This window comes from Notamacropus eugenii, chromosome 6, assembly GCF_028372415.1.
Source record: "Notamacropus eugenii isolate mMacEug1 chromosome 6, mMacEug1.pri_v2, whole genome shotgun sequence".
Lineage (NCBI taxonomy): Eukaryota > Metazoa > Chordata > Mammalia > Diprotodontia > Macropodidae > Notamacropus > Notamacropus eugenii.
In genome coordinates, this window is record NC_092877.1 from 343,583,685 (window position 1) to 343,727,863 (window position 144,179).

Genomic DNA, 144,179 nt, shown 5'->3' on the forward strand with positions numbered 1-144,179 from the left:
AAATGTGCTTATGGATGGAGTGGGAAAGACAGTCATCTGAAGACGGTGATAGATTCACCCTTTTGTTAGAGATATGGGCTGGTTGTGGACTCAACAGAGGCACTGACCTTCAGGCTCCAGCTCCACACCTAGCAAGGGGCCATATCCCAGGGGAATGTCCCGAGACCTCTGCAAAGAGGGAAGAGAACTTCCAGTGCCAAGAGTTTGGAGTCTCCCCTTTATCCCATGTGACACATCCTCCCTACCTTTGCACTTTAAATCTGAGCCTGCTCTCCCAAGATATATTGTGTTAGGAGCAGAGGAAGATATTTTGTACCAATTGTTCTTGCTGTAATTTCTCAATATTGACTAATTATTTGTGGGAAGTACATTGATGGAGGCTCACTACAAACCCTTAGCCCCTGTGGAACCTGAGGAGCATCCTAGCCAATTGGACCTTCTGGGAAACCCAACACACGAGTTGAGATGACAGTTGGGGAAGTGACCCAGAGACCAGAGGATGCTGTAGTATGAATTGTTTTTCTGATTCCACATGTTTAATTGGCATCATTTTGCTTGCCTTCTCAATGGGTTGGGGGAGGAGTTGAGGATAGGGAGAGAATTTGGAACTCAAAATAAAAATATCAAAAATAAAGATAATAAAAAATAAGTTTTCTTCTGGTTCTGCTCATTTCACTCTGCATTAGTTCATAGAAGTCCAAATTTTTTCCCCTTAATTTGTCCCTTTTCTAATTTCTTACAGTGTAATAGCACTCGACTAAACTTACATATCATAATTTGTTTAGTCATTCCAAAATTGGGACACAGTTTGTTTTGGTTTTGTTGCTACAAAAAGGTGCCACTGTAGACATTTTTGTACATATTCATCCTTTCCTTCGTCTCTCTAGGGCATAAAACTAATATTATGATATCCCTAGATCAAAGGGATCATCTCACTTTCAGAAATATATCTCTCTTCTCCTTCCCTACCAGTGTTAACTTGTAACAAATAATAAAAAATAAAGAGGAAAAAATGTGTTTCAACAAAACCAACCAACACATCCACCAAGCCTTGGTCAATATATTCAATGTTCCATAACCACAGTCACCCACCACTAGAAAGAAGTGGAGGAGATGTATTTTCTCATCTTTTCTTGGGGGCCAAGCTGGGTAATCTACATAACTATAATCACACAGCCTTTGGTTTAAAATTTTTATTATTATAGTCATGATATCACTTCCCTGTTTACTTCACCTGGCATCAACTCATATGTTTTCCCAAGTTCGTCTGTATTTTTCATATTCATTAGTTCTTGTTGTTCAGTTGTGTTCAAATCTTTGTGACCCTATTTGGAGTTTTCTTGGTGAAGATACTGGAGTGGCTCACAATTTTCTTCTCCAACTCATTTTACAGATGAGGAAAGCAAGACAAACAGGCTTAAGTAACTTGCCCAGGGTCACACAACCAGTAAATATCTGAGGCCAGATTTGAACTCATGAAGATAAGTCCTCCTGACTCTAAGCCCAGCACTCTACACACTATGGCCACCTAGCTGTCTTAATTGTTTCTTACAGCACAATAACATTCCAATCCATTCATGCATCACAACTATTACTACCCGTCACTGTTGGGCCCATCTAATTTCAGTGCCCCTCACAAGTAGTTATTTTGTGTATTTCTGCACAGATTATCCTGATTTCCTTTACCAAACCAACCCCATGCTAAAACATTGAAAATGACAGCTTTATTCAGGTCCAGTGCATGGGATTTAAAAATCCAAAAGGTGATTGGCAGGATCGGGATGATGGGGGAGTAGCCTGTTTAGACAGACCTCAAAAATGCTTGGGGATTGAAATACTTCTATTTTTATAGTTGACTTCTGACTTTCATTTCTCCTCCTTTCTTCCATGGCAACTTTTGAGGGTTGACTAATTTTAATCAAACTTGACACATTATGAAAAGATAACCCTTAAGTTCAGTACTTGATTGGAACAAGAACAAAACAAGGGAACTAAAGACCAAGTGTGGCACAGTATATTACAGTGCACAAAATATTGCTTTGGGAGTCAGGGGATCTAGGTAAGTTTGTATGTTAGTTTATGTTAGTTAAAATTCCACCTCTGATGACAACTTGTGCAAATAAGTCACTTAATGTCTCTGAGTCTCAATTTCCTTGTCTTTAAAATAAGGGTGTTGGACTAAGTGATCTTCCAGTTCCATTTTTCAGATGGGCAAGCAGTCATTTTTTTTTAAATGTCAAGAGATTCTGGCACATGGTTACAGATCTACATGTTGGCACTTGGTAAGAACTGGAGGTCTTTGAAACATTTGTTTGAAAGCAATGTGTTCTAAGTTATGGTATATGATTATGATTGAATACTATTGTACTCTAAGAAATGATGAGCAGGACGGTTTCAGAAAAACCTGGGAAGACTTACATGAACTGATGCAAAGTGAAATGAGCAGAACCAGAAGAATACAGTATACAGTAACAGCAATATTATGCAATGATCAACTGTGAATGACTTAGCTATCTCAGTAATACAGTGACCTAAGACAGTTCTGAAGGACTCACAATGAGAAATGCTATCCACCTCCAGAGAAAGACTTGATGGAGTCTAAATGCAGATCGAAGTTTATCTTTTTCACTTTCTTTCTTTTTCCTATTTTGTTTGTTTGTTTTTGGTCTGTGTTTCTTTAGCAACAAGGGTAATATGGAAACGTTTGAAATGACTGCACATGTATAATTGATATCAAATTCTTGCCTTCTCAAGGACTGGGGAGGAGAGGAAGGGAGGGAGAAGATTTGGAACTCAAAGTTAAAAAAAATGTTAAAAAACGTTACTTGTAATTGGAAAAAAGATTTAAGAAAATCTGTGATTTCATAGGAACGGGTACACAATGGGCATTTAATTAATAATTATTGAGTATTTCTTGTCAAAAATTCTTTCTAGTTCATCAACTAAGGCAGGGCTCAGGCTCAGAGGGATCTCAGAAGTAGTAGTTTGTATCTGGAAGGATACCAAGAAAAAATCAAAGAGAAGCTAATAAACTTATATCTGTCTTCAGTTCTGCTTAGTTTCTTCTGTTCTTATCAAGGTTGGATCCTACCTTCATTGAACTGAGTTCAGGAATCCTGCTTTGATGTCAGTTGCCTAAACTACAGATAATAATAGGTAAATTTTTTATTCTAGTTAGGTTTATGTGTAGTATAATGGGTTGAGGGTGAATAGGTCAAGCTGTACTGAAGACTGGACAATTACGCCTTTTCCTCAGGGAACCAAAATGGCAGGACTATAAACTGTATTATCCTTCCAAGGGTTCTGTGATCCTTGGATCTTGTGCTCCATAAGATCATCTCTACATCCTTTGACCAACCCTGGGCCACTGTCCCTCAGGTCTCATCATCTTGTGGCTCATCTTCCTGTGATTTTCTCCTCCCCTCCTTTCTTGGGAATTGAGTGTATCAAACAATGTCAGTATGACAAGTGGCGTGGGTCATTCTCAGGGATAACTCTGGGGCAGAAGGCTCTCTCTACTTCTCCACCCTACCTCCCATTCAACTGGGCACTAAATTTCTTGGTTTAGGGCCAGGTTGGGGTGTGGGGGGGTGGTTAGAAGAAGGAAATTCTTTTTTTTTCATATAGGGCTAGATTACTTTCACAATGCAGACTGAGCAAATTCTCAAGAGCCCACTTCATAAGCAGGATCAGGTCTTTTGCTCTCTGAACAACAGGAAAATCGCAGAGTACAAGTACTCCTCTGTACATACTCAGCTTTCTGTACTCTTTACCAGGATGACAAGTATTACAAATATCCAAATAACTTCCCCTAGGGTATCCTGTCTTATGTCTTTGGGCCTTTGAACCAACTACTCAGCACTGTGGCATAATACAATTCAAACCATACTCCTACTACAACTATGATTGATAAATTTAATACTTTAAAAATATCTTGTTTGAGCTTTACAATAAGTGTGTTTAAGATAGATATTATTATTCCCATTTTATAGACAAATAAACTGGAACTCAGATATGTGGAGTGATTTGCTCAGAGTCCCACAGCTAATAAGATCTGAGATAGAAAACCAAGTTGGTCTTATTACAAAGCTAGCACTCCATCCCCTATATCAGATGTATCAAACATGCTGTGACACTCTTAATATGTTAAAACCAGAGTAAAATATAATTGGGAAATATATTTTTTAAAAAAATAAAAATGCAATTGAACATAGATAATGTTAATATGTGATTTTTTAAGTTAATATATGGCCTGCAAGTATTCTTATGTACTTTAGTGGTCTCCATTTCTATTTGAGTTGGACATCACTCCCCTACCCGAAGGTGCTTCTCCTATTAGCATAATGCGAGATTTGTGTTTTGGTCTAGACCTGTGATTTCATTCATGTGGGGAGCTCCCAAAGAAGAAATTCTTTTGACTGATGCAGATCAACTGTAGTATGACAAAGTCTTACAGTTGCCTGTTGGACTGTGTTAAAGGTTACACCTCCAGTATGTGTCAAAGGTGGGACTTCAACACAGTTCACCCTGACTGTGAGATAGGCTCTCTATTTACACAACCCTCCCATTATACTAACCACTCTTCCCTCAGTCTATTTCTTCTAGCATATCTCTTCCAGTTCTTGTATACACCCTATGAACTTAGCAAAGGACATCTTGTAATATTAAGTGCCAGATTGCTTTAATTAAAAGTCAACCAGGATTTGCATTAAATCCTTGACTCTTCAGGGTCTAATTAAGAATAGTGAAAATTAATGTGATCAGGAAGAGTCATTTTCCTCACTGGCTGCGTATTAATGGTTTCTACCAGCACATTCATTCCACGTTTAAAATGATTTAAAATGTATTTGGAGAAACGTGTTTTCCTTTGAGATCAAGGCAAGAACAGAAAATGATGTTCACACTTTTGTAACAGATTCAAGAGAGATGTTTAGGTCCATTTTGTTAATTTGATATACATGAACTGCTTTTAAGTGAGACTCATTTTTTATTTGCAATTCTCAGCAGATATGAAATCAACTATAAAAAGTGGTAAATCGTGATTTGGGGGTGAGATGAAGGCACCAGACAGCCTTTGCTGATGTTTGCTTCTAAATCATGAAATGCAAGTCAGACCAAATTTTAGCTGGCTTTAACCTTTGCCTCTGAGAGATAATGTTGAAAATACTTCAAAATAGCTGAACTTTAAAACTGTTCAAGCAACTACTTGGATTTTCAAGTGCTTTCTTTCAGGTAGCACATATGCTTTCAAAATCAGGAGGAAATGTATGCTAAAGAGGTAGGTAGCCTTGACAGAATATTCATTTTATAATGTTTGTGAGGAACCCTAGAAACAAGTGGCAGGCACTTCTTATCCATTACAATTGTTTTTCTGAATGAGAATGTGCAAGAACTAATAATAATATTAATGCCGGGGATGTCTATCATACTTTCTTCCCAACAACTCAGTGTTCTAGGGTATAAACCATCTTATTTCAGCCTCCCATTACTGTAAAGGATAAATGGCACACTTCAAATGTTAGAATGAATTAGAATTGGAAACAGGTGCAACAAGAGTCTCTCTTCCTCCCCCACCCCCCCCACCCCCACATACACACATGCACAAATAGGAACTAACTAGCTACCTCGGCAGAGCTCTGAGAAATACAAAATGTAAAACCAACAGAGACAGACAGAGAGAGACAGAGACAATGAGAGACACAGAGAAAAAGAGAGACAGAGTCAGAGACTAAAGAAAGAAACAGAGAGATGAAGAGACAGAGACTGAAAGGAGATACAACAAAGAAGGTAGAGGAAAAGAGGAGAGAGAGAAAAAGGGAAGGAAAGAAAGAAGACAGAGGGAAAGAGAGGAGAAGAGAAAAAGAAGAGAGAGGACAGACAAGGAGAGGCAGAAATAGAGAGATCAGAATGACAAACAAAAAGAGAGAGAATGAAGGAAACAAAGAGAACACAAGAGGGAAAGAGGAAAGGAAGGAAAAAGAAGAAAGGAGAGGAGGAAGAGGGAAAGAGAGACAAAAGCAGAGAGACAGAGCAGAAAGAACTAGAGAGAGAGAGAGAGAGAGAGAGAGAGAGAGAGAGAGAGAGAGAGAGAGAGAGAGAGAGAGAGAGAGAGAGAGAGAGAGAGAGAGAGAGAGAGAGAGAGAGAGAGAGAGAGAGAGAGAGAGAGAGAGAGAGAGGAAAGAGTCAGAGAAAGGTAGAGAGGGGATGAGAGAGAGGAGGGAGAAGAGGGAAAATAAAGAGGAGGATAGAATACAATAGAAATATAGAATAGAAAAGAGGAAAAGACAGCAAGATACACAGAGACAGAGAGACAGAGGAGGACAGAATTCTCTAAAAGAAATATTCTTCAAATTCCCCAATGAAGAACATCTTACTTAGAGCATTGAAAATGTTGCAAATCAGAAAGGAAAGGAGCCTTTTGGACAAAACTGCTAGAAACGCTATCAAATGAGACTTGAAATTCCAGCAAAACAAAAGTGTGTTTTCATGCTGATACCAGCGCCTAAGCTCCCTCTGCTCTACTTCTTCCATGTTCTGAGACAAGAAGGATCAAGTTCTTGTGCCTTCTGTCTGATTTTGTAAAAAAAAAAACAAAAAAAACAAAAACTCCAAACCAAACAAACCCCGAAGTAAAGTCTCTGCAGAAGAAAAATCAAGCTAAAGCACTAGCAGGAGGCCAAGGGGAGTCCAAAGGGATGAGAGTATTGTTTCCCCATAAGGAAGGGTGCCCATGATTAGGCTGTGAATGACTGTGTCCCTGGGAAGTTGAGTCTTATCAACGATATCCCCATTTCTGACTTCTCCCAATTCTGTATGAAGACTGTGATTATTTCAGGAGGAGCCGAAATGTTCCAGATATGGGGACTTGAATACAGAAACAGATGTTTCTGGTCCAAAGCCCAGAAACAGATGTTGCTTTGCCCCACAGCAGGCAGAGTCAGCGTGGCCACCCTGAAATTGGCAGTTTCAGGACAGGCTTTGTCAGTTTGAGGCTGGCCCCTGTCCATTTATCTTTTCCTCTTGGCTCCTTGTATTGGCTTGAGTATATACCGACTTGGGACTCGCAGACTCAGGGGCTGAAGTTTTTCCAATTTGTTTCAGGCCCTGCTTCAGGAGCCTAGGGAGGCTTTGCATGAATTCCCAAGGTAGTCTATCATGACTGCCCTTGGCAGAGCTCAGATGCCTCTGGTAACTGTTTAGCACTTCTCAAATCACAGGGGAAAGCTAAGAATGATTGCAATAGGGACCAAAAGAGAGTCTAAATGGGAAATTTACAAATCAAACTGGTATGGCCAGAGCACAGTAAAAAACAAACAAACAAACAAAAAATGCCAACACTTTGCCCTGTTTGCATGAGTGCAAATGACTTGCAGCTTCATGCGGGAGAAAAAGGCAGCATCCCTTATGATGACTCTGAAAATCCTGCTGCTGTGTTTGTTTGATAATGGATTTTAGTTCATTGTCAAATATTCCCCTCTTGATCAGCAGGAGCATGTCAGTACAGAGAAACAGGCTTTTACCAGAAATGGAACAAAAGCTAGAATCTCAGATCTCAGCACATGGAATGATCCTTGCATGTGTGCAAATATTGTTTTTTAACCCAATTCATGTGAATTTTCCTGAACTAAAATCAACCAGATGTGTCTGCAGCTTCTGCAGATGCGAGATTCTCCCCTCCTCCCTTATTTTCAGTTTAACTCAGAGGTCCTCTTCTTACAGAATCTTTATAGATGGAGACCAATTCGTTTTATTTTAGTTACTTCTCAAAAGAAAAAACAACCATGATGGTAGGCGTTTCTGGGGACCTTTGGACTGAGGTTCAGATTCATGTGCTTTCTTTCTTTTCATTTTTCTTCATTTTCATCAATGAGGATCAAGTAGCTTGAAGGTGTCTAAATGGCCACCTAAAGATCTGGAGGATAGTGTGAAATAAGAAGGTTGTGTGAAATAAATGTAAGAAAATATCTCCTGCGTGAATGACATTCACTTAGTCATGAATCCTAAATTTTGCATTAGAGTTCAACTAATAGAATTTTCTAAAATGACTCTCGTGCAAAGTAGTCCATCAAGCAACTTGATACTAGTATCCTGGAATCATAGAATATTAGAGCTGGAAAGGACTTTAAGAACATTGAATCCACTGCTGAATTTTATGGGTTATAAACCATAGATGGAGAGCAGCAGGTTGAGACCTGAGAGGTCAAGTTTAATCCCTTCATTTATAGAAAAGGGAATTGAGCATCAGAGAGATTAAGTGACTTGACTGAGGTCACAGAGATGGTAAGTGAAGGAGTTAAGGACTCAGACCCAGAACCTTTGACTCCATATCCAGCACTCTTTGATAATAACTTTAAGGAAACTGAAAAACAAATACGTTAAGTGACTACAAGAGTCCAGGCCTTCTGATTCTCACTCTAGTGTTTTTTGTTTTTGAATAATGTCAATATTTTATTTTTTAATTAGTTATTTTCGTCAGCAAAAATCTGCCTTCTCTTCCTCTTCTTGAACTCAGTTAAGAAAGAAAGAAAAACAAAGCCCTTGTTAAGAACATTAACAGTCCAGCAAAACAAATTTCCACATTGGTCATGTCCAACGAAATCTTCATCTTCTGCACTCTACCTCTCTATCAGGAAGTGGCTAACATTTTTCATCCTTAGTCCTCTGGAATACTGATCAGAGTTTCTCAATCTTTCAAAGTTTGTCTTTACAATGATATGATGTGGATTGTTCCCCTGGTTCTGTTCACTTCATTTGGAATCAGTTTGTGCAAGTCTTTCTAGGTTTCTCTGAAACTATCCCGTTTATCATTTCTTCCAGTAGAATAGTATTTCATCACTTTTATATACCATAACTTGTTCAGCCGCTTCCCAATTCATTGGCATCCCCTTGGTTTCCAGTTCTTAGTCACCACAAAAAGAGCTGCTAGAAATTCTTTTTACATCATTTAGAGTTTTTTTTTGCTTAGGACTAATTTCTTCTTTAATCTCTCTCTCTCTCTCTCTCTCTCTCTCTCTCTCTCTCTCTCTCTCTCTCTCTCTCTCTCCTCTCTCTCTCTCTCTCTCTCTCTCTCTCTCTCTCTCTCTCTCTCTCTCTCTCCCTCCCTTCACACACACCTTTTTCTCATTTCCCTTCTGTTTCCCTGTTGAGTAAAATGTATTTCTGTACCAAACTCTCTTTTTGTGTGTCTGCTTCTTGGCCTAGACATGAGTGAGGTCCAAGTATCAGCTGCTTCCCCAACCCTTTCCTCCTTGTTTGTGTAGACTGCTACTTTATTTTTTTTGGTCATTTGACTTTATTTTAATATATCTTGTTGTCTCATGGAGCCATTGTCTTATTTTGGTTCATTTTATTTTCAGGGAGTTTATTGCTTGGCTTAAGTTTGCACTTCTTATGCCAACCTGTTAATTCTCTTTTCAATTCTTTCTTCCAAACCTCCCATTTCTATTCCCTTTTTTCTTCTTCTGGCACTCTAATTTATTAAAACAATTTTAAATTGTATTCAGTTATTTAACTTAAATTTAATATTTTAAATTTAAAAAAAATCTTGTTTCATTTCTCCTAGGAATTCTAGGGAATTTGTGTCCATGCTAGGCTTTTCTTTGAGGCAATGTTTAGGAATGGTTTGTAGTCATTCCCTTCTTCTGAGTTTGGGTCTGGAGCACTCCTGTCACCATAACAGCTTTTTATGGTGGAATTTATTTGTTTGCTCATTCCTCCAGCTTGTTTTCTGACTTGAAACTTTCTATTAGAGTGAGTCTCTACATCCTTCTGCCCTGTCTGGGCTGGTTTGCTGTGGTTTCTGGTAATACTAATAGTTATGTTAGCTCAAGGGTATCAAATTCAAATTGAAATGGACCACTTAGTTTACAAGGATCCCTGCCTCTACATATTAACTCAGAAAACTACTTATGATGTTCTATTACATTTTTATTTGTTTTGTTCAATATTTCCCCATTACATTTTAATTTGGTATGGGCTGCACTCAGGTGTCTGATACCTCTGGGTTAGATAATGCACTTCATCTTAGGGCCTTTCTGAGTTCTAATCCTGTGTTTCCAGTTATATCTTAGATAGTTCCACTTCTGGGTCCTGCCCATCCCTTAAACTATAAAATGTCCAAAACTATACTCATTGCCTGTTCTTAATCTTCCTCTCCTTTTAGCTTGCCTGTTTGTGACACATAAGCCTCCCTATTGTTCAGTCATTCATTTATGTCCAACTTGACCCCATTTGGGATTTTCTTGGCAAAGACACTGGAGTGGTTCACCATTTCCTTCTCCAGCTCATTTTACAAATGAGAAACTGAGGCAAATAGGGCTAAGTGAATTTCCCAGAGTCACATAGCTACTAAGTGTCTGAGGCCAGATTCGAAGATAAGAGTCTTCCTGCCTCCAGCCCCAGCACTCTATGTACTACGACGCTGCCTAGCTACCCTTAGCCTCCCCATCACCCAGGTTTAAAGCTTTGGAATAGTGTTTGGCTTTGCTTTTCCTCATTGCTCCAACCACCCACATTCAATCAGTTGCTAAGTCTAGTTTATTCTGTCACCCTAATAGCTCTCATATCTGTTCCCTACCTTTCACTCCCACCTTGATTCAGTTCCTTATTATGTCTTCCTAGAAAGTAAAAAAAAAATTGATATCTTTTGTTTTATATCACCTTCATTTCAAAACATATACCTCCTTTTTCCCCTACATGGAGATACAATCTCAGTAATAAAGAATAAAAGAAAAGCATCTGAGGAAAAGGAACCAACACATCAGTCAGTACAGTACACAGTGTTCCACACCCATTGTACCCTACTTCTGCAATGAAGGGATGGAAATGCATTTTCTCATCTCTTTTTTAATTTGTTTTTCCCCCTATGAATATTATTGGCATAATTGTGTATATTGCTTTCCTTGTTCTTGTTACTTCACTTTGCATCAGTTTGTATAAGTCTTCTCAAGTTTCTCTGTATTCATTATTGCTTTCAGCATAGTAATATTCCATTACATTTATGTACCACAATTTGCTTAGCCATTTCTATTCTCAATTGGCATCTCCTTTGATTCTAGTTCTTTGCTACCACAAAGAGTGATTTTAAAATAGCTTCAAAACTAGACAGACAGCAATCTCAAAGTGGAATGAGCTGCTTTGGGAGGTTGTGGGTTTCCTCTCTTTGGAAATCTTTAAAAGAAGTGGGATACCCACTTAATGGGTATATATAATAATGGGTTTTCTTTTGCCCTATTATTTGCGCCAGATAACTGCAGAAGGCCTTCCAGCTCTATAATTTTGTGATAGCAATTCCTTTTGGGGGAGTAGTCTTAGTGGAATGCAAGTTCAACAAGAATCAACAGTGTAGATATGTTGGCCAAAAAAGAAGCACTATTGTGAACATGGACCTTATTAAGAGTGACACAATGTCTAGGACAAGGAAAATTAGGGTCCTGCTATGCTCTGCCTTGGTTAGAACACATCTGGAGTGTGGTTATTCTACCTGGGTGTAGAGGCAGTAGTTGGCAGTCAGAGCCAACAGGGTGTGTGATAGTCAGAGCCAACAGGGTGTGTGATCTCTCCTCTAGTCTGGGCTAGAATTATATCTATCTACCACCTCTTAAATATCTCTGGTGTAGAGGTACGAGTCTGGATTCATAAAGAGAATCATTTATGAATCCATAGTTTCATTTCAATCCATAATCATTTTCAAAGGGGAAGGTAGCCTTTGGTTTATACTTGTCAATTTAGTTCCTTCACATCAAATGCTTATTACAAAGTGTTACGAAGTTCATTACAAATAGCAAAAAGCAAGTACATCCATTTATCCAAGCAAAACAGTAAACAGAAACATGACAAGTTGTATTTATTAGAATATGCTTGTTATAATGCAAGAGAAAATGAGTTCTTCATCTGGGAGTAAGATAAGATCTCAGATCAGAAAGCGAGACAGGAGAGAGAGACAGAGAGCGAGAGAGAGAACGAGAGAGAATGATTCTATCTATGGAAATCCATTGAGCAGCCTTTAGAATTATAAGCCCTGGAGGTCAAGGAACATGGTTTCCCATCCATGTCCGCTGCTCCAAGGGATCCCATTCACCATTTATATTTTTTCATCTCTCTCAGTTTCCTCCCTTGAGATCCTCTCTCAAAGTGTTTCTGCAACCAACTGAAGTCCCTTACATGGGTACCAAGAATCATATTCAGCATTCTTTTCAGCAATCAAGAGTTATGTTTACCTCTGACTACACAGGGCATAGCACACAGTCTCTTCCAAGGAATTATCTAAGGAGACATAGTACATAAATCTCATTCTCTTTATTTTACTTCTTTGTCTCTTAAGAAAAGAATAGTGTTCAGAACAATGTAGATGATATTTCCTCTGTACTTGGCCTTGATTAGACAATATGTGGAATAATATGTTCAATTATGAATACCACATTTCATTGATAAGCTGGAGAGTGTCCAGAGGAAGGCAACCAGAATTATAAATTTGGGCATCTTCCATCTGCAACACTTTTCTGTACTCACATTAACTTATCACCTTACATGGACTTTTGTAATTACCCCCTAACTCATTTCCCTCTTAATAGTCTCTCCTCCTTTTTCCTCCATCCTCCACACAGATGCAAAATACCCTTTCTATATCATAGGTCTGATTCATGATTTTCCCTTGCTGAGTGACCCTTCACTGGGTCATTACCACATATTTTTAGAATGAGTACATACCCTGGCACCTTGGTCCATCTAGCTCTGCAGCCTTCTTTTCTACTATTTTTCTCCCGTACTCCTTGTTCTAGCCAAAGTGTATTCTTGAACTTGACTTCCCCTTTTCTCCCTCCATGCATTCTCATAAACTCTGTCCTCTACAGCCCTTATTCCTCATATCTGCTTCCCAGAATCATTTTATTTTCCTTTAAGGCACTGTTCAGGTGCCATTTTCTCCAGAAAGCCTTCTCTTGTCCTCTCAGTTGTTAAAACTTTCCTTGCTCAAATTACTTCGAATTACTTTTTAAAAATAAATCTGTGTAGATGTTACAGCCTGCCCCTAAGAAGGTCACAAAGGTAGCAGATGACAAACCAGGAACCAAACCCAAATTTGGTGTTCTCACACCAAGTCTATAGGTTTTCCATTAATCTTCCCCTCAAGGCACTTAACATGGTGTTGGACCAAATGATCCCTGAGGACATTTCCAATTCTAAAACCATGATCTTATTAATGGTCATATTTTGGGAGTGGGGAAAGGAGAGGAAGGAAAGTAGATTCTTTTCCAGTGGTAAATGGAAATGGGAGGAGGACTTAGTCTTCAGAATTTTTGTTTATTCAATTCAACAAATATTCATTTATTAGTCAATGAGCATTTATTAAGCACTTATTACAAGTGGTGCTCAGTACTGGTGATGCAAAGGCAAGACAGTCTTTGAAACATGTAAATAACTAAGCACATGTATAGAACAGAAGGAAGGCAATGTGAGAGGGGAAGGCAGTAGCAGCTGGAGGACATGGAGCAAGGTCTCATATACCAGGAACTATACAAGACACTGGGGATATGAAGACAAAAAATGAGTTCCTCTCCTCAAAGAGCTTACATTCTCATTTGAAAATCTTGGATCTAGTCACTGCCCTTACCTCCAGGTAGGACTACATCTGTCTTGCCAAATATAGCTTTGTCCAGGTCATTATACAGGCCTTACAGGGCCAGTTGATGACTTCTCATTAGTAGCAAGGTTATTGCTAAGCAATATCTAAGAAGTTCTGCAGAAAAAGGTTGATTCATTTCTAACCTGAGTCCCTCAAAGTGGGATCAGTTTACCCCAGGGATTGGGGTTCATTTTAGGATGCATGTCACTGGCCCTTCAATGCCCAATTAGCTTCAGATTTGGCACAGGGATCACTCAGGGGTATGTTCTTTCTGAGCTTTCTTGAATCCCATCATAGAACAAAATTAGCTTCTGAAGAAGGTGGGAGGCAGCCTTGGAATGAATGCAGAATATTGCAAAAGTGAGAGTCCCTTGGAAACAAGCCAAGAGCCTTCCCATGACAGAGGCTGTGCCCCATTCAGTCCCTAGATAAGAAGGAATAATGACCTTTATTTTTCACTTGGCCAGTTCATAATGTGCCCCTCGAAAAGAAGCAAGTCTGTCAAGTTAGTGTCAGCTTTATCTGATGCTTGCCCCGCCTGCCCCTGCCGTCCTCTTATTGTGTTGGGAGTGCATTAGTTGTGGAAGCAGTGAGGCCCGAACAGTGTTGGAGGAGGCTCCAAAGGATTACAGAGAGGAGCACTCAGGCTCAACTAATGTGGGCAGAGGGAAGTGGGGGGAAGTGGGCCAACAACAGACCCTCCTCTCCTCTTCCATCCTTAACTCTATCTGGTAACTTCTGATTAATGTAAAAGTATTCTATTGGATCAGGACAGAGAGAGGTTTTGGGAAGTTCTTTCTGAGGAGCCCAACGGAAGATGCCCAAAGGAATGCATATAATAAATGGCGAATTACAATTTGAAATCATGTCCTTTGACTCCAAATTAAATCTTTTTTTACCATTTCCATTTCAACAAGCATTTATTATTTGCTGAATGGGTCCTTATTCATAATTTGGTCCAACTCTTATCAAGGTAAGGAAATTGAGGCTCAGGATGTTCAGCGGAAATGTGTTTCTTTATTTGTTCTCTGGGACTAAGATTGGTTTTAGTAGTTAATTGGGGTTCAGCTGGTTTCAGTATTGTTTCTGTTTACATTGTTGTGGTCAGTTTGTATATTGTTCTCTCTGCTTTGCTTAATTAACTTTGCATCAGCTCATACAAATCTTTTCATGTTTTTTTGAATTCCATATATTCATTGTTCAATAATATTATATTACATTCAGTAATTTCCAAAGTGATGGGTGTCCACTTTATTTCTAATTCTTTGCTACCAGAAGCAGTGCTATTACAGATATTTTGGCAATATATGCTTGTCTTTTGTTTTATTTTTTTAAATTGAATTTTATTATCTTTCAATTGGCAAAACCCACCTTTTCTTCCTGTCTTTAAGAAAGGAGAAAAACAAAACCTCTATCACAAACATGTAGAGTCAAACAAAATAAATTTCTGTATTGGCTATGTCCAAAAAAAAGTCTCATTTTTGCACACTGTGAGGAAGGTAGGTAGGTAGGAGGTAGGTAGCATGTTTCTCTAAGAACTCTCTGAAATGGTAGTTGATCATTTTGGGGATCAGAGTTCCTAAGTGTTTCAGTTATTTGTCTTTATAGAATTGCTGTCAGTGTATACATGGTTTCTCTGGTTCTGCTCAGTTCACATTGTATCAGTTTGTACAAGTCTTCTTAGTTTTCACTGAAACCGTTTCCTGAAATGGTTTCATTCACTGAAACCAATTGATGGATAGGTGACTGTCAGTTTCCAGTTCTTTGACACTGAAAAAAGGGCTGTTGTTTATGTTTCTCTTGACTGGTGTGTTTGCACTTCAAAGTCTCTATGCAGTCCTGGTTTTTTCATCAGGAATTCTTGGAAGTTTACTATTTCATTAAACTTTCATTTTTTCCTCTGAAGGATTAGTTTTGTTGGGTAAGTTATTCTTGGTTGTAAACCTATATCCTTTGATTTCTTACATGCCATTTTCTAAACTTTCTGCTCTTTTATAGTGGTGACTGATAAATTATATGTGATCCTTGCGATGGCTATTGAGAACTTGAATTTTTTATTTCTGGATGCTTGTAGTGTTTTGTTTTGTTTTGTTTAACCTGTAAGCTTTAGATTTTGGCTATAGTGTTCCTGAGAGTTTTCATTTTGGCATTTCTTTTAGGAAGTGAATGGTGCTTTCTTTCTATTTTTACTTTTTCCTCTGGTTCTAAGAGATTGGTCATATTTTTTTCTATGATTTTCTTGAAGTACAATGTCTAGCTTTCTTTTTTTTTCTTTTGGTTGTGGCTTTCATGTAGTCTAGTGAGTCTTAAATTCTCTCAATTCAATCTGGTTTTCAGGTAAGTTGTTTTTGCTATGAGATACCTTACATTTTATTCTATTTTTCAGCCTATTGGCTTTATTTTAAATATTTCTTATTGTCCGTTGGAATCATTTGGTTCTACTTGGCCCATTATAATTTTCAGGGAGTAGGTTGTTTGGGCAAAGTTTTTTTTTTACCACTTGTGCCCAGATGTTAATTATTTTTCCAATTCTTTCTTCCAAAGTTCCCATTTCTGTTCCACTTTTTCCCTTCTATCACTTTAATTTCATTTATAAAAATGTCATTTTTTCTTAAAGAACCTTTCTTCATTTCTTCTGGGAATTCTAATAAATTTGTGCCCCTGCTGTGTTTTCATTTGAGGTTTTATTCACATATGTTTTGGAATCATTCTCTTCTTCTGGGTTTGTGCTTTGAGTGTCCCTGTTGGCATAATTACATTTATGGTGGATTCTTCTTTTGTTTGTTTGTTTGCTCATTATTTCAGCTTATTTTCTGAATTTGGACTTAATATTCGGGCCAGTCTCTGCACACTTGTAAAGGGAATGTCTGGGTTCGTTCTGCTGCCACTTTGTTGGGGGTATTTAGTGTTATGTTATTCCAGGATCTCAAGAACAGCTCAGTTTGGGGATCTGAAAGCTTTCAATGCTCCCAAAGTGGTCTAATCCAGGGCAAAATCTTAACACTACCCTCACCTCCTCTTTTGAGTTCTGCACATCCCTGACTTGAGTTTGGATCTGAGTGACAGTCCTATAGGCTTGCCCTATTTGACATTTCAGTTGACAACCATTGGAGTCAGCCTTTCTCAGCTAATTTAAAATACTCTGCTATTTCAGAGTGAATGGTAGACTGCTGTCATTCTAAGATTCCTGTTCTGGTTATTCCTCTGCAGGCTTCAGATTGGGCTGGAAGCTGGAAGTAAGAAGCAGCTCTGACTGTGGAGTCAGTGCCCCACAGCTGCTGCTTGCTTCTGAACTTATTCTTCTCTTGGTCCACAATCAAGGGCCCATGACCATGCCTTTTCCTGGAATGCCAACTCTAGGATCAGTCTCCTCCAGATCTGTTACCTGAACTAGGAGGTGAGCATCAGTTAGCACCCATTCCTGAAGGGCACCTATATTCCCTTTTTTGCTGGATCCAGGACCTCTGTTTGCCATGATGCTTACCTTTGACCTATACTGGGAGTACTATGTACCATGAGCTCCTGGTCAGATCTCTTCCCTAGACTCTACAGCCCTCTCTATGTTTCCCTATGATAACCTGGGCTGGAGAAATGATTCACAGTATTTTTTTTTTGCCTTTCCAAACAGGGAAAAGTCTGTTACAGTAATGTAACAGAGTAAATGTAATAGTCGGTTACATTTTCTCAATCTTTTTGGAGGAGTTGTGTGTGTGGATAGGATAGGGGTAGGAGGTTGGTGGGGGATCTTCTTATACTTCTTCCTGCTATACTTTGCCCTTTATTTTAAAGAACAGAACCACACCTACACAGAAATTGCCTTTGAAACTTTTCTTGTTCCTAGTCAGAAATTTTTATATTTTAAGTGGATTAAAATTATTTCATTTCTATGGAAGCTAATCCAACAGGTAGTAGAAAGAATGATGTCTTGGGAGCTATGGTAATACTGCCACTGAATTCTATTATCCTACAATATTTTATTCTATCCATAAGGTACAAAGTGCAATAAACAAAACTTTAATAGTGGCCTTCTGTATTTGTATCAGTGTGCTAGGTGCTAGGGGAGACACAAAGTTTAGATTAAAAGCTAAAAGCACATTCATTACCTTCAGGGAGTTTACTAGCAGGGAGGTAAGATACCAATGTAAAAAGTAATCCTATTTAAGGAAAAAAGACAGTAAACATCTCTAAATGTCAAATAGTTTCAGATATATCAGCGTCTTCTGGGTACATGTACAGATGCACACTGTAGATTCAGAATGTGTCTCTTTGCGGAAGAAATCTACTGACATGGCCGAATAATCTCTAGAGATTATATTTGTGACTTCAAATGATCAGTTTAAGTCCTATCTGTTCCCATAAACCATAGAGACTATGCCCAAATTTATTTCATGGTCAAATGGGTCTAGACTCTAGAGTACTGAACTTAGATCAGGGAGATATTTGTGTTCAAATAGTGTTTTTAGAACTTGCTAGCTGTGTGATCATGAGCATATCACTTAATGTGGCTGAACCACAGTTTTCTCATCTCTAAGATGGGGATAATAATGTGTGTAATATCTACCTTGGAGGTTTGTCACAATGTTCAAGTGAGATAATATAAATAGAATATTTTTCAGACTTTAAGTGCTGTTGAAATGTCCATAGAAATACCATTATTATTTTATATAGTTATGCTTATACACCAACAAAATGTCAAAGTCTTAATTCTGATCATTTTGCTTTGCAGTCACACAATAGCTTTTAGCAAAGACTCTCAAAGGTTCTTTCTCATCAACAGGATAATGGATAATATCACATTCACTTTTTTCATTGGAGCTTCGAGGTACAGAAGGTTAATTCCTCACTCTTCCCAGCTTAGGTGCTAGGACTTGCCAAATCATACCATTTCTATGTCTGCAGCATCTCTCTCACCCATCCCCTTCTCTTTTAACACATACTCCACCCTAGTTCAATTCCTCATTGCCTTTCACCTGAAGTATTAAAATAGTTTTCTAGAGTGGGCCTCTCTGCCCCACTTCTGTCCATCCTTCATTTAACTCCCAAGGTGATTTTCCTAAGTCACAACTTCGACTCTGCCACCCTCTTACTGGGCAGGTTCCAGGGACTCCCTATTACTGCTAGAATCAAAGATAGACTCCTCTGGGGAATATTAAAGCAGTTTGTGCCCTAGCCCCAAGTTACATTTCCAGGATGCTTATCTTTTACTCCCTTCCAAGCCCTCTGATCCAGTCATACTGTCCTTCTTGCTCCTCCACTACATGTTTTTCCAATTCTCTTCCTGTGTCTTTTCACTGGCTGTACTCCATCCTTAGAACATTCTCCTTCACTTCTAGTTTTTAGAGTGCCTAACTTACTTCAAGATTCAGCTTAGGTTGTTGTTCAGTTGTGGTTGACTCTTCCTGATCCTGTATGGTGTTTTCTTGGCAAAGATACTGGAGTGGTTTGCCATTTCCTTCTCCAGTGGATTAGGCAGAGATTAAGTGACTTGCTCAGGGTCACACATCTAGTGAGTTTCTGAGGCTGGATTTGAACTGAGGTCTTCCTGATTCCAGGACCAGAGCTCTATCCAATGAGCCACTTAACTGTCCTCAAGTACTATCTTCTAAATGAAGGCTTTGCTCACCACTTCCACTCCCAATGGACAGTGTTTTCCCCTTCAAAATTACCTTACCTTTTTTTATCTTTGTATGTATCATTTTTCACTCAGTAGAATTAAAGCCTCCTGTGGGCAGGTACCTTCTAATTTTTGGTTTTGTATCATTAACATTTTGCACAGTACTTGGCACATAGTAGATGCTTAATAGATACTTATTGACTTGTTAATAGAAAGGGCCCTTTGATAAGTAATTCACCATGTTGTCAATGGCACAGGTCTGCTCATTCATCCATGACCAGACAGGTCCACTCAAAGTCAAAGAGAATTAAGATGCATAATCCATCTCTTATTTAATTCTCAATAGATAGTAGCTCAGAGAACATTTTTTTCTACTGAAGCTTCTATTCCATCCAAAGATAAAGAGAAGGAGAAGAGGAAAGAGGATGAGAATTGGTGGAGAGGAGAAGGGGAGGGAATATGGTGAGAAGGAGGGGAAAAGAGCAGGAATAGAAAGAGAGGAGGAGGAGAAGGGAGAGAAGAGGAAAGAGGAGAAGGAAGAGAGGAGGGATAGGAGGAAGGGAGGAGTGGAAGGAAAGGAAAAGGGAGGGAGGAAAGGAGGAGGAGAGGAGAGGAAGGGGGAGGCATGGGGAGGGAAGAAGGAAGAGGAGGAGGGGACTCCTTCCAAAAGGAGGAGAATAGACTAGATGGACTCCCAAGGCCCCTTTCTGTAATTCTGTGACTTTTTAATAAAAGATTTGCTTCTATAGTGAAGACTCCTGTATCCTTTTCTATTGCTTCTATCCAAGGAAAAGTTGTTGCCTTGACAACAAGAGATGGAGGTTCTTAGGTTTCTTATATGCCGGGAGGAAGAATGCCAATTTCCTTTTTTATCAAGGAAAGTTACTGGAATGTGTGTGTGTGTGTGTGTGTGTGTGTGTGTGTTCACAACTGTGTGTTTGTGTTTCTCTGTCTCTCTCTCATCAGAACTAGCAAGTCTTCAAGGAGGCCTAGTAAGAGGTGAAATGAAACAAGAGAGGAAGAGGATCAGATATATTGTTCAAGTCTTCAGAAGCTACAATGGAGACTTCAACAACTCAAATGCCAAAAAAAAGGAATACTTGAGAAGGCAGTGATGGGGAAGTAACAAGAGATGAGCATGAAATTGGCAGGAAAGTGAAGTAACCACAAGCATGTGCTTCTCTTAGTCCAGGGTAAAATGGTAGAGGACACTGTATAAACTTAAAGAGGAACCAATCAATCACTCAATTAATCAACAAGCATTTATTAGGTGCCTACTGTGTGCCAGGTGCTATGCTAATCTCTGGTGATACAGAGACAATAGTGAGCTCCCACAGGCTTACATTCTACCAGCCAAGATAACATGCACCTACCTAAATTTATATAAAACATAAAGAGAAGTTTGTCCTAGTAGGAGACAGAGACTTTAACTTGAAATGTCAGGAAAACCTGAGTTCAAATTGTACTTCAGACACTTATTAGTTGTGTGACCCTGGGACCAGCTGTTTAATTTCTCAGTTTCCTCATTTGTATAAAATAAAGATAATAATAGCACTGACTTCCCAAGATTCTTTTTAAAAGATTGAATGGTATGCTAAATGTAAAGCATCTTTGCAAACCTTTAATCTCTATTTAAATGTGAGCTGCTTTTAATTTAAAGTAATTGAGGAAGCACAGGAAGGAAGGGTTTAAACATAATAATAATATTAGTGATAATAATAATTAGTAGAAATTAGCAATAATAATGATGATGATGGCTGGTGTTTATGAAGTAATTAATAGTTTAAAAAGCACTTTATCTTATTTCATCTTCCTAACTCTTTGTAAACCTTTGGAATTATAAGATTGCTAGCTATTATTATAATAGTATATGGAACTCCCAGTTTGGACAATCCCTCTATCAATATACCTCTGAGGGTCCTCTCTGACTTACAGTTCTAGAGAAATGCTCAGGGCTCACAGATGTCTGATGAGTTGCCCAGTGTGACTCAGCCGGTGTACCTCAGAGGTGAGCCTTGAACCCAAGTTTTCTTGATTCCAAAGGTAGCACTGTCAGAGCTTTGGAAATACCAATTTTCAATCACCCAAATATACCAGTATCATCATCAGTCCTTTCCAATGAGGCCAGCAGTTTGAATCTGTAGTGACCTGTTTTGCATTTGACTTCGACAGCTGAATGAAATAACTCTGTTGAACAAATCCAAAGTAGCAATTATTTCCATGCACAGTTCACTAAAGGAATAGGTAACAATTAGTTTCCCCAGGGCTGAGGTTAGGGGGAGTAATCTGGGCCTCCTGCTCTGCCACCTGAAATGCAGCCAAATGCAAACTGGGAAACAAATTGGCAGATGTTAAAGAGGAGCTGGAGTAAACTTATCCCTATATTACTCACAGAGATGCAGGTCACAAGGGAAGGCAGGTGACTCCTCCTCAGATTTCTAATGTGCTAGCTGGAAGAGGGGTCAAACTTCTCTGAGCAGAGCAATCTTGCCTCATCTGTGTTTTCTACACCTGCCCATTGACTATCAGACTCTGCACTCGTGAAGTGTACCACATCACAACCAGGTCCTCATTTCTGATTCTGTGCTGTATTTTTTCCTTCTTTGTTGATCTAATTATATAAATAAATGAATGACCAAGTATTAAGTGCCTACTGGAAATATAAAGACAAAAGGGAAACAGTCCCTGACCTCAAGGAGTTTCCTTGCATTTATTAAGGGCCTACTACATGTTAGGTACTGCATTAAACACTGAACAATGAATAATGGGGAGTATTTGTAAAAGTAACCCATGGTATGCAACCCATTATAGGCACCAAACAAACTGGCTAAATGTGACACATTTTGAAAATCACAGAATTTGAGAGTTGGAAGGTATTTTGATGGCTCTCTAGTCCAACTGATACCCAAAGAACACCCACTACTATCTGACAAGCTGTCAAACATTCACTTTAACTCTTTGCTTCAAGACCTCCAGTGAGGGGCCGATCATTGGCTCTTAAGGCAGCCCTTTCTGACATGAATGGGGCTGTTTGTTAGGGAGTCCTGCCTGACAATGAGCCTAAATCTGTCTCTTTATCATGTCCACCTGTTTTCTTGGTCCATCCTCCTGGGGATAAGAAGACTAAATCCCTCTTCCATGTAACAGTCTTTCTGATTCTCCTCCTGAAACTTTTCTTCTTCAGACTAAGTGTACTCAGTCCTCTCAATCCGTTCTCACATGATATGACCTTAAGGAGCATCCTCATCCCCGTTGTCTTGTTCTGAGCAGTCATGAGAACAGCTAGATTTAGACAACCAAGGACAAACCTTTCTGTGCAGTAGCATAGGTTATTTCACTGACAGTTTTGAAAGAAAAAAATCCATGCATATTAATGGACTTCATTTTTATAAGCAAGTCAATGAGAGCATACAGAACTGAAATTGCCCAATGAATCTTTACCATGTGTCGGAGTTCTTCCCAGTGTTTCCCCACCACTATTTTTCTTTTTGGATTAGTTTTCCATTTTGTAGCAGGAAGTTGGCAAAAGAATCTGTTCACCTCCTAATCTCTACCTCCAAGCCAAATAAATCTTCAAATTGTTTCCAGGGTTGACTTTGGAGTTTGCATGGACCAGGATTAAAGGTATGATTGGAAGCCTGGATCATGGATACAAGGAATAGGGAATATGTCCTAGGTTCCCTTCCTTTCCCTTCCGTTTCCTTCCCTTCCCTTCCCTTCCCTTCCCTTCCCTTCCCTTCCCTTCCCTTCCCTTCCCTTCCCTTCCCTTCCCCTCTTCTCCCCTCCCCTCCCATCCCCTCCCTTCCCTTCCCCTCCCCTCCCTTCCCTTCCCTTCCCATCCTTGTCCACCCTCCTCTTCCCAACTCACTATTTCTGCAGAGAGCATCACCATCCTAGTCACCCAAATTTATAACTTCAAGTTCATCCAAAGCTTTTACTTTTTCTTCTTGTCTCCTGGCTAATCAGCTCCCAAGTGTTGATTGTACTTCCATAATACATCTCACATATATTATACATATATATTAAATATTACGTTATATAGGCATATAATAAGTGTATCTAACATTTGTACTTGTTAAAGTGTTTTCACTAATGCCCCTGATATTCCTCTTACATGGTCTCTGATAGAAAACTCAGTCTTTGAGAAGGGCATCCTCGTAATGGACTGAGATTTCAAACTCAAGGCTCTCTGCACCCTTTTTCATTTTTCTCAAACAGTATAAAGTAGCTGAATCTAATTTATACATTTATTTTCTGTTGGCTTAAAATCCAACAAATTATTACGTCTTATAAAAATATTGACTTCAACTGTGTGAGCAGGGCCTGTGGCTTTAACCCAAACCAACCCGCTGCTATCTTAATAGTAAGTGAATTTCCCACAGTCATCTTTATAAATGATTAGAATAGTTTCCCCCTATCCCTTACCCCAGGTTATCATGAAATCACAAAATTGTTGTTATTCAGTCATGTCTGACTCTTTGTGACTCAATTTGGGGCTTTGTTGGCAAAGGTACTAAAGTGGTTTGCCATGTCTTTCTACAGCTCATTTTATGGATGAGGAAACTGAGACAAACAGGGTTAAAGTGACTTGCCCAGTGTCACCCAGTTAGTAAGTGTCTGAGGCTGGATTTGAACTCAGGTCTTCCTGACACCAGGCCTGATGCTCTATCCACTGTGCCACATAGCTATCCCAGTCACGAAACCACAGGATCTCAAACACAGAAGGGAATACCATTGAATTTACCGTGAAAGATTTAGGTTTAAATTCTGCCTCTGCTCTCTTACTCTGCTCTTATCCTAAGCAGGTCCCTTACCTATTCCAACCCTCAGTTTCTTCATCTGCAAAATTAAGGGTTTGGACTAGATCACTTGGTAATTTGAAAGAGGAATTCATTTGAACCTTTGGGGGAAGATGCATAGTACACTGACTTTAATGCTGAATGTTGGACAAAAGACCCATCCTGCTGCCCCTTGACTGATTGAAAAAACTGCTTTTCCTTAGCTTTTCAGAAGCTAGAGTCCTTCAAAGCCCAACTGAGGCACCATTTCCTACATAAAACCTTCCTGGTCGGTGTGGGTTCTCTCTCTCTCTCTCTCTCTCTCTCTCTCTCTCTCTCTCTCTCTCTCTCTCTCTCTCCCTCTCTCTCTCTCCTCACCTTATCTTGTATTTGCTCATCTTTTCATGTCTCCTCCAAAAGCATGGAATCTCGTTGAGAGCAGGAATTGTTCTTGAGCCCCACATGCTTGTACCTTCCCTCCCAATCTCCCTTTCATTTAACTACGTTGTATGTGCATTTGTTCACACATTAATGTCACCTGTATATTTGTCCGTATTTCTTGTTTCCTCCATTTTAATGTAAACTCCTTATGAAGAGGGATTGTTTCATTCTTGTGCTTTAGTTTCCCAGTGCCTAGCACAGATATTGACACGTAGTAGGTGATTGATTTGTTCCTCTGTCCCCGAAGCCTAACTTAGCTCCTGGCATGCAGGTACTTAATCAGGGCTTGTTGGGTTGGATTGAATTAGAGAACCAGAATGAGCTAATGGTGGCTGGGGCAGTGCCCAAGGTGTCCATACAGTGAGATGCTCTTCTCTTCTCACTCACTGACCCTATTCCTCCTAATGACCAGCTTGCTACTTTGCTTGGCCTCTAGTCTGCCATTCTCACTCCCCATCCCAGCCCCTGCCTGCCTGCAAGGTCCTATGACCATATCCATGCAAGGGTAGGCTAAAGCCCATTCCCATGGTCTGCGTAGGACTGATTGTTCAATTTTTAGTGTGAGCATTTACACCTTGGAAATCAAAGAACTCTCTAAATCAGGCCTGAATTTACTGTTTTGTTGATTGGCTTTTTGTGGCTGTGATTCAGTTGTTTTGATGTCCAACCCTTGATGATTCCATTTAGGGTTTTCTTGGCAAAGATACTGGAGTGGTTTGTCGTTTCCTTCTCCAGCTCATTTTACAGATGAGGAAATGGAGGCAAACAGTGTTGCAGTGATTTTCCCAGGGTTGCACAAATAGTAAACATCCGAGGACAGATTTCAATTCAGGAAGATGAGTCTTTATGCATTGGGCCACCTAGCTACCCATTAATTGCTTAGACTTAATAAATTGAAAGAGAAAATATATTTAAAGATTAAACCTAACAGTTTCCAGCATGTGCTGTTTCTTCCCAGAGAGCCGGCTGTTTAACATTTACCAGCATTTTGATTTGTTTCTTGAAACCAGGGAAGGCTGTACCTCTCCCACCCCAATTTCCATTCTGATGAATTATGTGGCCTAGGGAACTGAACCATGGGAATCTCTAGCTTCTGAGATCAGTGTGGGACCAAGGGTAGGGGAATTAGCAGGAAAGGAAGCTCAGTGCGACTCCAGTGATCACTGCTGCTCCTTTCCCTTCCCTGAAGTAGTGAATTAGGCTTTAGTCCTCCTCAAGGCACTATCCACCTCCACTTTTCCTTTTCACTGGGCTATGTTTGGAATTGTTCTTGATTTTGGTAAAGTGGAAAGATTGCCGGATATAGATTCTAGAGGACTCGAGTTAAAATTTTAAACATGTTATTTATTACCTCTGTGATCTTTGGCAAATCATATCTCCTCTCTGGATCTCAGTTTTTTCATCTCAGACTAGATGACTTCTAAGACCCAACTTAGCTCTGAAGTTATATGATCATCTACCTCTTCTTCTCATGGTCCTTCTGTTTTCTGGTGCTGGGTAGTATTCTTATGCAAAGCTGGTAAGTATTCCTATACTTCAGGAGGTCAGCAGGAGGAATGGGGAGATATGGGCAGATCTGAGACAGATCTTTATACTTCTGACTAACATATGGTCAGGGAAGGTCACAGTCGCCTAGATTCATTCTTGGAAGGGACCATAGAGGTCATCTAGAATCACTTTCTAACTTCACAGGCAACTAGGTGGCACAGTGGATAGTGTACTGAGCTTGGAATCAGGAAGACTCATCTTCCTAAGTTCAAATCTGGCCTCAGACCCTAGCTATATGACCCTGGGCAAGTCACTTAATCCTGTTTGCCTCAGTTTCCTCACCTGTAAAATGGGCTAGAGAAGAAAATGACAAATCACTCCAGTATTTTTACCAAGAAAGCCCCGGATGGGCTCATGAAGAGTCAGAAATGACTCAACAACTTGTTTTACAAACAAGGGAACTGATTTATCCATCATAGTACAGATAGTGGATAGTAGAGTTAAGATTTGAACCCACTGTCCTTTAAGCCCAGGGTCAGTACTTTGTCCACATGGGCTGTCAGTCAGAGATAAACAGAAAGTCCTTTAAAATGCTAACAAATGCACTTTTAATAAACTTTATAAGCCAATCAGGTGGAGATGTGCTTGGAAAATCAGGATAAAGAGCTGGTCCTAAAAAGGGATGCCAATCACCAATCAATCAATTCATTAATTCAACAAGTACTTATCGATGAGTGCCTGTGATGTACATAACATTATACTAGGATGATTAGAGCTGCTTCCTTTGAGAGAATGAAATAGCAGGAGAATTTTCAAAGACTATGAAAAGGCATTAAAGAGATTGCTGCATCCCATTTAGCTCAATCCAGATTTCATATAGCAAATGAATACTGTAAATAACATGCCCTGATTTGTAGGTTACCGTTTGAAGTCAATAGCAATCCCAATTAGTGCCCCCTTTCCATTTTCCAAGGCCTTTGTGCCAGCAACTAACAGAATGCTTTCTGATTTTGCTAGTCTAGAGAAGGCAAGAGGGATTATTTTCAGTTCAGTGTTGTGGACTTTTCTAGATAGCATTCCAGTTTAAACTATTAATACACAAGGATTATCTTCCCTCTCCCTCTCCTTCCTCCTCTCCCTCTACTTCTAGTCCAGTAAGTCTTTGTTAAGTAGTAGTCAGTTAATGAAAGATTGTCGACTGAATAAATGACTATGTCAGGATCACTAAATCCTTGAAGATTGCTAAGAACATATTGGTAGATATGGATAAAAATTGCACAGAAGTGACTTGGTGCCTCTAGGATCAGATAAAAATTCTTTGTTTAGCCTTTAAAACTTTACCTTATGGCCCCAACCTGTCTTTGCAGCCTTCCTGGACATTATTCCTCCTCCCATACTCTGGAGATCCAGGCAAACTGGCTTCTGATGGCAGTGGTGTTTCTCACTCACAATACTCCATCTCTTGCCCCTGGACCTCTGCATTGGCTGTCCACTCTACCTAGAAGCCATTTCCACCTCGCCTCTGACTCATAGGCTCTCTTTTTCATTTTTAAGAAGCAGTTCAGACCGCTATCTTCTGCCTTGTATGAATTACTACACATACACACATATGTGCATGTGCATAGGTACATTCCTATGTGTTTACATATGTGTATATAGACACACATATATTTATTATATTGATGTTCTCTGTTTATGTGTCCTTGTTTCCCCCATGGGAGTGGAAGTTCCTTCCCAGGAGAGATGGGTTCCTTCTCTGTTCTTGTATCCCTAGCACAGCACTTAATAAATACTTGTCAAATGATTCAGTGAAATATATGGTAGATTGCCAAAGGACCTGGATTCAAATTCTGCCTGTTACATTTTTACCACAGTGATCTTGGACAAGTCACTTAATCCCTTTGGGCCTCAGTTTCCTTTGCTGTAAGGCAAGGGATTGGACTAAACAGCCTCCATGCCAGGGGTTCTTAATCCTTTTTTTGATTCATGGATCTCTTGGATCAACTGCTGAAACCTACGGACCCCTTCTCAGAATAATGTTTCAAAATAAAATACATATATAGGATAACACAGGAAACCAATTATGTTTAAAGACAGGTATCAAAATAAAGGTTGTCCCAAAAATTTTAGTACAGCTTTAAGCTTTACTAAGCAGCCATTTAATGGGTGAGAGAAGGGATGAAGGGAAAGAGAGAATTTGGAACTGAAAATTCAAAAAGAAAACGGTTATTCAAGATTAAATCTGCATAAGACTTTTGGGACACACATCCTCTATTTAAAAAACAAGTTCATAGACCCAGGCACAAGATCTTAGCTCCAAGTAATTTCCAATTCCAAATCTATAATCCAGATTCCATGAAAATACAAACATGGATTGACTGATCTTCATTATTGGAGGGAAAACTCATCAATGAAACCATGGATTTTTTGTAATGTTTGAATACTCAGATGGAATAGAAATATCTAGGCAACAAAGGATGTTATGGTGCTAGCCTCAAGCCAGGAAGCCTTGGGTTCTAATCTTGTCTCTGGTTCCTACTGGCCATGTGACCCTGTGCAAGTCTTAACCTCTCTTTGGTCCAAGTAACTGTTTAAGACTTTGTGTTGTCCAACAAACCCCCATGTTCATTGGTAGAGGTCAGTCAGTCAGTCAATGAGTATTTCTTAGTTTCTTACTGTATACCAGGCACAGTGCTAAAGGCTGCACATACAAAAAAAGCAAAAGATACCCCCTTGCCCAAGGACCTCACAGTCTAATGGGGGAAACCATGTGGGAACAGCTTTGTACAAACCAGCTATAGGTAGAACAAATTGGAGATAATCAACAGAGGGAAGACACTGGCATTTAGAGGAAGCAGGATGTTTCTTTTTCAGGAATTTCCTGTACCAAGGAAATAGAAGGTCCCTTCCATTCACTGGTTTCCACTGCCAACCCAAACAAACCAAACCTAGATCTAGTACCTAATCTCCTAACTTTTCCTTCTTAGGTAATATAATTTAGGAAGGTCCATGTTAATTAGCATGGCCAGTTTCATTTAATTCAATACACATAAACTCTCTGGGCCTGAGTTTCCTTATCAATCCAATGAAGGGGCTGAACTAGATGCCCTTGAAGCCCTGGGCTTCAATCTTCTAGTTCCTATTAGGGACCTTCTATTTAAGACCAGTGTCAGAGCTAGGCGGTACAAAGGCAAAGTCAAAACAGGCTGAGCTGGAAGCATCAAAGACATTAGAGTTGGAAGAGACCTCAGAGGCCATGTAGCGCAAGACCCTCATTCTGTAGACAGGGAGATAGAGGTCCAGAGAATTGAAATAAACTGGTGGTGCAGTGGTTAGAGCTCCAGACCTGGAGTCAGAAAGACCTGTGTTCAAAACCTGCCTTAAAAGCTGTGTGATATGGGCAATTCTCTAACCTCAGTTGTCCCCAGTCTGTAAAATGGAGATAATAGCACCTATTTTCCAGGGTTGTTGTGAGAATAAAGGAGATATATTTATACTAATATATTTGCATATATTAATATATTTGCATATATTAATATAGTTATATTACTATGTTGCATTAAATATATTTATATTGATTATTAAAATATTAATATGTATAAAAGTGCTTTACAAACCTTACTTACAGCACTGTATAAATGGTAGTTATTAATCATTATTATTATATGCTAGTTATTAATTTGTTATTGCACAGAGTCACACAAATACCGTAGTAAGTGGCAGAACAGTAATTAAAACCCAGGTCTTCTGATGACAGACCCAGTCCTCTTTCCATCTTTCTACTCCTCGGTTATAGCCTTTGCCCTGGGGGAAGCTTGGAATCAGAAAGAGCCATCTTCCTGCACTCAAATCTGGCCTTAGACACTTACTAGCTGTGTCGCCCTAGGAAAGTCATTTAGCCCTGTTTGCCTCAGGTTCCTCATCTGTAAAATAGTCTGGAGAAAGAAATGACAAACCACTCCAGTATCTTTGCAAAGAAACCCCCCCCAAAATCAGAAATGACTCAACAGCAAACTCATTTTACAAACAATCTTCCATTCCAGGAAGACTCACCGAATCCCAAGTAAGTAAATACATATAAATAAAACAATCTCTGACCCAAATCACTTGCTTTAAAAAAACAAAAAACTTTATGTTCAAAAATGTATATTCACCCAAGTGTTTTCATTTTTAAGAAAAAATGCATCTAGGGATTCTCAAGTGCATGCATCACTTAAATGTTGATCAAACTCAGGAGAATTCTACTTTCCCGCTCTTATTGTTAATTATTGTCATTATTTCGCTGCTCCACAACAATAGAAACTAACAGGCTTTAGAAAAACAAACGCAACTGTAATTTTGCATCTGTGAATTGGTAATAGATCTAACTCAGAGGTCTGTGCAACCGGAGACTCAGTCGTTGGAGAGCTAGAGTGAGCCGGGAAACATTACCGTCAATAGGTTGTTATGTTCTTATTTACTCCACAATTATTTCTGGGTGTTTTCTCCTCAAGTATGTCTCTAATGCCTCATCCTGAGATTTGGCTTGGAAGATGGGAATAATGATCTTCATTATAATAGGAGACCTTGATGAGGATTCTGGTGGTAAGTTTCCATTTGTGATGCTTGGTCTACATAGACACACAGCGCCATCTGCCGGATGATCAGACATGGAGAAACCCTCCATCTTCATGGGCAAGAGTGGGGAGCCAGTGGACTGTGCTTTTCTAAGTGGTCTAGTTCATTCTATAGGATTTGAAGGATATTTTACAGCTGGGCAAGCATGCTCCTTGGCTGATATGCAGAGGTCTAGGATTTTCTCCCAGAAGATTCTCAGCTTTCTTTTAAACCTGATTATCTCCAAAGCTGAGCATTCTTTTTAAAAATTAGAGCTTACTCATCCACCAGCTTTTCCTATTAGGCAGCATCAGCATCAATCTAATGGATTATTTTTGTGTTGTAGAGAAGGAGATATCAAGGTACCATGTCTTAGGCAGTAAGTTAAGTGACTTGCCTAGTTTTACATAGCCAATAGGTGTCAGAAGATCTGAACCTAAGTCTTCTTGACTTGAGAGTAGCACCATGACATACTGTCTTTCCTAGATATAAAGACAAGGAGGTCTTGTATGTGGATTTTGGGTGTTGCTTCCATAGAAGGACATCTTTTCTTGATGCTGGCATGATCCATTACCCATGTTCCTTCCTTCCTATTTGGTCCCATAGATAGAAGTAAGACACTCTTTGTCAGAGCCTGTGTTATTGAAACAAAAGAGATGAGCTTCCTGCCCAGACCTGCTGACTCCAAGTAGAGTGTTTTTTCCACTGTATTACAGTTTCATCATCTTGACAAAGGAGCAGCTGTCACTTGGGGAAGGCATTTAGAGAGGCTAATTGTCCGTTTCTATATTTCACTATCATAGTATGTATACCATGTTGGTCAGAGGTTTGCAGGGATTTGAGTCAGGATCTATAATCTATGGAGAGCTTGTAAGTCTCAGAAGGCTACGGACTCGCAGAAGGAGAAAGAAATCCATGTGAAAAATCTTTTGTAAGTCCAGGTGAGAACAAATATCCGCAGGTCCTGGCTGTAATTCCCAGAACCTCAATTCCATAACCAACACGATGCCTGATGTTGGTGAAACATGGGAACATTTGACAGTTAGATAGCCTCTAAGCATCTTCCCCAAGTGGCAGCTACACCATTGGTAGGATCAGGATACCATTATATAGATTTGGAGTCATCAAACCTGGGCTTGAATTTTATTTCCTTTGCCTTTGTAAGATCAATCTGCCTTCCACCCATGAGTTAGAGTTCTGTCCTTTGGAGTGATGCTGGAGGAATCTTTGTCCATGTGATAGCCCTAAACAGATGAACACAGCTGTCACAGATCTGTTTCCCTCCCACCCTTTCTATCCCCACACCTCTGGTCTCCTTTTCTCCATGCCTATCACCAACTCTTCTTCACATTCCTCTTAACAGCATTTTGAAGCTTGTTGCATAATATCCTTCCTGGATAATCTTCCATTTGTTACCTTTACAGTGCGGATGCCCCAAACCAAACCCAACACTCCAGATACAGTATGAACTGGGATGAAGCAGGACTGGATCTTCCTTTGGCACACACACTTCTCTTAATGCAGCCAAGGTGAGATTTGTTGGGTTTTTTTTTAGTCAACTATGTCACACTGTTAATTCATTGAGCTTGCACTCAACTAACACCTTTGAGTGTTCAGGTAAACAGTGAGCTCGGTACAAACTTTCCTATCCTAAATTTGTCAGTTGGTTTTTTGATTCTGCCTCCACACCATTGCTTATATTGGCCCACTTTTCATCTACCCCAGTTTGGGCCCTTATCACCATTCACCTTGAGTATTACAATAGTCTCCCAGCAGAATGGAAACTTTGACGACAGAGATTGTCTTGGTTTTGTCTATATCTTGTGTAGTCCCTGGAGTACTGGGACTTAAAAATGCTTGTTGGATGGAGTGGAATTGAGTTTACTCAAGGCCATTAAAAGCACTGCAGTCTTTCCCCAAAGCAATCTACTCCAAACTCCTTTTCTTGGTCAGTTAGACTCATTATCCACTTGCAGGGTCTATCCAACCTGTATGTACTCAGAGTGCATAGACTCAGGGAGAAATGGGTTTCCCCCACTGGAGACATGAAGCCATCAGCATCTGTGTTTATTATAGCTCCCTTCCAGGCCTAATGATCAATGACTCTATGACTCTAATCATGCATTGCTTTATTTAGAGTTCAGTGAGTAATTTCCGAGACACTTTTCTGTGCCACAGTTTCAGCCTTAGTGACAGCTGGACCGGCTAAAGTTAAGTCTACTTCCTAACAGCCCATTGGCTTGGGAGGAAGAGAGTGAATGGGTAGTGTCTGCCATAGTTATTTGTGACTCGGTGCCTGATGATCACAGGAAAAGTTCTGACACTATTTCTAGAAATTAGACCTGAAGGAATCCAGCTGCATCTAAGATCACACAGCTGGGGCACAATTCTAATAAATCTTAGATAGGGGTTTGAAGGTTTTTTCTTCCTCTTTAAGGCCTCAGATATGACATCCATATCTTTGCAAGCTGGTTATCTATCTATGTCGGGAATACCTCCTTCCTCACTTCTACCTTCTCAAATCTCTAACTTTCTCCTCCTCCTCCCTTTGTATGGGGGGGGGGAGAGTGGAGGGGTGTCATTAATTTATTATTTATTCTGAACTTAAACATCAAAAAAAGGAACATTTCTAAGTATATCTATCCATCCATCCATCTATCCATCTATCTACCTATCTATCTTTCTATTTATAGTAGAATACAAAAAAGATTGTATTGTATGAAACTGAATTTCTCTGTCTTTTAATTTACTTTCCTAAAAGTTTCCCATAATTCCACATGTTACTTTCAAAACCATCTTACCTGGAAAGCTGGAAAACAATTTTTGTAGCCAGTGTCTCTGATAAAGGCCTCATTTCTAAAATATACAGAGAATTGAGTCAAATTTATAACAATATAGGTCATTCCTCAATTGATAAATGGTCAAAGAGAGTTTTTAGATGAAGAAATTAAAGCTATCTATAGTCATATGAAAAAATATTTGTAAATCAGTATTGATTAGAGAAATACAAATTAAAACAACTCTGAGGTACCATATCACACCTATCAGATTAGCTAATAGGACAAAACAGGAACATGATGAAAGTTGGAGAAGTCCTGGGAAAATTGGAACACTGATGCATTGTTGGTGGAGTTGTGAATTGATCTAACCATTCTGGAGAGCAATTTGGAACTATGCCCAGAGGGCTATAAAACTACGAATACCTTTCGATTCAGCCACATTACTCCTAGGTCTGTGTCCCAAAGAGAACATAAAAAAGGGAAAAGGATCTACATGTGAAAAAATATTTATAGCAGCTCTTTTTGTGGTGGCAAAGAATTGGAAATTGAGGCAATTCCCACCTGTTGGGAAATGGTTGAACCAGTTGTGATATATGAATGTAATGGAATACTATTGTTTCATAAGAAAAGATGAGCAGGCAAATTTCAGAAAAACCTGGAAAGACTTGCATGAACTGATGCTGAGTGAAGCGAGCAGAACAAGGAAACATTGTAAACAGTAACAGCAACATTGTGTGATGACCAACTTGGATAGACTTAACTCTTCAATTGCAAAAGACTAATGAAGGAAAATGCTATCTGAAAGTCTGAAAGCAGATTGAAGCGCACTATTTGCTCTTTTTTTCTTTCTTGCATTTTTTCCCCTTTTGTTCTGATTCGTCTTTCACAACCTAAGTTGGAAATATGTTTAACGTGATAATGTAATCAGATTGTGTGCCATCTTGGGGAGGGGGGAAAATTTAGGACTCAAAGTCTTATAAAAGTGAATGCTGAAAAGTAAAAATAAACAAATAAATGAATGAATGAATGAATGAATGAATAATAAAACTATCCTGCTTGTCTGTGCTTCCTCCAGTTTCCCTTCAACCTTCTAATAAATAAACATAGTTAAACAAAATTAATCCACACTGTATCCATGTCCCAAAATGTGTCTCTTTTCCCACATGGAGCGCTTCACGTCTCTGTCAGGAGGTAGAGAACACGTCTCATCCTAGTCTTTTGCATTGGTTAGAATTCTTAACTCTTTCAAAGTTGTTTTTCTTTACAATGTGTAATCCTTGTTTTGGTTCTGTTTTAACTTCTTACAGCACGAATATTCTATTACATTCCTATATGACAGCGTGATCAGTCATTCCCCAAATCTCCAAGAGGCAATATTCGGCACCTCCTTAAAGTCTAGTTTTCCCCTTCTTTCCCACCTCTCCCTTCAGCTTTTTGAAACAAAGGTTGTTTGTTTTGTTGCGCTCTTCCCTCTTCTGTATTATCTTCCCCCTTTACCCCATCCTGCCTATCACTAGGTGGTTTCCTTATTGAATTTGAGGCATTTCTATACGAAACTCTGTGTGTGTGTGTGTGTGTGTGTGTGTGTGTGTTTAACTCTCCTTTGCCCATTTCAGAAAGATGAATTTCCTCTGATGTCCATTCCATTCATTTCTTTCTCCATTTTGTATATTCTTCTTCCTATTGTACCTAATTATGAGAAATAGCAAGGTCTACCCCCTTCTTCCTCCTTTCTACACCCATGTATTCCTTTTACCTTCCTTTGTCTTTAACCCTCTTTAGGACCTAGGAAAAGAAGACCCAATCTGCCCTGCCTAGAACTTCTATTTTTCTTCTTTTACTCCAGCAATACCTTTTGAACATGTTAAGATTCTGAAGGGACACTGGTTTCTCTCCCCTCTATTAGAGTGTTAGCATTATATCATCATAAGCCCCTTCCTGTTGTTCAAATAAATTTGCTTTTCTGGGTTCTTCTCAATTATTGTGTTTTCATTTCCAAGTGTCTATTTAGCTCTGGTCTTTTCATCAGAAATAGTTGAAAGCGTTCTGTTCCATTAAAGGTCCATTATTTCCCCTTATACACTCAAGCTTTGCAAGGTAAATTATTCTGGGTTGCAAGCCTATCTTTTTTTTTCCTTTTGGAGTATTGTATCTGTACCCTCCTTTCTATCATCATCCTAAAACAGGTGCTCATTACCATTCTCCTGGATTATTACAATACCTTCCCTATAGGTCTCACTTTTCTCTCCTCCTTCCAACCTGACCTTGTGCATAAGCTTGGACCCATCACTATTCTGCTCAAAACTCTTTGTATAATTCAACAAACAGTTATTAATCACTGTCTGGTGGCTAGGGATACAAACACAGCAGTGAAACAGATTCAGCTCTCAAGGTGATTCATGGATCTCAGACACTTATTAGCTGTCTGACCTAGGACAGGTCACTAAAATGTCTCTCAGTTTAATGGGTCTCAATTTTATCTGTAAAATGATTGGGGTTTGATTCTATGATCTCTACAATTCATTTTCACTCTAAGTCTATAATCCTATGAGATTACATGGTGGGGAGTAGAGCGGAACTCTGATGCCTCCTAATTAAATTTTAAATTCTTTAACACTCCTCTACACAACCTGATGCCACTTTATTTTGTCATTTATATCTCATTTTTATCTTCATCTCAAGAATTACAGTCAAGAGAGATCACTCATAGAATTACAGATTTAGAGCTGAAAGAATTCTTAGAGGCAGTAGAGTCCAACCTTCTCCTTTTACAGATGAGGAAACTGAGGCTGAGACTTGCCCCAAAGCCACAAGCTAATAAATAATAATAAAGGTCTTCTCCTCTCCATACCTGGCATTCTTTCCACTGTGCCACCTAGCTGTTCCCCGTATTCCACACTTTTGCTTCCTCCATACATTTTGTCAATGTAGTTTCCTATTCCCGACATACACTCTTCTCTCATTTATAATCTTTTTGTTTTACTGACACCTTTTTTTTTTACGTCATCTTCATTTCCCAATCTATCTCCTCCCCCTCCTCTGTACCTGGAGATATCTCCTGTAACAAAGATTTAAAGAGGAAGAGAAAAAAGTTCAGCAAAACCAACTAATGCATGGATCCCATTTGTCCGTCAGTGTATGTAATAGTCCACACCCATAGATCCTCGCTTTTTCAAAGAAGAAAAGGAGGTGCATTTTCTTAATTTTCCTAAAGGGGCAAGTTTGGTCATTGTAACTCCACAGCATTCAAGGTTTTGGTTCTGTTGTTCTTTTTTATTTATATTTTTGTAGTCATCCTTGTAATTAGTTTTCCTGCTTCTCACTTCACTTGGCATTGGTTCAGCTTGCCCACTCTGAATTCTTCTTATTTATCCTTTCTTCTTGTGTTATAAAATTCCCTAAGTCAGGCACCATAATTGGTTGGTCTCTTCCCCAGTGGCTGAGCATCTACTTTTTTCCAGTTCTTTATTACCACAAAAAATGCTGCTCTCGGCATTTTGGTGGACATTTCTTTCTGTCTTTGCCTTCCTTGAGGTAAATCTTTGCTATGGCAGAAGGCATGGTCATTTTAGTTTAAAAAAAATCTAAATTACTTTCCATAAAGGTTAGACAAATTTACAATTCCACCAGCCAATTAGTGTGCTCAAGCTTTTGGCATTGCCTTCCAGTACTGATTATTTTCATCTTTTTTTCATCTTTGCCAATTTTCTGCATGTGAGACAAAAATCTCAGGGTGTTTTGATTTACATTTGGAGAAATTTAAATTAAGCGTTTACAATTCTTTTTTCTTTCTTTTTTCATTTTGGAGAACTGTTAGTTCTCCAAATATAGAGGGCAGCTACATGGCACAGTGGATGGGACCTAATGTTAGGCAGACTCATCTTCCTGAGTTCAAATATGGCCTCAGACACTTATTAACCGTGTGACCCTGGGCAAGTCACTTCACCCTGTTTGCCTCAGTTTCCTCATCTGCAAAATGAGCTGGAGAAGGAAATGGCAAACCGCTGCAGTATCTTTGCTAAGAAAACCCCAAATAGAGTCACAAAGAGTCAAACATGACTCAAAAATTAAAGTTCATATACACTAAACGAGGGGTGGGGAACCTGTGGCCTCCAGGCCACATGTGGCCCTCTAGGTACTCGTGTGGCCTTTGACTGATCCAAATTTCACAGAACAAATCCCATTTAGTCAAAGGGCTGTACTGGAGGACCTAGAGGGTCACACGTGGCCTCCAGGCTGAAGGTTCCCCATGCCTGCACTAAACACTTATTCTTTGGAGGAACAGCATGTGGTCTTACATATTTGTGTTAATTCTCTATATACCTTAAACAAGACCATCATCAGATATAGTATTTGATGCAAATATACATTTTCCCCAAATATCACTTTCCCTTCTTATTCTAGTTGAGTGGGATAGACTTAGTGAAGACTCCTCAGATTGTAATTTTTCTCCCAGGGGTGAGGTAAGGCCTAAAGGCTCAAGGTTACAATATTTTTAGAATAGAATAGTTCCATATAAGGATATAAAACTGTGTAGTGTATTAGGGTCTCAATGATTGGACAAAACGTACGTAATTCCTCGATGTCTTCATTTCAAAAGGGATTGGTTAGATTTCGTGTCTAGAATGTAAGATCATATTCTCAGCTAATGAGGATAATGGTCAGTGGGGGGAGGAGGGACTTGCCTTAGGGTCTATATAAATCACTGCCCTTTTCTTTGTCTTCGGCTTTCCTACTCCTACAGGTGAGCCCTGCTTCTCGATAATCCAATAAATCTCTTTTCTGTCATCACTTTGAGAGGCCTCTGAGTAACTGATTTACGTAGGGACCTGAGCCATCCCACACATAGTTGTCTTGGTTTTGTTAATACAGAAGTTTTCAATTCGAACTTCTTAAGATGATCTATTTTACTTTCGCGATTGCCTTTATCTCAGGTCTGGTTGCATAGGCTCCTATAGATGTACAAGCACAGGCAGGTGAGCGCCAACACAAGAACACAAAACCTGTGCCCACGTGCTCACAAGACACCCAAGTCAGACACAAGTCACACACTTGGGTTCACCCCCACACAGCACGTGCCTCCAGTATCTACACTGTCTATGAGGGCAGGGGCTTCGCACTTACCCACTGGTGCACCCCTGGGCACACATAGGCTTGTGCCTGCGTATTCACACATGCTCACGTACGTACAAATCAGTCAATAAGATTAATAATCTTAATTAATAATTATTAATTATTATTTGCTCAGTGCCAGGCAGTCCTGATACAAATACAAAAGGCTCCTGCCCTCCAGAAGTTTACCCTTTAATGGTTGGGGCAACATGTAAGCCAGCAGGCACGTGGCCCGAAGCAGGAGGAGAGGGACTGAGGCGGGGGACCAGGGGACCCCCGGTAACTGCTGCGGGAGAGGACTGGCCAGGCCAACGGCCAAACACCTCTAGTGCGTCTGAGCTCCCACGTGCGGACACCGAGAGGCTGCTCCAGCACCGGGGAAATAGACACCTGAGGTTTCTAAAAATAGCCTCGGGCCGCCTAATAAGGTCAGCCATTGGTGGACGTGCTTCCGTGATGCACCAATCAGGGCTCCTGGCTCCGCCCCTCCCTTCCCTGCCCGGCGTGTTTTGGGTCCTTGGGGACTCTAAGGGGCAGGACGCCTCCGCGTCGGGAGGCCGATCAGGAAGCGGATCAGCCAATCAGGCTCCGGGCTCCCGAGCCTCCGCCCGAGGGCCCGGCCGCACGGTGGCGGAAGTCCCGCCTCCCGCCCGAGGCAGGCCTGTTTGGTAACCAAGGGCGCCGAACGGTTGCTAGGGCTGCCGGCGGCTGGCTGTAAACCGACTTCGGGGAGTTGAATGCGCCGGGGCGGGCTCCCGGCGCCGCCGCCACCGCCAGCATGAGCAGCGACTTCCTGGCCGAGCTGCACTGGGAGGATGGCTTCGCCATCCCCGTGGCCGACGAACACAACAAGCAGTTGGAGGCTACGGTGAGCGGGGTCTGGGCGGCCGACGGAGGCCAGGCCGGGGGGCGTGGTCGAGGGTCGAGGGTCGGTGGGCGGCCGGAAACCGGTCCCGGTCCAGGTGTCCGGGGTCGAGCTCGGTGTCGGGATGTGGGGACTGTGGCTGGACCGGGGCGGGGGCCGGGGGGCAGAGGTTCTAGGACCAGGGTTCGGGTTCGGAGGTGAGGCTGGGCTTGGGAGCCCTGGGGCCAGGGGTCACGTGGCAGGGGTCTTGGGTTGGGAGGATGAAAGTGCCGAGGTTGGGGGGTCAGGGGGTCCAGCGTCCAAGGTCTTGAGGTGGCCGGCACCCTGGGGGTCAGGAGGTCAGGGTCAGGGGTTTGGGGAATCGAGGCGGGAAGATCTTGGAACTGGGGGGTCAAAGTGCCGAGGTTGGAGTTCTGAAGTCGGGGGGTCCCGAGGTCAAGGTCTGAGGTCTGTAACCGGGGTCAGAGGGTCGGGGGATCAGAGGGTGGGGGTCGAGGTTCAGGGGATTCTGGGGCTGGGGGTTTGGGGTGGGGGTACGGGTTCTTGGGCCAGAGCCCCAAGGAAGGGGTCGGGGTCAGGGCAGCCCCCCTGGAGCCGGGGGTGGCAGCTGGGTCTCCTGTCCTCCTTCCTCCTCTGCCTGCATTATTATAACTCTTTAAACTTTAAACGAATCATTTAAAACTAGGAATGAGTCCGTTCAGCGGAGCAGAGAGTGGTGATGGAGGCGGGTTTAGGAAGCTTTGGGTTCAAATCCTGCCCCAGACATTCCTGGCAGTATGACCCTGGGAAAGTCACTTGCCCTCCCTTTGCCTCAGTTTCCTCATCTGTAAAGTGGGGATAATAGTCACGCTTACGCCGTAGTGAGGATCAAGTCAAATGACTTAATCTTTGTGACGTGCTTTGCAAACCTTAAAGTGCCATAGAAGTGTTAGCACTTCGTATGGTTGATGCAAGATCTGCTCTGGATGAGTTTGCATTCTCCCTGGTGGGAGGTGTGTGTACGTACCTGGGAGGTGGACCTGGGATCTTAGTGATAGAGAACACTCTGTGATGAGGAAAGTCCCTTTACCAGGACACCTTGGTACCTTCTCCCCCACCTGGAGTCTTGCTTGTTTCCTGGGGGCATTGAGAGATGAAGTAGCTTTTCCAGTGCCAGAGTCGCAGGCTTCACTTCAACCCACCACATCCTGCGCTGTCTCTTTGTAGTTCACTAGTGTCTTACTCAATGACATCTTGGCCCTGAACCAGATTAAAATGTGATGGAAAAGTATTTACCCAAATAAATACAAATAATTAACAATTAAAATGATTAAATGCTGACAGATAACATTATTTGTGGTTTTCTAAGTCAATATACACACACAAAGATCTATTTCTATTTCAGTTTGATACTACTGTGTGTAGTTCCTATGAAAATATAGACAAAGACAAATAGAGAAAAGGTAATTGTGTGGGAGAAGGTCCTGGCTATTGCTGGGAGAGCAGAGTTCTAGGAACAGTAACAGCAGAGGGTAGAATCAGGAGCCAGGCTAACTTGGGTTTGATGTTAGGAGGAAAGCCTACTAATGATTAGATGTATTACAAAGCAATAAAATTAACTTCATGTGAATAACTAGAAAGTTCTATTTTTGAGTTAAAAATATTGGTTCCAGAAAATTTAAGATGCATGGGGAAAATGATTATTTAGTTTTGCTTCAATGTGTTTGTTTAATGTGAGCAGACCCTGCTGAAGTACCCAAAGATATTGTCCATCCTAGACTATATAAATGTAAGGATGCTTCTGGGCTGTGGGCATGTTCACTGAGTATAAGGTGTGTAACGTACTGGCTTTCCTTCCAAAGTGAGGATTGATTCCTGTAGAAAGATGTCCCTCGATCTTTGTCATATTCCATGTGTGGTCTGTAGAATCCCTGGCTTCCTGCAATGCTCAGCTCAAGCTTCTACACCTTCTACCCGGCCTGACCTGTTCCCACTCATCCTACATTTAGGGACTTCTTTGGCTCCTGTTTTCTACATACTTACATATACCAGTCTTCAGGAACGATTTCATTTCTGTCTTTGCATCCCCAGAGGGGATACATAATGGGAGCAGATGATAAGTGCTTGCTGATTGATGATGCATTCAATTCTGGCTTCCACATCCTGAGAAGGATATTAATTAACTAAGTCTGGACACTTAGAGACAGTCTAGGGGACCAGAATGAAGAAGGATCTAGAAACTGGAGGAAGAGGAAAAGTTGAAAGAATTCCAGGGAGGCACAATTTTTAAATTGATATCTTAGGTTTTTACACAACTTTCATTCCCAAATATGTCCTTTTACTCTGCCTTCTCCATTCACTCATCCCTTGTAACAGAGATTTTAAAGGAGAGAGAGAGAGAGAGAAAGAGAGAGAGAGAGAGAGAGAGAGAGAGAGAGAGAGAGAGAGGGAGAGAGAGAGAGGGAGGGGTTGGGGAGGGAAGAAGAAGAAGAAGAAGAGCATGAGCTCATGGGTGAGAGAGAGCAGTTTATTGAAATTTAGCAACACATCAGTTGAGTTTCACAGTTTGTTCCAGACCCACAGGTGGCCATCTTGATAAGAAATTGAGGCAGGCACATTTTCTCATCTCTGCTGGGGCCAGGCTTGGTCATTATAGTCACATGGGGAAGAATAGTTTTTTTTAGTATCCCCCCAGAATTGAGTGGGAACTTAGGGAAGTGTTTCTGTCTTCTGAGAACAATTTTTTTTGCTAAAAAAAAAAAAATAAAGTGATGCAAACTCTGTTCCTTCTCAAATACTTTCTTGTGCACTTGTTTCCAGTGACTTATAAAAATACATAGAGTAGGTTCAAAAGCAGGTTGTCAGCATGCTGTAGATGCCTGGTTGTCATCTCCTGCTTTATTGTGATAGCAGCCCAGGTGTAACCTTTCCTTTGAACTGGAGGGGAGGACAGGAAACTCCAGTGAACAGCCTGTTGTTATGGGAGTTTGCTGGATTTGCTCTGTGATTGGAGGTGACTTTAGACCTATTTTACTTGGTAAAACTCCTCATGGGGTTTCATTTGGGAATAACTTTGCCTTTTAGGTCTGGAGAATGTAATTTTTCAATGAGGAAAGTACAATTTTAGTAAAGGACGCTCTGATTTCTCTGCATATGTATCCAATTTCCAGCCTACCTCCTGCTATGTTGATTTCCACCCCTACCCCGGTTGTCATAAAATCACACAAAAAATCTGCTTCATAATTAAAAAGTGGATTTTAGACATCCAAATGCACATGTAGACAGGGGCTTTAGTCCTTGGGGCACTAAAGCAGGTAGGATTCCTGCTAATGTCATTTTTGCTTACAGCTGCTAAAGATGCAGAGTGAGAGGACTGCCCTGCAAGAGCAGCTTTCTGACTATGAGGAGAGAATCAACGCCATGAAGTGTCATTTAAAAAATGTCAACCAGGAGTTTATGTTCACCCAGGTGAGGAGGGGGCTATTGGAGCAGCAAGCCCTGCACTGAGCCCTGCCTGCTGTCCATCCGCCCACAAGACACAGGCAACACAAGGCTCTCCTAACCTTGGTGGGCCCCAGGGGCTTTCTGAGTTTCCTCCTGGCCCTTCAGCCCCATTTTAAACAAAATTTCACGGGGTCAATCCCATGATCCTTTTTATTGGAGGCCCTGGGACCACTGGGGAGGAGCTGGATGGGATCTTCAGGGTTGTCTGGTCCAAATTTCTCCTTTCCTAGATGAAGAAGTAAAGTCCAGATTGGGTCAGTGATTTGCCCGAGCTTCTGCAGTTAGTGAGTAGCACAGGCAAGATTTGAACCCAGGCACCTGGGCTCCAAGTCCAGGGTGCTTTCCTGTGTTCTGTGCCACCAAAGAGAGGCAGTGCACTCTGGGGCCTCCACTTCCTTTCGTTCTCTGTGTCTTCCCTCTTTCCCTGTGCTTCCTATGACAATATTCTCAATATTAGATCAGCCAACCAGGAAGGAAGGAGGGAGTGTGAGAATAATCAGCAGTGATAGGTTCAGGTTTAAAAAGTCCTGGGTTCGGATCCTGCCTAAGGTACTTCTTGGCTCTGGTGACCCTAGGCAAGTCACTTAATCTATTTATCATTTGTTTTTTACATGATCTTCATTTCTAAATGTAGGATGTCCCCTCCTAGTCTGGTAGAAACAGAACCCAGGTGTCTGGAATTAATCCAGGGTTTGTGGGGTAAGTGTAGTGGTGGGGAATGTGTCTAGGAAAGAGTGTTCCTTAGCCCAGTCCCCAGATGCACCAGAGTAATGACAAAAGGTAAGAAAACAGGTTTTAGGCAGGAATCACCAAGAAACCTGAGAGCCTTTACCAAACCAATGTCATAAAAATTGGGCCTAGTGTCCAGGGCCCTTGGGGACAGCACTGAGAGCCCAGAGAAGTCTGAGCTGTTGCTACAGATTGACTGGCATTTGAAGGGGTAGGCTTGGAGAGAGTATAAGGAATCTGTTAGTCAGGTCCTTGGTTATGAGCCCATGAATCATGACCCAGAATTCACGAAGATGCCATCTTTGGCCTTTCCCTCGTGTTCATCTGGTCAGAACCCTTTTAAACTTGGTTTTATGGAAGAATCTTCCAGGATTGGATTAGAGGAAGTACTGAGCAGGGAAATTTTATTTTAAATCAATCAGATATGACTTGTGAGTTTCAAAGTCTGATTTTTAAAGTTAGTGTTTTAGGCTTGTTCTGGACCAGTGTTTTTGGTCTAGACCTGTGATTTCATTAATATGGGGAACTTGTGTTGAGGAATCTCCTTAGTTCAATGCCAATTGTCACTTGGTCTATACCTTAGATGCTGAAGGACTTTCATAGGAAACTGATTCAGTGGTAAAACATTCCAAGACCACGTGACTGAGTAGAGCTCAAATGATCCCATGATGATGAAGTCTGACCCAGCACAGAGTTGAGAGGCATGTGAAATTGGTTAGCAATACTTAGGCATTTCTTTGGAGTTCTGTCAGTTATCTTTGTGGGAGAGTATGCCACAAATCATTTTATTTAGTATTAAAATTAAATGTTTTTTCTCTCCTGTAAATATATTCCACAGTCTCTTTACAGAGCCAGAAAAAATGAGATTAACACGGAAAGACACTTGAAGGCTATTGCTCTGAGAGAAATAGGACGAGTGGGCAATGAGATTCGTCGAATGGATAAAGAAATGGCTACACTCAGAGAAAGGAAAGCTGAAAGGGAAGTATGTGGTCTTATTTAACAATTTATGCTATTGATAATTTCCTGTTAAGATCTTTTCCCCAATCTTTGCAAACAAAATGCATCATACTCATTTTCCCAGTGGAAGGAGAAGAAATGTTAGTTTTTTTGTATTTGTGGGGGTTTTGTGGGTGACAAAGACATGACAAAACTGTTCCCCAAAACTTACACACCTAAGTATAGATTATACATTGCAGGGAGGCAGGAACCTTGTTCTCTTTTTCTCTGTCTCTGTCTTTGTGTCTCTCTTTCCTTCCTCTCTCTTCTCCCTCCCTCTCTCCCTTCTCTCCCTACCTCCTTCTCCCCCGATTCTCCTTCTTCCTATGGAACTTTAAAAAAATAAGTTTCTGCTGATATTTTCTATTTCTTCCTTCCCCTCTCAGAAGCCATCTCCTATAACAAATAGTATTTTAGAGAGGAAAAAAAATCAGCACATCTGCTCAGTACATTGAAAAAATCCTAAAATATGTGCACTGTAACACAGGAATCTCCTACCTTTACAGAAGGGTAGGTTGTGGGTGTCTTCTCATAGTTCTCATTCAAGTCCCACTTGATCTTTACAATTTTGTTACACATACTTTTGATTGGTTGGTGTGTGGTTCTTTCTGTTTACATTGGTACAGTCATTGGATATGTTCTTTTCCTGGCTCTGCTGATTTCTGCATGCATCAGTTCAAATAGATCTTTCAAGACTTCTCTGCATTCATCACATGTATCGGTTCTTACAGAACAGAAGTATTTTATTACATTCAGGAGCCAAAATTTGTTTAGCTCTTCCCCAATTGAGGGATATATGTCTTGTTTTCAATTCTTAGCTATCACAGAAAAGTGATATTATAAATACTTTGGAGTATTTGGGGACTTTTTGCTTCTTGATAGCTTCTTTGGGGTACAAGCCTTGTAGTGGAGTCTCAAAGGGTATTGTTAGAGACACACTTTGCACTAATAAGGTATGAAGGAAAATTTATTACAGCAGACTTCAGAGGAATTGAACTCTTTGGCCAAAGTGGTCCTCCACTCTCTTTTCAGGAGGAGGGAGCACTGAATTCAGAAGCAAGATCCTTCCACCAGGAGATGGATTGGTCCATTCTCCATTAGGTCACTATCTTCTCTACATGTCCATTACATAAACACCCTTGTTGTGATCCCCCTCCCAAACATGCTTTGACCTAGGAGCCATGATCAGAAAATGGAGGAATAATTTTACATGGGGTGTGTCTGCTTATATGCATGAGGTTCATTAAGCAAACTCAGTGAAGAAAAGCCTTCTCCAGGTAACTCTAGGCCATTTTTCTTGGCTAGTTCCAGGTAGCTATAGATTTGGTTCCTTTATCAAAAACTTGGTAATTTTCTGAAGGTCACTGTCTGCCTTTTGATTGGTTGTCTGCTGACCTTATTATCTAACTTATTCTCACTGACTTCATCAATTAACAATAACTTACTGTGGAAACTTACCTTTTGCTATCTCTCACAGTATAGACATTTTAGTCATTTGGTTTTCATAATTCCAGATTGTTTGGGGTTTCACACATTTTCATCAACAAAGTTAGTATCCCTGTCCTCCACAACCCCTCCAAATTTGAATGTTGCTTTTTCTGCCCATTTAGAGGGTATTAAATGAAACCTCAAGGCTGTTCTGATGTGCATTTCTCTTATTACTAGTGATTTGGACCTTTTTACATATGGTTGTGAATTCTTTGTGCTTCTCTTTTTTTAGAACTGTTTTTTCATATCCTTTGATAATTTGGAATGATTATTAGTCATGTATATTTATTAATAATTTGCATATCTCGGATACCAAATCTTTATCAGAGAAATTTGATAGAAAAATGTTTTTCCATTAATTTTTGTTTGTATATGAGCTTTTCAATCTCATGTAATCAAATTATCTTTTTTGTTTGTAATTGTTTCTTTGTCTTGTTTGGTTAAGAATATATCTCCTGTGATTAGCTTTGGAAGGTATATGATCTGTCTCTTCTAATTTTTTATATTATCATTTTTAATATTAAGGTCATGTATCCATTTAGATAAGCCAGCTTAGGTAACATAGTAGATAGAGTGTAAGAGACCTGGAGTCAGAAGGCTCATCTTCCTGAGTTCAAATCTGGCCTCAGACACTTACTGGCTGTGTGACCCTGGGCAATTCACTTAACCCTGATTGCCTCAGTTTTCCTCATCTATAAAATGAGCTGGAGAAAGAAATGGCAGGCTACTCCAGTGTCTTTGCCAAAAAAATCCCAAGTCGGGTCACGGAGAGTCCGACATGACTGAAATGACTTAACGACAACAAACAACACCATTTAGATATGTTGTGGAATGTGACATAAGTTATTGGTCTGAGCCTGATTTCTGCCAGATTGCTTTCCAGTTTTCTCAGAAGTTTTTTTTTTAATCAGATTCTGAGTTTTTCCCTGGGTAATTTATGTTTTCCACTTTCTCAAACGCTGGGGTTTTTAGTTCTGTTGCTTCTGAAGCTCACCAGTCCAGTCTGTTTCATTGATCCAGCTCTGTATGCCTTTTCCTTTTCTTTTTTAAAAAATTTATTTGTTTTCAGTTTTCTACAATCACTTCTGTAAGACTTAGATTTTCTCCCTTTCCTCTTACTCTTTCCCTGAGATGACATGCAACCTTATATGGGTTCTACACATACATTCTTATAAAACACATTTTCACATTAGTCATGTTTCATAGAAGAATTAAAATGAATGGGAGAAACCATGAGAAAAACCCAAACAAAACATAAGACAAGAAAATATTCTGTTTCTGCATTCCAGTTCCATAGTTCTTTCTCTGGATACAAATGGCATTTTGTCTCGAGTCCTTTGGGAATGTTTTAGTTCTTTGCAATGCTGTGAAGGGCTAAGCCTACCAGAAAAATTTATCTCACACTGTGGTTGTTACTGTGTATGATATTCTCCTGGTTCTGCTCCTTTCACTCAGCATCATAGCTCTGTACTCCTTAACTAGTAGCAGATGGGGTTGATGACTGCTGCTGTATAATGGAGTTTGAAGTCTGGTCTTCGCTTTAATATTATTCTCCACATCAGGGGGCCTGGTATTGTGCATGTAAATACTCAGTTCCTTGCATACTACTCTGTCTGACACAGGATTGCAGCTGATTTATGCTCTACCTGTCTGGGAACCACCGATGACTTCATTCTCCCCAGGTTGTTGTCCTGTACCAATGGTCCCTTGTGGCTCAGGAATGCTGCTGGGTAGTGTCAGCAAGAGGACAAGGCCTGGCACACTCTGTCTAGTAGCAGAGACCAGGAATGGGGCCTGGGGACAGGTTGCAGGTCTCACAAGCAGCCTTGAAGAGCCTGAGAAACTTAGCCAAGAGCTAGCCACCAGGCAAAGTATATGAAGACCCTCTTCTGTGGCCTGGAGGCAACACCCATAACAAGGTCGTCACATTTTGGCGCATCGAAATAATAAGTGATATCTGTAGGTTTTATCTGTGTGTACATGAATATAGACACGTGTGCATGTAGTCTCTATGTGATATATGTGTATTGTATATATAACACATGATACATCATAAATTATATAGATATCTAACAAAATATATAAATTGTATAGGTATCTATATAAATATCTAATAATAGAGATTTAAATACATGCGTGTGTGTGTATATGTATATATATACACATACACATTTCATTTTTCCTTTTTGGAAATTAGAATGTCATATTCAAAACCTCCCAAAAACTGGAATGTCTGAGGTGTCAGATGAACTGGGATCAGCAGGCTCTGGAGGCTTGGTTGGAGGAATCAGCTCATAAAGACTGCGACGCGTTTGCCCTCCAGAAGTACACCCAGCAAGATAACAGCAAAATTAGGGTAAGCGTAAAAAGTCACTTTTAGACCATTTTAATGTCTTCTCTCTAGTAGTAGTTAGAAAATGAGACTGTGATCAGTATTTAGGTAAATCCAATAGGAAATATTCAGGAAAACAGGAAAATTTGTATTTGGGACATTTACAGATAGATGTTAACAGTGTTTGTTTATAGTTAGTTTAAATACAACATCCCTGTTTTGAAATCACAACTCCACCAGTTTTTTCAGATTTTATCAATTTTATTATTTTAAAATTTTAAGTGAAGTAGTACTGTCCAAGTTAGCCTAATTGTATAGCTAGGCTCGTTGGAAATATAATAAAATTGCTCAAAGAAGCTGATAGGATAATCGTTTTTTTTTTTAAATCTCCAAAATGGAAATTAATACCATTGGAAATCAAGGGCACGGTAGTGGGACTAACCAAAAAAACTGTGTGTGGATAATTCCTTTTACTTAACTATCATTACTAGGTTTGTTTTCCAAGGTCCAGCCTGAATACATAAGTACAGAGAGACTCATTTCCAGTACGTTAGCTGTTTGGAGCTGAATTCTTTGGCTATAAAAACCCTTGAAATAAGAAAAAATTGAAAATGGCCTCAAACCTTGACTTTGACCACTGCCTTTGGTGGTGATGGAGGTGGGGAAGGGGGTCCGAGAACACCAAGTGTGTATAGCATGGTTTTTAGCTTTTTGATGAGCATTAATTTAAGTGTTGGTCCCATAAGTATGAGAATCTTGTCCAGTGAACATAATACTGGAAGAAGTGAGTGGGATCAGTCTTGAAGTTTTTGCTAGCAGTGAAGACAAAAAGTCAAAGAAAAGAAAAACTGCAGATGATCGAGAGGAAGGCACTGAAACTGTCCTCAGAGAAGCAAATGAAGAGGTCAGTGAGGTTGGTTTTATGATGCAAAGAAAGGCAACAAGAAACATAATTTTATGAAATAATTGGTCATCTTGTACTGCAGTGATTATGGAAAATAATCCCAGTATGACCATCATGAAAGTAATGCAGCTTCTGTGGTGACATAAGCACCCTGGGCCATTTAACACTTTGATCAATGACTTGGACAAGGGCACTGGTGGCATCCTTTACCAGACTTGCAGATAGCATAGCACTAGGAAGGATAGGTTACACACTGAGGGACAGAGTAAGGTTCCAAAAAATCTGGAAAGTTGAAATTTGGGGTGAAAGCTAAGATGAATGAATGTCCTATGCTTGGCTTTCAGATATTGGGTTCACAAGTATAAGATAGGAGAGGTGTGGTTAGACAGTAGTTAGTCTGAAAAAAGTGAGGACTTTAGTAGATTTCAAGTTTGGTAGGAGTCATTAGGGTGGTATAGCAGCCCCAAAGACTAATGCAGTCTTGAGCTACATTAAGAGAGGAAAGGCATCATTTCTAAGATTAAGGAGGTGATAGACCTGCTGTTACATGCCATGGTCGGATAACATCGGAAGTGTTGTGTTCGTTATTTGGCACCTGTACAATTAAGGAAATTTATGGTTCGGATTCACACCTACAGTAAGACACACTTGAGAAGAAGAAGCTGGATATTTTATTGATTTACAGAAAAGGCAAATGCACAGACCGTTTAGAGCAACAGCAGCAATAACTAATAAATCCTAATACTAATATAATTATAGCAATACTAATATAGTTATAAGAAGAAATAGAAAAACATCACCAATCCAGGGAGGCACCAGCTCCTGAATTTTCTCAGCTGGGGAATCCCGGGATACAGCTTTCAGGGTCTGGATTGGGAGCAAGGGGTCCCAGGCAGAGTGTCCTCTCCATGGGTAAGATTCCAGAGTTCTCCTCGGAACAGAGACCTAATAAACCCTTCCAAACAAATAAGGCTGACTGTGAACAAAGAGGCTAACTGCTAGCTATCTCATACGTTGTCCATCTAGAGGGTAGCCAAACCTCCCAGTGGAGCACGCACATGATGTTTGTCCTTGGAGAACTGGCTAGGTTCTCAAGGCAGCAGATGTTCCATGTTTGTGTGGGATTTATCATGTCTTCAAGATCCGAGTTCACCTGAGGGACACAGCAGCCTACGTGCAGGGCCTGCACTGAAATACAGAAGAACTTCTAAGTCCATTTACCATTCAGCACCACATTGCGGACTGGACATTGATAAGCCAGAGAGGGTCCAAGGAGGTAACTGTGATGGAGAAGGCCTTGAATTCATGACATGAATTGAAGGAGCTGGGGTTGTTTAGCATGGAGAAGATAAGACTTGGGAGAGGGAGGAATGATAGCTTTCTTCAGATACTTGAAACTCTGTCATGTGGAAGAGGGACTCGACTTTTCTGCTTGGCCCCAGAAGGCAGAACTATAAGCAATGTATAGAAATTGCCAAGAGATGATTTTAGTCTTAATGTCTAGACAAACCTCCTAACAATTAGAATTATCTGAGAATGGAATGGGCTGCCTTGAGAGGTAGTTGATTCCCCTTCTTTGGAGGTCTTAGAGCAAAGGCCGCATAACCATTTATTGGATATCTCAGAATTTGTTGCTTATTCCTCAGTTATTTCAGTCATGTCCAACTCTTTGTTACCCTATTTGGGGTTTTCTTGGTGGAGATAACTGGAGTGCTTTGCCATTTCCTTCTCCAGCTCATTTTATAGGTGGGAAAACCGAGGCAAAGAGGGTTAAGTGACTTGTCTAAGGTCACACAGCTAGTATGTGTCTATGGCCAGGTTTGAGCTCAGGAAGATAACTTCCTAACTCTGGGCCTGGCATTCTATCCACTGTGCCGCCTAGCCACCCTCAAAATGGGAATCTTTTCTTTTTCAGTGTAGATGAACTAGGTGGTTGCTGAGGTCGTTTCTACCCAGAAATTCTGTGATTCTGGGAATGACCATTGCAGAATATTAGAAGGCAGAGAAATTCTATGATGAATCTGATAAGTCCATCCAAATTAAGACAGTGTATACTCTGATTATTGGGGACTTGCATGCAACGGTGGACATAGGGGAAGATGGTAGAAAATATGGAAGAAAATCTGATTCATGAATAAGAAATTTGGGAGACCAGAGAAAACTCCATCCTCTAGATCATTAATGCTTTTTCTTGAGAAAAGGATGAGAAGATTCAGTTTATGGTAAGCACGAAATAACATAACCAAAAATGAAATGGATTATCACTAACGCGGAAATCATTTTCCTGAGTCACTTTCTTTGTACAGTCAGACTGATCATTAGTTTATTTAGAGAAAATATATTTAGGGTGAAAATATCCATCCATCTTTTAGTTTTCTGTATTATAAATAAATGTCTTAGATGATACTTCATGGGACCCAGGATCTGACTGCTTTTAGACAGTGAATGATTAACCTTTGCTCTTTATGTATGCAGGCTCTAGTCCTACAAGTCGAGAGGCTAACTGTAGAGTGCAATGAGAAACGAAGGATGCTGGACAACGAGCTCACTGAGACCATGTCTGCTCAGGTTGGTACGGCTGCTTGCGGCTCCCCAGTTGGAGTGTGTGCTCCCACGGCGTCTGGGAGCAGAACGTGAGAGAATGTTGGTCAAGGACTTGAGAGGCAATGGAAACTTGACAGTGCTCGATACATCCAGTTGCTGCTCCTCTTCCTTCTTCTCTTCCTCTTCCTCCTTTTCTTGCTCCTCTTCTTGAGGGCACAGCCCATCTTTGCCTTTCTTTGTAGCTCTACTGCTTAGCCCAGTTCCAGGCACACAGTTATCCCTTAATAAATGTGTGTTGACTTGACTTGTTATTGACTTGAGTGTACTGTTTGTAATGAGAATTAAAACTTAGAAACGTGCTTTTGTACTAATATTTTGCAGATTGAACTGGATAAAGCAGCACAAGATTTTCGAAGGGTTCACAGTGAAAGGCAAGAACTCATCAAACAGTGGGAAGGTACAATAGAGCAGATGCAAAAAAGAGATAAAGACATCGATATTTGTGCTTTGGTAAATCACTTGCTTAGTCCTTAGTTTTTATTAGTCTCTTTTGTATTTGATTTATTTTCTTCAAACTGTAGAAGATTATTTTAAAAATTATTTTTTATGTGGATTTAATTATTTTGTTCACTTTAGCTTAATTCAGTGAATTTATAAAGTCTGGCCTTTGGGCCAAATACTGGGCTAGATTCTGTCATATAAAGGCAAAAAACCAAAATAGTCTTTACCCTTAAGAGGCTTACATTTACTTGAAAGATTAGAAGTGAAAGCAGAAGAAACCTTTAAGAAGATGGGGAGTGATGACACTGGAGATGGAGATCCCCCCAAGTAGTTTATTATGGCAGCTCTACAGGGGAGCCATTACAAAGAACAAGAGACACTTTGACTGCTCCCCGGTTAGCTAGGTGGCAACTTTGTGGTGAAAAGTCCTGCCACACCAAAGGCACAAATATGGTGGCCACAGAAGAGATCAAATGTTGCTGGAATAGAATGCATCAACTCTAGGGTCCAGTTAGTAATGAAAAGTGGAAAATATAAATTGGATTGCAGAGAGACCTTGAAAGTGATCAGGATGATTAAAAGAAAGACACAGTTGGCCTCCTAGCCAACAACTATCTGGCTTTAAGGAAATTTGGAATGGAATCTTATGCTATGTTGGACAAAACTGGCCTACAGTGGCAGTAACATTGAATTGGATACTGCATATGAAAAGTACCATAGAATATGTCCATAAGATGTGTGTCATTGATCCAGGTGAAACGACTATCCTTAGAGACGTGCACACACTAGGTAAAAGAAAACTTTACAGAAGTGAAAAAAGCTTGGTTTTTAATTTATTTTATTTTCTTTAAAAGAACGATTAAGTATGGAAAACCAGGGAAATTTTGCAGGATGAAAGTGTTTATATTTGTTCATGGCCAATTGATTGTTCTCTCTTCTCCAAGTCTATACTGGTCTCCCTCCGAGATGAGGAAGACAAGTTGAAGAAACACCTTCCCCCTCTCCAGGTTAACTGGGAAACCCAGATGTTCCTTTAAAAAGTGAAAGGGCTTCCATGTGATCTAAAGAGGTTAAGGAGAATCCTGCTGTGTTGTCAGGAAACTGCCAGGCAGGAAAAGGTCCCACAGGGGATAATGGGCAAAAGAACATTTGGAGATGAGAGATAGGGAGGGGAGAAGGGCAGGGAGCTGCCCCCTGTGAGGAGAAACTATCAGCTTCTGCTCCAGCAAAGGTGAGATGGATCTTTAGGGGCTGCTTCAGGGGCAGGGTGGTGGAGGCAGGGATCACCCACTATAGGTCAGTGGGAGAAGATATGAGCAGTGTTGGTTGGTGACTCTTTGGGGAATGGTACCAAGGTGGCCATTCATCATACAGAGAACCATGGAGAGGTCTTCTGTCTTCTTGTGGAATTCATCCAGTATTTGGACAGTGAACCTTTGAAGGCTTGTCAGACTAGAAGACTAATACTTACTGCTGGTGATTCACATGGGCACAGATGGTGTTGCCAGAAAACATCGACAGAGCATATTAAATGCTTGCAATTATGAAGTCTTGGGCAAAAAGCTGAAAGCTTTAGGGACATAGGTAGTGTTTTCATCATTACAGCCAATTGAAGGCAAGTGCTTCAGAAGAGGAAGATTTGTGAATAACTGGTTTAAAAGATGGTGTTCAATACTGGGATACAGGAATGAGACTCCTAGCAAGGAATAAAGTACACTAACAATGAGTTTGCCCAATAAACCTTACAAATTTAAAGGGAGCTGTAGCTGGGAGGTACCTTAGGTACCTTGGCTAGTGAAGGTAGAAGAATAATAGTAGGGATGCCTAGACACTGACAGGAGATAAAATCCAAGACGAGCCAGCTGCAAAACCTCGCCTTCAGATGCCAGTGCACAAATGCACAAAGCAGGGTTAAGTAACGAGCACTGTGTTCACTGCTAGAGATACAAGTAGAAAAATCTACATGGTTCCTGTGTTCAAGTGCATGTGCTGGTTGGGGAAGACAGCACATTTCAGAGAGTTGAGCTTCAGTGTCATTGGAGAGGCCTAGAAATCCCAAGGACTTAATGGTGAGGTCCAGGGATCCTTAGAGCACTGGTTCTGGGGGTCTGTAGGGTGTAGGGACAGGGCTCCTCCATCTTCCCAGAGTGGCGGAAGCAGATGACTCCTCAGCTCCTCAAAGTGGTATGAGCAGTCTATGTGGTTCTTCCCGTGTGGCATCCCCAAATGGTTGCCCAGGGATCAGGCTGAGGGAAAGGAAAAGGGAGAAGGTGCCCTTTCTGATGGTTAATGCAAGAAGACACATTTTTTTGGGTGTTGTGCCCAGTGCTGGGGATGCAAGACAAAAGTAGAACCCTGCCTGTCTTCCAGGAACTGACTTTGTAATGGAGGAGAGAACATAGATAAGTATACAGAGAATATATACAAAATAAATGCAGTGTAGGAGAGAGAGCAGTTGCAGCTGAGGTGTGAAGAGGAGGCAGATCAGCAAAGGCTTTACTGACAGTGTGACAGTTGAACTGAGTTTGAAGGAAGTCATGAATTCCAAGAGATGACACTAAAGAGGGAGGGCATTTTAGGCATGAAGGATATCTAGTACAAAGGCATGGAGGTGAGACAGAAAGCATCAGTGGATGAGGAATAGCAGATGGGCCGCATGCCTGGAGGGTAGAATCCATGGATGGATTAATGGGTGATTATGAGGCCTGGAACCAAATTGTGAAGGACTTTAAATGACCCACAGAGGAGTGATAAGAGGGAGATCCTGAAATGTACTGGAGGGTAGAGAGGGCGAGACTCGAGGAAGGGAGACCAAGCAAAAGCCTGCTGCAGTTGTCTAGGTGAGGGTGATGAGGACCTAAACTTGGGTGGTGTCTGTGTCCATGGAGAAAAGGGGTCTGGGTGAGAAGAGTTGTGGAGAGAGAAGGAGATGTGGCTGATTGGACACGTCAGGCGATCCAGAGTAAAGAAGGGAGGACGTGGAGATTTCAGGGCGGGGGAAGGGCGGCACCCTCAGCAGCAATAGGGAATTTCGGAAGAGGGTTGGGTTTTTGGGAAAAGATAACAAATTTCTTTTGACCTTTGGCGTTCAAGATGCCTGTGATACACCCACTTAGAACTCTGAAAGCTGGTGAGATGAGACTCGTGCCTGTAATATGGATCTAAAGGGATATTCTGTTTTTTCTCTAAATTATTATTATTTTTAATTAATTTATTTATTTTTAGTTTTCAACATTCATTTCCAAAAGATTTTGAGTTCCAGATTTTCTCCCCATCTCTCCCCTCCCCCACTCCAAAACACCATGCATTCTGATTACCCCTTCCCCCAATCTGCCCTCTCTTCTATCACACCCCTCCCTTCCGTTATCCCCACCTTCTCTCTTTTCTTGTAGGGCAAGATTGATTTCTATACCCCATTACCTGTATTTCTTATTTCCCAGTTGTGTGCAAAAACAATTCTCAACATTCATTCCTAAAACTTTGAGCTCCAACTTCTCTCCCTTCTTTCCTCCTCACCCATCCTCACCGAGAAGGTAAGCCATTCAATATAGGCTGTATATTTGTAGTTATGCAAGACTTCCATCATAGTCATGTTGTGAAAGACTAACTATATTTCCCTCCATCCTATCCTGCCCCTCATTTCTTCTGTTCTCTCTTTTGACCTTGTCCCTCCCCAAAAGTGTTTACTTCTGATTACTCCTTTCTCCCATTTGCCCTCCCTTCTATCATCCCCCCCACCCCACTTGTCCCCTTCTCCCCTACTTTCCTGTAGTGTAAGACAGATTTTCAAACCAAATTGAGTGTGCGTGTTATTCTCTTTTTAAGCCAAATGTGATGAGAGTAAGCTTCACTTTTTCCCTCTCACCTCCCCCCTTTTCCCCTCTAGATATGAATTTAGGTCTCCCTGACCCCAGACCCAGTGCTCCATCAACAGAGCCACCCAGCTACCTCAAGTGCTTGCTATATTAAGTACTTACTATATGCCAAACACTATGAAGGGTGGCGATATACATGCTCTTTTGAATTCAAGAAGTCTAGAAAATGCACTAAGTTCTAAGGACTAAAATTCTAGAAAGGAAATTTCCCTGGAGGGCCGTGAAGCTTGTAAGGTTGGAGTTCTGAAAGCCCAAAGACCAACAATTTCTGTAAAGAGAAATTGATCAATAAGCAAGAATATGTTAAGTGTCTGTTGGAGAAGCACTGATTCAAATCCTGCCTCAGATACTTCCTAGCTGTATGACCCTGAGCAAGTCACTTTAACCTCTGTCTGCCTCCGTTTTCTCATCTGTAAAATGGGAATAATAAAGGATCAGATGAGGTTAAATGTTCCGTGCAGGGCCCAGCTCTTAATCGGGCTGTGTAAGTGCTTGTTCACTTCCCTAGGGCCAGCCAACGTATCAGGCGCTGGAGGCACAAAGACAAAAGAGAGCTTACGTTCTGGGGGCAGAAACAACAGGTACATAGAAGTACTTGTATGTGAAATGAAAACAAGATCACTTTTGGCCAGAAGGTGCTGACTGGTGGGGGGTGGGGGAGGGCATCAGGAAAGGCCTCAGGGAAGAGGTAGGGATTGAATTGAACTTTGAAGGAAACTGAGGATTGTAAAAGGTGCAGGGGAGGAGGAAGCACATCCTAGTCATGGAGTGGGGCATCACTTAGGCAAAAGCAGAGAGGTGAGAGATGGAAAAGGGAGAGCTCTCCAAAGAGAACAGTGTGGTTGCATAGGGGATTCACTAACCAACTCAGATTCTAAAAAAGTGCCTTTTTGAAGGCCATAGCAGAAGGTGAATGTAACAACATAGGGTAACCCTGTAAGACGAGCATCAGGGAGACTAACGCTCCGAATGACCAGAGCTGGGCAGGGAAGTGAGGGACCACAGGATGACTTTATTTTGTTTTGTTTTAACTTCTGTGTGGGGATAGCTGCCACACAGTGCTCCTCCAGCATGTCCTCCCAGTGTGGAGGTCAGCTGACCATCTCGGATGACTCTTTGCCTGTGGCAGTGCAGGAAACAGAGAACAACCATCGTGGCCCTCAGTCCTCCATGGCCTCTTCCGAGTCTGCAGTGATGATGGAATAGGGGAAGAGCGGAATCCCCACAGACTGAGTGAGGAGGCAGAGGGGCTCAGTCCTTTGTCTCCCAACAAGTGTGATCTTTTGATTGGGATGGGAAGGATCAAAATGGCCCAAAATAAGGAGTGAGGGAGTGGGGAACACCCAGCTGCCACTGACGGGTGTAAGTCTTTAAATCTAGATGAATTCCATGCCTGGTACCATGAAAGAATTGGCAGATGCTATTGTTGAGCCACTGTCTGTGGTCTCTGAAAGATTATGGACAATGGGATGGGTGGTACAGGTCTGGAAAATGGCACATGGTGTCCAATTTTCAAAAAAGTGAAGAGAGTGAACTATGACCCAGTAAAGTTCAACCCGGCTTTCTGGCAAAATTCTGGAATGTATTATGAAAGGAATGGATTGTAAACCTTTGGAAAAGGAAGCTGTGATCACCCAGAGGCAGCTCTGTGGTCTGTCAAATGAGATTCTGCCAGACACGGTTTCTGTTGTGATATTGTTATTAGACTGATCAGGGAAGCGATGGTTATGGTTTACACAGATTTTAACAAAGCATTTATTTTTTTTTTTAATCTCATGGTATTATCATGGAAAAGATAGAAATGTAAACTGGACACTATGGAGGTCTCAGGACTTGTTCCCTGGCCAAACTCACAGTCATCACTTTGAGGGAGGGCCCCAGCATGCATGTACTTAACTCTATTCTGGTTAACATTTTTCCAGTAGCTTGGGAGAAGGGCAAAGCTGCAGACACACAGTAAGAGAGATTTTTTTGTCTGAAGATTTGAGTATTTTAATGGACCTTGAGTTCAGCTTTAATCTAGTTTGTGATCTGGCATTAAGATGTGTAGCTCCATTATGAGAGACATTATGTTCCAGAGCAGGGAGGTGAGGGTTCTGCAAGATTTCTAACTGCTGAGACCATGTCTTTGAGGAGGGATGTTGGAAAGCTGCCAAATGATCAGAGGAGGGCTGCCGGAATGATGAGTGACGTACAGACCATGCCATGTGAGCAATGGATGGAGAAACTGGGGATGTTTGCCCCAGAGGAAGACAGGGACACAAAATATTCAAAGTACTGTTGTGTGGAAGAGGGTTGGCCCCAGGGGTGCAGAGGTAGGAGCAGGTAGAAGTTGTATAAACACATACTTAACCTCAATGCAAAGAGAACCTGAGCACAGTGCCTGGCACATGGTGGGTGCTCAATAAATGTTTATTGGCTGACTGATGTCCAGTCTTGAGATCCTGCGATTTTGTGGTTAAGAAAAAGACACAAGACAGGGTCAGATCCCTGGACCCCTTAAGGGGATGTGCTCTTTCGAGACTGATGTGAGCTGTCAAGGATTCCTCTTTCTGTCTGTTCAACCAGCTTCAAACGCATTTTTACTGTTGTATCAGGTATAGTTTGGATGGGAGGGGCTTTGGGATTCTCGCACATTCTGAGAACCTGGGGTTCTCTGAGGTAGGAGGTGAGGGTGCAGAGAGATCATTATGAGCCCTAGGGATAATAAAAGGGAGAGAACATTTGTAGCTTTGGAAATCAGGGAAGGCTTCCCTGGAGGTGTAATGTGAGTGTTAAGTTTGAAGGTAAATAAAGAATCTTGAGAGTCAGAGTGGGGAAGAAGATGGATTCTGGGTTTGGGAGCATGGTTTGGGCAAAGGCATAGACATGGGCGATGACAAAGTGACTGAACTCAGCAAGAAAATGTGAAAGTGTGATTGCTTTTTGTACTCTTTACTAAAAATTATGCATTTTTATTATGCCAGTTATTAGCAAAGGCAAAACAGGAGTTAAGAGCTAAAGAAAGCATGGTTAAGGAAAAGATCAAATTCTTGGAGAGTGAAACGGAAAACAATGCAGAGTATGAGAAGAAAATCACAGTTGCCGATCGAAAAGCTTTGAAACTTCGATTGCAATATCAAAATTATGAAAAAAATCGACTGCAGCTCCAGGAAGAGGTACTCAGAGATGGGGTGTGTGAGCTGGGGTCTGAGGTTTGGCCTGAAAGGCAGAGCTAGCTCCTGATTAAAGGAGGGCTTCCTAGCTAGTGATTCCTTCTTTCTTACTGAAATCAAAGCCTCATAATGTGTTAGACGCTTCAGTCTAGCTAACACCTCTGTCTAGTGCAGGGCTAGCCAATCCACCAGCCTAAGTAGCTTGGGCCACAAGAGACCAAACTGGACTTCACAGTTGGGAGTTTCATGAATAGGTACCTACTTATTCACAAGTAATCTTTACACAGTATTTTCAGAGACCATCCAAAAACTCTACATAGCTCGCAATTTTGGATAAACCTTTCACATTTTTAGTGAGGGTTTAAAAAAGTACAAAAGACAGTATTAAAAAAGTTACAATCAGTGATAAGAATATTTAATAATTAGCTGATCTTTTTCCAGATTTTGAGTTTGCCTTGTATGTTATTACATATTCTAAATATTGACTTTATTACATATATATGTGTGTGTATGTATACGTATACATAATTAGCATGAAATAGAAACCATTTGGAAAGTATAATTAGAACAATTTAGAATAAATATAGTGTGTACGTTGTATGAGTGATCGCAATGATAATGGACCAAAATTTTGGACTTTTCTTCAGTATAGTCACATACATATGAATTTTCTATTGATAAAATAGCAAACATTACTTTATGCCAAACATGCCAGTGATAAAGACCAAATGTTCTATATCTGTCAGTTGCAGTAGAAAATACATTGTACTTCTGGGAGACCTGAGGATAAACTTTAATGGGCAATGGAACTTCTCAGAAATGGTGGGAAACCTTTCTATGTAAACTCTCAAATTAAAGTGCCTCTTTCCTTTGATACCTAACCCTTAGTTGGACACTCTCAAAGCCACAGTGACTAGAACGTCAAGTGACCTGGAGGCCACTCGGAGAGAGATGATGAGTCTGAGGAAAAGAATTCAGAAAAAAACTGACACGTAAGAAAAACCTTTTTGAAAAAATAGAACTTTGTGATGATTTCTGGAAAATGGTATGGGTTTTTTTTGACACCTTCTAAATGATAGATGCCAAATCATTTTAAAACTTTATAAACTTTTTTCCCCAGCCTGTTAGTAGTCAACAGAAAAATTATGTGGCTGAATACTATTGGAATCCATCTCAGAGAGCGGAGGAAATACCCTCAGACTTTCCTGTGCTGGGCTCTTCTGAACAATCTGCTTCTTAGTTTTCTGATCATACTTTTCTGAATGATGTGTTTAGGTTAAATGAGACTCGAGAACAGAATGAGATACTCACCAGAAAGCTAAACGAGGTCACGGAGAAAACTATGAGTGTGGAAGAGAAAACTGCCAGAATGAAAGAGATGCTAAAAGAGGAGGAGAAAATCGTTAAGGTAGAGTTCAGTGAAGATTTTTCCTCTTTATTTAAAAAAAAAGGGGTCCCAGGGACTAAGAGCATCAGAACCACAGGACTAAAGAGGACTTTGGAGGGGACTACTTAGCACACCTTGTTGGGCTTGGGAAAAATTACACTCGAATGGTTTCTTGTTGAGGTGGGCACTGCCCAGGATTCAGCCCAGCCTAGGACTCAGGACCCAACCTGGCCGTCATTTTCAGCCACATGTGCATCCAGCAAGGGCCAAGTGTGTTAGCACAAGCTTTGTGCATATCTGTGCTTCTGCTCATATAGTCTTTGATGGACTCGTCACCCATCAATCTGTCTCTTTGTTGGAACTGAAATAAGGCATTTTTGAGCCTTCAGCAAGGTCAGAAAATGGCATCCTCCTAGGTTTGAAAAAGGAGCTAACTCTTTGTGTGATAGTACTACTGGAGACTTTGAGTCTTTTCCCCATGGAGGTTTGCATGAGCCAGCTCCAACCAGCTGAGGAGAGCTTACATCTCAGAAATCAACAAATGATAGAAATTGGTGTAATTAATTGTTCTGTTGATTGTTTAGACTTAAGGAGAAAATGTTAATATTACTGATTAAACATACAAGTGTTTTTCTGTGCATTCATTTATCTTTGTTTAGAGCCAGTTGTTAAACATTTACCAGCATACCCCTGACAGTAACTCATGTGACTTAACTTACCACAAACTGCCATGGAGAGCAGACTCCTCTGGCATCAAGAATATGTATGTTTGTTTTGAAAGAATCATTTGACAAAGAGCCCTTCCCTGGTCCTCCTGGGCTTGGTGATGTTCCCTAGCTCTCCACTCTGATTGTCCCTGGTCCTTTCTCTGTCCTACATTATTCTCTCAAAGAAAGGGCTGCACTTCCTACTCAAGTCACCCTGGCAAGCTGTGGGCTAGATTTTCTCCTTTCCTGATTCCTAAGAAATCCTGTTATACAGTTTTCTTGCCTAGCATCCTTTTTAAAAGAAGTATTTATTGATTTTTTTATATTACCTTAGTTTCTCCCAATATGCCCTTCCTTCTCCTTCCCAGAGAGCCATCCCATTTAGCAAATACTATTTTAAAAGACAGAAATAAAAATAAAAAATGAAGATGAAAAAATTAACACAATAAAGTCTTCTTGGTTACTGTATCACATTCATGATTCCTCTTCAGCTTGCAGTACACTAAAACCACCAGATCTTTTTCATACAAACTGCTTTCTAGCCATACTTCATCCTCCCTATCCCTGAGAAGTTATTTTTTTAAACCAACTCTGTTGAATTTCATTGTACTAAAATACAGCTGAATGCTCTAATTTGTCAAGATTTTTTTGCTTCCTAACTCGGTCACCTAGAGTTAGCCATCCTTTCCAGCTTTGTGACATCTGGAAATTTGGTAAACATGCCTCATTTAAAAATGAGGAAATTGAGCTCCAAATCCTATACTCCTTTGTATTCAAGATGAAGAATTTGTCTCAAGGATGATATTTTAAACAGTCATCCTCACTGGGATGGAGAAGGCATGGTAGACTTTCTCATGACCATCTTGCCAGCTTGTAGGACTGAGTCACAGTGAGTCAGTTAAAGGGGTTCCTGAAGAATTGCCCATCTGTGGAGACTCTGAACTTCTATAAATAAAGAATTCTAGGATGTTCTTCTTTAGTGAATTAATAATATTTATCCCCAGGATGTGGAGTCTCATTTGAGTAGAATAAAGGAGGTGCTTTTCAAGAGTGTGGAGAAGTTGAAAATTGCAACAGAAGAGGAGAAGTCTGTTCTATCTGAAATTGAGGGAACCCACTCCTCCATAAAAAGCCTCAACCGCCGCTTATACAAACTCGATTTGGAAACCCTGAAGCAACAGGAGATCATGTATAACCAGGTGTGTGTAACTGTAACCATTGACAGACACCAGCAGACTTAGTTTTTGTAAGGGCAAGAATAGGCAAAGTTCTTTACCTCGAGAAGACAGCAGTTGGGAAGCAAGGGCCCAGAAGGTCAACCCTGCATTAGTGGAGCAGATGCTGGAGGCAGGAGTTCAGCTTAGGACAGAATTCTGAAGAAGCCTGCTTCCCCATGAACTGGGTTTTTCCCATAAGATGAGACAGGAGTTCCATCTTTATCTAGTCAGAGAGTAAGATCTCTATTTCAGAGACTGCAAGGGCAGAACGTAGACCCAGTTCTTTTGACGTCCAAGGCTGCCTCTCTATCCATTATGCCGTGATGCCTCCTTTGTAGTAACAGTAGCCATGAATCTCTTTCATGCTTGCATTTATACCTTTGGAGGCTCTTGAGAGCAACAAGCCATCACAGGTATCTCGTCTGCTTCATCTGAGCTCTAAGTGAGCTAGAAACTAAGCCTGGGAATGGAAAGAGGTAGGAAAGAAGGGCTCATCACAGTGACTTAGCCAAGAATAATTCCTTTCCTTAATTCCTTAAGTCGGGTTTCTTGGGTCCTTTTCACCTTATAACCATTTAGGGATTCAGAATTTATGTATATATATGCATTTCAGAACAATTCATCTCTCCCCTGGGAAGGCCTCACTGCCAGCCCTGAAGTCAGAATTTCCCAAATTAATTTAGGCATGGAATACTTTGGGACATGTAATATATTGATGGAACTCATGAATACTAGTTTTCAGGGAGGTTTAGTTCTGGGAACATGGACTACCCTTGGGATCGCAACTGGGAGCTAGGAGAAAGATGGTGGAGAATGTGTCAGATATAATATGAGGGAGATGATGATGGTGGTGATGATGATGATGGTGTGTGTGTGTGTGTGTGTGTGTGTGTGTGTGTGTGTGTGTGTGTGTGTTTAGGAACAGAGAGAGAGACTTGATAGATGGGCAGACACACACATATGTGAAGGGGAGTCCATGGCACTTGCATCAGACTTAGGGTGTGTATATCCAATATAGCTGTGTGTGTCCAGTGGAGATGTTTAACACTGTACGTCAGACTCACCTACTTGTAATTGTTTGCTAATTTATTCATTTTTACTGTTTGAAACAGGATTTTTATATTCAGCAAATAGAGAGACGAATGTCAAGACTTCAAGGAGAACTTAATGTGGAGGAAAAGATGGTCCTTGAAGCAAAACTCGTTGATCTTAGGAAGGTTTTTGAAGAGAAAAAAAATACATCGGAATTATTAGAAAACCAGATCAAGAAGCTCGATGTAATTTGCTCAAAATTGCTTTTATGCTGTGGAAAGTTTGTGATGAGTTGTAGTAACTTACTAGTTCATTTTGATCAGCAGGTTTTTAAAATGACTTATGCATGAAATGTATCACTGGCTGTGATGACTGTCTGACTCTTACAGCTGATACGTTTAGTTCTTAACCCTGTTATTATTCTTTCATTTGGCTGCTGGAGAAATAGGCTAAATATTAGTTTCTAATGCATGTATATATGCATATATATTAGAGATTATGCGTGTGTGTGCGTCCATACGAGTAGATGCGTATGTGTGTGTGAATGTGTAGTTAATAGTTATATATATTAGCTAATAGCTTAATAGTTATTAGAATTAAAAGGTGCCTTAATTCCCAACTAAGGCTTTTGGTTCACCCCGTTTGTCTATACAAAACATTTTGTGTTGTGAAAAAGTTTGTGCTGTATCACTGTTACTCTCACTCTGTGCTAAGGACTAGTAAACTGCCTGCTTTCTGGGCTCAGGGTGGTTGGGGTTGAGTACAATTCAAGGAGAAGGATGTACAGACTGAGGTTGTGTGTGTGTGTAAGTTGATAGATTTTAGGAACTAGAGGCCTTTGGTAGTGCAGGTTTGTCTGACTGGCCCCCATTTGCTGCAGGGTTGGTATTGGGAAACCCTGGTGTGTTGAGAGAGTGCTAGGTTGAATACAGGGCAGTGGGTTTAAGGTCCATCTCTACAACTACTTATGACCTGTGGGATCTTTTAGCAAGTCCACTCAGCCTCTTTGGGACTCAGTTTTCTCATCTGTAAAATTGGGATCATGATACTTACACTACTTACCTCATAGGTTGGTTTATGAGGATGCAGTGTAACAGCTTATTGCCTTGGGCCAAATATAAACCACACCCTAAAGTGAGAGCTCTTTAAAATAAAAAAAAAAGTTGTATACCATGAGAAAAGTTACCCACCATAAAAATACTGTATATGAAAGAAATACTTTGAAACCTTACATAAAGGTAAGGGATTAGTATTTGTCTTAAATGGTTGTATCTTTAAAAAAATTAGATGATATTATTAAAAAATGGATTGAATTACCAAAACTTAAAATTTAAGCAGTGTTTAGTGCTTTTTGGAATACTGGCCCAAAAGGTTTTTGTTAACAAGAAGGAGGAGACTTAATTTTTTTTGAGCTGCCTTATGATAGAAGGTTTTTTTTTAAGGGGAGGAGGGAGTGGATTCTGTTTGTCCTTGCCCTTCTTTACATCCTCTGGTGGCTCTTTCTCTGGCAGGGAAATCAGGAAATGCTTGAAGAACATGGTCTTTAAATAACTTAGAGGGCAGAAGAAGGATTAATGTTGAGAACTTGAGCTTGTTTGAATTGCAGGATCCCCAGAACCTTCTGACCATTACTGCATAAGGCCGCATGGGTCTGTCCTTTTAAGAGAAATCTTTGCCTAAATGTTTCAGAATCTTTGAGCATTTTCGGTGGGCGTCTTGCTGCTCACTCACTTGAATGACCCCAAGGGGTGGATGAGACTGGCCTCGGCACAAGATTCCTGAGCCTGGCCTTAGCTGCTTATTCCTGGTTCTGACGAAGTCATTCTTCTGCCCTCTGCTTTCTCGTACATTTTCATCTATGACTGGATTTGGGATTGTCCTAAACCTACCTCTGGCAACTAGAAATGCAGGAGGGTCCATGAAAAAACCCGCAACTTTTAAAGAAAGGTCTTGAGTTTACCTAAAATTAAGTTATTCACTAGTAAGTGCCTTGTCCTTAAGGAGTAGCTAATATTTCATCAGAAATATTCAGTGACATGTTTTCATTTGTCATCTTGCTAGAAATTAATGTCTTAGAGTAGGAAATCATCCCTGTTTCTGAACTGAGGGAAAAGTAGTAGAGGGAAAGATTCTTAGCTTGAAGTCTGTAAATGTGTTTTTAAAAATTTTCTGAGTAATTGTTTTTCAGTATAATTGGGTTTTTTTGGTAACCCTATGTCTTTTATTTTATACACTGAAAAACATTATTCTGAGAATGGACCAGTAGGTTTCACCAGACTGCCAAAGGAGTCCATGACCCGGAGAAGGTCAAGAACTCCTTGTAATAGAGATACATCTAAAATCAGATCCTTATGGAAAAAAGTCATGGTCCCCTCCATTTCATGCTCTAGCCTGTGGTCCTGCTGCTAGAAAAAGGAAAGGAATGAAGAAGACAGATACAGAAAATCAGCCCTGAAAAGAGAAGGAACACGTTACCAATAGAGGAGAGGCAGGGGATAAGCACAGAGTTAAAAAAGCAGAGAGAAGACAATGAAGGCGAGGAGGAACTGGAACTGCTCTGGCACAGACTCTGAATCCTAACTTTTAATCAGTAGAAAGTAGAGAGCAGATGTGTGAGGTTACATGGGAGCCAACAGTGGTCAGAGTGGGCACAAGATGGAGCTGGAAAAAACTAGAAATGGGCCTTGGGAGCCATGTTGGGGCTAGGGACAAGTGAGATAAAGTACTGCCTATGTTGGAGGGGGCAGGGGCGGAAGAAAGAAAGAAACAATTCTGAAACTAGGGCCTTCTGTGTGTTCAAACACGCTCATTTTCTAGTATTTTTTTTCCTCACCAGTAATAGGATCCATGTGTATGTTAACAGCAAAAAGGCCAGAAAGCTAAAATCTGCAACAGGAGCAATATGAAGGACACCACTTAGAGAACCAAAAGTTGGAATAAATTACACTTATTGTCTGTGTCATAAATAAATCCAAGCATTATTTTGAAGATACTGCGTTCCCATTTCCCTCAGACCCCCAGCCTTTTTCAGGAGGAAGGAATTAAAAAAAAAAAAAAAGAATCCATTAAACAGTGTAAATTAAGAAATGAGCCTAGATATTCAGCAACAAAAACAACAGTCGTTCGAACTGGAACCCAATTAGAATATCTGTGTTCTCTGAGTTGAATGATATTTCATTGAACTCAAGAATTAGTTGACAAATTTATAGATAAGAGTTCTGACCTGTTAAGAACTGTTAAGGGGTTCCTTGAACTTGTCTTTTTGGGCTGCTATATTTTCCAGAAACACTGGACCCAGAGCATGCAGGAGGCCCTGAATGTCTCAAGGATGAAGGACAACTCTCCCCCAGACCTGAGCTAACCTATGTTGTTTGCATCCCAAGCTCGACTCCCTGTGTGTCCTTGGGAGTCAAGACAGGTGTCAAGACAGTCTGCACTAGGCTTGTGCAGGGGGGGACCTGTCTCTTCATAGTCGGGAGGTTCCAAAGGGAAAGGAATGTGACTTTTGCCATCTCCTTGCTCCTCCCCTTCAGGAAGGTTCTTGTCCTTTTACCATCTTTACTGTACCTTTCCCCCTCGGATGACACTCCTCTTCCTGGTATCTCCTCCTTCCTTTGTCCTGCTGTCATAATAATGCAAAATTCTGTGCAGATTGTGGGTTCCACATGCATGTTCATTTCTCTTGTAATCAACCTAGTTTGCACATAAGTTTCATGAAGTTGTGCTTGCCTGTTGACAGATCAAAAGACTTCTAACGTTCCAAGGGATTGATCTTAGCCATTGGCTAGTCCAGCCCTCTCAGTTTACTGCTGAGGAAACCAAGGTTGAGAGAAGTTAAATCACTTCTATGTCATCATTGAGCTAGGGGGTAATTATTTGTTCACCTAGAGAAGAGGTAGCAGTCATCTTTCTCTTCAGAAAAGTAAGGGGAAAACATGTTTTCAATGGACAGTCAATTGATAGACTTGGGAAAATTAGAAACACAAAATATGTATGAGATCAGTTTTTTTTTTGCCATGACATAGAAGTCATTGGAATCTCTTTTTCGTTCCTTTCCCTTATTAGAATGACCTCTATTTTCTCAAGAAGGCAATATATAAAACTGGCGAAGAAAAAGATGGTCTTTTGAACAAAATAAGCGAACTCACTCTTTTCACTGACCGATCAGAACAAGAATTGCAGAAAGCCAAAAACCTGAAACAGGTAACAACCCAAGGGCTATGTTAAAAGACATTAAAAAGTTTTTAGCTGTTTAACATGTAGCTTTCAAAGCTGTCTTGCTTGTCTGTGTTTCTTCCTGAACTTCTGTTCTCTGCATTTTTTGTTTCATTTTTACTCATCATTCTTGTAAGTAAAGTTCCTAGAAAGTTAGATTAGCAAAATGGTACTCACTACAGTAATTTCTACATTATTCTTTAGGAACGTTGTTTTTCTACTCTTGTGTTTTAGGGAAGCCTAAAATTTATATTCATTGTAGTATTAACATTTCCTTGAGAATATCATCCTTTGTGCTACCTTGCTGAGTAAGATAAAGAGAGAAAAATGTCTTTGAAGGCTTCTATTTTCAATGACTTATAATCTGACTGTCTGGGTAGGACTTGTTGATCGAAGATAATCTTCAGAAGCTAGAAATGAAACGTCTACGAGAACTGCTTCACTCTAAAGCTGATGAAGTCCTTTCCCTGGAGAAGCGGAAGCAGCAATTATATACTGCGATGGAAGAGCGGACTGAAGAAATCAAGGTTCACAAGGCAATGCTTTCATCTCAGATCAGATATGTGGACCAAGAACGGCAGAGCATCAGGTAGCCAGTCACGTTCCTGCATGATGGGTCTGCTTGTAGATATTGGAATTCACTTTTAGTTGCTTCTGAAATGTTCAAATGTCCTTATTGATGGGACTTAAAAGAGGTTTTTGTAGAAGAACTAGGCTGACCATTCAGCGTTGGGAGGAATAAACTCTTTTGGGCCCATTTAAGGTAGGGCCTTGTGGCTCAAAAAGACACCCCAGACAGTAAGCATTTATTAATCACTGTGTGTCAGGCACAGTGCTAAGTGCTGAAGAAATAAAGAAGGAGGGGAAAGGATCCCTACCCTCAGAGGGCACACACTTTAAAATAAAATAAGCTGATTGATGTCCTCCATCTTTTACATCATCATAGTTTTCCCCAGTATATTCTTCCCTCCCCCTCCTAGAAAACCATTCCGTTTAACAAATTGTATTTTGTATTTGTTGTTGTATCTGTCCTTCCCTCTCGACCGTGGTCCACTTGACCATGACATCAAGGAGATGATGACATGACCTGCAGTTGATTTTGATTTGAGTGAGTGAGGGCTGTGCAAGGTCACCAGACTCACTTTCTCCTCCAGAGCCATCTGGGGGTCCAGTGTCCTGATATTTATCAGGACAACGGGAGATGGCCCAGGATGCATTGTGGGACCCTGACCATTTTAGGTTAAAGTCTTTTCAGGTTCTCACTTTGAGTGAGATACACCCATTGAATGAATAGTCCTCTCTAAGTAGTTACTCAAGGGATGGCCTCTTTTAATAAAATTAAAAGAAAAATCAAACTGGGACGGAAGATCCTCAGGGTTCCTGGGTAAAAGAAAAACAATTACTATTTAGTACTTAGTATTTTATATTTTAAAAAAAAGAGGGGGAGAAAGCAACACAGTCAAATCAATACATTGAAAAAATTTGAAAACATGTACAACGAGCAACATCTGTGGACCTCCTACTTCACCACCACCACCCCCCCGCCCCCTCCCCCTGCCTCAATGAGGTGGGTTGGGAATGTCCTCTCATTTCTCTTCATTGGAGTTTTGCTCAAGGGTTAAGTGTCCTGCCCAGGGTCATGTACCAAAGTCAGTTAATTAAACATGTTGACTTCTGCCCATAAAACTTAGACAACTTTTTGTATCGTTAAATGTTTTTTTGACATGTGGTATGTTCTTCCTTTGCTGCAGTCTTTTATTTTATGTTGGCATTGAGTTCACAACATTCTGAGACAAATTCTTTAATGTTCATCATGAAGTCATGCTTTTCTTAAGCATACTTGGACGAGCCTTTTGATGTGTCATTTCCCCAAGTCTGACCTTGATTGTTGCTCATGGGTTTTCTTTTTTTTTTAAATTTAATTTTCAAAATTTGAACTTAAAAGCCAAATAAAATGAGTATGTCCATAAAAAAAGAAAAGAAAGATTGTACATCATTCTTCACAACATATAGCTTGCTTTTCCTTTTAAGTATACAGTAAATTCAACATGGAATTTTCCAAATGGTTTTGCTTGTCTATTTTTCTATCTGGCCTTCTTTGCTTTGCCAATTCAATTCACTTTATTTTTTTTCTCAGTTTCCTTGTCTTTATTTTTATTTAATTTTTTCAATTAACCAAAAAATATTTTCTCTTCTCCCCCTTAAAATCTTGCAAAAATATGCATAGTCAAGCAAAAAAAAATTCAACATTGACCAGGCCCGTATGTCTCATTTTGGACCTTGAGTCTATCACCTCTGTCTGGAGAGCCCAGGTGTATTCAGTGGGTTTTAAAACAGGCAATTCCCAGGCTGTTGGTGGATGTTTATTTCTGTCTTTTGGTTACATTTAACCTTTCATCATGTGTGGCCTCTGGAATTCTGGGTAGTCTTTAGAGTTCTTAAAAGTCTTAAATCAGAGTTTTCAGGGCTTTCACAGTTGTTTTAACAAGGTTGTTGTCACTATATGAATTGTTTTCCTGGTTCTGCTGCCACCAGGTCATAAAAATCTTCCCAGGTTTCTCTCAACCCTTTCCTTTCATCATTTAAAAAAATGGCACAAGTATATTCAATTACATTCATGTACTCTAATTTCTTCAGTCATTCCTCAGTTGGTGGACACCCCTTTGTTTCTAGTTCCTTGCCACTACAAAAAGAAATTTTTTAATAAATTCTTTTTTACATATGAGTCCTTTTTTTTCTTTAGTCTCTTTGGCAAATCAGGGTATGTGTATGTAAGTCTAATATTGGTATCTGGGTCAAAATGTACACACCATTTAGTAACTCTTGGGGAATAGTTCTAAATTGCTTTCCAGAAAAGCTGTACCAATTCACAGTAATCCCTACCCCTAACAGTTCATTTGTGTGCCTGTTTTCCTATGAACCATTTTTCATTTTCATTTTCCATTTTTTTCAACTTTGCTGATGGCTATGGTATGACACCTCATAGATGATTTAATTTGTATTTCTCTATCAGTGACTTAGAGCATTTTAAAATCTGGCTATACTAGCTTAAATTTCTTCCTTTGGAAATTGCCTATTCAATATCCCTTGATCATTTATCACCTTCCCAATATATCCTTCCTCTTATTCTCAATAATTTGAATTTATTGAATAAATTCCTTATATGTCTTGGAAATGAGATCTTTATCAAAGAAACTTACTGCACAGATTTTAACCCCATATTACCTATTTCCCTTTTGATTTTAGCTGCATTCTTTTTTATTGTGCAAAACCTCTTAAATTTTTTAAAATTTATTTTTAATTTTCAACATTCATTTGCACAAGATTTTGAATTCCAAATTTTCTCCCCATCTCTCCCCTCCCCCTACCCCAAGACATTGCACATTCTGATTACCCCTTCCCTCAATCTGCCCTCTCTTCTATCACACCCTTCCCTTTCCTTATCCCCACTTTTTCTCTTTTCTTGTAGGGCAAAATAGATTTCTATACCCCATTACATGCATTTCTTATTTCCCAGTTGCATGCAAAAACAATTCTCAACATTCGTTTTTAAAACTTTGAGTTCCAACTTCTCTCCCTTCCTCCCTCCCTACCCATCTCTCCCTTCCGCTCACCTCAATACAGTGTGAATTTTGATTACTCCCTCCTCCAATCTGCCCTCCCTTCTATCACACTCCTCCCTTCTCTTATCCCCATCCCCTCTATTTTCTTGGAGGACAAGATAAATTTCTATACCCCATTGACTGTATATCTTATTTCCCAGTTGCATGTAAAAACAATTTTTAACATTCGTTTTTAAAACTTTGTTCCAACTTCTCTCCCTTCCTTCCTCCCCACCTATCCCCACTGAGAAGGCAAGCAATTCAATATAGGCTATACATGTGTGGTTATGCAAAAGACTTCCATAAAAGTCATGTTGTAAAAGACTAACTATATTTCCCTCCATTCTATCCTGCCCCCTATTTATTCTTTTCTCTCTTTTGACCTTGTCCCTTCCCAAAAGTGTTTACTTCTAATTACTCCCTCCTCCTATTTACCCTTCCTTCTATCATCTGCCCCACACCCCACTGTCTTCCTGTAGTGTAAGATAGATTTTCATACCAAATTGAGTATACATGCTATTCCCTCCTTAAGCCAAATGTGATGAGATTAAACTTCACTTTTTCCTTCTCACCTCCCCCTTTCCCCCCCATTGAAAAAGCTTTTTCTTGCCTCTTTTATGAGACATAATTTGCCCCATTCCATTTCTCCCTTTCTCCTCCCAATATATTCCTCTCTCAGCCCTTAATTTTAGTTTTTTAGATATCATCCCGTCCTATTCAACTTACCCTGTGCCCTCTGACTGTATGTATGTGTATACAATCCCTCCAACTACCCAAATACTGAGAAAAGTTTCAAGTTACAAATATTATCTTTTCATGTAGAAATGTAAACAGTTCAATTTTAGTAAGTCCCTTATAATTTCTCTTTCCTGTTTACCTTTTCATGCTTCTCTTGATTCTTGTGCTTAAAAGTCATATTTTCTATTCAGCTCTGATCTTTTCATCAAGAATGCTTGAAAATCCTCTGTTTCATTGTATGACCATTTTTTTACCCTGAAATAGTATACTCAGTTTTGCTGGGTAGGTGATTCTTGGTTTTAGTCCTGATTCCTTTGACTTCTAGAATATCATGTTCCAAGCCCTTCAGTCCCTTAATGTAGAAGCTGCTAGATCTTGTGTTATCCTGATTGTATTTCCACAATACTCGAATTGTTTCTTTCTGGCTGCTTGCAAGATTTTCTTCTTGATCTGGGAACTCTGGAATTTGGCTACAATATTTCTAGTTTTTCTATTCAGATCTCTTTCAGAAGGTGATTGGTGGCTTCTTTCAATATTTATTTTACCCTCTGGTTCTAGAATATCTGGGCAATCTTCCTTGATAATTATGAAAGATGATGTCTAGGCTCTCTTTTTGATCATGGCTTTCAGGTAGTGCCATAGTTTTTAAATTGTCTGTCCTGGATCTGTTTTCTAGGTCAGTTGTTTTTCCAGTGAGATATTTCACATTGTCTTCTATTTTTTCATTCTTTTGGTTTTGTTTTGTAATTTCTTGGTTTCTCATAAAGTCATTAGCTTCCAACTGCTCCATTCTAATTTTTAAAGAGCTATTTTCTTCAGTGAGCTTTTGAACCTCCTTTTCCATTTGGCTAATTCTGCTTTTTAAAGCATTCTTGTCCTCATTGGCTTTTTGGACCTCTTTTACCATTTTTGGGTTAGTCTATTTTTAAAGGTGTTATTTTCTTCAGTATTTTTTGGGTATCTTTTAGCAAGCTATTGACTCACTGTCCACGATTGTCTTGCATTGCTCTCATTTCTCTTCACAATTTTTCCTCCACCTCTTTTACTTGATTTTCAAAATCCTTTTTGAGCTCTTCTATGGCCTGAGACCATTGCATATTTATTTTGGAGGTTTGGGATGCAGAAGCCTTGATTTTTTTTTTTTTTTTTGTCTTCCTCTGATGGTATGCTTTGTTTTTCCTCATCCAAAAGAATGGAAGAAAGTACCCCTTCACCAAGAAAGTAACCTTCTATAGTCCTATTTTTTTCCCTTTTTTGGGCATTTTCCCAGCTTATTGCTTGACTTTTGAGTCCTTTATCAGTGGATGGACCTGTAAGTTCTCATTTCCTCCAAGCTGGCACAATCAAGGGAGAGGAATTACTCTTCTCCTGGCCTGCACTCTGGTCTGGAAGCAACCACAAGCTTTTCTGCCCAGGATCTGTGAGTAGGGTTCCTTCTCAAGACCTATCAGCTCCACCACACCAGTGCTCCTCCTCACCCCAGGGCCGCCACTCAGGACTGAGACCCAGATCAGCTGCTCAATTCCCCCAGAGTCTTTAGGCTGAGGACTCCAAAAGCGGAAGCTGATGCATTGATTGCCACTGCCCTGGGCTTGGGGCTAGGGCTGGACCCTACTCCCTTCTCACCAAGGTGAAAGAGCTTTCTTACTGACCTTTGAAGCTGTCTTTGATGTTTGTGGGTTGAGAAATCTGGGAACCACAGCTGTTCCCCATGATTCTGTGCTCTGAATCCTGCTCTGGTCCTATCCATGCCACACCACTAAGGCTGGACTGTGCTCTGCTCCTCTCCAAGCCCAGTGCGATAGACCTTTCTTGTCAGACTTCCAGGCTGTCTTGGGTTGGAAATCTCTTTCACTCTGCCATTTTGTGGCTTCTGCTCCTCTAGAATTTGTTTAGAGTCTCTTTTTACAGGTATATTAGGGGCTACAGGGGGAGATCTCCAGCAGCTCAGTCCTTCTACTCCACCATATTGACTTTGCCCCTCTTAATTTTTATATTATCAAAATTATTCATTTTATCCTTTGTAATCATTTCGATCTTGTCAGGAACTGTTTTCTCATCCATAGATCTGAAAGGTCATTTCTTATTCCTCTAATTTATTTATGCTATCACCTTTGGCTAAACTGTGTGTCCATTTGGAATGTATTTAGGTATGTGGTATGAACCATTCTTCTTTACCTAGTTTCTGCCAGAATATTTTCCAGTTTTCTTAGCAGTTTTTGTTGAGAGTTTTCATTTTGAAAAGTTTTGTTGCAACTCCTTAGTTAGGTTAGCCTAGGAATGTGAGGCTACCTGAGGTTGTGTGACTAAGCTGTTCCATTTCTCTTCTTTTTTTAAAACTATCATCAAATTGTTTTGCTGATTTGACCTTCATTCTGTTTTGTTTTATACGTTTTAAAAGTACTTAAAAACTTCTGCAAGCCTTTCTATTGCACTCCTCTGCTAGTCCCTTCTCATAATTCCATATTTTCTGCCAAGTTGTTTTTTTTGCCTTTTTTTCAAATTGTTAAGAAAAGGAAAGAAAAACTTTTCTCACAAATATGTACAGTGAAGCAAAACAAATTCTCACGTTTCTTCCTGTCAGAAAGCCCAGGATCAGAATTTTTAGGCCCTTGAAGCATTTTTATTTCAATCTCTTGGATAAATCTAGCTTTTATGTGTGGTATGATGCAGTGTCATTACAGTGTGCATCTCCTTTTGAGAATTTCCATAAGTTTGAAATGATCCTGGTATTTAGCATGTAAATATTTATCAGGGTTTATCACTCCATCAATGAGGATAAGCCTTCCAGTCCCATAAAAGTAAAAATAATCCTACAAACACATTTTTTTTACATGCTTTGCAGGCTTTAACACTATAAGTGCTAGCTATTAAGTATCCAACAGGTAATTTGCAATGGGAGCTCAGGAGAGAGATTAGGATTGGATCTGAGAGTCATTTCTATGGCAGTAGAATTCTATCCCATTTATATGTCAGAACATGTTCCACTATTACCCAAATTATGGGTGGCCATTCAGATTCCCATACTTTACTACCTCAAAAAAAGTCTGTAGATGTTTTCATACCTCTTTAGGGTTTGTTGGGCTTAGGATCAATCCCTTTTTTGCTCTGTCTTCCTTCTGTTTCCCCCTTCCCTTCTCCCCTTTCTTTTCTATTTTCCTATTGAGTGAAATGTCTTTCTGTACCCAGCTGTGGTGTGTGCTTGCATGCGTGCATGTGTATGTGCATGAGTGTGTTTTCTTCCTATTTTTTGACTAGAGCAGATGAGAGTGAGGTTCAGGTGTCAGCCACTGCTCCCCCCCTTGTAGAGATGTTTACTTGCTCACCCTAATTATATGAAATAATCTCCCCCTAACAGCCCTCATTTTTCAGATGTAGAACTCTGGACTGCTTTTTGCCACTGAGTTAGCCAGAATTATAAATATAAATAGAACATGACTTAGTCTTTCCATCCAATTCCAATACACCTCCTGTGCAGTCACTGTTTCATCCAGTGATTTTTGCTTCTTCCAAATTGATTGAGGACTTCTCACACCTAATCTGATGTCCTTGGCTGATTGAGCTCTTCAGTAGGGGTGGCTCGACCTTATTAATATCTAGTTCAGGGTCTTCTTGGTTTTACTTCTCATGATTCTCTGAATTTCTTATGTTTCCTGTTTCTCATGTTTCGGTAGTATTCAATTGCCATTTCCCAATTGGTAGGTGGATACCATAAAAAAAATTTTGACAGGTATTTTAGTTTGTTGTCTTGGAGCTCCATGGGATATGAGGCTTCCTGTAGTGGGAGTTCTGGGACAAAGGACATAAATATTTTAGTTGTTTTTTTCACATAGTTCCAAATAGTTTCCCCAAATGGTTTGACTAAGTCACAGCTCCACTAACAGCGTACTTGTTTTTGTTGTTCAGTTGTTTCAGTTGTGTCTGACTCGTCATGACCCCATTTGGATTTTTCTTGGCAAAGATACTGGAGTAGTTTGTCATTTCTTTCTCCCACTTATTTTACAGATGAGACAAAGAGGGTTAAGTGACTTGCCCAGAGTCACGCAGCTATTAAGTGTCAGGCTGGATTTGCACTCAGGTCTCCCTGGTTTCAGGCCTGGCACTGTATCCACTGTGCTACCCCAGCTGCCCCCAGGCAGGGTTTTAGTTAAGTCATGTTGAGGCTACAAGCATTTATTAAATGCCTATTATGGGTCAGCCATCGTGCTGAGTGCTGGGGATACAAAGAGAGGCAAAAGACAATGTCACCTCTCAAGGATCTCATGATCTAATATAAGAGACAACATACAGACGAGATCTATACATGGAAGCCATTCATGGCGGGGGGGGTTAGGAAAATTTTTTTGTAGGAGGTGAGATTTTAGCTGGCATTTGTAGGAAACCAGGGAAGCCGAGTCAGAAATGATGGGTGAGTGAGAGAATTCCAGGCAGAGGGACTAGCCAATGAAAAGTCCAGCAGTTGGGGGACATGGAGATTTTGACCAAGGGAAGGAAGGTGGTGTCACTGGGTCACAGAGTCTGGAAGGGAGGAAGGTGTGAAAAGACTGACGAAGGAGAACGGTGACAGATTAGGAAGGCTTTCAAGCCAGCAGTTTTCTTATTTGATCTTGGAGGTAATAGGGAGCCACTGGAGTTTATTGAATGGGAGGAGGTGACATGTTCAGGCTCATACTTTAGGAAGAGCATTTTGACAGATGGATAGATGATAAACTGCAGTGTGGGTAGACTGGAGCTGGGGAGACCAACTAGTAAAGCACTGCAGTAGCCCAGGTGATGAGGGCCTGCACCAGGGGGTAGCACTTTCAGAGGAGAGATAATAGGGGTTTATAGGAAAGATACAGAAATGACAGATGTTGGCAACTAATTGGATATGGAGATGGGGTGAGATTGAGCAAGGAGAATGACATTTAGGTGCCAAGTCTGACTGCTAGGGAGGAAGATGGTGGGGAAGTGAGGAAGGTGGTTGGGGATGAGTTCACTTTTGGATACATTGAGTTCAAGATGACGACCAGTTGGAAATGCTTAGGAGGAACTGAACATAGCTTGGGAAGTCCAGGGCAATGAAAAATTAAAGAAAAAAGTTATGCTTGAGGATATTTTTGGTTAATTACCTATAAAATGTCTCACTATTTCCATTGCAAAAATTATTTTTTTTTCTTTTAATGAACTTGTGGTCTCAGCCTCCTTCCATGTTAGAGAATTCACTTCTCACTGGTCTCACACTTTACCCCAAATGACTTCTGGGGAGGCAGAAGTGGTCTGTCAGAGGGACGCCCACGCCATTTCTTCCTGACCTAGCAGGACCCTCATGTCCACTCCATTTCCCACTGTTCTTCAGTTCTCTTGCTAAGCACTTTTGCAGCACAACATATACTATGATTTGCTGCATATCTTGGATATCAAACTCTCAGGGATATTGAATGCAAATTGTTTTCCCATTCAGCGATTTCCCTTCTTGTCCTAGCTGCGTGGCTTTAGTTCATGCACAGAAATTATCTGTTTTATCCTTTCTGTACCATCCCTCACTGATGAAGTATTATTCTAGCAATACTAGCAAAAGGTACCTGATCTTTTTCTTTTCCACATTTTTTATGTTGTGATATATATGTATGTGTATACCCATACACATGTATATGTATATGTATGTATATATGTGTATGTGTATATGTATACATATTCAAGTTGCATCTCTATTTTGAGCTGACTTTTCATATGATGTGGGATGCTTGTCTAAACCCAATTTCTGCCAAACTCAATTTTTGCACTTTTCTCAGTAATTCTTGTTCGACTGGGAATACTTCCCTTCACAGAAACTAGGCAGCGTGGTGGCTGTGGTGCCAGGGGGGATTCAGGAAGGCCTGAATTCCTGCGACACTTCCCAGCTGTGCCACATTGGGCACATCACTTCATTTGTCTCAGCCTGTTTCCTCATTTCTAAAATAGGGATGATAGTAGCATTTTCCTCACACAGTTGTTGTAAGAAACAGTGGGTACCATATATGGAAAGTGATTTGCAAACCTTAAAGTGCTAGCATAGTGTTAGCTGGCATTATTATGGATCTGTTTCCTCTGATTTATTGTATGGGTTGTTGAATTTAATTGTTTCTGATGCTTATCTTTCAGTGGTTTTGATGGTTACACCTTTATAATATAATTTGAGGACCGAGAAGTGCCATTCCTACATTAAAAACAGTATTTTCTTTGAGATTCAGATCTTTTTTTCCTTGAATTATTCTTATTTCGTCTAGTTCTCCAAAGTATTCTCTTAAAGGTAGTTTGATTGATATAGCAATAAATTTATTATTGTTTTAGGCAATAAAGTCTTTTTTATTATGTTGATGTAGCTCAACCTCGAGCAGTGGATTTTCCTCCATTGATTTCTCCTTCATTTGTTTCTTCAGATAATGTTTTGTAATTGTATTAATAAAAGTTTTGCGTGTGCCTTGATAGGTTGACTCAGATATTTTAAGCATTTTATATTAATTTTAATCACTTTCCTTTTGAATTTTTTTATATAGAAATGTTGAACATTTTTATGGATCTATTTTGTATTTTGGTACTTTATTAGAACTATTGGTTATTTCAATTAAATGCTAGTTGTCTGGGGTTTTGTTAGTAAACCACAGTACTCTTTTGTAGATAAAACAAATATTTAGGATCTTTTTAGCATTGTTCTTTTTTAATATCTCTTTAAATCAGTGCTGAATTTCACGACCGACTAAGCCAGATTGATAAACTGAAGAACAGATATGAACTTCTTACAGTTGTCATGATGCCTCCTGAAGGAGAAGAGGAAAAAACACAAGCCTACTATGTGATAAAGGTATTGTCTTATGTGGATTACATTTGTGATTTGCCAATATGTCCATAGATTCATGCAATCATAAAATGAAGGGACCTTGGAAACTACTGAATCTAAACCCCTCATTTTACAGAAGAGGAAACTAAGGCCCAGGTATTTGCTCAGGGTCCTGGCAGAGCCTGGATTCAATCCAGGTCTTCTGACTTACTTTCTATTGTCAAAGCACTTGAGGTAGTTACTTTAGGGAATGGATCTGAGGAGCCAGTATTCAGGACTCTCCATTCATTACTTACTCAACATCCACTTCATGCCAGTTACTATACTAGGTGCTAGAGATCACAATGGGGATGTTCCTTCTGGTCATGCAGAATGCAACCCAGCTGGTGTGGCTCTTGTCCATTTTTTTCCCATAAGTTTGCCACTAGGCATATGAAGACAAAAAAACAATCGTCCCAGCTCTGAAGGGGGAGGGGCCAGAACAACAGGTAAACAGAGAGGGAAGCACCAAATGTCCACATACGTTTCTGTATTGGGGCAGGATCTTGCATCTTTTCCATACGTAGGATCTGGTATCCCCCTGCTGCTTCCTAGTGTGTCCTACCCCCCCCCCCCCGGCTCCTGTCTAAGGAGTAGATATGGTAGGGGAGACATGAAGTGGGCACAGTTTTCCTACATCTCAAGGGCAAAGGGGAGATAAGAACAAGAAACTCTTAACTATTGTCTTCCTTTTCCCCATCTTGGACTTTGAAAAAAGAAATGAGTCATCGTGCCTCAGTTCCATAGATGACTCAGCAGTAAGAGATGGATATATTCTCCCCAACTAAGCTTTTAGTTTTACAAGGGAGTTTATCCTTATTTTGACCTAAATTTAATGAAATTATTATACGAATATTGTATCATATATATTATCATATTATGCCTGTCTATATATAGATTTGGTATGATGGTCCCTCAAAGAGAGGTCACTTTTCCTCACATCAATCACTTGATCAGACACAACTCTTTCTGTACTTCACAGGCAGCACAAACCAAGGAGGAGCTCCAGCGTGAAGGTGACAATCTGGACACCCAGATACACAAGGCTGAGAAGGAGATCTATGCCTTAGAAAACACACTGCGTGTGCTGAACACCTGTAACTCCAACTACAAACAGTCCTTTAAGAAAATCACTCCAACCAGTATGTGGACCAGGCTTCTGTCCCTTCTCATGAGTCGCATGCAGTGAAAGTTGTTCTGTTGTCAGTCTGAATATAATGAAGCACCAACTCTGTGTTATGCTCCATGCTAAGCGCTAAGCATGCAAAGAAAGGCAAAAATCCAACCGCCCCTGCTCTTGATGAGCTCACAATCTAACAGGGAAGACGAGTTGTAGAGTGGATCCCTTGCGTCTGAATCATTGCCAGATAAGCAGGAGGATTAAGTCATTCCACCTACAGGCACCACTTGGCTAGACCAGAAGAATTAGTAGAAAGTTTTACTCAGAGCTGACCAAGGATCTTCATGTGCTTTTCTTCTTCTAATAATGTATTTATATTTAATGACACTGTTGTGGCAAAGACTGGCCCCTCATCAGCCTCTGTCCCCTCCCTCTCATTATTATTTCTAATCAGAAACATTGCCTTACTTCTGACTATGTAACAAGTTTTTCTAACCATACTTCCTTGAGAAGCGATGGATTACCAGTCTGAAAATGGGTTAAAAGTGGATTTTAAAATAAGATGAGATTCAATTCATTCAGATCTGAGGTTCCAATTAGGAAGCTTTTAGAGAATGATAAAATAAGGGCAACAGTACACTTGCCACCCCATCTTCCTCTGTCGGGGTCACACTTGCTCCATTCTCTTTCTCCAGATCCTTCTTCCCTCCTTCTCTCTGGACTCTGCAGTTATTTCATGGCTGGTTCTGATCCCAGGCTCCTTCAGCTTGTTGTTCATGTAGCATGGTTATCCATTTCACTCTCACACACAGAAAATCAATGAATGTTGTTCTGTATAGTGTTAGAGGACAGTATCAGCAAGGTTTGAGAATTGACACTGAGTCTAGAAATGATTCAAGAAAACCACCATTTATTTATTTATTTAAATATTTATTATTTAGTCATCCCTCATGAGTATATATTCAGTTTAGGGTTAGTTGATGGCTAAGGCAGCATGTGGCATGATATGATGTCTGTGTGAGAGACTTCTCCATGTGTTAAAAATACTTAGTAATTTAGGCAGCAAATATTTGAGTGCCTTTTAGGAGCCAGCTGTTGTGTGGTAGCTATTGGGGTTGCAAAGATTCAATGCAATAGTCCCTGTCCTCAGAGAACTTGTGTTTTCCTGGGTATGGTATTCAATAAGCATTTATTAAGCACCTGATATGTGCAAGGTACTGTTTTAGGGGTTGGGAGTTCAGATACATAGATGAATTATCCCTGTCATCAAGAATCTTATAGTATAAAGAATCAATAGATAAGTAAATGCAAGATAACTGGAGAGGGAAAGCATTAATAACTGGGGACGCAGGAAGGCTTCTCATAGGAGGGGTCATATGAACTAAGCCTTGCAGAAAGTAAAGCATTCTAAGAAGTGAAGGTTGGAGTGCATTCCAAGGGGGAAGAAGCAGCTTGTGTGAAGACATGGCTAGGATACTGAATGTTGAATTGGGGAGAGGGCCAGCAGGCCAACATTCAAACATAGGACAAAGCAATGTAAGCTAATTGGAGCCAGACTGGGGTGGAATTTCCATGCAGAGGAGTAGGTGCTTTATCCTATTAGCAGTATTGAGCCCCGGAAGGCTTGGGAAGGCAGGGAATGGTTACAGCATGTTGGGTCAGGAGATCAGGATATGCCTTTGAAAGGACTTGCATGTAAGTCGATGGGATAGAGAGTAACTTAAATACTTTATGAGCATTCAACATGAAGTCTGTCTGTCTAGCTTATCCTCAATAGCTTTGTCCAATCTTATCCAAAGTTCTTTTAATCATAGGTACTGAATATGAAATAAAAATGAAATTGGAAGAACAAAAAAGAAATGTGGATGAAAAATACAGATACAAGCGAAGACAAATCAGGGAACTTCAGGAGGATATACAGGTAAATGGCCAACAATGATGATTCACATTTGCCTAGTGTTTTAAGGTTTACAAGACGCTTTCTCCACAGAAACTCTGGGACCTGGTTACTGTACCTGGTATCCCCATTTTACATTACTACAGGTGTTTTTATCCCCATTTTACAGAAAAGGAAACCAAAGCTGAGAACCATTAAATGTTATTTGGCACTGGTTACCTGGCTACCAAGTACTGGTCCAACTAGTACCAACCAGTACCAAGTACTGGTGCTTGTGGAGCATGCTGTCTGCCCCACACTGCTTGCAATTCTTTCAACAAATATGTCTTTTTTTTTTTCAGTAGATCAGTGGATTTGTGACTTTATTGATGTGGGTACTTCTGGTGTGAATGGAAACCCATCTAAGACTTCTCTCACCCTGTGTAATTCTTGTCCATTAATCCTACATGGTGGACCTACCCATTGTGTTGGAGACTTCCTTCCAAGTCTGCTTCCATTTCATGGATTCCAGTGGAGCACTTGGGCTGTCCACCTCTTGTGTTACTTCTTGTTCCACTTCCTTTTCAGTTTCTTGGTTTTTTCAGTGCCACCTCCTTTGGTCACCATTAGAAATATACTGCCCCCTATGAGTGCCCACCATTCTTCTTATGACCCTTTGGGTCCCCTGCAACTTAATTCTTCAGAAATTGTGATATTCTAAGATTTATAACTGCAAAGCATCACTTTTTTTTTTTTTAAGTAGAGTTTTACATTGGGGAACAACTCGAAATCATTGAATGATACTTCCTCAATTCCCTTCATCTCACTCTCTGACTTAATTCTGGGTCCAATTCCATGTTCATCTGAAGAGCTTGTTCCAAATAAATACACTAATGGACTAAAGCAATGAACTGGGCATCCAACTGCATGTTGTTGTCTAGAAAGCAGACATTTTTATCCATTTAATTTTTTGTGTAGATTTTTTTAGGTATTCAGGGATCTTGGAGGCCCTGTCAGTGTGTGGGGGTATGCTGACTGCATCAAGCATGATATCATTTACAAACAGGAGAATCTGGGGGACTTTATCACCTGGACGCTTGCACCATGGATCCTCTATTATCATAGTGAACACTTGGGGTATACACACATCTCTGTTTTTATGTTTCATTTGACGTTAAGAGGGTCATTGAAGGGAGTTATCTCTGGGTTCTTATTTAACAAAGAATCATGTACAGTCTTAATATATATCATTTTTTTTACAACTGATGTATTCCTTCCTCAACCCTAAATCTACCCCCTGCTATCTTTTGCAGCTTGGGGGTGAAGTCAAAACTACTTCATGACCCCACTCCAAACAAACTTGCTATCCAATCTCTCTTAGGGATCCACATCTGCTCAATGGCAATCTTCACATTTTTCCCTACTTGTTACTAAGGGGCAGCTAGGTAGTGCAGTGGATAGCGCACCAGTGCAGGAGTCAGGAGGACCTGATTTCAAATCTCACCTCAGACTCTTGACACTCACTAGCTATGTGACCTTGGGCAAGTCACTTAACCCCAACTACCTCATCCTGGGTCATCTCCAGTCATCCTGATGAATATCTGGCCACTGGATTCAGAAGGCTCTGGAGGAGAAGTGAGGCTGGTGACCTGCACAGCCCTCCCTCACTCAAAACAGAGTCAAGTGCAAGTCATGTCATCATTTCTCTGATGGCATGGTCTTCTTTGGCAACGAAGGAAGAACACACACAAGTGTGGATGACCCCCTTGGGAGAAGAGACTTCTACTGAGTGAAATGCCTTTTTGTAATTAATAAGTAATGCACACAGCAGGATTGTTCATTCTCTGTGACTCTCAATCATGTGACTGAAGATACGATTGTTGTTAGTATATTTTTTTGGCTTCCCTTTTCATATTTTCATTATGGGTATGTCCTCTAAAAATTTTATAAACACCAGAAAGTAAGCATTGGAGGCCCACAGTTACTAATATTCTCTTGATTCTCTTTTTTTTTGAGTAGTAATTTTTCAGATGAGCACTATAGAGAGGAAGTGATTTACCCAAGGCCACCCATACAATAAATAGCACATAGGGGATTTGGATTAAGATACTCTGACTGCAGAGCCTGTGCTCTTTCCACACTTTAACTTGCTCCCTTTCACTAGGAAGACAGAATAAAAGAGAATGAATGAATGAAAAAGTGATTCCATAGTAGTACTGTGACCTGGATCGATTTCGGCTACAGTATCTCCATACGCACTATTCCTCTTTATGATGAGTTGTCCTCACAGGTTAGGGCACACAGTGATGTGCGTCAGGAGTTTGGTTCACAGGAGAGCGAAGGACAGAGCTTGATATTCCCAGGGGAGAGAAGGATGTACTTTTTGGTGTAACTGCATAACAAAGTAAGACCTCTGCAGAAGTGTAGGGGTAGCACGTCCTTGAGGCCACAAACAGGCCAAGGTTTCCAAAATACGTATTCATTCTCATGGAGGATCATAAATTTAGAGGTGGCAAGGATGAGATCCATAGGTGCTCAAGAGTTTGGCCTAGCTGTCTACACAAGGAAAATCAAGTGGATGAAGATTATCTCTTGTTTAGATGGTGGAATGTGAAAGGATGGACACTCTGGAAATCTATCCTATACCTTGGAAAGACACTACAGGCTGGCATTATATTTGGCCCAGAATTGAATGTGATAGAGTGGGCTGGATTGCCTTTAGGTAATTGTAAAGGGTTTTTAATGTGACCTCAGTCATTATTCTCACTGAAGTAAAGACCCATTATTTTTCATACCAACATCCTTTTTGCGAAGTTTTTCCCAATCTAGTCCTGAGAACAGTGCCTCTAAGAGAACTGTGAATACTTTGGGAGAGATTTTATCCCTGCATACATTTGACATTTCCAGTCAGAGTTATTGAACAAAATTGTCTCTGGTTGCATCTTGTTGAGAGGAGAATCTTCCACATAGCATTTTGCTCCAGTGAATCATGACTTTTAAAAGTCAACAGGTGTTAAAAACAGTGAGTTGTTTGAGTCAGTTGTGTGACTGAAAGTGGGATCTGCCGGACAACACTATTTTTGAAAGCCTGCCAATACCCTTCTGAGACCTACCTCAGGGTAACAGTGACCATCCGAAAATACAGATGCCAGCCTAGACCAAGAATAAAGCTAAAGGAAAAGATGGCAAATGAAATGTGGCATTTTTAACAGTTAAACATAGAATGATTTTCATTTTAGAGGGGGGTAGAAGTCATCAATGTCTAGGAGAATGAGTTAGGAAAGGCCTTTTCAAGGAGATGCAGCTAGAGCTGAACTTGAAAGAAGAGATGAGTCCCCAGAGGAGGCAGCAAGGAGAGCCATCCTGGCCTAAGGACAAGGACCTGGAGTGGGATAGAGTGCTCCGTTCAGGAAACAGCAAGCAGGAATTTAGCTGGAGCTTAGAGTATGTGAAGGGAATATTTGGATATGACAATTTATCCAACATGTATTTTTTATCAAGATCTAGGAAAAACATTCTAGATTTTCTAGCAGCAGGCAGCACTGGGTAGTGAATAAGAGAGCTGGCCTTAGTGGCAGGTAGATCTAGGTCAAATTCCATCTCTGACATGACTGTGCAAGGCAACCCTTTAAACAAGAGGATTTTCTCAGCAGGGAGCTCCCTACACGAATGAAGTCCAGATCTAGTCAGAAAAAGAGAGAAGCAAAGCAAAAAACAACTCCTCAGAGTTTTATACTGGCTCATTTTCCCTCCAAATCATCACAGTTCATGTGATCATAGACTTGATTTGGAAGTGACTTTCCAGGCTATCTAGTCTAAATCCTTTAGTTTACAGATGACAAAAATTAGGACTAGGGAGGTTGTGACTTGCCAAAAGTCATAGAGACATAAGTGGTCAAGTCAGGATTTGAACTCAGATCCCCTGATTTCAATGCCAGTGTTCTTCCTGCTTTAGTTATTCAATCAACGAACATTTCCTATGTACCAGGTAGTGTGCCAAACCCTGGGGATACAGGGAAAGGCAAAAACATGGTCCCTGCCTTTGAGGAGCTCATGCAATAACAACAAATATAAGATAGACACAATGTAAGTGGAAGGTGATTAATTTAATTTAACAAAGGGACTCACAGTGAGGGAGTTGGGGAAATTTTCTTGCAGAAGATGGGATTTGATCCGATTCTTAAAGGAAGTCAGGGAAGCTTTACTGTTGTCTCATAATGCACATAATAACAACTAAAATAAGTGAAATGAAGAAAACACCTGCCAAGTGGCAGTTTGCAGAATTGACCATATCTACCTGTTATGTCTAAGGTGTATTAATACTTTGTATCCTACAGAGCATGGAAAATACTTTAGAAGTCTTGAAAAATCTAATAAACAATTACAAAGAAAGGTTTGCTGAGAAGCAGGTTTATGCAATTGAATTAAGCAGTGGTACTGAGGAGCAGAAGCCCAAAATAGAGAGAGTCAAGAGACAGGTAACAGTATCTTTTATGAAATTACAAATAGCAACCAAATAGCTGTTTTAGAAAAAAAAATGTATTTGACAATTGAAATGACTTTTGTCAAACTGTGATGGTATTTTTTCCCCAAACAGTGCACTAAACTCACCAAAGAACTCCGTCTTATGAAGCAAACGGAAGAACCGACTCTAGAAGAGTATGACATAAGTCTTCGAGAAATTAAAGACTATAACAAGTCCATTGACAAATTATTAGTTGAGGCTACAGAAGAAAACCCTGAGTTAGGCGGCATTTTCCAAACATACTTTCAACAGGTAATAATACCTTCTCTTAATCACTTCATTTATGGAGAATTTCAATGAGTGGATTTTCAATCAATGCACTAATGTGGTGTGGTGAAAAGAACATTTGCTTTACAGTAGAGAGGCTTGGGTTCAAATCCCACTGTTGCTATGTATGACCTTGGGTAAATTCTTTCATTTCTATAGCCCCTCATCTAATTACCTGTTAAATAATGGAATTGGATGACAAGTTCCCTGAGTTAGTTCCTATGATAAAAATGATGAGTAGCAAATGAACGTAAACATTTTCCATAGATGAATCATGAAGTAATTGATATATAGTGAAATAAAAATCTGTCTAATTCAGGCATAATAATGAGCAATATACCATGTTCTTCTAGGTGGGTTTGGAACTGCCAACAGCAAGTACGACAAGTAGCCGCCACATGTCTAGGTCTTCTTCTCAGAGTTCGATGTCAACAAGGTGAGTGGCATGTAGGGTCTTAAAGCTCCTGCTGCTGCTGTTAAGTTCTTGGCCTCATCTAGGCTCTGTGCATACCACTAGAGCCATCCCATTGGGTAGAGGATGGGAGTGGATGTTCCCTGCCTCAGCTCCCTGCCTGCATCCTGGGCTGCTGCAGGGAAGATCCCACTTTAGACCCTGCTCTGGGACCTGGATCTAGAGTAGTGAGCCCTTCTGTGTCACAGTCATGGCATGTCAACCTCAGCCAGTGGCCTCTGTTGTTTCCTCTTTCGGAAAGGCCCAGTTATCGGCGTCTTTTATTATCACATTAGAAAGCATGGCAGCATTGATAGTGTTCTAATTGACAGTACCTTTATTATCAACACCGTTCTCTTCTTGGTAAATGAGGATCAGTCATTTTGAGAAAGAGTCATAATCAGAATGGTAAAAAACTTGTTTTTAATTATGAAATCATGCGTCCATGTGTGTATGTATGAACATAGATGATAGATAAATCATTTATCAAGCACTATGTGCCAAGCACTTGGAATACAAATACAAGCCAACTCCACAGTCTTGCCCTCACGGCGTTCACGCCCTCTCTAATGGGAGACCACACAGAGGGAAGAAGAATGAAGTGAGCATGTCTAGGGCTGGCTGCTCGGGCCAGAGACTCACTACTCATGACAGCAGCCTTGGGGCAGATACATTCACAAAGCAAGCTGAGTCAGGAGGGGAAGAAGTGAGTGACTGGTAAGCATTTAGTAAGTGCCTTTGTGCAGGGTGCAACGCTAAGCACTAGGAGTGCAAATATGAGAAAGCAAGGCAGCCCAGCCCTCAAGGAGCTGATGTTATAACAAGAGAAGACAGTAATAGAGAGGTGCTGCCAAGGTGTGGTCTAAAGGGGCTGGGAAGTGATGAGCAAGCCTGGTTCTGTGGGAAAGGATGAGGAAGCTTACTTAGCAGAGCCCAAGGGAGCTCTAAGAACAGAGCCCAGAGTTCTGGTGGGAAGAGGATAAGGAGTGAAAGGAGGCTGGAGTCCAGGTGGTATAGTTTGGAGATATGGAGGCTGGGGAGATCATATAGACATGTATCATCTCTACTCACCAATGATACTTTTTGTAATGTAAAAGAGCTTTTTGACTTTTGCCACTTGGGTTGTTTGTCATAATGCCTGACACTCACTTACGGGAAAGGGAATGTACTTATAGTTCTGAATGTGATTATTTCTTGGTACAGTTAATTCTATTATCCAGAATACCGTCAATTGCAATGCAACTGATTTTTCTGTGCTTTTTCTAATAATACCAGTATTTCTAACGTTAGATTTAAAACTACCAGTGTCTTTGATCTGTCAGTCATTTCATACAGAAGACAATTGTCCTACAACCACACACTGCGCTTGGATACCTTTCATGTGGCTTGATCTCTTAGATAAATATCACTGCCCTTGTCCCCAGACTGGTGTGACAAGCAGCTGGCTTGAACATTTCCACCTTTCAGAAATCATTCCATGTGGATGGGAATTCCTTGTGGGCAAGGGTAGAGCTACAGATGTGATCTTCCTTTTCCTTCTTTATGGCTGGAATGCCATTTCCATCTTCTCTGGTGTCTCGGTTTCATGTCCAGATGCAGTGATTTCCCTGACAGCAATACTGTGAGCTCCAGAGAAACACCTGGGCCATGGATCCTCTCTGTCTGTGTTTTTATTTTCACGTAGAAATGCTCCGGGATGGATGTTCAGGCTCAGCTGGGTCTGATGCCACGCCTTTTGCAGACTTGTTTGTTCTGAGTTTGGGGGTAATGATTGTTGCCCTTCCCAGCTCTGTCACCCTGGCTGGGAGACGAAGCCTTCTCTGAGGCAGTTTCTGAGCTTTTGTCTATTGTGGTGATCATCTGTTAAACATTTAAAAGTTTAACATCTGTTAAACTTCTGTAGGAAATGGTAATAGGTATCAAGGTCTTTGCATTTATCTGTCACTTTTCAGCATCAGTAGCTTATTTGAATAAATCAGGAAGGGACTCTTGTAATTGCCCTTGAATTCTGCTATAACTAACCGGTCATTCAGAGGTTTGACGGCACACAGATAAGACAGGTGATTTGGAAACAGTTCTCATATAATTAATTGGCTTTCCTGTATTAAGATAGAGGCACTTTTATTTCTTACCATATCCCATGCCCTTAAAACTTCCTCTTGAAGAATGTAATCATGTTATAGAAGCTTCAGGGTTGGTTTTAGTTTAAAGCTTCTGAGTAAATGACAAGTCTGTGATCTTTTTCAAATTTCAGTCTTGAACATATTGTACAACCTGTTTTTTTGCCATCAGCTCCCACAACTACTTCTGAAGTCATTATCAGTGTCTTTTTTGTTATATCCATCAGAAATCTTGAGCCTCAGCATGACAAAAGTTACAAGGGGTCTACTGCTTTCAGGGACTTAGAATGGGATCCAAGTGCCTGACCTCATGTAGGGTTACCTTCTAGTATACATCACTCCACCTTGAAATGAGACTCTAGAGCTAGTGTGGCGGAAGGGGAAATCTCTCTTCCTATCTGACTTCCCTGCCCCTCAGTATCAGTTCCCTAATGTTTGGATTGAGGTGTCACTAGCCAATGCCACTACTAATAGCATTCTCAGTCATTACAAGACCTTGAAGGGTGAAGTTCCAAAACAACTTTCAATGACCCCCCCCTCCTATAACTGTATAATTGTCTGCCAAAATCATAAGCATTTCCTTTTGCCATCTTTACTTCTACCTTCATTTCTATCCATCTCAGTCTTCTCTCTGAACAGACCATCTTCACCCATCTTGTTGCACTGTGCCTTCTGTGCTCTTTTCTAATAAAAAAAATGCATGCACATTTAAACACATACATATATGTCCTATTCATCTTACATCTTTCCACATCTTTCTCTAGAAGATAGCACACCTTTGACCACCCTCTGCAGCACAGATTGTTCATTTTACTCTCAGCCCACAGAATGCTCCAACTTCCCACCGGCTACCTGCCTTGTCTTCCTCTCCATGTTTTGTTTTCTTGTTAGAATGTAAGTTCGCTGAGAGAAACAAAGAACTGGTTTTATACTTGATCTCCAGCACTTAGCACAAGGCTTGTCTCTTCCTCCTAACATGGTGGCAGCTGGAGAAACCATCCTTCTTGAGGCTTACTGCCCTCTGTCAACACAATAACAACTTTTCTTCCTATGAAGCACACTCCATCCACGTATATCACACAACATGGATGCTTGCTACGGTGATACAACAGACTTCAGGTCACCCTCTAACTCTCAAAGCTCAGTCTGTGACCTCTTGCTCTTCCTGTATCTCTGTGGACCTTCATTAACATGGCTCACTCATAGGTGACCTTTCAGGTCATCGAGTCTCCTCAATGGTTTTATCATCAACCCCACAGCAACCATGGTTACCCATCATTGTGCTACCTCTCTGATTAGAATCTTTTAGCCTTTCAGATTTGCCTGTTCTACTTTAGGATAGGCCTAAATCTGCTTATTTTGTTGCTTCTACCCATTACTCCTACTACTTCCTGGGGCCAAGCAGAACAAGTCCATTCCTCTTTTACATGATAATCCATAAAATAATTGACAGTCTGACCTCTCCAGCAAGCCAGCTCTTCAGGCTAAATGTCTCATTATACCAGTTTCTCATCTGTCATGTTTTAGAGACCTTTCACCATCTAGGTTACAATCCTTTGGATATGCTTCTGGCTTGTCAATATGCTTCCTAAACTGTGGTGTCTAGAACTGTCTCCAGGACTTTTTCCCCTCCCCATTCAATTTATTTTCAGTTCCAGATTCTCTCCCTTATCCCACCCCTTGAGAAGGCAAGAAATACAAAACATTATAGATATTAAGTCATGCAAAACAAATTTCCATATTAACCATGTTCGGGGGGCAAAAAGTCAGTCTTCATTCTGAATCCATTAGCCCTCTATCTGGAGGTGGGTACATTTTTCATCATGGGCCCTTTGGGATGCTTTTGGATCACTGTATAATCAGAGTAGATTGTATAATCAGTTTTCCCAGGTTTTTTTTTTAAACATTCCTTTTATCATTTCTGACATATATATCATGATATATAATATAATAATCATATATACCACAATTTGTTCAGTCAATCCCTACTTGATGGATGTATCTCTAATACTTTAGGGGTGAATACAGGTAGGGTACAACTGGAGTCATCACCTAGAAGCTGCCCACGTCTCTAAATGCAGCCCAAGATTTGGTTAAACCTTCTTGGCCACCATACCACATTGTTAGGTCCTCTTGAGTTTGCAAGGCAACAAAATTCCCAGATTTTTCCCAAGCCAACTGTCATCTAGCCATACCTCCCCACATTTGTACTTTTGATAGGTACATGCATGATTAGAATCAGGTGAGGGAATGCTGACCAATTTGACTGTAATGTCATGTATATGAAGAGCCGTAATGTGGAATAAACCTAGAAAGGTAGATTGGTATCAATTATTAATGGCTTTAAATGCCACACTAAAAAGCTTGTATTTTATTCTGTAAATAGGTTACTGAGCAAGGAAATGATCTTGTGATTTAGGGAGATTACTTTAGCATTTCTGAGGATGGTGAATTAGACTAGAAGCTGGATGCCAGGGAGGCTATTACAGTACTCTGGGAGAGGTCACCCTAAAGTAGGGTGATGGCTGAGTTTAGATACCTGTGCGACATCCCAACCACTTATGGTGATGCAGGACTTGAACACAAGAAAGAGATGACGGCTAAGTAATATGAATCTGGGGATCATGTACAGATATGAAAGTTGAATCCAGGGAAAGTGGTCAGCAGTCAACAGGCATTTGTTAAGTGCTTACTACATCAAGCACTGTAGTAAAGGCTGGGAGTACAAAGAAAGGCAGAAGATAGTGCTGGCTCTTATAGAGAGCTCACTCATAATCTAATGAGAACAAAACATATAGTGTGAAGGGGAAATAATCTCTAAGGAAGAGGGACGGTGGGAGACCCCTTAGAAGTCTGCTGCAAAAGGCAGGATTAGCACCAAGACTTCAAGAAAGCCTTTAGATGGTGGGAGAGTGTTGAGGGATGGAGGATCGTGTGTGACAACAGCAAGCAGGCCATGTTTGCCTACTACTAAAGCAGACTAAGAAAACTTAAGCAAAATACATGCCTGTAATGTGAGATGTACAAGTTAGCATGGATGGCCCTAGTGTTGCTGACAATGATGTCATTGTATTTTGTGAAGGATTAGATTAGAGTTATGGTTCCTGGAACTGTCCCAGCTGGAAGGGCCCTTAGAGAATTGGAGCTCCCAGAATGCTAATGTTTAGGTGCTATGCGAGACACTAAGGGATACAAAAGGCAAAATGGAACAGTATCTGCCCTCAAGGAACTCATACTCTTATTGAGAGAAATATACACATGTATAAAATAATAGTTATTTTTTTTTTGAGGGTGGGGGGAAGCACCAGAAGTAGGGGGAATCAGGAAAGGTCTTACATGAATGGTTTTGAGAAAACAAAGGATTCTGAGAGGTAGAAGCAAAGCAGTATACCCTAGGCATCAGGCATAACCAAGAGATGAGATGTCGTGTATGTGAAAATAAGGACATTTGCCCTTTTATGCTGATTCCCATACTTTTGGTGATCTTTCAAAGTTCAGTCAGGATGGCTTGTAATCACATCTGCTGTTCCTTCTTTCTCTAACACTATCCCTTCTGGTCAAGGCAATCAGGTATACCGCTGCTATATCCTGACATATTTTGTGGCTTAATTCCTCATTAGTCCCATTTTCCTTCTTTCTTTCCAGTCAAACTTCTCCCTGGCATGGAAGGCAGAACTATTTACCCATCTGTCCTGCTTTCTTCTTGGTAGTCAAGGCTCTAGGAGGTCTCTCCCTTCTTTGATTTCTTCCCAGGCCTTGGTTTTCCACACTGAGGGCCAAACTATCCCAACAGGTATATGCCTTGCCTTTGTGCGCATCCTTTATTTTCATCAGCTGATGAGCTCATGGTACATGCATACTCTTTAAAAGACATCCCCACTTCTATTCATCAGAATTCTCATTTTCAGAAGTTTATTTTTGGAAGTTTCCCAACCATCCTAGACCTACTTTCATATGGTTTTGGGCACAGGATCCTGTATGTATTGTGTTTCCTCATTGCACAGAGATTTACTTCTCTTTACAGACTGTTTCTGTGATTGGTGTTGCCAGGAATCTGAAGTCTAAACAAACGAAGGTTTCTTATACTCAAACTCTTAGGTCTTAATAAAGAATTTGTACTAAAAATAATTAGTTTTTACTAATTGTGACTTAACTCCTAGGTCAACGAAGAGTGTTGTAAATGCTGCCTCGTTTTCACCCAAAGTTGTGCAGTTGGGTTTCTCTTCACCAGTGAGTCCAGCGAGTCCAGCCAGTCCAGCTAGTCCAGCTAGCTCCAGTAGTGGTAAAAGTCAAAAGTGAAATTTTTTTAGCTCCAGGATAAATTCATATTTAATAATGTTTTTGAATGTTAAAGAAAATGTAGATGAAGTCTGTACTTAGTTATTGTATATTAGTCTACAAAAAGACATTATGATACTGTTGGAAATTTTAAGTGACCAAACAAGTTTTACTTAGGAAAAATATATTATAAAAATGAACAAAAACCACTCAAGTAACAAACTACTTTTCTATTAGTGTTTTCTCCCTTATTTTGTTTTAGAAGGAAAACACCGTATTTTCATATACTCAGCAAGGCCATAGTTTGTAATTTCCCATCACCTACCTTGCTTAATACAGTATGAGTTACATTAGAAGAGGGCATGTTCGTTGTTAAGTAATTGTGCTTTTTGAGGTAAACCATGAAAAACACTTCTACCACCAGGATGATGATGTGTTTTAAGACTAGTCATTCAATCTATTAGGAATCTGAAAGACTTCTCTAGCTCTGAAAGAGAATAGAGAGCATACAGGTTATCCCCAAAGTCTTAGAGCAGTTTTAAGCTGCAAGAGCTGTAAGGATCAAAAGCTCTTAAACTCTGGGCAGATTTCTGGGACAGCCCATCCTTGAGCTTTCCTCTTCCCAGTCTACAGCAAATATTACTTGTTGAAGCAACTTCTCAATCACAGGCAGTTGGCACACCACATTGCTACTTTTAGGGGTATTCATTTTTAAAATAAATTTTTAACTCTTAAAAAAAGTGTCCAGTAACTATTCAGTGTATCCTACTAATTGAAGGGCTCAAACTCAAGTTTTTTAAATGAAACCTAATTACAAAAATTCATTTTGTAAAGTAACTTTTGCAATATTACAATAGATTGTTCAAATTTTATATTTATGTTTATGCAATTAATTTGCATTAAATTCTGCTATGCTTAGCAGTCTCAATAGCAAGGAAAATTGCAATCTGTCAAATACCTGAAAAGGAAGATTCTTATTGCACTGTAATGAGAAGAAACCATAAAATGAAAAGAATTCAACTGAAGAAGAATGTGACATTAGTGATCACATACAAGATAGGATGGGGAACTATTATGGCAAAAATGCATAATTTAATTTGCCTTGTACTTGTGCAAGTTTATATTTTCGATAGAGTAAAATACTTTTTGTAAAGCTTAGATGAAAAAATATGTAAGATTTTGGATGCTGTGGTGGGAGAAGGAATTGTCAAATTCAATAAAGATTTTCTTGGCTAATACTTATTACAGCATATAATCTGTGAATTAGAATTTGTCTCTGCACTTTTGGAAACAGCATAATTAAATAATAAAGCAAAATTAGTGTAAAGACCTTTACTTTTTAATCTACAAGACCATTCTGTCAACACATTCCAGTGAGTAGGCAAGAAATGATGGTTTCCCAATTCAAAGCGGGTCTTGAAGGAGTTGCCTTATTCCAGTAACGTAGAGCACTATAAGCATAATCTTTTTAAGGTCCTCAAAGGTAGAAAAACTTTGTATTTTAAGAGTAAATAGAAGAGAGTCACCCAGAGCCAAGTCTGGTTAGTAAATTGATCAAGCTGAGTAACAGGCTTTAGGTAAAAAACTTCAAAACTACCAAGGAACCCTGAAACAGGATGATGATTAAAAGTAATTAGAATCACTCTCTGGGGTGGCATGTTGTCACATGCCGCATGAAACCTTTTTTCCAATAGAAGGAGTACTCAAATGGAGACAGAAACAAGAGACCAATGCCCTGCCAACACAAATGAAGCTCTTTGAATTTTTAATAAAATTTAACATTTAAAACAACTCTTTACAGATAAAGAACGGCACATCCAGGACGTTCCATTCTGTAAACCCTTTCAGCTGAAGGCTCAGTTTCCATTTAACAATTCAAAAATGACAATGGAATCATCAGTTTTTAGTAAACATGGCCTGAATCTTTAAAGTGCAAATTTAATTTTCTCGCAACCTAACCAAAAGGCTACTTCTGTTAGGCAGTTAGCAAAGAAATATGGGAAAATGTCATACAAAAGATAGGAAACATCCTCAAGTAAACCAATTTAACTGGATCACCTTGGTCTTTCCTAAAAAAATCATGTTTGTACATCTATTACAGATGAAAATCCTGCTTACGATCAAATAACCTGGCTAGCAAAAGGGTGCTACAGAGGAGTGAGTACAGATTAACACAAAGATGCAAGTGTGTTTGTTCTCTGAAGTCTGCATACATGTCCACAGGACAGTGGAGATAAGGACACCTTTAATGGCCTCTAGTAACATGAGACTATTTCTTTGGCACCTACTCAGTTTTTCTGCTTATTTCCTTTTTCTTTTTCAAATTCAGCAATCTGATTAAATATAGTAAGCAAATTTTGAGGCAGATTTTTCTTAACATTGCTTTCTGATCGCTCTTTACCATTTAATGTAGCTTCTTCAAGATCCTCTGCTATCTCATCCCCATAATTTCCTTCCCTATTTTCAGATTCTTTCTTTTGATTTGCATTTAATTGTGATCTTTGCTCTTCATCATTTCTACTAAAATCATGTAATCCAGTATTTGCATATTTTTTGTTTTTTTCAATGGACTTCCATGAACAGTCCAATCCTGCTGGAGAAGTAGAACATCTCATTGAACCTGGCTCCCACTTTCTATAATATTCTTTTCTTCCCTCTGCTCCCTTTTCAAATTTTCTATTAAAATTTTTTTTTTCATCTGAATTTCTACTTAATGAGCCAGAGAAATCTCGTCTACTAGAATAGTATCTGTCCGGTTTACATGGCTTTTCAGTTTTGCTACTACTTGCCTGAGTTCTAGAGCTATAAAAATCCCTTGAATCTTCAGACCTACCTCCAAAATTATCCGGAATTTCAGATGAAGATGAAGACTGAGTGTTACCTCTTTCTCTTTCTTTTATTCTACCCTGATTTTCTAGCAGTTTTTCCATCTCTTGTTTTTGGTTAAGAAAGGATGCTGAGGTATTGGCTGGAAGTGGATAGCTCTCCTCTTTCCTATTCTGATCCGGATGTGAAGAAGCCTTGGAGGAATGCCTTTTGGAATTTCGAGAGGACTCTGAACGGTTCCTCTTCCTTTTCTTATGTTTTTTGTGACCAGAAGAGGAAGAGGATGATGAAGAAGAAACCACTTGGTCAGCTGAAGAAACACTTGATGAGGAGGAAGTAGATCTTTTCCTTTTCTTCTTTAACCTAGAAAATGTAGGTAATTCATGAAGCCCCATTATTGCTCAGAGAACCCACTTCTCAACTTCTGGCATAAAACTGTCCCTTTCCAAGTACATGCACAAAAGCCAAGACAACTGCTCCTCCAGTTCATGTTGTCAGGGCACCCAGAGCATTATCTGGAAAACAACAAGACTAGAATTCTTGTTTTTTGCCTAAAATAAACATATGCTTAAAATAACTGGACTCTTCTGCTTCAATTCTGCAAAAGCTTTTTGGTTCTGCATTCTACTCTGGAACCAAAACATAAGAGTGTACTTAGCTTACTCTGAAAACTTTATGACTCCCTTCCCCCTCAAATAAAAAAGAAAGTCTACTAAAATGACTCTATCCTAGTGCAAATCAGAGGAGTTTTAAGCACGCTCCTTACATACTACTATGCTGTAAGATTGTAGAAAACCCTGGAAAGACTTTCATGAACTGATGCTGAGTAAAGCGAGCAGAACCAGAACATTGTACACAATTACAGCAAGACTGCACCAGGACTAACTTTGACAGACTTGGCTAGTAAAGCCACTATATATATTCCTAATAATCAGGCAACTTGAGATTTTAATTTATAATTTAGCTTGGTAAGAGAAAGGTGTCCTAATGGACAACCAAGAGTTTACTATTTATGATACCCTCTGGTATGTCACCAAATTCTAGGGAAGGCAATGAATTACACTACATATTCCTGAAATCAGCAAAAATGTCAAGAACTCCTGTTACCAAAGGTAGCATTTGTCTACTTACTTTATCACTATATGGTGTTTGAACTCAATTCAGTAGACACTTTAATTGAAATAAATGGAATGTTATGGGTTTACCTTTTTTCTTCTTTTAAGAGCTTACGCAACTTTTCTGCACTTGTTTCTATTTTCTTTGATTTCTGCTTTTCTTCTTTTTCAGCTTGTTTTTCTCTTAATTCCAAAGATTTCTTTTAGAACCCAGATATCAAAAAAAACCACACATTAAACATAGCAGAATATATGAACCCCAGTGTTTCACAAGATCAGACCCCCCCATTACCAAAGTAACATACCAACATCACCATATTTCCAACATCAAATAAGTGAGTTTTTAAACATGAAAAATTTATCACAGAGGTATTTGGCATTAATCATCAGGATGACCAGTAGAGGATTGAAGGCCATATTGCAGTTGGTATTCCATTAAAAAAGGGAAACCATTGCATTGGTACCCATGACCCAGGGCAGCGAAACAGGAAGATCAAATAGAATAGATGAGAAAAGACAAGAAAAATGATCAAAAAAGAAAAAAAGGTGGATTAAACCGAGTAACATGCATTTTTATAAATAATCCAAATAAAGGGATTCCAATAAAAATGTGTTTAAGGTGGATTTGCCATGTTTGGATACAAACCATTTAAAAAAATATCGCAGCCCAGTTGGATGCATGATTTACGTAAGAAATCATTTTCCAGTTTGTGGTTGGGGATGAGCAGCACCAGATGTCACAGACACAGCAGCAACGGTCCAATTCAGAAGAAAATGCACATGAGAAAACATCATCATCAGTATTACAGGAAAGTGCAGTCTCAATTACTTATTTAAATTTATGATTTACAAGTATTTCAGAATCATTAAAGTGACTAAAATAACCAATACTGGTAAAGGGAGGGTTCAGCTACTTATCAACTTATTTTGTAAACAAGCCACTAGTAGTCTTCAAAACTCCACAGTACATTTGGGCAATCTGAATTCTAAATTTACGAATACGTATTCAAAATACTTTCTGCTTCTGAATACTGAAAATTAGGTAAGTGCGAGTCAACTTCAATTTAGTTTTATAATACAAGAAGGGACAGGGCCTAAAACAATAACATCTGTGAGAAAAAAGCAACAGTTTGGAATGGTCTCATTTCTAAATTCATTTGTTTTCCCTAGAAGGAAGTTTAATCAAAATTTTGGTTTTAAAATTTATTACTGTTAGTAATTGTTTAAGGGAAAATAAAGAATCACCTGCATATGCCTGTGAAGCTTTGATAATGCATCCTCTGCTTCTTTAAAAGTCTCATCCAAAGCCAAAGCTTTTTTGTAGTAACTTTCAGCATTTAATAGTTTTTCTTCTTCTTCTAGCCTAAGATTAAAAAAGGTTTGTAAAAAGGGACATTTTCCTTCACAAAGAGACAGATGGAAGTTAGACGCTTATGCCAGAAGTCTGTTGTGGGGTGTCTTGTTTAGTATTTAGAAAGGAAGAAGGTAAGGAAAAACAGACCCTAAAATCTTTTTTTGAGGGGGGAAGGAGGCAGAATTAAAATTAATTATGCTCTGACAATAACCTGTCCCACACTCATGGTACAAAATAGAGTACTGGCATACCTGAATAATGTAAGAATTGCTCTGTGGAATCAGGGGCTCAGCCTATATATGGTGACAAATCTGTGATGCTGGGACCTTTTATGAAATTAAGAAGGTGCCCCTCCCTCAAAACAACACCCAACACTCAAGAAGGTAGTTAGGAAAGGAAGCTATTAGCAGTGGGAGTGTTTAAGAAACTCTTCATGTACAAGGTGGCATCTGAGCTGCCTTTTAATAGATCAAAGAGTGTACTCCAGGTACAGGGTCTGACCAGCACAAAGGCCCAGAGATGGGAGATAGAGTGACATGTTTGAGGAACAATTAAGCCAGTTTGACACTACTACAAAGGGTGAGAAGGGGAGGAAAATACAAAGAGGTTGAAGATAAGTTGGGCAAAGGTTGTGAAAGGTTCTAAAAGCTAACCAGAGGAATTGGTTGAACAGGGAAAGTAACATTTTTAGATCCACACTTCAAAAAAAAAAAAGTGGCAGCATGTAGAGAATGGACTAGCAGTGAGAGACAGAAGGTCACCACAATAGTTGAAGCCAAAAGCAGTGAGGGCTTTAAGACAGTGGCCATATGAACAGAGAAGGTCAGATGTGAGATGTGAAGACAGGAATGGAAAGATGTGGCAACTGAAAGGATGTATGGGGAAAGTGAGTCTACAGGACAATGCCGAGGTTATGAATCTGGCAGATTGGAAGAACAATAGTTGTCTTTGACAGAAACAGAAGTTTAGAAGAGGGCTGGGTTTTGACAGAAAGAGAATGACTTGTTTTGAACATGGTCAACTTGAGATGTATCTGGGACACAGACTTAAAAGTTTAATTGGCAGGTGGTGATGTGTGAAGCCAAAGGAGAGAAAGTGGGCTTGGAGGGAGATCTCTGAATTACCTACAGAGTGTAGAGATGGAATGGGGGGGAAGTCTTGGGGCAAAACCCTAGTTAGGAGGCAAAATAAAGATAACGATTAGGTCAAGGAGGCTGGAAAGGAGCAGTTGGGACAATTAGAAGGGAAGAAAGTGGTCACAAAAAACAAAAGAGAAACAAGAATGTCAAAGACAAGAAGGTCAACACTGTCTAATGCAACAGGCAAGTCAAGAAAGAGGAGGCCTGAGATGGGCAATTAAAGAGTGCTGGTAACCTCCGAGGGCAGCTTCAGTGGAGTGGGATTAGAAGCCAGAGTGCAAAGTGTGAAAAGAGGAGTAAACAAGGTGATGATGGCACCTCCTTTCTGCTGATTAAACCCAATTTATCCTATATTTAGCTGGTTTGTATATAGTTGTTCTCAGTTGCCCACCCCATCAGACTTCGGGCTTTTGAAGAGCAGAGCCTGCTGTTGGCCCTTCTTTTTCTCCCTAACACTCAGCACAGTGCCTGGCCCACAGCTGGTGCTTAATAGATGTTTGCTGCCTGGAAGCCTTTTCTACCAGGTTAGCTGAGAAAAGCATGACAGCCCAATAGGATGATAAGGTCTGGCAAAGGTTTTTTAAGGATAGGAGAGACTTGGATATGTCCGCAAGTAACAGTGAAGGAACCAGCAGGTGGAGAGAAATGAAGATGAGAGAGGATGACTGAGGGGGCAATCTGCTGCAGGGATGGGAACCAGAGAGCATGTCTAAGTTATTAATTATGGTAAGGACAAAAGTCACTGCACTGTCAAAAACTGGAGGAAAAGAAGAAGAGGGTGACAGATGATGTCAAGGTGTTCTGAGATGAAAGGAAATGAATTAAGAAGTTCATTTTCAATAATCTCAATTTTCTCAGTAAAGAGAAGATTTGGAATAGCTTCTTTGGAAAGAGCAAGGAAATCTATTAATAAGGACAGAAGGATTGCCCTGCTTCAGTGAGGGCCTAGTTAGGCTGGATAACAGGAATTTATAATGTACCCAGTCTAGGGTTGAATGACCTCCTCCAGCTCCATTCAGCAGCCTGTGAAGAGGACTGGAGGAAGAAGATTGATGGAAATAATGCTGGACCAGGGTCTAGCAAAGGAAGGATAATGACGAAAAAAGGGTGAGGACCAACAAAGGCACAGATCCCTGGGCTACTCTATTAGGTACCTCTAGTTCCAAACCCACATAACTGAAGTTCAGTGGTTTTTCAGTTGTGTCTGATTCCCTGTAACCTCATTTGGGGTTTTCTTGGCAGAGATGCTGGAATGGTTTGCCATTTCCTTCTCCTGCTCATTTTACAGATGAAGAAACTGAGGCAAACAGGGTTAAGTGACTTGACCAGAGTCATACAGCAGTTAAGTGTCTGAGGTTGGATTTAAAACCAGGAAAAGAAGTCCTTCTGACTCCAGGCCTGGCACTCTATCCACCGCACCACTCAGCTGCCTCATTAGGGACCTCCAGTTCCAAATCCACTGTATCTTTATGTATCTTCTCTATCATAAGCATGAGAGATTTGTCAAGTGTATCTTTGATCATCACAAGGATAAAAATGGAACTACTTCTATTTGTAAAGGATATAGGAACTGGAATTGAAATTTCACTGACTCCAGCACTGCAGGTAGGCACTTTTATTGCAATGTACAGTCCAGAACCATATAAGTTAAATGATTTGCCCAGGATCAAACGGCCAGTATGGGCCAGAGAGAGTCCTAGAACCCAGGGCTTAAGACTGAAACCAGCTCTCTACCCTTTATTCCTTCGTCCCTTTTTCTCTTCTCTTCTATCACTGCATTTCTCTTACAACTCAGGCCGGCCTTCTTCTAGTTAGTCTGAATTAATGAATTCTTGCTGTAAAGTGTGGCTATAGCATGGCAGGTTAAATATAAATATACACGGCAGTCAGATCAAAAGAAGAGAATAAACTTTGATTAGGAATTTAACCAGAATCACTTGTTTTTGTGAGAAAGATGAAAAATGATAGAAAGTACAAGCTTTTATCAGGGAGAAGATTTTTTCAAAATGGCACAAAAAGCCCAACTTTTGGAGTACATAGCCCAACATCTTGTAACTATACACTGCATAATGAAAAATGTTCAGAATGGTAATCCCAAGGATGATTATATTATCCTAAATCATGAAATAAACATATAATTACATTCAGCATACTGTCCTTTCTATGGCTACAAAGAGGCTTCTAAAAAAGCTGAAGATTAAAAGATCTGTTGGCCACTCCTAAGCTTCCTGGAACGTCCTGCTCCCTAACCATTCTAGTTGTGAAGGTTTCACTGTAAAGGGTCCATCTTTGATCGATGTGATACTTACTGGCCACCTCTTTCTACAAGGGTCTGGCAGAGGTACTTCCTTGCATTTCTGTGGGTTGGACAGGTTTCCAACGCCACTTCAAAGTCTTCAATGGCTTTGTTTAAACTTCCTTTGGTTGCATATCTAGAGATGCCAATATACAAAAATACAGTGAGTATTTCATAAAATGCTATTTATGCTGTTACATTTTCTAAAAGCCACAGTCCACAGAAAGGTCACTTACAGTGCTCCACGAGCTACCAAAGCTTCCACATTCTGTTTATCTATTTCCAGAGCCTTGTTGTATTCATTCATAGCATCCACATGGCGGCCAACTTTAAAATAATCAACCCCAATCTTCACACTAGAAAAAAGATAAGCCACATTTTCTATAATATACTAGAAAACCAAATTTATTACAGTAGTAGTAACTTCCTAAATTTAAAAAAAATGCATTTTATAAAATTAAAATTTTTTTTTTTTAGTACTTTCAGAGACTCACTGGTGTAGTTGCTTACTTCTTCTACCCAGACTGGAATGTCTCCAAAATATAAGAGATGGGTATTAAATGTTGCTACATCCAAAAACTTATTCATCAGCCAATGGACAACCTAATGATCATTCTCTGAACTTGGACAACTGACCCACAATTTAGTTACGTGGCCCTGATCTGAAGCCTTTTCATTTTCACGTTGGCAGGATCATCAGAGCTTAGGCTCTACTGACAGAGCACCCAGGGCTTGAATAGAGGTACATCAGTAGAAAGTAATACAATGGCTGTCCTTTCTCATCTACTTTGTTGGTTAGAATGGAGGCTAGCAAACCACAATCGCCCATTCGCATATGGCTTAAAAATGTAAAAATCATTCTTAGCTTGTCAATTGTACAAAAACAGGTAGCAGGGCCAGATATGGCACTGATCCAGAAGAGATGATTTAAGAATTACTGAACTACCCAAAAGAGCCTAGACATCATCTTTAAAGAAATTATCAAGGAAAACTGCCCTGATATTCTAGAAATTGGAAGAATCCACCAATCATTTCCTGAAAGAGTTCCCAACATGAAAACTCCCAGGAATATTACTTGCCAAATTCAGAACAACCAGGTCAGGGAGAAAATACTGCAAACAACCAAAAAGAAACAATTCAAATATTGTGGAGCCAGTCAGACTAATAACAAGATTTAGCAATTTCTACAGTAAAGGAACAGAGGGCATAGAATAGGATATTCCAGAGGGCAAAAGAGCTAGGATTACAACCAAGAATCAGCTATCCAACAAAACTGAGTATAATTCTTTGGGGAAAAAAAAGGACCTTCAACAAAAAAAGAGGACTTTCAAGAATTCCTGATGAAAAGACTAGAGTTGAATAGGAAATCTGACTTTCAAATACAAGATCTGAAAGAAGCAGGAAAGGGAAATCTTAAGGGATTTAATAAGGTTAAACTGTTTATATTCCTACAAAGGAAAATGATACTTCTAACTAATGAGAACTTTCTCATTATTAGGGCAGTTAGGAATATTCAGACTATGGGTGTGAGTTAAATATGATGGATGACTACCTAAATAAACAAAATTTAAGGCCGAGAAAAAGGAATGCACTAGTAGAAGAGAAAAGAGGGAGGTAGAATGGGGCAAATTATCTAAAATAAAAGATGTGTGAAAGGGCTTTTAGAGTGGAGGGGAAGACGGGGGAGCGTGTATGACCCAGAATTGGCAAACAGTTTTCAGTGCTCTTAGAAAAATGCTTGCCATCTATAAACTTTAGCTTTTATGATGCTTTTGAGAAAAACCAAAAATTGTCATACCATTTTAAAGCCCAGGAAGCAGACTGTTTTTTCCTTAATGTAAAAGCAAAATCTTCTTCTGAGAAATTTGTTCTATAAAACAAAAAAAAGAAATTAGAACCTTACCCATTTTACATAAAGTTCATACCTTAGTCTTTGCAAGCACTGATGTTTATTGTTACCAATACTGAATAAAGGAAAACTATAAGTGCCATTGCTAACTTGTCACTGATATGATAGAACTACCACATGTCCAAAGAGGTATACTGAAAATCTCTTCCACCATTCCCCCCCTCCATAGCTTTTCTCTCACATACTGATGCAGAAGAGAATGCAATAGGAAATTTTTTTTTGTCTTAATATTCCCAATGCCAAGCACAGTGCCTGGCACAGAATAGCTCAATACTTTTTGTTGAATTCATGCCCCTGAATTGTCCCCAAAGATAAGGAAAAACACTGAATCGGAATAGAGCCATGATGACTGCATGCTAGGCTAGGGCAAATACCATGCACAATAAGGTGTGTCATGTTCTCACTGGCCAGTTTGCATCATCCCCACATTGTTGTCAAATTAATTATGCAGAGTGACTAAGCCCTCCAACTCTATTGCTTTCTGTTTTACAGACCCTTTAAAATCTCCTGGTGAAACTCTAGTTTCTCCCTCTGAGCTGAAGATTCCCTTCCTACCCTGAGTGTTGTCTCTCCACCCTAAAAGTGCAACTGTCGCTGTTGCCTACCTTAGAAAACATTGGGGAAAGAAGAAACCACAGTAAAACTAGTATTAAACTCATCTCTCAGCCATATAAATGTTAGTCTTGTGCCAACTGACCAAGTACCTGTCTAGGTGCTGTTTTCTAATGGTCATTTATTTTCCTCTAAGCCTGTTTTGGTTGAAGACCCTGTGACATGCAGGTATCCTCCAAATCCATCATATATCAGATCATACTCCTCTAAAAATGCTGGACTTTTCAGTCCCACTTTTCCTCCCTATCCCCACCCTCCAAAATAATATGTAGTTACTGTAATACCTTTGAAGGCCTCTCATTAAGGATGGTGGATTGGATTCACTTATTCCTAGTTTTCCGAGGAGAAATTCAACTACTCCTGGATTCATAAATCCCACAGAATGCTGCATGACATTTTCATACGACTCTAAAGAATTACTATTTAATTCAACACTCCTCCTTAAAGAAAACAAAACAATGACAAACATGAAATTTATATACAATTTATTCCTCAAACTTCAGAATGCACCGTCTAGGTATAATGTGTATATACATATATAAAAACAATAAAAAATAGTGCTGGATTTGAGTGTCAAGACCCAAGTTCCAGTTTTATCTCTGATGCTCATGGATTGTATGACCTGGGGCAGGTGGCTTAATCTCTCTGGGTCTCAGCTTCCACATTTATAAGGCAAGAATGATAACACATTCAATACGCTTGCTGTATGGATAAAATAATATAAAACATTCTATAACCTTATAATTCAATAGTTACTATTTGCAGGAAGACTCAGCATTCTCCCCACTGAACAAAATATGAAGCCTAAAGTTTAAAAATATTTTCTTGCTATACACACGTGTACACCTGTGGAGGTACAAAGTGGGACTCAATTCCTTTGACATGGAATAAAAATAAAACAAAAAAGCTTTTCCCTTTTTTAGAAATGAAATACCAAGACAATGGACAGATTTTTCCTGAGGAACTGTGCTGATATTAATCAATAAAACTATTAGTTAATGGTAATAAATTACAAACTGAAATGATGAATTATCTGTAGTGAAGAGAGATTATTACCTGTAGTGTAAAGGGAGATCTTCAGAGCTAATTACACCTAATTTCATATCAGAGAAGTGAGGTGGAAGAGAAGAGCTATACAAGGACACTACAAGCTTCTCATGGTAGCGGTCAATATCTTTAATTCCAGCTAAAAAATATGGAAGACACAAGTTGAAAATATTAGGAAAATAGCATCTATGAAGAATATGCAGAAATGTATTTTTTTTTGTAAATTTGTTGAAAATGTTACTCTTTTATCTCTCCTAAATAAAAGGATTACCTCGGATGAGGTCACCGGTTTGATAATAAGACAAAGGATCACCATGGTTACTATGAGAAGGCACATCTCTTAATGGACAAAGAGCCTATAGTAGGAAGATATAAAAAAATTGGACAAAATTTGGTTATTTGAAAAATCAATGTTATTTTTCTACCTAGATGGTTACTATAATTGCCAAAAGTTAATATATGCACTTAAGAAGTAAACATGAAGAGCTTAATTATTAAATTCAAATTTCTGCATATGGAGGGTAAAAACATAACACATTAGCTGACCCATTTTGAGAATTAAAATCTCACATAAAACAGAGTGGTAAAGTATTAATAATCATGAGGCAATGAAACAAAACAAAACAATTCTTTATAGCAATTAAAATTAAGAGAGAACCATTAAAAATAGGAGGCAACAAACAAAAAAGTGTCAGCTCCCCAAAGTTCAGGCCAATCCAATCTGGCAATGCCTTCAGCTTTTCTTCTTCCTCTTCCCACCCATCTCCTAACAGGACATTTTACCCCGAGTCCTGCTGATCTACTAGCACATGTCCTTTTCTTGTCACTGAAAATGAAAAAACCCTAGAGTCTTAGGTCCTCCTTAACACAGGCCCAGTTGATCAGAATAGCCTCCTTTAACTAACTGGTCTTTCTCGAACTTTTTGCCTGCTAATAACACTAGTCACAGGTACAGGATCAATCTTGCTACAATATCACTCCACATCAGATAACCTCCATACTGCCTACAGGACCAAGGTCCTCTGTAATCTGGTGTCACTCTAATCTCCCCACCTTATCCTTGTTGCCCCTTACATCCATGCTCCAACAAGGCTGGCAACCTCATGACCACCTGATACGCCACACTCATTTCTGACAAAAAAATCTTTTACCATGCAGGTCACCTAATGTGCAATACCCTAAATGGTAAAACTGTGAGCACTTAAGAGAAGTAATGACCACTAGGGCTAAAGCTACACCAAACTATAATCATTTCTACCACAAATGAGTGGTAGATTAAGAGAATGCCACAGACATAGAATCTTGATTTCAGCAAAATGTCTTAAGAGTCTTTCAATATTTCTGTGGACAAAGAGAATGCAGGCTAGTAGACAGTATAATTAGGTAGACTTGTAGTTGGATGAACTGTACTCAAAGAATATTGACTTATGTTGAACTTGGAGGAAAATTTATGGTGATTTGGTTTGTAAGGATACATCCTGGTTAACTTCTGTCAAGCTTTCTAAGACAGATGGCATCTTCTCTGATCTGCAATGGATGGCAGAATCAACATTCAGAGCAATCTGAAGAGATTGAAAGAATGGACCCCAACTAGTGAGATGAAAAAAGTAAAATCTTGTATTTAGATCAAAATTAACTCCCTCAATTCAAAATAGGGGAAACTTGGCTAGTGGGAGTTCTTGTCAGAGATTCAGCAGTTTTAACGATTTGCAAACTCACTGGTGCCAAAATAGCTAGTGTGATCACTGACTGCATTAACAGAAGGAAAGAGCATCCACCTCCAGAAGTTAGGGTTAGATTCTCTACTCTGGTGAGACAACACCTGCCATGCTGGGTTCAATTCAGTGTTTTGAGAGGGACGGTAACAAACTACAGAAGGCTGATGGGTCAAGAAACCATGGAGGATAGGCGGTAGAAATTATTTATTTTTTAGCACCAGAGCTGGTATCACTTGGAAGATGACAAGATTGTTCTCTTTAAATATCTGAAGAAATATCATGCCTTAAAGTGAATTCAGAATGTGAAATACCAGGGAAGAGGTAAAGGGGCATTCTATGTTGGAAATAGCAGAAACAAATGTTTATGGGAACCAGTAGAAGGTTGGTTGTAGTCCATCTTAAAGAGGATCAAAGTGACATCACTTTGTTGGGGTCAAGGTAGTGTGTCCAAATGTGGATGGATCAGACCAATATGAGCTCAGAAGGTTCTACCACATGGCAGGCACAAATAGTCCACAGGAACATTTGGAATGGAAATGTCTTTAAATCTGTGAAGCTAATTTTTTTTCAGCTACTGTGATTCTACTTTGCTCAGAGTCTTCTTTGAAACAGGCACACCACGCTGAGCAGTCTTGTACCAGTGTCTCCCATGTCTCACAATCAATTCAGAAGTTCTTCGGAGAAAATCTGAAATATCCTTGTATTGCTTCTTCTGACCTCCATGTGAGCCCTTGCCTTGTGTGAATTCACTGGAAAATCGTCTTTTTGACAAATGTACATCTGGCTTTTGAACAATGTGGCCAGCCCACCAGAGTTGTACTCTCGGCAACAGAGTTTGAATGCTTGGCAGTTCAGCTTGAGAAAGGACCTCAGGGTCCAGTACCTTATTATGCCAAGAAGATTCCTAAGGCAATTCAAATGGAAGCAATTCAGTTTCCTGGCATGGTGCTACTATACTGTCCAGTTATCATAGGCATACAACAGTGAAGTCAGCACAATGGCTCTGTAGAACTTCACTGTGGTAGGCAGTCTAATCCCCTTCTCTCCCACACTTTCCTTTGGAGTCTCCCAAACACTGAGCTAGTTCTAGCAATGCATGCATCAACCTCATCATCTACATACATCCCCAGAAAATATATTGCCAAGGTAAATAAAAAGTATTCAGTATTTCTCCATTTACTGATGGAGAACTGATGGTTCCATGTACGGATGAAATGGTTCTGGCTGGTGGAAAACCTCTGTTTTCTTGGTGCTATCAGGCTAAAATTAACACAAGCAACAGAGAACTGATCCATACTTTATTGCATCCCTCCTTCAGAGGCTGCATTGAGTACACAATCATCTGTGAACAAAGAGACATACATCAACTCTCCCTCCACTTTAAGTCTTGGCTTGTAGCCTTTCCAAGTTAAATAATTTAGTGTCAGTGCAGCAGCTGACCTTGATGCCCTTTTCGTCCTTGTTGAAGGTGTCTGACAGCATTGTTGAAAACACCATGGTAAAAAGCATGGGAGCTGGAACACAGCCCTGCTTCACTCCACTGGTGACTGGAAAAGCTTGGAAGTACCAATGATTAGTCAGAATCTTGTGCAAGCATGTTGTTGTGGAAATGGGACACAATACCGATGAACTTCTGGCAACCAAATTTGGCCACAATCTTCCACAAACCCTCATGACTGACAGTACCAAAGGTCAGACAGACAAACATTATGCTGACCTGTGTTCTGCTCCTGGCATTTCTTTTGGAGTTGTTGGGCAGTAAACACTATTACCAACTATTTCTTGGTCCTTTCTGAAGTCACAGTGGCTTGCTGGTAGACGACCACCTTCTAGGTGAAGGATCAGCCTATTAAGGAGGACTCTGGCAAGAATCTTGCCAGCAATGACTAAGAGACTTCTGATGGTCACAGGACAGTCCACTTCCTTTTCTTTATAAAGATGGACAATGGAGGAATCCTCGAACTCCTGGGAGATAACCTCCTCTTGTCATATGACCTGGAACACTTTAGTCAATTTTTATACCTGCAGTGGACCCCCTGCCTTACAAATCTCAGCTGGAATAGAATTGGCACCAGGGGCTTTGCCACACAAGAGGAGTGAAATGGCACCCTAAACTTCTTCTGCTGGAAGAGGCCAGAGAGGGATTGACTTCAACCTGACGTATATGGTTGATCCTTTATAACTAAATCATAAATCCATTTTAAGTGTAGATCACTATTCCATAGTAAATATTGGTCCATAAATTTAACCACTGACAATGATAAAGTACTTTAGGTTTCAAAGTGTTTTACATGTATTTCATTTGAGTCTCTAAACTTTTACGACAAACACTTCTTGCTTCCTACAGCCTTTACATGAAAAAACCTGACTTCTTTTCTCTTGCATCCTGTTCCTATTACCTCCAGGCACCCAATCTCTATGCCTAGCAAGCTGCTCTGCTGGGCAAGAAAAGACAGAGGAATTCAAGATGAAGAATTTACATATCTTACTGGTCCCACAATACAATCTGGGCGGCAAAATGCTGGATGATTGTTATCATACTTTGAGCTCTAGGATTTTGAACATATATCTATGAGATGAGAAACTGGCCACCAAGAAAAAGAGATGGTACAAGTGTCTCAGTATCATCACATAAGACAATGTCACTATAACACAAACCTGAAATTCTACATTACTTTCTTTCAGAGTCAAAGGACAAATCCACATTAGTTTTTGACATCTGCATCTTAAGTACATTTCTTAGAGAATCTCTTATATCATTAAAAAGGAATACTGTTTTGGCAAGGCTTCTTGTAGACAAATCCAATGTGCATTCACTGAAACATTCATGCCAATGACTATCAGAAAGCATTTTAAACTACATTTTTAAAAAACAAGAAAGCATAAGCATAGGGTCTCAAGTGGCACTCCCAATATTTTCCCCAAATATACAATACACTAGGAAGGTAGTCATTTAGTGCCATAAGTAAATCTTTAACAAACAAGGGTACCTAGAGTTAAGTTAGTCTAAAACAGAGGCCTCTCACCTGATCAGCTATTTGTGATATTTGACTACATTTTAAAATGCCAAACCATGTCTCCTCTCCTCCTCAAAGAGATACACAAAAGACACAAATCTGATGATTAGAACCAAAAAGAATCTTTAAAAAAATTTAAAAGCAACATGGTAAGGGCTTTTTCTTACATATAAAATTTGTGATAAAAGTACTTTAGCTTCTTTTCATTCAATAAATATTTATAAAGTGGCTTTAGTATACATGATACTAATTAAATAATATTTTTTTATGTATGCAACCAATTAACATTTACCAAACACAAGATATTTGCCAGTACACCGTGCATCACAAGGCATGAACACATAGTAAAGGCACAAATCCTGCCTTCAGGTGACTCAGAAATGGAAAGGAACAAGAAAACTGTTCCAACGAATGGAATTCAAGTTTATCCTCACACTCTGGACGTATGCTTTATAGTAACGAGGTGACCTAGATGAATGCTGGAGCTTAATTCTAAACTTGCAATGTTAAGGTCTAGGGGGAAAACGAGACTAAAGGGTAAAGAAAAAAGGCAACAAGATACTTACTGTAATTTCTAAGTGGGAGATATCTCTTATGATACCGCTGCCCAGGCAGATCAACACCATAAAAAACCCAAATTCACGGATGGAACTTATTCGTCCGATCACCACATCCCCACGCTCCACGTCGCGGAAAAACAGCTCTCTGCGGTCCACGCTGGGGACGTCCATGAACTGCTCCAGGGGCGGCAGGACGGCGTAGCAATCTAGGGGCAAGAACCGGGGCAATAAGACGGCTGGGGGCAGCTGTGCTCCCCCAAAGCGTCCTGCCCGAGAGGCGCAGCGGGGCGCCTTCCCAGGACACGCACACAGACACGCAGGGACACGCGCAGGCATGCACACGCACAGGCATGCACACGCACACAGACACACACGCACACAGACACGCAGGGACATGCGCACGCATGCACATGCACACAGACACACACGCACACAGACACGCAGGGACACGCGCAGGCATGCACACGCACACAGACACACACGCACACAGACACGCAGGGACACGCACACGCATGCACACGCACACAGACACACACGCACGGACACGCGCACGCATGCACAGGCACAGACACACACGCACACAGACACGCATGCACAGGCACAGACACACACGCACACAGACACGCAGGCACACGCACACAGACACACATGCACACAGACACACACGCACACAGACACGCAGGGACACGCGCACGCACACAGACACGCACGCACACGCGGGGACATCACCTTCGCTGTCCTCACTGATTTCCGAAGCTGCGGGCACGCTCTGTTTCCAGGAAACAGCGAAAAGAAGGTCGGCCTTTCTGGAAATGAACCTCTGGATCTCCACGTTGTCCGCTCTCCTCTCCTTCCTGAGGAAGAGAACACACCGAGATCCCGCGGACCGCCAGCTCCGGGCGCACCGCCACCTCCGGGCGCACCGTCACCTCCGGGCGCACCGCCACCTCCGGGCGCACCGTCACCTCCGGGCGCACCGCCACCTCCGGGCGCACCGCCTCTGCCCGCCGGACAGGTCACAGACTCCGGGCCCGCCGCCACCCGCCCTGACAAATAAGCTCATCCCCCTGAAGCGCTTCCCCAACCCCACAGTCCACGCACATGTAAGGTGCTGAGGAGAGGAGACGCGGCCGACACGTGACGAGGGGCCGCAAGGACGCGCAGTCCGGTGGAAAAGGTGACACCTAAGTGGGGGCCCCGGATCGGATCGGAACACCAAGATTCCTGCAGGTGCTCCGGAGCTCACGGAACACCGCCCGCTGCCCCGCCTCGGGGAAGCGCGTTCTGACCCCACGCTCGGACAAGGGCAGCTGGCGCTGCACAGCCCCTGCTGCTCCAGCCTCTCACAGGGTCTGGGGACCCACTCGTGACACCCAGGGACACGCACGGGCACACGCACACGGGCACACACAGACACACGGGCACACGCACGGACACACACAGACACGCACGGACACACGCACGCACACGACTTGTAAGGTTTTACTTCATTCTCACACCCCTGGGACAACGGGATCTAAGCGACCCGCCTGGGATCGCTTCGCTAGGAAGCGTCTGCGGCAGGACTTGAACTCAGGTCCTTCGGCTTCCAAGTTCAGGGCTCCTTCGGAGGCAGTTACCTCCACCAGACAGACAGGCCCTCCGCCCAGACCGCGCCCCCTCGGGGCAGCCCTCATCTCCCGAAGCTCCAAAGCTCGGTCCGGACGGAGCCAGGCCAGCGCTACCCGACGAATTTCCTTTCTAGGACACGCGTGAGTTTAGCAGAAGAAAAAAAAGTGTAGGCCCCCCCCCACCCCCCCCCGCCGGCCAGAGGCGGGGCTCCGGCCGCAGCCAGGCCAACGACTGGCCGAAGGTCACTCCGGGCCCCGCCCATCGGGAAGGGGGCGGTTCCGGAACGCGCCGCGGGCCCGCTCTGCAGAGACAGCTCCAGGCGGTGGGGGGCCGGAGAGGCCAGGATCCCGCCCCGGCTCCCCCGGCCCGGGGCTGCCCACGCCCGGCCCCTTCCCCCCCGCGCGGGGCGTGCCCGCCGCCATTACCTGGCCTGCAGCGGCGGCGCCCCGCGGGCCGTGTCCGCGGCCGGGCCCAGGAGGCCCCGGAAGTGCGGGTTGTCCTGCTGCTCGCTGCGGAGCAGGGACAGGAGCGAGGGCCCGTGGCAGCCCAAGGACTGCCGCAGCAGGTCGCGGTCCATGGCGCGGAGCGGCCCAGGCCCCGGCCCCGGCCCCGCCGAGCTCGCCTCCGCGCCGCTGCTCCTCCTCCCGCCGCCGTCTCCGCGCCGGCCGGCCTGCGAGCGGCGGAAGTGGCCCGGAGCCCGCCGGAAGCGCGGGAGCCTCCTCTTCCTCCTCCTCCTCCTCCTCCTCTTCCTCCTCCTGGGAGAGCGCAGACCCCTCCCCCTGCAGCGGCCCCTGCCCTTTCTCCAAGTCCGAAGCGGGCGACGGAAGCCGAGAGGGCCCGCCCTGGTTCCACGGAGGCTGCCCGGAGGCGGGGCGGGGAGAGAAAGGGGGCGGGAGCTTGGGGAGGGCTAAAGGGAGAAGACCGGGAGAAGGAAGAGAGAAAGACGGGGGTTCAAGTCCAGCCCTAGGCACCTCCTAGCCGTGCGACCCTGGGCCCGTCACTGAGCCTCCGCCTGCCTCAGTTTCCTCACATGTAAAGTGGCGCAGTCAGCGCACCTCCCTGCCCGTGGTGGGTGCGTGTTTCCTTCCTTCCATCCTTGTTTAATAACAAATTAGGAGACCCATTTGGAGGGGGGGGGGCAGAGGGCCCGCGTCCGTCTGTCCTTCCGGATCACTCGCTCCAGGCGGCCGCTGGCCAGGCCTCCCGCAGCGTCTTCTCCCCCCTTCGTCCAGACCCTTGGAGGCCGCTGCTTGTCCGGCACTAAACTGCAGGTAGTCACGGCGCGTGCAGGGGGCACGTCGTCTGCCCTCAGACTGGGCTCCTTGAGGGCGGGGGCTTGCCTTCCCCCTTCATGCCCCGGAGCTTAGTCCGGTGCCTGGCACACAGCAGGGTTCAGTAACTGACCGACCCTCGTAGCCCTCCAGCCCCCACGCGTGTGCTTCCCACTTGTACAGAGGAGGTCACCATGACATCATGGATGGGATTTTTAAAAACCCCACCGATTTAAATGGGAAGCATTGACTTCCTGACAAGGCAAAGGCAGGAATGAGCCTTCATTTACACAAGAGAAGGCAAGAGCAGGAATAACTGAAAAATTAAGTCTGCCCACAAACGGGGAGTGTGTGGTGTCGGGGAGGAGAGGGAAGGAGAACTGACAGAAAGAAACCTGCTGGGGAGGAAGACCACGTGCTCGGGCCCCTTCCTGCGGGGCTGCTGTCCTTGGTCCCTTCAGGAGCAGTCAGGGTCACTTTACCAAGCTGCTTCTCTGCCAGCTTTTCTCCTTATCCTCATGGCTCTTTTGCTATGAAAAATCCACTCCTGCTTTGGAGCAGATGACACAAGCTCTTTTAGTTTATCTTTACCCTTAACAGAGTACGAAGAAAAAGACATGCTCTTTTAAAAACTGTATTTATTCAGAGATGAGCAGTTCTCCTAAGCCAGAGAACTGAAAGTGGAGCGTGGTCCTCTGGGCAATGAAGACAAGCCCAGTCAGCTCTTCATTCAACAGGATTCTTTGTCTTCAATCCACTTGTAGCAAAGCAAAAAAATAAAAAAAAAAATAAATAAAAAAAATTCCCCAACAAGTACAGCTCATACTAGATTTAGAGCCTGACTTTCCTTCCTTTTTCTTCCTCCCAGACTACAGAGCATAGAAGAGAGTGAATAGGTTCCCCACTCTAAGGCTATAGACGGAACTAGAAAGTGATAAACTCAAACAGCTCTGTGTTTAGCAGCCAGATTCAGCTTTCCTCCAGTTAGCAGAAAAAGTCTATTAGCTCCCAGCTTCTGGGATAAGAACTCACTGTTGGACAAAGACTGCTGGGAAAACTAGATAGCCAGTTTCCAGATGGAAACTGGGCATAGACCAATACCTGACACTGTACACAAGTATAAAGTCCAAATAGGTACATGATCTAGGTATAAAGGCTGATACTGTAAACAAATTAGGGGAGCAAGGGACAAGCATATTTGTCAGATTTATGGAGAAGTTTATGACCAAACAAGAGATAGAGAACGTTATGAAATGCTAAATGGATAATTTTGATTACATTAAATTGAAAAGTTTTTGCACAAAGTCAATGCAACCAAGATTAGGAGGGAAGCAGAAAACTGGGAATGAATTTTTACAACTACTGTCTGTGATAAAGGGCTCATTTCTAAAATATATAGAAAACTGAGTTAAATTCACAAGAATTCAAGTCATTCCCCAATTGATAAATGGCCAAAGGATAGAAACAGGCAGTTTTCAGAGGAAGAAATTAAAGCTATCTGTAGCTATATGAAAAAATGCTCTAAATCACTGTTGGTTAGAGAGATGCAAATCAAAACAACTCTGAGCTACCACATCACACCTATCAGATTGGCTAACGTGACAAAACAGGAAGATGATAAACGTTGGAGAAGATGTGGGATAGTTGGAACACTAATTCATTGTTGGTGGAGCTGTGAGCTAATCCAAACATTCTGGAGAGCAATTAGGAGCTATGCCCAAAGGGCTAAAAATGTGCATACCCTTTGACCCAGCAATATCACTTCTAGAGCTGTATCCCAAAGAGATCATAAAAATGGGAAAAGGTCCCACATGTACAAAAATATTTATAGCAGCTCTTTTTGTGGTGGCCAAGAACTGGAAATGAAGGGAATGCCCAATAATTGGGGAATGGCTGAACAAGTTGTGATATATGAATGTAATGGAATACTCTTATGCTATAAGAAATGACAAACAGTTGGACTTCAGAAAAACCTGGAAAGACTTATATGAACTGATGCTAAGTGAAATGAGCAGAACCAGGAGAACATTATACACAGTAACAGCCACAGTGTGCGAGGACTATTTCTGATAGACTTAGCCCTTCATAGTAATGCAAGGACCTAAAACATTCCCAAAGGACTTGAGTCAAAGTGCCATCCACATCCAGAGAAAGAGGAAGTTATTCCCCAGGAGTTCAAGGATGCCTCCATTGTCCATCTCTATAGAGGTAAAGGCAACAGATTGTCCTGCAACAATCACAGGTGGATCTCTCTCTTAGTCATTGCTGGCAAAATTCTTGCTAGAGTCCTCCTTAATAGGCTTCACCTGGAAGATGGTCATATACCTGAGAGCCAGTGTGGCTTCAGAAAGGGCCGAGGAACAGTTGATAAGGTGTTTGCTGCCCAACAACTCCAGGAGAAATGCCAGGAGCAGAACAGAGGTCTGTATACAATGTTTATAGATCTGACCAAGGCCTTTGACATTGTTAGTCATGAGGGCTTATGGAAAGTTATGTCAAAATTTGGCTGCCCAGAGAAGTTCATCAGTATTGTACATCAGTTTCATGATGGCATGTTTGCTCAGGTTTTGAATAGTGAACAATGCTCTCGTGACTTCCCAATCACTAATGGAGAGAAACAGGACTGTGTGCTTGCTCCCATGCTTTTTAGCATGATGTTTTCAGCCATGTTGTTAAACGCTTTCAATGAAGATGAACCCGGCATCAAGGTCAACTACTACACTGACGGTAAGTTCTTCAGTTTGAAAAGGCTACAAGTCAAGACCAGAGTGGAGGGAGTGTTGGTGCATGATTTTCTATTTGCAGATGGTAGTGCACTCGGTGTAGCCTCTGAAGCTGAGATGCAACAAATTGTGGATCAATTCTCTGCTGCTTATGCTCATTTTGGCCTAATAATTAACACCAAGAAAGCACACATGCTCCATCAGCCACCACCGCACCATCCATCCGTGGAACCATTGGTTACAACAAATGGGGAAGTTTTGAATGCTGTGGATAAGTTCACTTACCTCGATTATGTAGTTTCCAGGGATGTACACTTTGACAATGAGGTTGATGCATGCGTTGTAAGAGCTAACTAGGTGTTTGGGAGGCTCCGAAGAAAAGTTTGGGAGAGGAAGTATTAGACTGACTACCAGACTGAAGGTCTACAGAGCCATTGTGTTAACCTCATTGTTATATGCCTGTGAAACATGGACAGTCTACCAGCACCATACCAGGAAACTGAATTGCTTCCATTTGAACTGTCTTAGGAAGATTCTGAGGGTCACCTGGCAGGATAAGGTACCAGACACTGAAGTTCTTGCTTGAGCTGAACTGCCAAGCATTCAAACTATGCTTCAGAGAGCACAGCTCAGATGGGCTGGCCACGTTGTTTGAATGCAAAATGTACAGTTGCCTAAAAGACTATTTTTTGGAGAACTCACATGGGGCAGGTGATCACATGGTGGTCAGAAGAAACGATACAAAGTCTCAAAGTCTCTCTCAAGAACTTTGAATTTGACTGTGCAACATGGGAGACCCTGGCACAGGACCACTCAGCATGGTGTGCCCACATCAAAGGGTGCTGTGCTCTATGAGTAAAGCAGAATTGAGACAGCACAAAGTATACATAAGATGTGCACATTTGGAGTATCCACCCCAAATATTCACATGGACTATCTGTGCCCAACTTGTGGTAGAGCATTCTGAGCTCGTATTGGTCTGATCAGCCACAGCTGGACACACTGAAACTTCACTTTGTCATGGTGATGACATTTTGGTCCTCTTTGAAAACAAAGGACAACAGCCAAGTATACAAACCCAATTCACATAAAAGTTATGAATGGTAGAAGTTTTATATCAAGGATGAGAAGGCTTTTAAGTTACTATAAAAATCAGAAATTATGAACAACTTACAGAAATAGAAAAATCTTGGAGTAAATGCCAGCTATCCAAGCCTAGAGTGAGAAGAGCAGGAATTAACTATTTTATCTTTCCTAGATCTTGGTTCCATGCTGTCCTAGTCACCCCGCCCCTCACCTTTGGGGCTTGAATTAGATAATTCGCATTGCCTGACACCAGATTCTTAGTCTTACAGCACCAAACAAGTTCTAGAAGGACTGTCTCTGTCTCTGTTTCTTGGTTTTTCTGTCTGCATCACTGTCTCTTTTGGTCAATCTCTCTAACTTCTTTACCCCTCAGAAGGCTATAGGAGCTTAGTTTCCCCAAAATTTCATTTGCATTAATTAAAAAAAGATTATTAATGAATTTATATCTTTAGAAATGACACATTTCCATATTCTTTTCCATGGCAAAAATAAATAAACAAAAGTAATGGACACAAAAGATTGTATCTGATAATGCATATAATATTCCTTCCTAGTAACCCCTCCCCCCATCAAAAGGGAGAAAATATGTGTTATTATTTATTCTCTGGGACTTTTTTTTTTCACTTTTATTTTAAGAGATATTTAAATAGTTCCAGCAAAGTGACCGAGGAGACTTGAGCAGTTGAAGGGTCTACAGCTACTTAGCCCAGAGAACAGAAGACTTAGGAAGGGATATGATGACCTTTCCAAGAATCTGTAAGGCTGTCATATGAAAGAGGGAATTAGGTTTCTTCATAACCCTAGAAGGTAGAACTAGAACCAATGGGTAGAAGCTATGGGAGGCAGATTTTGGCTCCATTTAAGGAAACATTTGATAACAATTAAACAAATATGGTCTTAAAAAGTGACATGTTCCTTCTTTATCTCTGGAAGTCTTCTAATAGAGACTGGATGACCACTTAGGAATGTAGGCTTTGGAGTTAGAACAGCTCTTGAAGATCATCTGATCAAACCACCTCATTTTACAGTAATGAAACTGAGACCCAGAAGTTTGTCCCTGTCTTTTAAGCCAAGGAAGTGTTCTTGGGGACTCCTATTCTCTAAGATGTCTTGTTGTGTATTCAAAGTGGCTTGCCACAGGTCTCAACCGTTTATAGTGTCAGAGTTAGGATTGAAATCTAGATTTTCATCCAGAAGGGGACTGCCTTTCACTGTACTACTTGTCAGGGTTGTTGTAGAGGAGATTCCTGATTCAGGCACAGATTGGAGTGGGTGACCTTTTAATTATATTATCATGACACCCTTCCCCTCTCCCCACAAAACAAAAGGTGAACTTGGCTTGCTTCAGTAGTTTTTCCTGATTTCCTCTTAGTCCATTAGAGGGTGCTCTAAGATCATTGTAGACCACAGATTTCTCTTTCTTTACCATGAAGGAGACAAAAAGTAATTGTGTAGTTTTTGGGGACTAAGGTGAGAATGGGCAGGAGTGGTGAATTCACTGCCCATAGAGTCATTTTAGAAACAAGGTTTGTCACTGAAATTTTTCTTTATCTTTAACTCTAGAGAGATCCTAGGGGCGCACATATTCTCTGAACTGGTTCACTGCCTATTCTAAAGCTGATTGAGCTGCACAAGAAATAGAGCCAGTGATTTCAGACACCCAGCATCTCAGTGGTGAAGAAGAACTTAGAGGTCATCCATCCAACCTTTCCCATATCTGAAAGATAATCTGCTCTAGGTCATTTTTGACAGGTGGTACTCTGATTTCTGCTTGAACACTCTCACTGATGGGGAAAACACTATCTCTTGAGACAATGCACTCCACTTTTGGATGACTATGATTATTGGGAAGTATTTCCTAATTCAAGTATAAATCTGCCTCTTTACCATTTCCATCCATTCTTCTTCATTCTACTCTGTGGGACCAAGCAGAACATACATCTTCCCTCTTCTAGACCAGATATTGCATCATTTATACAATACTCTGATCTCTTTAGCTAAGCAGCCTAGAAGAGTGGTTATAAACATGCTGTGACAAGTAGAAATAAATAATAATACCTGTTTATACTCACACCCATATGAGTGTATGAATGTGCATACATGTATAGTTGCATGATGTTTTAATATTGGAATGTTTAGCTTAATGGATTGGGGTCTGTGTGCTGGTAAGTGTTTAAAAAATAACCTTGGAAAAAATACATTCAAGTTTAATCTGCATCATTACTATTTTCTCCGTCACTTTCTTAAGTCTAGACAATCAAGAAAATTATAAATCAAGCCATAGTTATAGTATTTGCCCATTTCTGAGGTATAAATAAATGCTCAAACTGAAAATTTAACAACTGGCTCTCATAAACCAGCAAGAGTTGCCTCCAGCATAAGCCTGATAGAGCACTGTGGAATACCACGCCATCAGAGAAATAATGACATGACCTGCACTTGACTTTGTTTGAGTGAGGGAGGGCTGTGCAGGTCACCAGCCTCACTTCTCCTCCAGAGCCATCTGAATCCAGTGACCTCAGGATGACTGGAGATGACCCAGGATGACTTGGGTTTTACTGGCTCTTTTCCTATTTCCCTTTCCCCTCCTTCCTCCCCCATCCCCTCCTCCTTTCCCCTCTCTTCCCTTTAAACCTACTGCACTCTGAAACTGGGACTCCACTGGGGTCCTGCCTGAGGGCTCCTCTGGACCCTCCTAGCTAAACAGTGATTATAAATAATAACTGTTGCTGTTTCCCACCCAGCCTGATGTCTTTCTTTTTCTTGACTTCATTAAAGGGGCCATGCCCTGGCTTCTTCTTAAACAGGCCTATTCAATGAGTGGGCGTTGCCTCACCCCAAGTGAGTGCCGGCCAAGACCTGGGCCTAAAGGGCCCAAGGTCTCCCAGAGCACAGTGATAATGATACAGGAGACAGCCTCTAGAAAAGGGACTAGACTTGACCCCAGGAAGTAAAACTAGGAAAAATAGGTGGGGGTTGTAAATAGACAAACTTAAACTTGATGGAAGGAAAAAACTTCCTTACTGTGTATGGTATCCCAAAGTGGAATAGATTGGTTTGAAATGATAATGAATTCCATATGAATGAAAGCCATCAAAAAGAGGGTGGATTACTACTTGTCAGAGACTTTTGTTTTGACTTAGGTTGGACTGGATGACCTCTGAGGTCTTTTCTATTCCTGTGATTCTGTGGTTCTGTGATTCCCAGTCCCATAGTGGGCCAGTTAGCTATGATTAGATAGCAATCCTATTTCAGACATCTTTCATGTGGTTGCCATTAGTTACAAGGATGATTAAGCAAGGGAATGTGGAATGGTTCAGAGGAAACCTAATTGTCATTCTTAGAAAAAAAAACAATAGAAAGCAGATACCCTACTGATTGAGAATGAACCTTCTTATTTAAAAAGCATAACCACATGAAGAGAAGCAGTGGATGGAAAGCTGGCCTCTGAGTTGGGAAGTCCTGATTTCAAATCTTACCTCTGATGAAATGAAAGTATGACTCTGGATAAATCACTTAGCTTCTTTCAGTGCCCCACACAGTTCTCTAAGAATAAAAATTGCTTATCAGTGTTGGTAGAGTTTCTATTTTGAGGGTTCAATACAGTGAAATCACATGGTCCTGACCAAAAAAAAGGTTATATACAATGGTAAACATCCACATAAGTCTTAGATGACCAGTTTATTAGTAACAGCTCAGAATGTGAAACTGAGCTAAATATATATATGAAATACATATATAGTGGAGGATATTATTATCAGTCAGATTAACCTGAATAAAAATGAATTCATAACATCATAGATTTAGAGCTGAAAGGACCTCAGAGCCATTCTAGTTTAACCCCCTTATCTTAGAGATGAAGAAACTGAGGCCCAGGGCAAGTGACTTGTCCAAAGTCATACATATAGTAGGGAGATGACCCAGGAGGAGAAAGTGAGGCTGGTGGCCTGCACAGCCCTCCCCCACTCAAAACAAAGTCAGAAGCAAGTCATGTCATCATTTCTGTGATGTCATGGTCTTCTTCAAAAATGAAGGACCACAATCTGTGAGTAGACTGAACTGCCTGAGTGGAGACCCAGCTAGCCAGTTTACCCAGCTCATCTCCTTTCTGTCCCCCTCTCCCCTTCCTTTGGGGTATACTGGCTAGATGACCTTCCTTCCTTCCTCTCTCCCTCCCTTCTTTCCTTCCCTCCTCCGGTTGTTCCCAAAAGCTTAAACCCTGTGCACTATGAAGGCCATAGTTTGCACAACAATAGGTCCCTGCCCAAGCTCCACTTAATGGCTGTCTTAGAGTGATTATCAATAATAACAGTTTCTCTTTCCCTCCCAGTATGATTTAATTATTTTTTCTTTTGCTCATTAAAAAGGCCATTCCCTGACTAGTTCTTATAGAGGTCTATTCATTCAATGGGCGTTTCCTCCCTCTAAATGAGTACCTGAAAAGGCCAAAGTCTTCCATTGCATCCTGGGCCATCTCCATTCATCCTAATGAATATCTGGCCACTGGTTCCAGATGGTTCAGGAGGAGAAGTGAGGCTGGTGACCTTGCACAGCCCTCCCTCAATCAAAACAAAGTCAAGTGCAAGTCATGTCATCCTCTGATGGCATGGTCTTCTTAGAAAACGAAGTATGAACACATAACAACAACATGTAGTAGGTGTCACAAGTGGAATCCGAACCCAGGTTCTCTGATTTCAGAGTCCATGCTCTTCCATTGTACTTTGCTGCCTCCCATCTCTACCAGCTGTTCTCGATTTATCTTTGTTCACAATGAGCACCTCCCAATTGCCTTTGAATAAATTACTTGGCTTAATACATTTCCATCCACAATAAGATTCAGCATATTAGGGAAAATATTGAGAACTTGATCATCACAAAGACTCAGAAAAATGGCACTGAGGCATCTGGTTTCTCTGAAGCCCTCATTTGTATTTGGCATGACCAAATAATTCCCCATTGCATTCACAGACATTGTTTAATCACTCCCCTATCGATGGGCACTCACTTTATTTCCATTTTTTTTGCTACTGGAAAGATTGCTTCTATGAATGTTTTGTTGCATATGGGACCTCTTTGGGGAATATACCCAAGAGTAGGATTTCTGAGCCAAGAGATATGAATGATTTAGTGACATTTCTTTAATAATTCAAAATTCTTTTCCAGCATGGTCATGCCAATTCAGAACTCTTTTAACAGTATATCAAGCTGCCTATGTTCTAACAACTCCTCTAGCCTTGATTCTTTTTGTATTTTATTTTATTATTATTGTTATCATTAGTTATTATTACCAATTTCAGATATATTTTAATTTGCATTGCTCTTAATGTTTGTGTTTTGGAGCTTGTAGTTTTGATTTGCTTGCGGTCACAGATCTAGTAAGCATCTGACAGAACTGTACTTGAACTCAGGTGTTTTGATTTTGAGTTCAGTGGTTGAAAACCTAAACTTTTCAAGTGCATGGTGAGAGATATAACTAGCCAGACAACAGTTCATGGGGGACAGACCTGAGAATTTTAGTAGATGTCAAACTCTATGAGATGTGGCAGCCAAAACAATCCACTGCGCTCTTTGGATACCTCCAGGGATTAAGGTAGTGATAATATCTCTCCATTCTCCCTTGGTTAGTCCACATCTGGAATATGGTGTCAGTGCCATGTCTTGGAAAGGTATCAATAAACCAGGAAACAAATATAGGAGGGCATTCTGGATAATGAAGGGATAGGGAATCATATTATACAAATATTGGTTTGTTGAAGACATTGAGGATATTCAACATGAATAAAGGACGATTTTAGGTGGGATGGGATATAACTATCTCCAAGTATTTGAATGGCTAGCACTTGGAAGAAATAGACTTTTTTTTGTTAGACCTCACAAAGCAGATCTAGAAGCAATCAGGGGAAGTTGCAGAGGCATATTTTAACTCAATACAAGGAAAAATTTCTGAACAATTAAAGGATCCTCGAAGTGGAATAGGCCACCTCCTTTGGTAGTAAATTCCTCCTTACTGGAGTAAGTAGAGCCTAGAAGACTATTTATTGGCAATATTGTAGAAAGAACTTTTGTTTCAGATACAGCTTTGGCTAAATGGCCTGTGAGGTCCCTTCCCACTCAAAGATTCTGATTCTGTAAGAATATAACAGAGACCTGACTTGAAGTGGTCAGGTTGCTGGGATAGGAGGTGGGACAGACTAGGCTAAGCTAGGCTTCCTAGAGTGGGTTAACCAGTGCTTGTCTGAGGCTTCAACTCCGTTAGCACTCTTGCAAGGGGAGACACCTGTGAAAGAAGATCCAACTTTTTATGTAGGATGGTGGGTATAAAGGGGATAGACTATTCTGAGATAGGATGCAGAGGTCAGTACAAAGTTCAAGTTGACCATAAAAGGAGGGGGAGTGTCAGAAAAAAAAAATTTAAAACAGAGAGCAGAAATTAAGGGGAAGATAATTGGTGGAGGTTTTAAAAATACCTAGTGGGAAATACTATTTAGACAATGAAGAGAGTAATGTATGTTTTGTTTGTGTTTTGTGTGTATGCATGTGTGTACACATACATGCATATGAAGTAGGGGATGATGGTAATTTAAGGGGGATTTTGACATCCCTCACTTTAGCCAATAAATCAATAGACCTGATTAGGCTTCTAGTAAGAGGAAGGAGATCCTCTAGGGTCTCTTTCTAACAAGGATATGTTCGTGATCTTTACTTAGATCACAGGATTATGGATCTAAATCTGGAAGGGATGAACCTTAGAAGTCATTTAGACCAGAGCTTTCAAACTCATGGTCTGTAGGCTGCATGCTGTGTAGACAGAACCAGAATAAAATGGAATTGGGAAATGTTAAAAAAAATACAATAAATATAGATAATGTTAATTTGTGTTTTTGTAATCAATATGCAGCCTGTAGGGGTATGTTTCTGTTTGAGTTTGACACCACGGATCTAGTCCAACACCTTAATTTTACAAATGAATTTATTGGGACTCATGAAGGTTGTGACTTGTCCAAGGTATTTAATAAGGGAAGATTATATTTAATATCACAGGTGTAAAAAAACTAGAAAAAAAAGGGATGTGATATAGCAAAGCATGAAGTTTCACTGGCCTTTGAAAAGGAAGGTAGTGCATTTGAGACATATATGGACCAGGGGACAAATGTCAGTGTCTCTTGCATTAGATCCCCTCTCTCCTCACACTGTCATTACTTTAGCTAAGGCCTTTTTATTCTTTGATGGATAAATAGTCAGATATCCAAATGAGAATTCAATTCAATAAACATTTATGAGTAACGAATATTTTGTGCCAGATACTAGGGATGCCAACACAAAAATAAATATTTCCTGCCCTCACGGAGCTTATATTCTACCAGGGAGGTACTATGTGTACATAGACAAGTAATTTCAGGAGACAGAGAGCCCTGAGAGCTATTTGGACACTGCCTCTTGTCTGGACTTTTGAAGCAGACTTGAGATTGAATTGATTGATCTCTCTGCCTCAAGTCTCTCTCCTTTACAATCTATCCTCCACACATATGTCAAGTAGAGATTCCTAAAACACATGTCATTCACTTCCTTAAAAACCTTCAGTGTCTTCCTATTGTTTCTAGGATAAAGTACAAACTTCTCAGTGTGGCATTTAAAGTCCTTCCCAATCTGATTCCCACTTACCTTTCTAGACTTAACATTTCATTCCTTCATGTATGTTACATTTCAGGCAAACTTGTCTACTAGCTCTTCCTAGAACTTGTGCCACACACACACCCCCTCCACATCCATGCCTTTGTACAAGATGTTTTCTATTCCTGGTATGTATTCCTTCTTCCCCTCCATCCCTTAATTTCATTCTAACTTCAGCCCAGGTGCCACCTCCTCCAAGAAACCTTTGCTTATTCCTCCAGTTGCCATTCTCTCTTCCTCCTGAACCTTCTTTTCATTTACTTATCTGTGTACATATTATACTGAGTTGAATGTGAACTCCTAGTGGTCAGTGTCTTTTTGTCTTTGTATCTCCAGGAACTAACACAGTGTCTAGAACAAAATGGCAAGAGTAAATGCCTGCTGAATTGAATTTTCATTTAGATATCTGGATATTTGTGCCACAGGGAACATACTTGCCACAGACTGCATTTTTCAAAAACAAGAGGATCTATTTCTTTCCCCACCTACTCATTACCAATATGGCTTTTGTCCCTTGCCATGAGTCCATAGACCAGTTCTGAATATTCAATATTCAATACCCAATAGGCTGAAAGGGATTAGATTTAAAAGTGTAGAGCAGAGCTCCTTCAAGCCTCTGACATTCTCTCTGCATAGATTCTGATTTCCTACTGAAACCTAGAGCACAAGGAGCCCAAAAGTAGAAAAGAAAAGACTAAATATTCAGAGAGTAGCTTGCTGAATATAATTAAAGCAAAGGTAAGGAGTTTAGTGGAGGAACAGGGATCCCTTGCAGAATGCTCTAAAAGTATCCTTTATTTCTGCATGGATTGTGAGATGTGTCTCTCCCCACAAGGAGGAGGGCAAAACATTCCTCATATATTCTATTTCATCCTTACAATGTGGCAGGTAAGATTATTATCCCCATTTTGTAGATGAAGGAACTGAGGATCAGAAAGAGGTAAAGAAACTTGGAAAGGTCAAATAACTAGTAAGTGTCTAAATCAGTATTTGCACTCAGGTTTTCTGACTCCGAGTCTGTAACTCTATCCTTCACATCACTTAAATGATAACTGTGTTTACTTATTTTCTCTTTAGTTTTGCCAAGATGCTGCCAAATGATTTTCCTAGGCTTCATTTCAATCTCATCTTTTGCAGGTTCCATGACTTTCTTACTGATGTGACTATAGATGTCAGGCTTTCAAGTCCTAGTATTTTAAGAATGATCTCCCCAAATGTTAAATTGCTCCAAGGTATTTGTATTGGAATACTTTTTTGTATTGTATAATATTTATATTGTATAATTATTTTTTGGTATTGTATTGTACAGTACAATAATTATTGTACTGTATAATATTTGTATTGAAGTACATGAAGAAAAATATTTGCTTTCAAAACCTTTTTGGATATTACCAAACTGCACACTGCAATCTATTCATTCATGAAGTGGCTTTGGAATCAGAGGAACTAGGTTAAAATTCAGGTTTTGATATTTACGACTTGGGTAACTTTGAGAAGTCCCATATTCTCTGGGTCTGTTTCCTCATTTATAAAACGAAGAGATTGGTTTTCAATGTCCCCCCAAATTCTAAATCTATGATCCCATGAGAAAACAGTGAAGGTCTGAGCTTCATGGGTTCTCAAGGCTCCCATCTTGATGTGGCAGTAACCTCATTCTATGTTTCTAGATACAGGAAACTGATCATTAGGACCAGGCAAATCTGGACCACTTTTACCCAGGAAAACTATACCTTTAATATTATGATAAAAAATCTACCTAATTATTGTCCTTTATTTTTTAAGATGACACAAGTTATGATAATATTATGACACACATGAATAGCTGGAAAAAAATGAGGTCGGTTTATCAGTCCTTTCTCTACTTGGCACATAGTTTAAGGCACAGCACCATGGACAGTTCCTTCTATCTTCTGTCACTCTCTTCCTTAAAATATCACTGTGTATAATTGCTCTGTGCAATGCTACTTTGCTATTGCTGTTTCCCAGAAGAATGCAGACACATTGTGCCATTTGAAATTGTTCTTCAGTGTCATTATATTCTCGCTGAGAATCACCCAGGCTTATTCTAATTTGCTCTAGAGAGAAGAACTAGAGTTAATGAAGAGAAATTTCTGGGAGATATGTTTTGGCTCAATATAGATATAATAGGCCTATGTGACTGTTAGGACTACATATCCTATGAGCTCTGTATCTTAAGAATGGACCTGTTTGAAGTTTTTAGGAGTTAAATCTTTTGAGATGTTCATGCCTGGGTGCAGGAAAAATTTTTTATCATGGACATAGGAGAGAGGAAAAGAGGAAAAGACATGAAAAAGTGACTAGAATTGGTGTTCAGGGAGTCATGTTTTTTTCTGAGCTGCTGAGGGTGTAGAGTTGAATAGGATTTTGTAGGATGTGGTTCTGTTGAATGGGGATGGCTGTATGTGGGCTATGCTCAATTTTGTGTTCTGGTCCTAGAAGCTAGGGAGGAAAGGAACCCAGAAAACTGATCCTACTGGGGGAAGAAAACAGTGTCTGGTGCTGGAATGAATCCTGCTATAGAGAGCAACTTTTTTGTTGGGTAGCAAGATCAAATGGAGTTTAGTAGACAGAAAGAATACTTTTTACTATTTCTGAGGTAGTGAAAAATCAGCAGATAATGAGGAAATGAATGAACCTTCAAATCTTCACTTTGGGTACATGTCAACAACTTTGCAATGTCTTCTTCCTCTTGGATCATGAATTTCCAGGGATTCTAATCCCCTCAAACTCTTTATCATTTGCTTGAACTTTAGACCTTAATCTCCTGAGTGGCAGGTGAAATAGTTTTCCTACTTTAAAAAAAAATCAATTGTTTTGATTCCAGATTTGATTCCAATTTAAAAAAAAAATTTTGTTGATATAGTTTGTACTTATATCATCTTTGTTTCTTAATACACCCCTTTCCCCTACTCAGCAGTCCTTGTAACAAGGAGATTAGAAAGAAAAGTAAATGTGTTCAGCAAAAACAACCAGCTTTAATCCTCTCACAAAATATGTAATATTCCATATCCATATCTCTTCACCAATGCAAAAAGAGAGAGATTAAGTGTTTTATTTTCAAAATTCCTTTTCCTTTTCCTGATCTATCAATAAGGTGTTGCTTCTGAATTTTATTCTTTTAGAGGCTCCTGGCATATCTAGAATGAGGGTTCAAGTCAATGGAAGTTCTCCTATTATCAAAATTATCCCTTCTTTGAACATAGTAATCTCTGGGAATTTCAAAGCAAGTAAAAATGGGTTATATAAGGAAACCATCTGGTAATTGGAACTATCTTACAAAGGAACAAGTTGCTCACAAAACAGTGAACTTCTCCTTACTGAAAGATTTTAAACAATGACTGAAGGACTGTCTGTCAGAGATATTCTCGAGTTTCTTGCACTAGGTGAAATGATAGGTTAGCATGATCTGTCAGGTCATTTTCAATTCTGTGATTCTATGGGAATCAAAGTGATATATGCAGTATACCTTTCATATATCTGTAGTCTTTTTCCCATGCCTCTCTTCCACCATGGGGTAGGTGCTTCCCTAAAGGACAGTATTGTCACCTGTGAGTTGTGATTCCTGATTGTCTGAGAGACCTGATGCTGTGTACTTGAATAATTTGGCAGAAATTTTAAATTCGGAGAGACTGGAGAGAAATGGAGAAATAGTTCAAAAGAGATGGAAGGAGAGGAAGTGAACCATTGGATGGTCAATGAGAGATCTCCCTATAGCTGCAGATATGTGATGAAGCTGGTCCCCCACATGTCCCTTGATCTTGGCTGCCGGAAACCTTAGAGAATGCTAAGCACAGGTTTGCCAGGTGAGATCATTTTCCCCCTTGGTCAAACTGAGATAAAATCTCATTCCCAAATTGAAGAACCTATTCACTTTTGTGTATTCTGTATGACTTATTTCTATTTACCATTTGTTTGGATAAAATGGATTGGGTCATTCTCTGAGATTGTATTGTGTTTGGTGGAAAGGAGCTAAACTGGTGAGAGTAATCTATTGCCTTCTGCTTGAAGTTGATCAGGGCAAATGGCATTTATCCTGAATCCCAGAAGAATTATACCCTAGACTACCAATATTTGATGTGTCACAGATAGCTACGATTCTAACCCCTCTTGAAGATAGGAGAGTGCATGAGCAAATATTTAGCCTTGGTTTTTGCTCCCCATGAAGGCAAAAATTGCAATCCTTCTTAGAGACAGGATGGTCCACATCCTAGATCAAAACTCCATCCCTGCCATTTATGGGCTACATATATCTATATTAGATAAGTAACATCCACACAATTATAATACACATGAATTTATATGCATATGCATATATGCACATACATATATACATATATGCATATACAAATATGTAAATACATGTACATATGTATACACACACCCTGTGACAGACAGAGTAGTGTATTGGAATCTGACCTTTGAGAAAGGAAAAGTAGTTTGAAGTTCTACCTTTGATGCATACCAACTCTGTGACTGTTGCCAAGATACAACCTTTCAGGGAAGCTTTCCAAGATTTTTAATGACAAATACATTGCAAAACTGCATTAGTGGAGTTTACATGCTGGGATATCTTTACACTGATGAAAACATAGGTATGAGCTACATTGCCCTCCTTCCCCCCTTATATTACACAAAAGTTCTTAACATTTTTTTATGTCATGGACCCCTGTGGCAGTCTGATGAATCCAATAGATCCTATGAAGCAGGTAATGGTAAGTGTTATTATCTTCATTTTATAGATGAGAAAACTGAGGTCCAGGGACATTAACAAACCTACCCAAAGTCACATAGGTGGCAAATGGCAGAGCCAATATTGGCCTCCATAACCATCTAAATCCAACACTATCTGCACTGTGCCATAGTCAGTCAATTTATCAATAAACATTAATATCAATCAACATTAAGCTGCTACTATATTTCAGGCACTCTGCTAAGCTCTGAGAAAGGTAAAGGGGGAAACAACATGAAAACATTACACACAAAGTTTAAGATAATCTGTGTTGATTGACTATACATCATTTCCACTGAAATCCTGGGACTAGCCCCAATAGGAGGGCTGCTAAGTGAGACAACAATGAGTCATGAGCTGACATCATAAAACTGAGCTTTTGATGCAGACATCTGGGTGAATAAGCTCTTGCTTCCCAGCCCCCAGAAGATGACTCAGTTCTTGCCTGTCACTGGTTTATAGATTTAGATACTATTATTAAAAAATGGACCTTTTACTTATTTTCTTTTATAATTTGGTAGGAAAAAGAATGACATTTGCGAGGAGCTGTATGTCTTTCTGGCCATCTCACAAAGTCAGGTATTCTCATGATGTATTCATGAGTTGACTGTTGTGCAGTAGAAAATTATCCATTTATCCACTCATCTACACATACACACATATATTCATATGGATATAATGTCTATGCATGTGTGTTTGTATATAAGAACCTGTGAAATGTGAAGAGCATACAAAGAAAGGCAAAAATTATCCCTGCCCTCAAAGAACTCATATTCTAAAGAGGGAGAAAATAGGAAAACAATAATGCCATATATGACACATGCAGAATGATGCTTGAAATTAGCACCCAGTCATATTAACTCCTTAGAATTCACAGCTTAGTTACAGAAAAATTCTCATAGCAGCATGACCATGAAGTCATGTGGAGTAATAAGAACATTTGATTTGGAGACAGACAGATGATGGGAGTTGAGTCATGCTTCTGTGGCTTACTGGTTCTGTGATCTTGGACAATCACTTAAACTCTTGGAACCTCAGTTTCCTCATCTGTAAAATGAGGTTAAAGTAGAAGATTATGAATTGAAACTTCCTGTGGCTTGGAGTCTCATGATCCCAGAATTCATTTTACACCTCTTCTTTTACCCCAGTATCAGAGACCCAACAAGAGAATGTGTTTGATAGAATTGGAGGCCATTGCAAAATCACATCTTGAGGTACTTCCAGGCTGATACTATAACATAAAATGTTACAGCAAATAGCAATAAGTTATACTTGTATGATACTTTAATGTTTGCAAAGTTTGTTCCATACATTATCTTTTTTGAGCTTCACCATCACCCTATGAGATAGTTACTATAATTTATGATGAGGAGATTTAAGGCCCAGAGTCACAATAACTTGCTGATTAATCATAGGATTATAGTTGAAAGGAAGCTAAGAAGTCATTGACTCTAACCTCCTAATTTTACATAAGAGGAAACTGAGGTAAAGAGAGGTAAATTGACATGACTAACATCAAACAGCTAATAAATATGAAAAACAGGATTCAGACCTAGATCATCTTGATCCCAATCCCTACTTGCTTTCCAGCAGGTAATACTACCTATTTCCTAAGCTTAGCCAGTGTTCAGTCCAACATACTTCCATAGCAGGACCTCCATTAGAATGTGGAGAATTCCTAAGCCTTAGTTATAATAGAATTTGTCTGCACATATATAGATGCATCCTTCATTTTCAAGCCTGTGTAGACATGGAAAAGAAGTAGAAGGTCATCTTCTTCCCTCCAGCCATTACTTCAAAGCAGTCAGCTTTATCTTATGGATGGTTTGGTACTGGCTAATTTTGGAGACTTGATCATTTCTATAGAGCAATAAACATAGGAGCAATGGGAAGACTTGTGAGATGTTAATGCACACTTTGCTTAGGCAAGCAATTTTCCAACTGAATACACAGGTATGATAAGGAGAGAGAAGGTAAAAAAGCATAGTTAAAAATAAATTGTCTACTGTCTTAACTTAGAGGAGATGGGATGATTAAGTATCTGCCATCTCTACTCTGTCTCATCAGCACCTCTAAGATTATAACTACCACCCTGTGGATGTAAACTACTTAAGTGTCACTCTGTTTGGTTATGAAGTCTTAAATGTCTCAGGGCTTGAATATCTAAGCAATCTACAATCTTCCCAGGTATAGCATTCCAAGATGATTTCCTTTCTTTGGGATTCATATCAATTTGCTCTCAACAAAGTAAAACTTTCCATTTCAGAGAAAAATATCCTAAGGTCTCATTAGAAAGTTTTTCTATCTCCTTCCCCCTCTTCTCTTTCATTCTTCCTTCCTTTTTTCCTTCCTTTTTCTCTTTTATCTTCATATCCCTTTCTTTCTCCCTCTCCTCCTTTTCTCTCTCCCGCCCCATCTATGTCTCTATCTGTCTCTATATCTCTGTCTCTCCATCTCTGTCCCCCTCCCTCGATTCTGATTTTGTCACTAATTATCTATATGGGTTTTAGACAAGTCACTTACTTTCTTGGGCTCTCATTTTCTTCATCTATAAAATGAGGAAATGGGACTAGATGAACTTTAAGATCTCTTTCATCTCTAACTCTCCAGTAGTGATTCTTTCAAGATTGTGATGATCCATCTCTAGGTTTGGGGAGGGGTGGGGAGGGAGGGAAGAAAAAGAAGGAAAAAAAGAAATTTACATGATAATTTTAGTATATATTTAAAAAGAATAGCAAGTTGTAAATAATTGATTTGCAGTCTCATGTGCAATCATATTTTTCTAAATTATACAATGTTGTGGAAATGCTTATTTTACTCCATAAATTAAAAATAAAGGGAATCATTATCATTAAAAAAAGATTGTGATGATTTTTCTAGGTGCAATTCTGGGTATGGGTAGGAACTAATGTGATGTTATTGTTGAGAATTTCCTGAGATGGAACCCAGAAGAAGCAGCAATCTACTCTGTTCTCCTGTGTATAAATGGATGTGCCTGTTGTCTGGATATCCCTCCCCGCTGCACCCAGAGTTTGTGCATATAGAGAAGGCAAGGAAGCAGAAGAGTGGTGGGCTGGAAAATTGATACAAAGCAATTTCTTCAGCATATGTTTTTAGTTGTTCACATCCCTCTTAATGATATCATGATCAGCTGTGTGCTATTTGAATTTATTGGAAGGCAGACAATAAATATCATTGAAGCCACATTGACTCTGAAATATCACAGACTCCCAGAAGTGGAAGGTTCTTTAGATGCACCAAGTCTAACCTATACCAGATTCAATATCTCTCTACAACATACTCACCAAGTGGTTCATTCTGTTTTTTGCTTCAGGACTTCCAGTGAGGGGGAAGCTATTGCATCCTCATTAGAATGTGAGTTCCTCTAGAGCAGAGGATTTGGGTATTTATTTTCCAGTGCTTAGCACAATGCCTGACACAGAATAAGCACTTAATATATGCTTGTTGAATGACTTACCTTGGGAATCTGTGTATTCTACTTTGGGATGGCTCTAATTGGTAGATAGTGAGAACTTTGATAGGTGGTATCAGGGTTCTAAAATGCACGTTTTAGAGCCCAGTGAGGAATAGTTGTATTGTGTGAAAGAAGAAGGGTCACAAAGGATTCTCCTATTCTTTCTCATAATTAGCATCCTCCTTATCATCATTGTATTTGACACCTTGTATGCTTCATTAACTTTCTCTTCTCTTTTCTCTCTCTGCTTCTTACTTTCTCTTTCATTTGCTCTTTGTTTCTTTTTTCCTTCCTTCCTTGGATGATGTGCTTCGAAATGTGTTCTTCCTTCCTTCCTTCCTTCCTTCCTTCCTTCCTTCCTTCCTTCCTTCCTTCCTTCCTTCCTTCCTTCCTTCCTTCCTTCCTTCCTTCCCTTTTTATTTCCTATGGAGCAAAGATTGAGGAGTTTGGGGGACAGAGTATCCATGGGAAGAAACTGCAAGGTTTCTTAAAGAGTGAGAGAAAAGACAAATCTAGGATGATCCACATGGTATAGGGAACTAAACAAATGTCTAGCCATTTCAGAGGGGCCATGAAGTGACTTTTGATAGAGGAATTCTTGAAAGGTACATTATGATGGCAAGAGGTGTATCAAGCTTGGCTAGTTGGCTGGCCAAGGAACAAGGATGTCAAGGACACAATTTGAGCCCTCTTCATACTTCCTCTGTTGCTATGCTACGTGAGCTTATGTGAAGTATTGGTGTTTTCCTGAGCTTGGTTTCTCTCAGTTCGTGAAGGATGTTAACAAAACTTTTGATTTCATGCTTTTAAATTACTACCTCACACTAGTATCATTAAGCCAATCTGTTTATGTAGGCAGTACACAATTTTGGTTGCTATGGGGAAATAGGGCAAAGTTTACCAGCTCCACATAGCTCCTTTTAGTTTAGTTCTTGAGTTCATTTGCATGGTAACAGGAGGCATTTTGGGTGTATTTTTTAGGAGAATAGGGAAATCTTCTGACCCCAACTCCACCCAGATCATTTTAAATTTTATTAATTGGAGTGTCAGGATGATTTGAAGGGGGAGGGGAGAGAACCAAGGATATGATAAGAGTTAAAAGGAATTTTGCACCATAATTTGGATAAAAGGCAGCTAGATCCAACCTTACATACTTAGCATCTGTGTAACCATGGGTGAGTCATTTAACCTGTTTCAGTTTCATTATTAACATGATAATAATGTCATCTCCTTTCTAGGGTTTTTTTTGTGAGGATAAAATGAAAAAAATATTTGTGAAGGCTTGTGGAAACCTGAAAGTACTAGGTAAATGCGAGGTATTCCTACATGTATTATTGATGTTTGTATCAAAATTTTCCAAATATCAATAGGAGAAAAGGAAAGAAACAAGCATTTATTAAGTGCTTACTATGTGCCAGGTTCTGTGCTAAGTGTTTTCTAAATATTATATCATTTGATCTTCACAATGACCCTGAGAGATAAGTCACATAGTGCTATTATTAGACCTATTTTAGGTGAGAAAAATAAGGCAGACACAAGTTATGTAACTTGCCTAGGGTCACATGGCCAGTACATATCTGAGGTATATTTTTAACTCTGGTCTTCCTGACTCCAGGAAGAAAAGGAATTAAGAAGATATACTAGACTTAAAATGCTTACGTGGTTCTCTACCAGATTGACTGGGTGTGATTGTCTAGGGTCTTGATCACAATAGAACTAAAGATAACTCTGGAATATTAAAAAAAGTATAAAGAGGAAAATCTATATTGTAACTGCCAGCCTTTGAGGAGGTTCCCAGAAGGAAGAGTAGACGGTAATGTGATGATAGCACCAGAGAACAACAGTGGCTCTATAGTGCCAGAGGCTTGAGTTTTCTCATCTATTTCTGTTACCTGGCCATCCATACATGTTGTTTGTGTAAGTTATGGCTGTAAATTTGTGTATTGTGCTACTCATATTCCACACTTACATGCCTCCCTAGTGGTGTGGTGACCTTTGGGAGTCTGGATGGGCCACCTGAACACAAGTCCCATCTACAATGGACCCCACTCATACTCATGAAGCTTTTTTATCACTTCTGTTGCTCTGCTGTCAGATTAAATGTCTTTGGTAGCCCAGTACAAGTACCTCATAAATGCTTTTCGTTGATGTGCTTTGAAATAATGTATTCTACTGGTCCAGTCAAGGTAAACACATTAGTAAGGGCTATGAAAACCATAGTGAGCTATGGTTTTTGGTGGTTGATCACAGAAAGTGCTTGGAATCTGGTACCTGTCTGGGGACTCATGTGTGAGGGTAACCCAGGTACTATATTAATATTAACCTGTGTTAGTAATAAGGTTGTTATAATATATATTATATTATGTATTATACATTATATTATATATAAGGTTGTTATATATTATATAACCTTATTATCATTATTACTGTCCCCTGTTGCCAGCTTAGGCTTTATTCAGGCTTTCAAGGATGGTTAGGAGGATGAATCTCATATTGTATGTCCAGTTCTCCTGCAGTCTTCAAAAGATTTCTGACTTTCTTAGTGTGTGGATTCTCTCCTTAGGGCAAATTGCAACCTCTCCACTCTTTGGTTTGATTTCTTGAATCTTTGTGGGTGAATAATCATCTTTTGGTGGTCAGTCTTTTGTGTGCAAGCTTCTTGGAACAGAAGCTTGGAAGCAGGAACAATGTTCTTCCGAACTCACCCTCACAATTTTTTCAGGCAGGCTAGGCTTCAGACAGAGGTAGCAAAGGTTGGCCATTCAATAAACATTCATTAGGCAGCAGGTGATGCTAGAGAGACACTGAGTAGACAAAGATTAGAAATTTAAACAATTTCCATCCTCAAAGAGGGAGAGGAGGGGATATGACATACCTACAAATAAATAAGATGGAAAACAGAATCTAATCCACACACGTTAATAAGTGGTGTCTAAGTGGCAGACTGGGAATACAGATACAAGGAAAAACATAGTTCTTACCCTCAAGGAGTTTATATTCTAATGGGAGAAGCAACACATAAAAGGGAGCTGAAAAGCTTGAGGGTAGGGGAAGGACAGTTCAGAGAGAGAGTCAGCAGCAGAGTCAAGAGAGGACTGAGGATGGCTGACCTGGTACTTCCTCACACTGGAGGCTCTGGGAGAAGCTCACCAGTAAGAAGTTGGAATACAGGGTCCAAAAGATCTTCCAGTGTAAGAAGGTAACTGAGGCATGGTGGAATTAATAAATTCTTGCTGGTAAAATAAAAAGTGATAGGGGCAAGGAGAGACTCCAAATGGTCCAAAAGAATTTGAGACATAGAACACTTTTAGCTGGGAGTACAGGGAAAACTCCATAAAGGCAGTAGTACTTGACAGATTTAAGAAAGATATGGAGAGTGTGCGAATGAAGAGATGCAGAAGGTTATGAATGATATTGAGGAATGTAAGTTTGTTCAGTCTGGATTGCCATAAACTCACATTTAGGGTAACCTCCATGATACCTGGGAACCTTTCCTTCAGAGACCACAGGATCTCATTGAACCTAGTGGCTTCATGGTCTTAGGGCAAAGGAGACAATACTATGTACCCTCAATCCATCAACAAATTTTCATAAGTATTTTCCTGACATAGATATATTATGTATTTGTTGCCTTGTTCATTAGAATGTAAGCTTATTGTGAGTAAGGATTGCTTTATTCTTTATAATTGTATTCCTAGTAGCTAGCAAAGTATCTGGCACATATTTGTTGATGGATCAATTAAAATAGGGACCACCAAAAAGGTAGTCAGAGGCTCCCAATAGCATCCAGCAGAGACTGAAAACCAAAGACTCAAACCTTATGTAAAGTCTTATTGGGATGCATCTCATCTCCTGACATATGGGTGATTTCAGTGTAAGCACCACTTTGAGTTCTATCCAGCCCCCTGGGGAATCTATTTACTGACCTAGACACCTAAGCAGAAGTCCTTTCCAATTCACCCGTAGCTCCACAGTGCTTGGAGTCTGAAGAAGCTACAACTAAAGTCTCCTTAATAACTTGTCAGCTGGTTCTGCCAAACTCCAAATTCTGATCCCAAGTCCCTGTGATAAATACATAGTCTCTGCCAAAGACAACATTCTTTTTTCCTGCTAACTTCCCCCATACTGTCTTCCCTGTTCAGCTCAGCCCTAGCCCCACAAAGTCAACAGTCTTCTTTACCCTCCATCCTGCTGGGATCTCTGGTAAACTCATACATGAACTATTTACTCCTTAGTTCTAATTTGAGTGACTGTCACCTTTTTCAGGGATTATGAAACCATAGACTTGGAGCTAGAAGGGAATATAGAAGTCATCTCATTCTTTTTATAGAGGAGGAAAGGAGACTCAAAGAGTGAAGTAACTCGCTCACAGTCACTCATTTAGTATCAGAGATAAGATTTGAACCTACTCTTCTTTCTCCAAGTCCAGCACTTTAGCCGCTATACTACATAGCTTCTTAATCTTAAGCTTTATTTCTGCTGGTGAAGTAGAAGCTGTGTCCTTCATGTAAAAAAGGAGGTATTATGGAGATGAGGGTAGGCATCTTGCCTTCTTGGTGCCCAAGAAATGACTTTACCCAGGCTGTGGCCAACTTTACCTGCAGGTAAAATTGGTCCTGTGGGAAGAATATAATATTTTCTGGAAAGAGTCCAAAGAAAATAAAAATTACGCATTTGTAACAACACTGATTTATAATAATAAAGTGTCTGCTCTGCCTTTCCCCCACAATGATCTTTGAATCCCTTGCAAATCTCAAATAATAAAATTGGATCTCAAACTCAGGAAATTGGTAAGGTTGTTAAAATATAGGGAATAGTTAATGTTGGAGAGTTTGTGGAAAGTCAGGCAGATTAATGCACTATCAGTATTATGAATCGGTCCAATCATTCTGGAAAACAAATTGGAATTATGCTTGAGTTATACCACTGAAAGGCATGTATCCAAGAAGGTCAATGACAAAGAGAAAGGCCCCATATAAAACAAATTATAATGGCTTTTTCATGTAGTTCCAAAGAACTGTAAACAAAGCAGGTGTCCATTAATGGGTGAATGGTTAAACAAATTGTGGTAAGTCAAGTAATGGAATATTGCTGTTATTGCAAGAATTGATGAATAAGATGAATAAAGAGAAGCATAGGAAGATATGACCTAATGCAAAAGGGAAGGAAACAGGATCAAGAAATTGATATACACAATGAGTATAATAATGTAAATAGAGAAAATAATAAAACAATTGAAACTGAACATTGAGACACTGTGATCATCAATCCTGGCTCCAAGAGAAGATGTGAGAAGGCACCTTCCCCACCCCACCTCTTTGCAATGGTCTGGGTACTATTGGGTGCAGAACATTGCATATGTAACTCAAGTGGACAAGGAGAAGTGAATGAAGAAACATACATTTCTGAATGTTGGAACAAAATCTCTGAAGCAGAATCTCATGATTGAAAATGCAGAGTTTCTGTTCTGACCTATGGAACTTCAACTCCCATCATGAGTTTCTCTGGGTCTTTGAGACACTTGGATTATACATATATTGTCAGACTTTTTTGATAGCTTGGTTAGTTTTGCTGAACTACTTTCTTTTCTTCCTTTTATTTTTTTTAAAGATATTGCTGCCTGGGTGATATAAAAACAAAAGTGATCAATGCAAATTTATTTTTAAAAAATGGGTGCAAGTATTCACAAAGCAGTGAGAAGTTCCATAAAATCTGTGAACGTTTGTTGAAGAGAATTTCTTTTCCTGGAACAAGCACTCTCCATTAGACCTTGTGTTCCCCCTTCCTCTTCACCCCCTACCTCTTCACCCCCTACCTCCACCCTCACCCCCTACTCCCACCCATTGCTGCACAGAGGTACACACAGCTGGAAGACATAAGGCTAAGTTTCTCTGTTCCTCCCTCTTCTCCTTGCTGTCAGCCATGGCTGATGAAGTGAATAGAGGAAACTATTGCAGTAACAACTCTAGCTGTGTGACTTTGGACTGAGGAAGCCTAGATTTTAATTAGGAGAATAGGATCTGGGGTATTATTCCCAGTGCAGCTGCCTCTTCATTTCAACATTTTGGACACATACAGTTTACTGTCCTCACTCATCGACTTGTAAAACGAGTCTAATGATATGGTTTCCTTGTAGCATATAAAAAATTCCCAGGTGAAAGTTCTGTGGAATTTATATTTATTCCTTTTCTGTGCCCACACAAATAACACACTTGCTCAACAGACAGTGAAGTCTGCGAGTGAAATATCACTCTGGAACCCAGGAGTACAGGTTTGATGGCCAGTGACCTGGAACCAATCCATATGCAATAGGACACCAGCATGCATAATAGAGAGGTATGAGAGAGGAAGAAAAAGACAGCAAGCATCCCATTAAGCCTGAGGATGAGGGATTAGTAGCTCAGTTTTCTCCATGAGGGAAAAAGTAGGAAAGGACTAAGGTAAATCAAAACCATAGAGATAGAGTATTATTTCACAAGGGCTTAGGAAGACTCCTGCCATGAGAGCCCCATGGGAACAAAGGGAAAATGAGAAAAACCAGAAAACTTGAGTATATTAGAGGAGGTCTTTAGACTGAGCAGAGGTCCAGGAATTGAAGGACTACAGCTTTATTTTCTCATATGATCTTTCAGTAAGTCATTCATCATTTCCATTCAAAAATTAATTCATTCCTTCACCCACTCATCAGTTCATTCATTCCTTCATTCATAGAATCAAATTTGGAAGGGACCCTGGAACACATCTAGTCTAATTCCTAACTGAATAGAAATTCCTTTATGATGTATCTGACAAGTGGTCATTCAGCCTTGGCTTGAAGACCTCTACTGTGAAGCAACTTCATGATGATGATGATGATGACAACGACAATGACCATGATGATGATGGAAGCCAATTTCATCTGGGAACAGCTCTAATTGTTCTCCTACAAGCCATATTTGTCTTTGAAACTTTTATCTATTGGAAGTTCCCTCTTTGACTCTTTGGAGGGTGGGGGGACTGAATGGAACAAGTATACTTCCTCTTTCATATGACAGCTCTTAACACACTTGAAGACACATCCACCGTGCTTCCCTCCTTCCCCACCCCAAAATCTTTTCTGGCTAAACCCTCCCTGTTCTGTCATTGATTCAATTCTATTCCACAAGTATTGATTAAACGCTTACTACATGTAAGATCTTCTATTACACAAAGGACAGTAATCATTTCCTTCCTATGAGGAGCTCACATTCTACAGATTAGTCAATTAAAAATTATTTGAGAAGGGAGGAGAGGATATTATCAACTCAGATAATAAGAAAAGGCTAGGAAGTGGTACCTGAGCACCTGAGCCTCTAACTGATCCTAGAGTGGTCTCTAGTCTCCTTGCTGTGGTTGTTTTCCTTTGGACCCTCTCCAGCTGATCACTATCCTTCCTTAAACATGGGCCCCAGAAGTGAACTTGATAATCTGGGAATGATCTGACAAAGGCAGTATAAACTGAGGCTTTGTGGTAGAGCCTTTGTGGTAGAGCACTCTCTCTCCCTTAATAAAACCTAATAATGCATTAGCTTTTTTGGCTGCTATTCACATTGCTGATTCATATTGAGTTTACACTGTACTAAACTCTCTAGAACTTTTCCAAATATCCATCCATCTGTTTATTTATTCAGTCATTCATTCCACAAGTATTTGAGGAGCACTTGCCCTGTGGATAACACTTAGGTATCGACAAGGACACTTTGCTTCTATTCAGTTCTTATCCTCTCTCATTGTTCATCTGAGTTGTCTGGTCAAGATGTGTTCCCATGCTTAAGAAGCTTAAGTCGTTCCCCATTGCTTTTACCTGGGCTTCACAATCTAAAATCAGCATGTCTTTCTGAACATTTTACCTTATCCATTCTTATGCATTTTACAAAACAGTCATATAAGGGCCTTCTTACTGTTTCTTATATACACATTCCATCTTTCCTCTGTGCCTTTGGGTAGGATAAACTATCCATCATTCCAGGGATGCTCTGCCCTTTCAACTCTATCTCTTAGAATGAATCCCTAGCTCTCTTCGAGGCTCAACTCAGGTGCCAGCTCCTTTATAAGGTCTTTCTTGTCTCTATTTCCCCTAGAATTACTTGGCGTATATTTTGAATTTATTTTCTGTATATATGTATCGTCCCCATGGAATAAGCTCCTTTAGCGAATAATTGATTTCACTTTTGTTCTTATATTCCCAGTATCTAATCCAGTGATTTTCGAATACTTGTTTAATTGATTTGAATTTGTTATGGAGAAAGAGAGAGAGACAGACAGACAGAGAGAGTAGCCCATGTGGTTTAGTGTATCCACATGGGTCTGTATAGATGTGGCTCACTGGGAGGCATAAATAGGTATATCCAGGGTTTCCTCTGCCAACCTCAAACTTTCTCCAACGTAGACTTGATTCCTGCCTGGAGGGAATAGAGAATGGCACATGAGGCTAGTCACTTTTTCTACTCTAGTACTAGACTAGAAATATATTTATTTCCCACTAGTTAATATTATTAGTCTAGGAGAGATACTTATTTTTTCTTCAAGTTGCTGTCCTGATCATTATCCCTTTCATAGGGCAGGCACTCCAAGTTATATCTAAAGGTATGGCTTTTTTTCCCTACTAAATGCCTTTTCCCACTAAATGCCAATTATACAATGACCATCACATAGAGTGGATAATAAATAAATTCATTGATTCAAGCTGATACAAAGAGAAATCAGAGAAGTTATACAGATTATAATATGGCATACAAAAAGTGAATGAGTTCTCCCTCTGGGAATGAAATATCTCAGTCCATTTAAGAGAAAGAGTCCCTCACCCAGGGAGAAATTCCTTGAAATTTCTAGTATGGTAAACTTGGGACAGAGATATGATCAAGACACCAACTGTTTTACATGTTGGCTTCTCAGAGTCATTATCTCTTTTTATAGTGTTATTTTCCTGAAAAGAACCTGCAACCATGTGTGTTTTTTCTTGAAGTTGGAAGTAAGGACAGCAAGGAACTCTCTTCTCTCAAACTCTCTTTTGTAGGCACAGAGCATGCTGTAATCATTCTCTATCAAAGAACAATCTTATGCAAATGGGTTTAAGCCTCAGGTTAAAAAATATATATACCTAAGTGAGACAGCATGCCATATTGGCTAGAGAGCTGGCCTTAGAGCCAGGAAGGCGTGAACTCAAATATAGCCTCTGAAACATCTTGTTTGTGCGACCCTGGACAAGTTGCTCCATATCTCAGTGTCCCATACAGCTCTTTCAGTTGCAGGGCAGATGCTGATCTGCTTTAGTAGGGGGCTTCCTCATTGGGAGTTTCCTATACTAATGAAATCACAGGTCCTTCTAAATCAACTCTAAGAGCTATCCAACTATTTATGTGTCAGAGGCTGGTTTAAAGGCAATCTTCATCCACTTGTGAATAGTTATTACCAATCCCTTCCAAGTGACTATGGATCTTATTTAGGAGGCTGTAATATTTAGGGGATTCCTCTTCCATTTGGATGTTACACTATACACCCCTCCTCCCAATAGTGACAAATTCCCTTGATTGGCATATGTTTCTCCATTTTATGTTGATAGTAATTATGAGAGGATCACTGAAGCAAGTGGTCTTGGTTATTTCACTCAAGGCATCTTGTATGGTCTTAATATTTACATGGAAAGAGTTCTTACCATATACACATCAGAGGAGAATCTTTAAGGTAGCATTTTGGGTCACCAATTAAATTACCTTTTAAAATTAATGAACAGGCACAGTGGGATCACATATTATCTACATCTCTTGTGGAATTGTGAAAAGGTAAAATATGTTGCGTTGTTGAATATGGATTGTCAAAACCTGCTTGTCCAATTGTGTGTAGATAGCTATGACTTCTATAAGGAATTTGTATAGGTGGGAGAGTAGACATTTTGCTTAGTAGTTATTGATAATTTATTGTTTGGCTTATTTTTTGCATTATCAAAGTTCAGTCACATCTTTGATGTTTTCCATTCCTTCTAAAACCTGGCATATTGAGACCTCAACACCTTTTCAATTATGTCCCTTCAAGTACCTACTTTTTCTCTGTACGCTGGGCCCAGTATGGCTGCTTTTTTCTTTTTGAGCACTTCTTTGCCAGACATCCTCCAAAGCTACTTTGAGATACTCACATGACTGATTTGAGTATTTGAGTAACCCAGGGAGATTTTGGGGGATAAATAATTGGTTTACTTTTCTACCTATTGTGAAAAGATGAGAAATAGTTAATTATCTCCCCTGGTGTAGCTTTCTATGAGTCTAGACTGGAAGATGATTCCTTCCTGTTCTTTGCCTTCCTTGAA

The 144,179-nt window shown here is 40.4% G+C and overlaps 2 protein-coding genes and 1 long non-coding RNA gene across 6 annotated transcripts; 1 reads left to right on the forward strand and 2 right to left on the reverse strand.

Moving 5' to 3' along the window:
* Positions 1 to 31,444: 31,444 nt before the first annotated feature.
* LOC140510076 (uncharacterized) lies at positions 31,445 to 38,643 on the reverse strand. The gene is made up of 3 exons (XR_011969080.1): positions 38,443 to 38,643; positions 33,340 to 33,394; positions 31,445 to 31,782 (listed from the first exon to the last, which is right to left on the reverse strand). It is a non-coding gene; the product is annotated as an uncharacterized lncRNA (long non-coding RNA).
* Positions 38,644 to 39,044: 401 nt separating this feature from the next.
* On the forward strand, positions 39,045 to 94,916 carry CCDC39 (coiled-coil domain 39 molecular ruler complex subunit). Its single transcript, XM_072618389.1, has 20 exons — positions 39,045 to 39,298; positions 42,623 to 42,742; positions 44,346 to 44,492; positions 48,192 to 48,350; positions 51,706 to 51,798; positions 52,156 to 52,284; positions 59,117 to 59,308; positions 60,194 to 60,297; positions 60,581 to 60,713; positions 62,404 to 62,598; positions 63,729 to 63,893; positions 67,714 to 67,851; positions 68,244 to 68,452; positions 78,903 to 79,026; positions 80,024 to 80,183; positions 81,976 to 82,082; positions 86,375 to 86,515; positions 86,635 to 86,814; positions 87,183 to 87,265; positions 93,561 to 94,916. The coding sequence occupies exons 1-20, from the start codon at positions 39,209 to 39,211 to the stop codon at positions 93,697 to 93,699; spliced, it is 2,808 nt and encodes a 935-aa protein (XP_072474490.1). The 5' UTR covers positions 39,045 to 39,208; the 3' UTR covers positions 93,700 to 94,916.
* A 510-nt stretch (positions 94,917 to 95,426) lies between these two features.
* TTC14 (tetratricopeptide repeat domain 14) lies at positions 95,427 to 113,568 on the reverse strand. 4 transcript variants are annotated; one of them, XR_011969079.1, is made up of 12 exons: positions 113,308 to 113,553; positions 112,001 to 112,125; positions 111,278 to 111,477; positions 106,248 to 106,332; positions 105,986 to 106,115; positions 105,214 to 105,369; positions 104,207 to 104,278; positions 102,645 to 102,764; positions 102,422 to 102,544; positions 98,865 to 98,982; positions 97,710 to 97,802; positions 95,427 to 96,867 (listed from the first exon to the last, which is right to left on the reverse strand). XR_011969079.1 is itself a non-coding variant. In XM_072618390.1 (12 exons), exons 1-12 carry the CDS (start codon positions 113,457 to 113,459, stop codon positions 95,967 to 95,969), a joined length of 2,292 nt encoding a protein of 763 aa, XP_072474491.1. In that variant the 5' UTR covers positions 113,460 to 113,568; the 3' UTR covers positions 95,427 to 95,966. The 4 variants fall into 4 exon arrangements, 3 of the variants coding, with proteins under 3 accessions (XP_072474491.1, XP_072474492.1, XP_072474493.1); XM_072618390.1 differs by having other exon boundaries at positions 97,710 to 97,819; positions 113,308 to 113,568; XM_072618391.1 differs by lacking the exon at positions 113,308 to 113,553 and adding an exon at positions 112,373 to 112,442 and having other exon boundaries at positions 97,710 to 97,819.
* Between the last annotated feature and the right edge of the window lie 30,611 nt (positions 113,569 to 144,179).

Coding starts and splice junctions, on each gene's coding strand:
- CCDC39 (XM_072618389.1), top strand. CDS start 39,209: ATGAGCAGCGACTTCCTGGCCGAGCTGCACTGGGAGGATGGCTTCGCC. Junction 51,799..52,155: donor CTGAGACCATGTCTGCTCAG/GTTGGTACGGCT, acceptor AATATTTTGCAG/ATTGAACTGGATAAAGCAGC. Junction 86,815..87,182: donor TCCAAACATACTTTCAACAG/GTAATAATACCT, acceptor ATGTTCTTCTAG/GTGGGTTTGGAACTGCCAAC.
- TTC14 (XM_072618390.1), bottom strand. CDS start 113,459: ATGGACCGCGACCTGCTGCGGCAGTCCTTGGGCTGCCACGGGCCCTCG. Junction 106,116..106,247: donor AACCGGTGACCTCATCCGAG/GTAATCCTTTTA, acceptor CATATTTTTTAG/CTGGAATTAAAGATATTGAC. Junction 102,765..104,206: donor GCTTCCTGGGCTTTAAAATG/GTATGACAATTT, acceptor TCTTTTTTCTAG/TGTGAAGATTGGGGTTGATT.